Raw genomic sequence first — 144,179 nt, forward strand, 5'->3', positions numbered from 1 at the left:
TATTTACATTACAGGTGTAAGTTTTAGTGTTTCAAGTGTCACTTAGCATTCAAAAATGGGCTAGGGTTTTCTTTGTAGCCATGCTCCTTGAGAAAGCACATTAGTCAAGATGACATACCCCAAAAAAATTACACACACTGACAAGTTTGTTAGGTTAACCTAAAGTCCAGATCCTTGCATGTTCACTATTACGTATATAGTTTCATCCTATCATATGGAGAGATAGATATATATATATATATATATATATATATATATATATATATATATATAGATATATATATATATATATATATATATATATATATATATATATATATATATATATAGATATAGATATATATATCTATATCTATATATATATATATATATATATATATATATATTTTTAAAGGACAATCCACATCCATCAACAAAAATACTGTATTCTAGCAACTGTTTTTTGGTAATTAGATTTAGCAAGCCTATGTGTGTATATATATATATATATATATATATATATTTTTTCCTCTCTATTTACAGGCCTCAATTTAGATTTATTTCCACATTCTTATGCAGGACAGCTATCCTGTACGTGGGAGGGGTTTGATAAAAACACTACTAGAGGTGCTTGAGCAGTTGTAGCTTGGGTCAGCACCGACCGCTTCCCTCCAAATTTGGATCGAACCCAAGCCCATCAAATCTGAACTTGTCACTGCCAATTTTGCTAGGCAGCATGCCAGTTTGGAGAAAATGTAGATAAAACCAGGACATCTGAAGAAAAGGATTTGTATTTATATACTGAATACCAGCATTGTGGACATTAACCGTGTCATTATCAGTTACAAATTTTTTGGAGATGGTCATCTTTTAAGCAAAAAAAAAAAAAAAAAATGAGTGATAGCGTGCAGCTAACCTCATATTCACGAATGTAACACACAAAATTCCATTTTCATGTATTTAAAGACACCAAATTACAGGCAAAAAATAATAGATGACATCTGTGTTGGATCGTTTATTACTTTGATGAAGGTGGTGGGCCTTGTTCAGGGTTTGAAGTTGGTGGTGGAGTGTGCAGATTGGTTTCCTTGTAGACAAACCATGCATTGCCTGCCCACAAAATCAAATTCAGGAATCCAAAAGCCTAAAAATAAAACATCAAAAATTAAAAACCATACTGTTGGCAAACATACATCTACTGAAAAACATCCTCATTTGCAGAGCAACTTGAAAGGATCGCTGCCTTCTACTGCTCCTTTATAAGAGCAAAGCCACGGTCTCACTTTTTTCCTAGATTAAAATTGGATGACTAGGAGTCCTACCAGTTGAATTACTATGAAGCAATGGTTTCCTACCTGACTGACGTAAAAACACTAAATGGTGAAGTTTAATTAAAGTGGTTGAACACCTTCGGTCAAGTGTCAAGAATTAGGCCCAGATATTCAGGCTCTGTGCTGGTTCCAACGTCGATTTCTCCACATCGAGAACCCAGCCCAGACTTTCCAGCATACAAATTGTGAGGGACACATTTTGCCACAACAGATGCGCTGATCATTCTCTTAGCAACAGGTTGTCTAGATACCCTAGGATGAAAGCTGCTTAAACCCTTAACAAGCCCAGCAACATTTTTGTGAAAGTCCAAGGAGCTGTGGCTAGCCCAAAAGGCAGAGCCACAAACTGAAAGCGCCAGTCCACCACAAACCACAAGAATGTTTGATGTGCAGGAAAAATTAGAACATGGAGATGTAATGCAAGAAAGTATTCCTGCTGAGCGGTGCCACTACTGAATGAACCAACTCCATACGAAAATGTGAGAAACCCAAGAAACTTGTTTAGACCTTTCAGGTCCCAGAACAGACATGCATAACCGTTTTTCCTCCAATCTGCTCACGGTTCCAAAGAAGGGATCGACCGATCGGGACGGCCGAATATTGCTGGCCAATAAGCATTTTCCGAAAAATCTGTATCGGTCACAAACTAGACCAATATTGGTCTCCGCGGGCATCTTTTTGAGGCCCAGAAGCCTGCAGACCCAGTGCACAGAGGCACGCAGTACGTCATTACGCCTCCATGCATGGGGCCTAACTTTCTGAGTCCGACAGGCCTCCCTCACCACGCCACTCGGACGGACACGCCAGCCACCCACAGCAAGGTGCCAGGCCACTGAGGCCAGCCAGCGGACACCCACCCACAGCAAGGTACCACCAGCCACCCACTCACAGCAAGGTGAAAGCCAGCAGCCATTTTTAATTTTTTAAAAAAAAGTTTAAAATGTACAAAATATCGGCAGGAGAGGTGGCCGAAATATCGGTATCGTACCGGCACCGAAAAAACAATATCGGACGATCCCTATTCCAAACCAATCATCTTTCAGTCATTATAAAAGGAAAACAATTTTCATACCACACTCTAGAAACAACTAATACAAACCATAATTATAACAGGATTAAACATGACCAAAACAATGTGAAAGGTAAGTGATAAATTATAAGTCATATGTATAATGTCCATACACCGTTACCAGATGTCTCCAATCAGTGAAATATTCTTTAATAGTCCAAACAATATGATGTGAAACAAAGTGCCTTCTTTCACCATCCCCTAGGCAAACATCCTACTCACCAAACGTACATGACATCCATCACAGGTAGTCATAATAAGCATGTAAAGCAGAGATGTATCCTCCAAGGGAAGAGAAAACGGCCCATATAGATGCACACCCACTGGGCAAGGGTATGGTAAATTGCATATCAGGAAGAAAAGCTTCTCATAGGAGTAGTTTGTACATTTATTTGCATCGCAACTATAAAGTAACACTTACAATTTTGCCGATCAATGTCAGCTCATAAAACAAGCAAGAGTGCCGATCGCATTCCAAAGGATGGCGGAAGTGGTGTCACGTACTACCCAATCCAAAGCATTTTGTCAGTAAAGTCTGACATCATCAGGGGTCATGTGATCGGACCTGTCACTTCCTCCTTTTTTTACAACCGCCATAAAAGGATATCCAATCCTTGTTAATGGTTCAAAGACAAAGATAAAAACTACCATGACAATACACAATGCTTTAACCACTCGGCGCCTGCACTGTAGCAGTCTTTCGGCTGAATTGCTGGGAGGGCATCCCTGGACGTCCTCCTGTTTACTTGTTCGCCGCGCATTGGGGAAAATCTGTGTTCCTTGGCCACAGCCAATCACAGATCATGCTAAATGGCCAATCACAGCAGCCATTTAGCACTTGATCGGCATGTCCAATCAGAGATGATCTCAAATCTCAGAGACTACGTGCGAGGGAGAGCTTCTGTGCTGCAGCGTGAGTGAACACTAAATAAAACACAGTGCCCACAGTACCCATCTGTCCCCAGTGCCACCTGTCAGTGCCATCTGTCCCCAGTGCCACGTCAGTGTCACGTGTCATTGTCCTGGTGCTCCAGGGCTTTCAAAAGTGTAATAGGTAGTCAACAAGTTAGATGTGTAATTTATGCTCCTAGAACACCTGATGGTGTTCCCTGCATGTTGGGCCTCTGTATGTGGCTAGGCTGTGAAAAAGTCTCACACGTGGTATTGCCATACTTAGGAGTAGCAGAATGTATTTTGGGGCGTCGTTTGTGGCATACACATGCCATGTAAAAGAAATAACCTATTACAATGACAATTTTTGTGGAAAAAATATTTTGCAAAGAATTGTGGGGAAAAAAATGACATCAAAAACCTCACCATGCATCTTACTAAATACCTTGGAATGTCTACTTTCAAAAAGGGGTCATTTGAGGGGTATTTGTACATTCCTGGCTTGTTCGGGTCGCAAGAAATGATGCCACCAGTACATCAGGTGTGATCAATTTTTTATGATTTGCACCACAGTGTGTAGACTCTCTAACTTTCACACAGACCAAATAATATCCACTAATTTGGGCTATTTTTACCAAAGATATGTAGCAGTATAAATTGTGGCCAAAATTTATGAAGAAAAATTAATAAATTTGCTAAATTTTTATCACAGAAACTAAGAAAAACGTGTTTTTTTTTCAAAATTTGTGGTCTTTTTTTCATTTATAGCGCAAAAAATAAAAAACCCAGGAGGTAATCAAATACCACCAAAAGAAAGCTCTATTTGTTTGAAAAAAGGACAACAAATTCATTTGGGTACAGTATTACATGTCTGAGTAATTGTCATTCAAAGTGTGAGAGCACTGAAAGCTGAAAATTGGGCTGGGCAGGAGGGGGGTTTAAGTGCCCAGGAGGCAAGTGGTTAATAACTCATATTATAAAATAGATTTTTTAAAAGGATTAAAAAATTAATTTTAATAATGATTACATTTTGATAGTATAAAATAGTTTGAACTCCCTCTACGGGTAGGAACTAGATACCAACTACAAATCAATATTACTACATTACACTTCTAGTGGATCTATAATGGTACGATTAAATAGGATGATATAAACCACTATGTGGCTAATGGTTATTGAAAAATGGAACTACACCATCTTGTGGATTAAAAATGGTAATACACCAAAAAAATTGGTACCATAGATTAAGGAAAAAAACCATCACAATAATTGGAGATATAACAGTTCAAATCAATATCCACATTAATACCTGCAGTATTGAGAGTATTTAACCACTTAAGGACCAAGTCTATTTTTGACACTTGTTTACATGTTAACCGCTTCAACCCCGGAAGATTTTACCCCCTTCCTGACCAGAGCACTTTTTGCGATTCGGCACTGCGTCGCTTTAACCGACAATTGCACGGTCGTGCAACATTGCACCCAAACAAAATTGACGTCCTTTTTTCCCCACAAATAGAGCTTTCTTTTGGCGGTATTTGATCACCTCTGCAGTTTTTATTTTTTGCGCTATAAAAAAAAAAAAAACGCAATATCTTACTTTTTGCTACAATAAATATCCCCCAAAAATATTAAAAAAAAACCCCTATTTTTTTCCTCAGTTTAGGCAAATATGTATTCTTCTACATATTTTTGGTAAAAAAAATAAAAAAATAAAAAATCGCAATAAGCGTATATTGGTTTGTGCAAAAGTTATAGCGTCTACAAAATAGGGCATAGTTTTATGGTATTTTTATTTTTTATTTATTTATATTTACTAGTAATGGCAGCGATCTGCGATATTTATCGGGACTGCGACATTATGGCGGACACGTCGGACAATTTTGACACATTTTTGGGACCATTGGCATTTTTACAGCGATCAGTGTTATGAAAATGCATTGATATATTATTTTTTTTCCCCCAGACACCCTAGAGAATAAAATGGAGATTGTTGCAATACTTTGTCACACCGTATTTGCACAGCAGTACTACAAACTTAATTTTTTTGGAAAAAAAATACACTTTTTTGAATTAACCACTTAAGGACCGGAAGGATTTGCCCCCTTAATGACCAGGCCATTTTTTTGCAAAACGGCATTGCGTTGCTTTAACTGACAATTGCGTGGTCGTTCGACACTGTACCTAAACAAAATTTAGGTCTCTCTAGGACGTCCCCCCCCTCAAATAGAGCTTTCTTTTGGTGGTATTTGATCACCTCTGCGTTTTTTTATTTTTTGCGCTATGAAACAAACAACAAAAAAAAAAAAAAAAAAAAAAAATCGGAGTTACTTACCGGTAACGGTTCCAGAAGTCTTTCAGGACAGCACCATAGAGAGACCTTGGCTCCTCCCCTTCTGAGGAAACACCGCCTTCAAATTCTAGATTTAATCCTCACCGCTCCCCCCGGCCCCTCAGTTCTACAAGAGGCCCTACGGCTAGCTGGGGAGACACAAGAACACGTCATAATAACTTCTATCTTACCTGACGTTCTTCTGCGATGAACTCTTCAGAAATGTCCCTGAATTAGGGTGGGTATACGTGCTGTCCTGAAAGACTCCTGGAAAAGGACGTTACCGGTAAGTAACTCCGATTTTCCCATTTCTGTCTTTCAGGACAGCACCATAGAGAGGATGAGCGAGCACCTTACCTTAGGGTGGGACTACTGCCTGCAGAACCTTACGCCCAAAAGCCTGGTCTTTTGCTGACAGAAGGTCAAACCTGTAGTGTCTCAGGAACGTGTCGAATCTGGACCACGTTGCCGCTCTACAGATCTGTTCCGGAGACGCACCAGCCCACTCTGCCTGAGAGGTCGCCACTGCCCTGGTGGAATGTGTCCTAACACCCTTTGGGGCCTCTAAACCACTGACTACATACGCCTGGCTGATAGCTAACCTCAATCATCTGGCTATAGTGCGCCTAGAGGCTTTGCCTCCTTTTCTGGTTCCAGAGAACAAAAAGGCTTTTTTCTAAATGGTTTTGTATCCTCCAAGTACTGAAGGACACACCTTCTCACATCCAACTTATGAAAAATATGTTCCTGTTCCCTCACAGGATTTGAACAGAAGGTGGGCAAAACAATTTCCTGGCCTCTATAAAAACCCGAGGCCACTTTCGGCAAAAAAGCCAGAGCGGTTCTAAAAATTACCCGGTCCGGAAATATCGGAAAAAAGGGTGCCCTAATAGAAAGGGCTTCGAGTTCACGCACTCTCCTTGCCGTAGTGATTGCCACCAAAAACACAGTTTTGAGGGTAATCCATTTTAAAGTTCCTAACGGCTCAAAAGGTTCCCCCGTAAGCGCCTGTAGAACCAGAGAAAGATCCCACATTGGGAAGGGAGAGACCCTCAGTGGTCCCTGTCTACTCAATGCCTTAAAAAAAAAAAAAATCTAACTAACTATCCACGGATCTGTGGCTAGCTGTTTTTCTAGAAAAACGCTCAGAGCGGAAACTTGACCTTTCAGGGTGCCAAGGGCTAACCCCTTGTCTGCCCCTGATTGCAGAAACTCTAGGACCGCTATGTGTTGTAATATGTTGGCCAATTTATGTATAATATTGTATTGGAGTGCTGACCAGAAATTCAGTTGCATTGTCCAACTGAATTTTAACATAGCAAGGGAACAAGCTGAAGACTCTTTGATGTGTTAATCATATGCAAGTCTATTTGAACATTTCAAAGGGTATTCAGGTGGTATGTTAATCTAATCTAATTACATATATCTAAAGAGGACTTGTTGATGTTGATATGCGGGAATGTAGGTATTCCAAGGGCTCAAAAGGGTGTTCTGTTTATCTAATTAATATATCTAAAGGGGACTTGTTGATGTTGATAAGCGGGAGTGCAAATTGGGGTGGTTCACGGCTGTTCAAGTCCTAAATTGGAACGGCCAATCAAATTGCTCAGCCATTCAATATTTAGTGAATATAACACGGCATTCAGTCTATAGTAGGGGGAAGTGAGGCTTATCTGTGTATGCACACTCGGACCTAAGACATGGGGTTCTGAATTATATTTCCTCTGTCGGATTTCTTTGTCATCTGTGGACTTTGGACTTTGTTCTGTGTTGGAAGTCAATAAAGTGCATCTCTCTGGAAGAATTGGGTTGCTGCGGAAGAGTACTTACATCATCATCATTATAATAACCCAATATAATATTAATATACAACATCACTACACTGGTGCCGTGACTGGTTCAAAACCCAGTCGCCTTCTCTCAGCCGCTTCCTGCTGAGGAAATCGGCCACCAGATTTTGTTCCCCCTTCAGATGCACCGCCGAGAGGGATAGAACATTTCATTCGGCCCACTTGAGAATGCTTTCTGTCAGGGCCCACAAGGGTCTGCTCTTGGTACCCCCCTGCCTGTTTATGTAAGCTACAGCTGAAGAGTTGTCCGACCGGACTCTCACATGCTACCCGTGAAGTTCCTTCTGAAAGGCTCTGAGCGCCAAAGCCACCACTCTCAGCTCCTTCCAGTTCGAGGATCTTTTTGCGTCTTCCCTCAGCCAGACACCCTGGACCATCCGGGAATCCAGATGCGCCCCCCAACCTGTGCCGCTTGCATCGGTCGTGACGCACCTGGACACTGGAAGAACCCACTCCAGACCTTGTGAGAGATTGGCCCCTCTTCTCCACCACCATAGGGATCTCTTGATTTGACCTGGTATGGTTATCAGGGAGTCCAAAGACCCCTGACTGTGGTCCCAAACCCTCAGGATGAAGAGTTGTAAAGGGCGAAAATGTAACCCTGCCTACTGAACTGCTGGAAGTGCCGCCATCAGTAACCCCAGGGCTGACATAGCCTTTCTTACTGATATCTGTTGGCTGCCCTGGAGTAATAACATTGCCTTGTCTACCTTCTGGATTTTCTCCAACGGAAGGAAGACCCTCTGTTTCGTTGAATCCAACAGGTAACCCAGAAAGATTACCTTTTGTGATGGAATCAAATTGGATTTCTCCAGGTTCAAGAGCCAACCTAGAGCCTCTAGGATGTCTCTTGTAAACTGCAGGTCCCGCGACAACTGTTCCGGGGAAGAGGCAAACAGGAGCAGATCGTCTAGATATGCGATCACGGAGATGCCCTTGATTCGTAGGAAAGCTAGGACTTCTACCATGACTTTGGTGAAGATGCGGGGGGAAGAGGATAGCCTGAAGGGAAGAGCCCTGAATTGCCAGTGAAACGTCCTTTCTCTGGTATTTACCGCCAGCCTGAGGAACTTCTGACACCGCTCCGCGATTGGAATGTGTAGGTAGGCATCCCTCAAGTCTACCGACGCCATGAAGCAGTTCGGAGGAAGGATTGTTTTCACCGAGTAGATAGAGTCCATTCGGAACCTCCTGTAGGTGAGTGAGACATTCAGAGACTTCTCCCTGGAAGTGACGTCACTAGCTTTCAGTAACCACACCAACCAGCTGCTTTTAGACTCAGAAGGAAATAGAATTGAACTCATATGATGGCACTGGATACTGCAAAATAAAGCTTTTTTTCTTCCTCCAGCTCCACCTCCATACAGACCTTCAGTTACAGAGCTGGATCACAAGTGCGATAACGTCACTGTACTTATGTGCCATTGAAAACCATAGTCCCTTTGCCATGGTGGAAGGTCCAATGAATGTTGCCTTGAGGGGTTTGCTTACGGAACACCCCATCACTTCCTTAAGATCTACATGACCTCCCAGATCCGGGAGATTACGCACACCTCCCAAGTTCCTGGTATAATTTGGATGAATACAACAAACCCGTGAGACCGCATTCTTCTCGGAGTATACACAGCCACTCACCACCTAAGCCTTGTCCGACCCAATCCGGCGTATGCCCCATTGGGTCCACCTTATCCGGTAAGCCTCCTCAACTCTTGGTGGTAGTGAGCGGATTTTTAGCTGAGATATCTACACAAACTCTTCAATATTCTGTTTAACATATTGCCATACAGACTATGTATCTCTAATGTTTACATGAGGACTACATGCTCTGAGCAGACATAATTGATCCTTTTTACTGTATATTTGACCTGTTTACAGTTTTATATGACATTGTTCAGCGCCACACTTTTTTGTTGTTTTACTTTTCAGATTAAGGATGAGCCTGAATTTTCCCGAGGGTTTGCGCACCACAAAAATGTGGGAATAAAAGCCTCTGCCTGTCTCTCCTTCCGGAACTCGAACTACCACCTCCTGTTCCACCAACTCCTGGAGGGAGGAAAGAAGAGCTGCTGACCTTTCTGCGCATTTCGGTAGCGTGGTGACCAAGAGTCTGCATGGTGGAGATTCTGCAAACTAACCTGTACCCTCTTCTTATGATCTCCAAAATAAAATGGTTGGAGGTGATCATCTCCCACTGTGGAAGGAAGGCCCCCAATCTTCCTCCCACCGTGATTCTGTCACTTAGTCTTTTTGGGCTGTTCAGGAGGGCAAAAAAAAGCCCCCCCACGCCCTTTACCCTTCTGTCCCCAACCCTTTTTCTGTTGTTCAGATTTTGGGGGGTCCAACTTCTTCCAGGGCCGAGACTTTCTTTTAGTGTCTGCAAGTTTCCTTTTAAGAGGAAACGCCTTCTTCCTGTCGGCCGTCCGATCTAAAACGGCTTCCAGACCTGGTCCAAACAGCAAATCTCCTGTGAGAGGAATCCCGCAAAGTTTAACTTTAGAAGCGGTATCCCCCTGCCACGTCTTAAGCCATAAGGCTCTTCTTGCTGAATTGGATAATGCGGCTGATCTTGCGGACATACGCACCGATTCAGCCGAAGCGTCCGCCAGATAAGCTACCCCCTTAAGGAGCATAGGAAACGATGACAGGATTGTTTCCTTAGAAGTTCCTGCCTCTATGTGCGCTTTAATTTGCGTTAACCAGTACTCCATGTTTCGTGCCACCACAGTGGACGCCATGGCGGGTTTGAGGTTACCCAGGGAAGAGTCCCAGGATTTTTTCAAGAGGGAATCTATCCTCTTGTCCATGGGATCTGGGAGTGCCCCCTTGTCCTCAAAGGCCAGGTCAGTGTGCCTGGAGACCTGAGAAAAGGCTGCGTCTAGTTTAGGCGATTTGTTCCATACCAGCGCTGCCTCCTCTGCAAAGGGAAACCTACATTTAAGCGCTCTTGAAAAGAAAGGTTTCCTTTCGGGGTCTTGCCACTCTTTTTTAATGGCGTCGACCAAGACCTCATGTACTGGGAACTCATGTACTGGGAACATCTTCCTCTTATGTTCCCCTAGGCCCCTATACATCTGGTCGTGGAGTGATAGCTTCTTCCTTTCCTCCTGGATTCCTGGTGTGGTATGGATGGCTCCTAGGAGCTCCTCCACTTCTTCTAGGGAAAGCTTGTAGCGAGAGGATCTTGTGGATTCCCCTTCCACCTCCTCTCCCTCCAATTCCCCCTGGAAATCTGAAGAAACGTTATCAGGCTCCTCCTCTACCTCGAGACTGGCACCTCCTGGATTCTCTCCACTACCCGAGGAAGCATCCATTAAGGATTGAGGAACACTCTGCTGTGCTGGTGGAGAAATAACCTGAGGCTGTGGAAACTGAAGACTGGAAAAGTGTCTTAAAGGATTGCACAGTGTTAGAAAGCTCCTTGACGGACGCTGCTAGATCCGAACACTGTTCCCCTGACTGCTCCCTTACTAACCCCTCTATACACTCCTTACAGAGGGGCTTGGACCAAGACTCCCCCATTGTGGCTCTGCATGAGGGGCATTTTTTCTTGGTATTGTGGGGCGACTTGCTTTTCTCCGTAGACTTGCCCTGTGAATACATTTAAAAGAGGGGGCAATCAGCCAAACTATCCACCAGCACTACCACGGAGGGCCACCAGGGGTGCGCTTTCCAGGACCAACCACCACCAGGGACCCGGTCACAGCCCTTCCTCCCCACCACCAAGGGGAGTTTACACCTGTGAAGCTTACAGGAAAAAGTAAGGGAACACCACCCCAGGGTCCCCCTTACCTTAGAGTGGCTGGTGCAGGATTCTCCTGGAGCGGTTCGTGAAGCCTCTGCTTCCGACATCTCCTTCAGAGGAAGTGGTTCCCAGGCCCGTGTGCTGTCCCCACAGCAGATATGAGGCAGCACCAGCCGAACGCGCGGTCCGCCTCCAAACTCTGCGACCGGAAGTGACGAGTCAGACGGAAGCACTGACCCCCGCCGGAAATGATGTCACCCGCCCTCCGAACCAGCGCTCGGAGTTCCCACACCGGCTGCTAGTGCAGGGCGGTCCCCCTGTGCCTCCGCTGGACAGAAGGAAGCGGACCCCTCCAAGAGAAGCGTGATATCCAAGCTACAGTAGCCTCACAGACTGCAGTGCAAAAATGAGAATGAGGGAGAGGGAGAGGGAGAGGGAGAGGGAGAGGGAGAGGGAGAGGGAGAGGGAGAGGGAGAGGGAGAGGGAGAGGGAGAGGGAGAGGGAGAGGGAGAGGGAGAGGGAGAGGGAGAGGGAGAGGGAGAGGGAGAGGGAGAGGGAGAGGGAGAGGGAGAGGGAGAGGGAGAGGGAGAGGGAGAGAGAGAGACAGGTCCACCCCCCTCAGCTTCGCCTGTATTTAGCCCCAGCCTCCCTGGCTGTTCAGCTCTGGCTTCTTGCGATGTCTCCCCACCGGAAACACCAGAACTGAGGGGCCGGGGGGAGCGGTGAGGATTAAATCTAGAATTTGCGGTGTTTCCTCAGAAGGGGAGGAGCCAAGGTCTCTCTAAGGTGCTGTCCTGAAAGACGGAAAGGGGTAAAAGGCAATTTTGAAAAACAAAAACTTTTTTTTCTTGCTATAATACATATTTCAAAAAAAAAAATAGAAAAAACAAAAACGTATTTATCAGTTTAGGCCAATATATATTTTGATTGGTTTGCACAAAAGTTATCGCGTCTACAAACTACAGGATAGATTTAGGGACTTTTTTTTATTGTTTTTACTGGTAATGGCGGCGATCTGCGATTTTTAGCAGGACTGCGACATTGCGGCTGATAAATCTGACCCCCAAATGACACTTCTACATTGATCAGTGCTATAAAGATGCACTGATCAATGTAAAAATGACACTGGCAGAGAAGGGGCTAACACTAGGGGGCGATCAGGGGGGTTAACTGTGTTCCCTGGGTGTGTTCTAACTGTGGGGGGGGGATGGGCTGCCTAGGACATGACAGATCACTGGGAACAGTAGATCTGACATGTCACCTGTCAGAATGGGGATCCGCCTTGTTTACGTAGCATTAGGCGATCGCAAGCCGCCGGCAGACAGTTCGCCCGACCTGCTGGCACGCCCCTGCAGCGGGCGCTAGAGCGCACAGCCAGCAGCGCTTCCGCCCACAACCGTGCCTGCCGCCGTACAGTGATGGCGATTCACGCAGGGGAGCCAAACTGCCGCATTATAACTGCGGCGGCTGGTCCTTAAGTAGTTAAATTATAAGAAAACTTTATAGAAATTTTGTTTTCTTTATTGTGAAAGATAATGTTACACTGAGTAAACGGATACCCAACAGGTCGTGCTTCAAAAATCGCCCACTCGTGGAATGGCGACAAACTTTGGCACTTAAAAATCTCCATAGGCGACGTTTAAAAATATCTGCAGGTTACCAGATTTAAGTTACAGAGGTGGCCTAGTGCTATAATTATTGCTCTCACTCAATACCTCATGTGTGGTTTGAGCACCGTTTAAGTATGTGGGCATGACTTACGTATGCATTTGCTTCAGAGAGCGAGCACAGAGGGAGGGGGCACTTTAAATTTTTTTTTCTTATTTTACTTTATTTTTACACTGTCCCTTTAAAAAAAAACAAAAAAAAAAAAAAACAAAAAAAAAAAAAACAAAGAAAAAAACTTTTTTGGATCACTTTTATTCCTATTACAAGGAATTGGAAATTAAAGCAGTGTGCAGTGTTAAATTTAGTAGACTAAAACATTTTAGTCGACTAAATGAATACTATTTTAGTCGACTAAAATCTGACTAAAACAATTGGGATGACTAAAATACGACTAAAAGCCATTTTAGTCAAAAGACTATGACTAAAACTAAATTGCAACTTCTGAAATGTACTGGAGATTTTAGTCGACTAAAACGTAGGACATTTTAGTCAACTAAAATGTACTGGAGATTTAGTCGACTAAAACAAAAACAATTTCAGGTGGACACTCTCTCCTGCTGCCGATAAAAGTGATCTCGCAGCGAAGACCACTTTTATCTTAAAAGCAGACCCCCCCCCCGTCATAACGGTATTTAACGTCAAAGTACCAATGTAAATCCATGGTGGGAGGTCCGTAAGTGGTTAATAAATTAGAAGCAATAATGGACTAGACTTGTTAAGAAAGCTCAGAAAAAAGGGGAGTATTAAAGTGGAAGTCCAGTCAAAAATGAAAAATGATATGTAAAATATCTTTATTTTTGACATCATTCATTTTCTGTATAGCCGATTGCCAAGCTTAGAAAGTCTAATCAAAGCCAGACAATCAGCTTCCTTGTCACAGCCTCGTTTTGGCCAGCAGTTTCGAGAGAGAGAGAGAGAGAGAGATCGAGAGAGAGAGATCGAGAGAGAGAGATCGAGAGAGAGAGATCGAGAGAGAGAGATCGAGAGAGAGAGATCGAGAGAGAGAGATCGAGAGAGAGAGATCGAGAGAGAGAGATCGAGAGAGAGAGATCGAGAGAGAGAGATCGAGAGAGAGAGATCGAGAGGGAGAGATAGAGAGAGAGAGATCGAGAGGTAGAGAGATAGAGAGAGAGAGAGGTAGAGAGATAGAGAGAGATAGATAGAGAGAGATAGAGAGATCGAGATATCGAGAGAGAGAGAGGGCAGGCTGTGGAAGTCTGTTCTGTTAGAAACTGTAATATAGATCACAATGCAACATGCTGCAGATTTTCTAGTGTACAACCACATAGTTGTTTCTGCATGGCAACGTGTGGCACACTCCCAGCTGAGGGAGCTACATGTGAGTAATGAGTTTAAGGCTCTGTTTCCACTAGTGCAACTTGTCATGCGACCTTGGACACAAAGTCGTATGACAAGTCACAGCTCATTGATTTCAATGGGAAACTTTCTTATCTATGCGACTTTGAAAAGGTGCCTGCACTACTTTGATGCTACTTTTGATGCAACTTTGATCCAGAGTGTAAAGTTGGATCAAAGCTGCACTCAAAATCGTACAGCTTTGGAGTCGCATTAGTGGAAACATAGCCTAAGGCTAGAGTGACTTTCATCCAACTTTACACTCTCTGGATCAAAGTCACATCAAAGCATTGCAGGTAACTTTTCAAAGTCGCTGATTTTCAAAGTCAGATAGATGGGAACGGGTGCCATTGAAATCAATGGGCTATGACTTGCCATGAGACTTTAGGCACAAAGTCTCATGGCAATTCATGCTAGTGGAGCCTTAGGCTACATTTCCACTATTGCAACCACAAAAGGTACACAATTTTGAGTGCAGCTTTGATCCAATGTCGCATAAAAGCATTAAAGGTACCTTTTCAAAGTCGCAAAGATGGGAACGGGTATCATTAAAATCAATGGGCTGTGACTGGTCATGAGACTTTGGACACACAGACACGTTACCACTATTGCGACCACAGAGTTCCATGATTTAGAGTGCGACTTTGATCTGCGAATGAGTGCAGCTTTGATCCAACTTTACATCAAAGTCACATCAAAGCATTGCAGGTACCTTTTCAAAAGTTGCCGATTATCAAAGCCGCCTAGATGGGAACAGGTGCCCCCAATGCATCCAGCTCCCTTCTCCTGTGCACAGCTGTACTGTATATGTGCACTGCACCCCACCACCACCCCCCGTAGGATGGGGCTTTTTTTTTTCTATTATTTTCTCATGAATTAGGATGTACAATGACAGAACACTGGGCGAGAAACCATGATCAGCCCCTCCCATCATGTATACGCCGACTGGCTAACAGTGTTTCTCCCAGGAAGGGATGTCACTAGCTTTCAGGAACCACACTCACTGGCCGATTTTATTCTCAGAAGGAAGTAGAATCAAAGTCATGTGATGGCACTGGATACTGCAAAATAAAGGGAGAGAAACTGGAATTTTCTCATTTTGAGGCATAAGGCTGAACTTAGCTCACATTAACGATCGCAGGGGAGAAATTTAAGCGTTAGGCTGGACTTCCACTTTAAATCCGAATCTTTCTCCTTCCTGGGTATAGAGACGAGTGAGGGGAAGATGGCCCCCACCTGTCTCCATACCACTGCAGGGCGGAAGCGATGGGAAAAAAAAGGGCCATTTTTTTTTTTTTTTTAAATATCACATTATTTTTTTAATTGCATTTTAGTGTAAATATGAGATCTGAGGTCTTTTTGACCCCAGAACTCATATTTAAGAGGTCCTTGTCATGCTTTTTTTATATTACGAGGGATGTTTACATTCCTTGTAATAGGAATAAAAGTGACAATTTTTTTTAAAAGAACAGTGTAAAAAAAAAAAAAAAAAAAAAAAAAAAAAGTAAAATAAATGAAATCACGTGAGTAGCGCCTGCATATGAAAACAGTGTTCAAGCCACACACGTGATGTATCGCCTCGATCGGTAGAGCGAGAGCAAGAATTCTAGCCTTAGACCTCCTCCAACTCAAAACATGCAATCTGTAGAATTTTTTAAACGTCGCCTATGGTGATTTTTAAGGGTAAAAGATTGTCATCATTCCACGAGCGGGCGCAATTTTGAAGCGTGATACGTTTGGGTATCAATTTACTCGGTGTAACGTTATCTTTCACAATACAAAAAAAAAAATTTGGGCTAACTTTACTGTTGTTTTATTAATTAAAAAAAAGTGTATTTTTTCCAAACAAAAGTGTGCTTGCAAGACCGCTGGGCAAATACGGGGTGACAAAATATTGCAACGACCGCCATTTTATTCTCTAGGGTGTTAGAAAAAAAAAAAAAAAAAAAAGTATGTTTTCGTTATTAAGCTTTCTAACAAACCTTTCGGTATCTATACAAGCGTCAAACTGATCCAAGCGCTTATCTGGAGCATATTTTAGGCCAAGTCCCTCAACTCATTAGTGGTAAAACGTCTCATCACTCAAGTTGAAGATCCCCTGGCCTATTGATCTCTCTTTTGCCCCCCTCTAGGATGTCTTCCAAATTGTAACTCAATATGTTGCCACGCCGTGGGTTCCCGTTGGTACCATGAAGTTGGTGATCCCTCTTGATGTTGGGGTATCCACTTGCTGGTTCCAATGTTTCCCCCCGGGGCCAAAACGCCTTCTGTGGCGAGTCCAACCACCCCTCCTGAATAGTCCTGGTGGGTCCCCATGTCCCCTCCGTGGAAAACCCCTTGGGTGGTGGGTGCTATCCCCAAGCCGCAGCTTATGCTTATTCGACGTAGGGCTGGGGAAAAAAAAAAAAATCGACTTGAATCGAGCTGAGAGGTCAAATCGATTCAAATTTTCAGCAAATCGATGATTTTTTTTTTCACCAGGACTGGCGCTGACACTGCACCGGTTCTGAGGAGTTTCGGTCAGGAGTTTTTAGGCGAGGCCGCGGCTTCGGCCTAGTCCGCGAGGCCGGACCCCGCGGACTAGGTCGAAGCTTTGACTAAAAACTCCTGCCTGCAGCTCCCCAGGACCGGCACTGACACCGCTCCGGTCCTGAGGAGCTGCGGGCGGTGGTTTTTAGCTGAGGCCGCGGCCTCGCCTAAAAACTCCTGCCCGTAGCTCCTCAGGACTGGCGCGGTGTCCATCAAACAAAAACAACAAAAAAAAAAAAAAAACACACCTCGATTCGTATCAAGTTGTTGTTTTTTTTTGGAGAATATTGCCCAGCTCTAATTCGACACAATTACGCCAATATGGAAGGTTATGTCCAACAATCTGAACTTGTAGCAAACAGGTTTAGAGAAAAGCACAAGTTAAAAACCTGGATCGGCAGTGCTTATTAGAGGATAAACCTAAAAAAGAGAAATAAGCATACCAACACTATAGATTTGATGGATTTCAATAGAGATTCTAGATCTTTTGAGCACATCATTAAAACATCATTAACACTAGCCGGTCTTCTCCCTAAACAACACACATTTATCTACTAGAGGGCACCAACCTTAAGAAATAGAATCTCTCCTAATGTTTACAATCCCCCCCAAAAGGCTTTATACATTTTTAGATATCACCTGGTTTAAAGTGCAAAGCTTGTAGGAAAACCAATATTAGGAGTAAGAAAATAGAAAATTGAGGACATTCAAATCCCACAGCACTGGTGATTATAAAAAAAAAAAAAAAAAAAAAAATTAATTTCTTGCGATTCCTCTAAATTTCATTTCCTGCCCTTGTGGGCTGCAGTATGTGGGACGTGTGACGAGAAAAGGACTAGGTCTAGGGACTAGAGTCAATAAACATTTGAATATTAAAAAAAAAAAAAAAAAAAAAAAAAAAAAGGGGGGGGGGTTTCCAAATCAGTTTATCGAACCATTTTAGAACCTATCACAATAGAGATCCTAGTCTGGCCTCTTTTTGTGGAATAGATAGGGTTGAATCGCATTGGCAAGGAGGCAATAAGACAATATATATATATAAATAAATTATATATATATATATATATATATATATATATATATATATATATATATATATATATATATATATATATATATATATATATATATATATATATATATATATATACACATCCATCCAAAAATGAGACAGAATGGATTTTTTTTTTAATTAAATACTCTCAATCTCACAAGTATTAATGTCGATATTGATTTGAACTGTTATATTTCCAATTATTAATTGTGATGGTGTTCCAATCATTTTCAATTCCATAGTTCTCTTCAGTTGGGTTTTCTTTTTTGTAATATAATGGTACCAATTTTTTGGTGCATTACCATTTTTAATCCACAAGATGGTGTAGTTCCATCTTTCAATAACCATTAGCCACATAGTGGTTTATACCATACTGTAACAAGCCCCTTGCTCGCTCGATTCCACTCTCCCGACACTCCTCTGCAGCTATAGAATCAGATTGCAGATCGCAACATCTGATTGTTCGGTCATCCGATGCTCCGGGATTAGAACTACAGCTATGTGCCGTTCTAACCCAGTTGTGATAGCTCAGAACAAACACCAGGCAGGCTGTATGTAAGTTCAACCAGGAATCTCACTTTATTTCAAAAATACAGGCTCTTTTATACACTAAAAGTGGAGGTGCATACCTCCGGCTCATATTACTCTAACAATACACCTGTAACCTAATTAACACGGGCTAATAAACGAATCCCTTTAGACAGCCTAGATGACTCAGACTTGACCTTTAGGCCAGACTGGCCGTCTTGTAGCTTAGAACCCCCAATCAACATTATCACAATAGCAGCGTTAATTAACACAAACAATGGGGATCTAATGACTCTTAGATCCCATACTAGAGACTTATTTACAATACACATTCTAGCAGGCAACAGACAGACAGGCAGCTGGAATTGACATCAGCATCTCCTAACAGTATTTGTCCCAGCATTATGAATCAGCCACTATTTCTAATATGGCAAATCCAGGGTCCCCAGAGTCTGTGTGTCCTGGGGGACCAGGACCCAAATCCACAGTAATACCGCCTCAAGGGTCCCCAGGCATACAGCTCACAAAGAGCACCGTTCCCCCAATTGCCAGGGCCCACGATCGATCGGCAAGAGGCTAGCATTCAGTCCCCTCCAAAAGTTTCTCTCCCGGCTAGGTCTGTGACACATACCATTTGATAGTACCATTATAGATCCACTAGATGGTGTAGTAATATAGATTTGTAGTTGGTATCTAGTTCCTACCCCTAGAGGGGGTTAGTTCGAACAGTTTTATACTATCAAAATGTAATTATTTTTAAAATTAAATTTTTATATTTAAAAAAAAAAACATATATTTTATAATAATCTGTTGTTAATGAAGCATTGGGTATTGGCATAGTAGTTTTTATATTGGTCTATGAACCATTAACAAGGATTGAAGAGGATTGGATATCCTTTTACGGCGGTTATATAAAAAGGAAGAAGTGTCCAATCACATGACCCCCGTGACTTCAGACGTTGCTGACGAAACGCATCGGGTGTGTAGCACGTGACACGTCACTTTCGCCATCCTTTGGAACGCAGGTGGAACGCGATGGGTGCCCCTGCTCGTTTTACGAGCTCGTATTGATTGGCAACATTGTAAGCATTACTCTATAGTTGCGATGCAAATAAATTTACAAACTGCACTATTATAAGCTTCTTTTCTTCTTCCTGATATATGTGATTTACCATACCATTGCCCAGTGGGTGTGGATCTACATGGGCCATTTTCTCTTCCCTTGGAGGATACATCTCTGCTTTACATGCTTATTATGACTACTTGCAGAACTACACTTCCCATCATACCTCTGGGAGTAATTGTAACTGCCAGCCTGGCAATACCTCATGGGAAATGTAGTTCCATAACAGCTGGAGGGCTACTGGTTGCCTACCCCTGGCCTAGGGGATGGTGGAAGAAGGCACTTTGTTTCAAATCATATTGTATGGACTATTAAAGATTTCACTTTCACCGATTGAAGACATCTGGTGGCGGAGTATGGACATTATACATATACAACTTATAAAATTTAATAATTGTTTTGGTTATGTTTAATATTATAATTATGGTTTGTATTGGTTGTTTCTAGAGAGCGTGGTATGAAAATTGTTTTCCTTTTACGATTTAGGCTTTTGAGCCTCACTACGGGCTGCTCTATGTTCATCACACTCAATATATTATATTTAAATTTTTTTTTGGGTTGATCCAGAGTGCGCAGGTCGAGGGTTTTTAAGCCCTTTAAAACAAAAAAAAGGAAGTATAGGTTTGCACTTTTTTGCAGAATCATACTTACCTAAGCGTCTCCGCACTGAGAACTGCGTGCGCGAGTCGGGCTGCGCTCTCAGTGGCCATCTTCTAGGACCTGTGACATGTTCCAGAAGATGGGAGAGGAGGCGCCGCTTAGGCGGCGAGAGCTGGGTGCCTTGTAAAAACTAGGTACCCCCCACTTAAGTCTGCTAGTGAACAGTAGTATACAGGGACCCCCAGGGGACCACCCAGCTGGCAGTATCCTTCCCCAGTTGTGTACTCATATGCCCCTAGCCAGAGAGGGAGAGCCTGCCTTGTGTCCCTCCTTGTTGCACTGGTGTGCAAATAGTTTCAGCTGCCACCACCCCCAGAAGCCTCAGGGAAAAAAAAAAAAAAAAAAGGCAGAACTTTTCCTTTATAAAGATGGCCTCCAGCGCTGCCCTATGACACACTTCTGGTTCCGCGGGGTGTTCCTTGCTGTGGCCGAAAAAAAAAAAAAAAAAACCCTAGGGGAACTACACAATCTCAATAGCTACAACTGCAGCCCAGAGACCAGGCTTCCCCCTCAGCAACACAGAACCATTGCCCCTAGAGGCCAAGAGCAAAAAACGGCACCTTAGCTATAGCCGATTGCACTTACAGTGGTTGTAAACCCTCCACTACAACTTCAGCTCATTCTAATCTATATAGAACAGGCAGCTAATCGCTGCCTGTGAAAGTTTACACACTCTTTCTGTTGCCTTAGAAACCGTCCTGCAATCTTTGATGACGTCAGCCACGCCTGCGCATTGCTTAGATTCTTTAACGGCATGTTATCTGTGTCGTTCACTAGCGAAAGAAGCCTCGCGATGCTGTGATCTGATACTCTTCTTCCTGGTTCTCCCCCTTGTGACTGTATAAGACGTCACACGGGGAGTGAATCAGAGCAGCACGGAGAGGGATTTGCTGTCCTTAATAGCTTAGCTCGGTTGCTGTAGTAACGGCAATCGAGATAGAGGCTTGGTTTAGTCTTGGAAAGGAAAACAAAGTAAGGGCAGAAATGATGTCAACAAAAGAATCATCGATCAGTAGTAAAGATGGCGTGGCCAATACCCAGAAGAAAGAAAACTTTGAAAACCGTGAAATCAGGTATTTTTAAACCTCGTTTTTGGCATATTTAAAATGTGTATGGCTTACCAATACATTGCAGGATCATTATAAAAGGAAAAAAAACGGACAAGGTTTACTTCTTCTTTAAAAGTAGCCCGAACCACAGGGCACTCAGATTTTCTCCTCAAGATCCAGTCAAAGACAATTGTCAAGGATGCAATCTTCACCCATCACAGTGGGAGATGTCCATCCAGACACTAAATGACTCAATCCCCTTTTCTTTTGGGATCCACTGCCCTGAGAACCTGTACAGCACCCTACTGGAACACCTTGGTCAGTACTGCGCAAAGTTGTGTGTCCGCAGAGTCCAGCACCAACTGGACGCAATCCCTGCTTAGACATCTATTGGAGTAGCAGGGCTCGGGTACCATTATTATAATAAAGGATTTATATAGCGCCAATAGTTTGCACAGCACTTTACAACATGAGGGCAGACATTACAGTTAGAATACAATTCAATACAGGAGGAATCAGAGGGCAATGCTCGTTAGAGCTTACAATCTAGAAGGGAGGGTCAAGTGATACAAAAAAGGTAATAACTGTGGGGGAATGAGCTGAAGGAGAAAAGGAAAATACAGTTAAGTGTGGGTAGGATAGGCTTCTCTGAAGAGGAGGGTTTTCGTCTAAAAGCTAATAGTAGGAGATAAATCAGACAGATTGGGGTATGGAGTTCCATAGGATTGGAGAGGCTCTGGAAAAGTTCAAGAGACGAGCAGGAGAGGAGGTGAAGAAGGAACTAGAGAGCAGGAGGTCTTGAGATGAACAAAGAACGATTAGGTTGGTATTTTGAGACTAGGCTAGTGATGTAGCTGGGGCCAATTTGTGGATGGTTTTATAAGTAGTTGGTATTATTTTGAATTTGTTGGGTGAGCGGAAGCCAGTGGAGGGATGAGACAGACACCGAGCGATTGGTAAGGTGGATGATTCTGGCAGCAGCATTCATGATGGATTGAAGGGGGGGGGGACTAGACCGTGTAGAGGTAGGCCAATGAGAAGGGAATTGCAGTAGTCGAGGTGAGAGATGACCAGGGAGTAAATTAAGATCTTTGTTGTGGTATTGGTTAGAAAGGGGCGTAGTTTGAAGATGTTGCAGAGGTTGAGGCGGCAAGACTTGAACAGTGATTGGAAGTGGGGCTTAAAAGGAGAGTTCAGAGTCCAGGACTACACCTAGGATCTTGGCATGCGGAGAGGGGCTTATAGTTGTGCCATTAATTTTGACAGAACGGGTGAAAGGGCATGTCGGGGAGGAAAAATTATAAGTTCAGTTTGCATCCAAATGTATCAATGTAGTTTTCTGCAGTGTTCTCATTTACATTTTGCCTACTAGCACATGCAGTGTATGATACATTTAAGCCATGCCTCTGGCGATTTTTATGACTGCGACATTATGGCAGACACGTCGGACAATTTTGGCACGATTTTGGGACCACATTTATACAGCGATAAGTGCGATTAAAATTGCATTGATTACTGTGTAAATGTGGCTGGCAGTGAAGGGGTTAACACTAGGTGGGGCTGTAGGGGTTAAATGTGTCCTAGTGATGTGTTGTAACTGTAGGGGGGGGGGGGGGGGATGGGCTAGCTGTGACACATCACCGATCACAGGGAACTATGATCAGTGACACTGTCACTAGGCAGAACAGGGAGAGTCCACGGGACCCGCGACCCGACTCATGGAGCTCCCGGCCAGCGCGCACGCGATGGCACGGCGGCAAATTTAAAGGGACGTACAGGTACACCCATTTGTCCAGCTGTGCCATTCTGCCGACGTACATCGGCATGCGCCAGTCGGGAGGCGGTTAAAGTGAATCAGTAAAAATAAAATATTCCGTTAAATATCGTGCCTGGGGGGTGTCTATAGTAAGCCTGTAAATTGGCACAGTTTTCCCATGTTTAGAACAGTACCACAGCAAAATGACATTTCTAAAAAGGAAAAAAAAGTCATTTAAAACCGATCGCGGCTGTAATGAATGGTCCCTCCCATGGAGGCGGAGCTGTTGCAGCTTTTTTTTTTTGGCTCGTCGGACGGCGTGAGATGGATCTGCATCGCGGGACTTTATTTTTTAATAAAGGACTTGTCCCAAAGTGTCTCCTGTTTTTTTTTTTTACTATTTTTGTGAAATGGTAGGGGTACAATGTACCAGTTACCAATTCACATGGGGGGGGGGGGGCAAGATGCTTTGGCGGCCGACTCCAAAGCATCCTCCCCATGCTGAGGGCATGTGGCCTGGTACAGTTCAGGAAGGAGGGGGGAGGTTGGGCACTCTTGTCCCCCCCCCCCCCTCCCTTTTCCTACTGCCAGGTTTCGTGCTCAGATAAGGGTCTTGTATGGATTTTCGGGGGACCCACCGCACATTTTTTTTTTTTTAATTTTGGTTCGGGGTTCCCCTTAATATTCATATCAGACTCAAACAAAGGGCCTGGTAATGGACTGGGGAGGGGGGGACCCATGCCATTTTTTTTTCAATGAGTTTTATCCATATTGCCAAGACCCGACAATTCATTACAGCCGCGATCAGTTTTAAATGACTTTCCTTTAGCAATGTCATTTTGCTGTGGTACTATTCTAAACACGGGAAAACTGTGCCACTTTACAGGCATCCTATAGACATCCCTCAGTCACGATATATAAAGGAATATTTAATTTTTATTGTTTCGTTTCACTTTAAGCATTATTAAAATCACTGCTCCCGAAAAAAAACGGCCGCTTTTAAAACTTTGTTTTGCATCGATACATGTCCCCCCCCAACCCCCCCCCCCCGGGCAGGACCAGTGTCCCTAAACTCTTGTGAGGACAATAACTTGCATATAAGCCTTTAAAATTAGCACTTTTGGTTTTTCATGCTAGTGTCTTATAGACTAACAGGGTTCTGCGGCTTTCCAATTTGCCACCAACACCGCATAATGTTCGTTGTACGCCGAACAGCCAAAGTTTGGGCCGAACATTATGCTCGGGCCAAACTGTTCGCCCATCCCTACTCTGGATAACTGTCACAGTTACCAGTGTGCTTATGTCAGCTCTCAGCCAATGTTTTAATGCCCAAGTTCAACTTTCAGGTAGAATTTCATGTGCTTCTCTCGCACTTACATCTTCCACGGGAAAATTGGAAATTTTACCGGTTTTAAAATTTTAATAATGCTTTTAAAAATTCCATCACTTCCTGTAGATCATATCCCATTACGCATTGCCTTAGTGCATCACAGAACAGGGCGGAGATTCCCACTCTGAACATCACATCCCTCATACCACCTTGTTTTATGTCCAACCACTTTCCTACCTCTTCCCTTAAAGCAGAAGTTCCATTTTTGGGTGGAACTCCGCTTTAAGTACTGGTGACCCCCTTACATGCCACGTTTGTCATGTCTTTTTTTTGGGGGGGGGGGAGCAGGTACCCAGCTCCCACTTCCTCTCCTGCCGCCAAGCAGAAGTTCTCCTCTCCCTCCAATCTTCTGGGACACGTCACAGGTCCCAGAAGATTGCCCGGCCATTCACAATGCACAGCGCAGCTCACACCTGGCTATGAAGCCACAGCTGGGCACCCACAGTTAAAACGCTGTGCCGCAGAGAGGAGTAAGCCTTCGTGCACCCACATCGCTGGCCCGTGGGACAGGCAAGTACGTTTATTAAAAGTCAGCAGCTACACTTTTTGAAGCTGCTGACTTTTAAATGGGTGGAACTCAGCTTTAAGGCAGTGGTTCTTAACTCCTGTCCTCAGGACCCACTAACAGGCCATATTTTAAGTATTGCCTTGGGGAGATGCAGACTGCAAATACTGAGCAACAATTGATATCACCTATGATGCATTTCAGTTATCTTGAAAACCTGGCCTGTCAGTGGGTCCTGAGGACAGGAGTTGAGAACCACTGCCTTAAGGTGACCGAACACATTACAATCTGATTGTACAATCTCATTTAGAGCCATCAGCACTGTAGTGCAAGGACCTGTCCGATTTGATACAAAACTGAATGGTTTGTTCAGATGGGTCCTCCCATTCCATAGTTTTGATAAATCTAGGAGGAAATTGTACAGAGTGTATGGTCATCTTCATAAAAGCACATAAAAAAAGAAGGAGTGGACAGAAACACTCAGCTGTCAGGTGCAATTCACATCTCTGCATGCTTTTTCTTGGTGCGTTTCTGCTCATCATGCACAAGGCAGCCCCATTCACTTGAATAGGCTGCCCTACATGTAACAAAATGTCACAAAATCTCCAGGACTTGGAGTAGCATGTGGAGCTTTTTTTAACACCTTTTGGTGCGCTTGCAGCGCATTTGTTGCATGGCAGACGTGCACCTGCTACCTGTGCTTGGGATACTATTGACATTTAAACGGCAACGCAAGTACGCTGCGCATTTCCAAAACAGGCAGCAAAGTGTGCATTTTCTGTGCAGTTTGCCATGCGTTGAGAAATGCGCAGATGTGAATGGAGCCTCATTGAAAGCGGAGTTACGAAACCGGACGTCACCACACAGCTACTGACTGACTTCATGCAGCAGTGCTGGTTAAACTTTCGTTTTTTTGAATTTCTGTCAATACTTTGATGTCGGCCACCTTTGGTTTTAATAAAGCAGTTTTTTAACTTACTACACTATGGAGGATTTTCTGCTTTTTTAATCCCTTTTTACATACGGCAAGTGATACCACCGCGACCTGTCCGGCTATACAGACACAACAGCGTTTTGTGAAGGATCGGAGTCTGTAATCTGATCAGCTGTTCCATCCGATCAGCTGTTTCAGTGCACGGGACCACATCATACCGCTGTTCCAGCGCCAGTGGAGGATCTTAGGCGGATGGAAGTCTGAATAGGAAAACCCCATCAGCTCTGCCTGCGGGATTCGATACATTTGAGCCCTTAAGACCCCCGTCCAACAGATCCGGTAAGCGGCCCCCTTTTTTTCAATTTTTCACGAGATCAGAGAAAGGACCGTACACCTAAGAACATACTGAGTTACAGGACATTTTCTAATTGCCCTTTTTTAGCTACTTATCCCCTAAAGTGGACTGTACCATACTGTAACCATTTATTTATTGCTTATTTGAGTTCTTTAGATGGCACTTCAGTTGATATTTGATATTAGTATTGTTCAAAGTAAGATTTATATGCACACCCAGGCTAAGGGAGTTCCCTCGGTCTGGTTGGTTTGACAGTAGTAGCGCACCTGAGTGTACCTTTCATATTGCTAAAACTGAAAATTCCGGTTTTGTTAGGTTGCAGCACTATTAGTCATTTTTTCAAATTGTTTAGAATTTGTCCTTTATTGTCAAAATTTTGTAGTCACATTTTGTTGTTCACTTTTATATTCACATCACTGTTTAAACATGATAGTAAGTCGGGGTTAGCGCAGATTACTTGTGTTACAATGAAGCCTCATTGTTTTTGTTAAAATATTACAATTTGACTTTCAGGTTCCATTCACACCTAGCATAGTGGGACCGCACTTTTTTTTTTTTTTAGTAGTTTTTCCTGCGACATGCATAGGGCAGCCTATTGATTTCAAAGGGCTGCCCTACATGCAGCAAAGTAGCTCATGGGCATTTTCGGTTTGCACATTTTTTACTGCGTTTGTCACTTTTTTTTCACATGGCAAAAAAAAATAAATAAATAAAAAGTGTATATCTGCTTCTGTGTTTGGCGTGCTGTTAAGAATGAATGGCAGTAAAAGTGTGACTAGTTCATTTAAAGTGAATAAAAAGGTGGCCACACACTATACAATCTGATTGCAGGGTCTCTGTATAATCCCCTTTAGATTTTCAAAAACGGTATAATAAGAGAACACACCTATCGATCCAATCACTCTGTATCCAATCAGGCAGACACTTGCGCTACATAGTTGAAGGTAGATCTAAAGTAGATTCTATAATCAAATTGTATAGCGTAAGGTGGTGAGCTTTACAGACTTCCAGGGACTCACTTGGTTTCAATAATATAGCTCTGCTCCACAAAGGCTGTTCTGTGACTGCTCAGCTACTGCACACTCTGCCACATGAACGATCTATGCAAGAAGGTCCCTCTCCTGGAGGGAGAGGGCAGGCGCACTGTGTGTGTTAAAGAGGTCAGCTGGTGAACTACTTCCTTGTACTGTTTTTTCTGTCACAAATTTCAGGACAGACAATGGAGGAGTTTTCTACAGGAGACTGGATGCAAGGTAAGGCCTGTCCTAAAAGACAGCGAAAGCTTTTTCTTTTCTGCAACATTGGTACAGCATTAGAGTAGTATCAGTGCATACAGCACCTAGGCAAACTGCAGTTTTAAACAAACAGAGGCCAAGATGGCACGGTCTCAGCAGACAGAGATGATTAGTTTCCAATTCTCTATAAAGAGAGCAACAAAAAGAAATCTACTTACCGCAGAAATGTTTAACGTTCCCATATGGGGTTCTGTTCCAGGATGGCAAACATAAATGGTCTCATTGCATTGGCGCGCAATATTTTGCGAGTAGGTCACAGATTTAACATCAGTCAATCCTTTAGCCCATGCAGAGGAACTCACAAGCCACATAAAGGCAAAAATGATTGTGACGATAAAATCCTAGAAAAGAATAGTCGCAGGTATAATTATTTTTGTTTAAGTGCAACTTTTTGATAAAGCAAACTTTTGACCAGACTATGGACATTCATTTTCCTATGCTTAAGAATAAACTTAAAAATAAAAAGAATAAGAATTAAAAACAAAACTATCCCCGACTTCTCTAGCTGCTTGTACTGTTTGAGTAATTAATCCTCCAAAGACTCTAAAGTCCGGTTTACTCAGTTATTAACAGCTTGGAAACACCTGCTGTGTGTTTACATTAGAAGGCTGGCAAGATTCTGCTCTTGATAGAAAATAAGAGATTTCTGTGCCTCTGTTACAAAGAAGATGAATTTCTCTATAATTCCTATAACTACTGGGGTGAGGAAGGGCTTATATTAAATTGCTTTTACAACTGGTTTTGGAATAGACAAATACCTTAGTGTGCATTATTTGGGCAAAGGTTCTTTTAAATGTCTATAAATAGTTTTTGGGTGCAACATTGGTTAGTTGTGCGATTCAAAACAAATTGTCAAATCCCATTCATTTTTTTTATTTTTAGATGCTACGCAATTGCAACTTTGATTCACATTTCTAACGCTATAGCAAAAAAAAAAAAAAAAAAAAAATAGGACTTTTATAACAGCTTACCTGTAAAAATCCTTTTCTTGGAGGAGTACATCACGGGACACAGAGCCATAGTTATTAACTATATGGGTATATAGCAGTGATGGCGAACCTTGGCACCCCAGATGTTTTGGAACTACATTTCCCATCATGGTCTTGCACTCTAGAGTGTAGTTGAGCATCATGGGAAATGTATTTCCAAAACATCTGGGGTGCCAAGGTTCGCCATCACTGGTATATAGGCACCTTCAGGTGATGAACACTGGCACACCCAATACAGGAAGTTCACTCCCTATATAACCCTCCTCCTACCAGGAGTACCTCAGTTTTGTAGCAAAGCAATATACACAAATATCAAGAGGGGAGGGACCTCTGTGTCCCGTGATGTACTCCAAGAAAATTATTTTACAGGTAAGCTCCTATTTTCTTTATTGTACCTCACGGGACACTAGACATTATCTATATGGGACGTCCCATAACAATGCTATTTGATGGGAGGGAGACACAATCCGTAGGGCGCCCACAGACTTGAGGACCTAAACTGCTGCCTGCAGCACACTGTGGCCAAAGTCGATATCCTCATGCCTTTTTACACCCACCTGATAAAACCTGGTGAACGTATGCACTGAAGACCGAGTTGCAGTCTTACAGAACGGAGCCATGGAGGCCTTGGTGATGCACTGTCCAAGAAGCACTAATTGCTCTGGTAGAGTGCGCTTTGACTTGAAAAGGCAGAATTTTACCTTTTAAACCATAAGCCTGAATTATAACTTGCCGAATCCACTTACAAATAGTGGATCTCAACGCTGCCTGACCTTTCCTAGGACCCTCTGGCAGCACAAATAGGACATCAGTCTTCTGGATCTGAGAGGTTGTCTCTAAATAGACCTTGACCGCTCTCACCACATCAAGACAATGTAGTGACTTCTCTTACCTAGAACATGGTTTTGGGAAAAACGATGGTAGGAGACCTGAGACCACTTTAGGCAGAAAACTTGGACGAGGACGCAACACGACCCTGTCCTCGTGAATAATCAAATATGGCTCGTTACAAGAAAGAGCAGCCAATTCCGAAACCCTCCTTGCTGAGGATATAGCAACCAAGAATACTAACTTCCTTCTCAGGAGGACCAAGGGAGTATGCTGTATCGGTTCAAAGGGCAGTTTTTGTAACACTGACAAAACTAAGCAAGTCCCAAGGATTCAAAGGTGATCTAACTAGCGGATTAAGCCGCATCAACCCCTGCATAAAAATCCAGACCAAAGAATGCGAAGCAAGCGGTCTTTGAAATAAGACCGATAAGGCTGAGATTTGGCCCTTAATAGTACTCAAGGCCAACTTCATCTACTCCTAATTGTAGAAAGGCAAGAATTCTGCCTATGCTATATTTCCGAGGGTGCCAACCCTTGGATTCACAACAGGAAACATAGGCCCTCCAGACTCTAAAATATGACTCTGGAAGCTGAGTTCCTTGAATAATCAAAAGGTAGAGACAACTGGGGGGTTACCAATGCATCTGTTCCGCATGCGAGTGGATCCCTTGCTCTAGAAAAAAAGTTGACAAACTTCATGTTGAATTTGGATGCCAGAAGATCTACGTCCGGAGTCCCCCGTTTTTGGCAAACAGCCAGAAAAGCGTCGGGGTGGACGGACCATTCCCCCGGGAGCAACTGCTGGTGGCTCAAGAAGTTCACTTGCCAATTCTCCACTCCTGGAATGAAAACTGCAGATAGGCACGGAACATTCCTTTCTGCCCAAGTTAGGATATGGTTCACCTCCCTCTAAGCTGAGAGACTCTTGGTGCCCCCTTGGTGATTGATACAAGCCACAGCTGTGGCATTGTCAGATTGGATCCTGACAGGACAACCTTGTAACCTGAATTTCCAGGCGTTCAGAGCCAGACGCGCTGCCCGAATCTCTAGGATGTTGATGGGCAAGGTTCTTTCGGTTCTTGACCATTGTCCCTGGACAGTTGTCTTTCCTAGCACTGCTCCCAAACCTGAAAGGCTGGCATCTGTTACTACCTTCCAGATAACTGGTCTGAAGGACTTTCCTTTCAGCAGATTCCGGGTTACCAACCACCAACTAAGGCTCTGGGACACCCTTGGGGACAGCCGCATTGGCAAGTCTAGAGCTTGAACAGTTTCGTTTTAAGCAGACGGGATACTGTTTTGTCTCGAATGGAACTGGGCATAGGGAACCGCTTTGAATGAAGCCACCATCTTTCCTAACAACCTCAAGCAAAGGCGAATGGAGGGATCTCTTTTCGACCTGACCATCTGCACCAGCTCTCTTATGGCGTTGATCTTTGCATGAGGCAAGAACACCTTTTTCTGGGCTGCGTCTATGATCAGACCCAAGTACTCCAGCCTTTTTAGCGGTTTTAAGGAAGACTTCTCTAGGTTGAGAATCCAACCCAGATTTTCCAGGTATTTGGTTGTAATGCGCACACTTTGCTCCAAACGGGCCACCGACTGGTCTATTAGCAATAGATAGACCAGGTACACCAAGATTGTTATGTCCTGCGCCCTTAACCTGGCTAGAGGTGGAGCCAGAACTTTTGTAAAATAACCGGGGTGCTGTAACCAGCCCAAAGGGCAAGGCTACAAATTGAAAATTATGCTGTTCTACCTCGAACCGCACAAACCTTTGGTGAGCGGGAAATATAGGAACATGCAGATATGCATCCCTGATGTCGATAGACGCCAGAAGTTCTCCTCCTTGTAGGAGAGAAACCACCGACCTGATTGACTCCATGCGAAAAGAGTGGACCTTCAGGAACGGATTTAGATTCTTTAGATCTAGAATGGGTCTGACATCTCCATTCGGTTTTGGTAACGTAAAGAGGTTTGAATAAAACCCCAAACCTTGCTCTTCTGTGGGGATTTGCATGATCACCCAATGAGCCAGTAATCGGTCTAATGCCCGAAACAGAGATTGCCTTTTCCCTGGATCTTTAGGAACGTTTGACCTCAGAAAATGAGGCGATGAAAACACCCGAAATTCCAGTTTGTACACTAGAGTTACCTAGAGTGGAGATGACCCATCTGTCCTGAATTTCCTCTTGCCAGACTTCTGAGAACTGCAGAAGTCTTTCCCCCACCCTGGCGAGCGGGGGCGCCCCTTCATAATGAGGCTTTAGAATTCTGTTTTGCAGGTTTCCGCCCTCAGGACTTCTTTTGTGCCTGGGCCTGACCCTGAGGCTTTCCTCTAGACCGACGGCGGAGGCCCTTGTGACTGCCTAGAGGCGGATGCCCCTGGCGCTGGAGAAAGAGCACGCTTAAATGAAGGGCGTTTATTCCTTCTCTTGACTTGAAATCTTTTGGATGCATTTGTCCAAATCATCCCCAAATAGCCGATCCCCACGAAAAGGAAAAGCAGTCAGGAGCCTTTTGCATGGTGCTTCGGCTGACCAATTTTTCAACCACAGGATCCTACGCATGTGCACTAGCACAATCGCAAGGCTGGATGCCTGGTGAATAGAATCTTTAATGGCATCTATAGCAAAACATAATGCTCTTGGCCAAATCCCGGGCTTGTTGTACAGGAACCTCCTTAAGGGCCTGTCTAAACTGGTCCTTTACGGATTGACAGATGCCTATTACAGCGACTGCAGGCTGAAAAACTGCACGTGCCAAAGAAAAAGAGGATTTTAACAGGAATTCCAACCTTTTATCCATTGGATCCTTAACCCTTTGAGGACCAAGGGACGTGTTTGTCCCATGTTTTTACTTGCCTGTATCATCTGATTAAGAACTTAAAATACTCTTTTTTGCTTCTTTTGGCGTTCCATAAAAAGTGACCTAAATAGTCAGATGTTATTGGATCATCTGAGATTTGTTGATAGACTTGTGTTTGACAACAAATTGGCTGACATTTTTTGCTCTGGGACACATATCCCCACGGACCATACCTTAAAGAAACCCTGCCACTATGCAGAGTTGTTTATCAAATAACTTTGGACAGGTATAGAAGTCATTCAGCCTGTGCTTTATCTGAGCTCTGTGGAACTTTAGGGACCGTCGATAAAAAGCAGTTTTCCAGTTACTGTACAGTTTTACCTCTTGGAACTCAACAGCAACTGATAAAACTGATAATGTGCTACACTCCCTTCTGTAACCATTTGAGAAGAAAGGAGGGGGGAGTGAGGAAATGCAGCACAAAGAAATTCTGTATAACTGAAGTCAGTCAGCCATCAGTGAGAAATGTATGTTTGTTGGACAGTTCACTTCTTCAGCTACATGAAGTGGCAGAGTCACCAACTGTCGTAACCCATTTTATTCGCTATTGTTCATTTGTTCTTAGTAAGGCCTCAAACAGGATGGCACGGCGTGAACGCTCGTTTACAATACGTGAACAGGATATAAAAACGGGCTGTTTGCCGACCACAGTGATGAAGAGGACCTCACTCTCGAAGAAGATCAGAGTTTCTTGCTTGAAGCTGTTGACCGTGTTACCCAGGAAGTGATCATAGAGCATCCTGATCCTTCATCATCAACTGAACCCAGCTCTAGCACAAACCTAGCTTGTACAGCTCTACCTGTCAAACCTTTGATGTTCTATGGCTTACCGAAACGTAAATGTACACTCCAGACTTCAGCAGTGAAGTCCGAAGGAGAGCAACTGCCTCTGCTAAAAAAGTTGCGATCTAGTTAAACTCAGTCAGTGATCACTAGTTTTGACTTTAGGTGGAAAAGGGGAGCAACTAAAGTCATAACAAACACTACTGAATAGGACTATGGACAAAGTGAACTTGAAATTAGATGACTCTGCAGATATTGATGCTGTTGAAGTCTTTGAACAAGCATCTGATTTCAGCACTTTAGTCTCACTCGTTGTGGAGCAAAGTGAGCTTTATATGAAACAGAAGGGCATTTAATTCCAGACAAATTCAGATGAGCTTCAAGCCTTCTTTGGAATATGTCTTGTTATGGGGTATCATGTTCTGCCATCGATCAGAGACTATTGGTCTACTCAGCCAGATCTTCAGGTACCATTTATAGAAAATGCAATGGAGTCGTGCTCGATTTGAAGCAATTCGCTCTGCTTTGCACTTTGCAAATAATGAGGAAATGTTACCTAGAACTCATCCCCGTTTGATAGAGCTTTCAAAGTTCGTCCATTGATCGAGCACTTTAATCGATGCTTCCAGGCTGCGAGAAATCTAAGCAAGCAACAGTCGATTGATGAGCACATGATACAATATACAAGGTCAAAACATGATGAAGCAGTACAGAAACAAGCCTGTAAAATGGGGATTCAAGCTATGGTGCAGATGTGATGCTATCTCAGGCTACCTTTATCAGTTTGACATTTATACTGGACGAAAAACAAACAGACACAGAACATGGTCTTGGAGAGTGTCATTGTTATGCTGACAAAACTAGAACAGCTATGCTGTCAGGTTTTCATTAACAATTTTTTTTAATTCTCCACTGCTGCAATACGAGATGTTGCAGAAAAAGATCTACCTTTGTGGCACAGTTCATGTGGACAGAAAAAAATATACCCAAAAACTTGAAAGCTGACAAAGAAATGAAACAAGGAGATGTGGATACTATGAGTGTGTAGTGATCGGGTGTATTGTATTGAATATGTATTGGGTGGATAGATAATTAATATTTAGGTATTATTATAATGATGATGTAAGTACTCTTCCGCAGCAACCCAATTCTTCCAGAGAGATGCACTTTATTGACTTCCAACAGAGAACAAAGTCCAAAGTCCACAGATGACAAAGAAATCCGACAGAGGAAATATAATTCAAAGTCCCATGTCTTGGGTCTGAGTGTGCATACACAGACAAGCCTCTCCCAAAACTAAATGCCAGCTTGAATGTCCTCTATGAAATACTAGTCCACTAAGAGGGAGTTTCTGCTAGGTCAACCCATAATACTCTTTGATCTTATTGTTACCCCCTCAAGTCTAATTACCATCAATAAATACTTCTTCTATGGTCCTTTAAACAATGTACCCTTTGAAATGTTCAATTAGGTTAACAGCCCATACCTCACACCCCTAGGTAGACTTGCATGAGACTAACACATCAAAGGGTTTTCAGCTGTTATATTAAAATTGAGTTGGTTTGGACAAAATAGACCATCGTCAACTCAATTTTGGCCTGGTTAATATTGACTGTATGTGTATATACATATAATAATGTCCCACATAAATCGGTAAACATTACAACATATTACAACAGAGTGCAAATGGCGTCACGTGTAAAATGGATGGACAATAGATCAGTGACACTGTTGTCAAATTTCCTTACATGCAAAAAGGATGATATGACGCATGTGCTGAGAAGGCAGGCAGGATGTGCAGAAAAGCTGCATATTCCATGTCCAACCATTATTATTTACAACAAGTACATGGGGGGTGTGAGAGAGGAGTATGAGACAGACTGGAAGTCAAAAATAAAGTTTTATTTGAGGATTTTCTTTGACCTCCTAGATATTGCTGTAAACAGTCACTGCATTTATATACAAGCAAATGGAGAGGCACCCAGAGTACAAAGCGATTACACCACTGGAATATCGGCAGATGATAGCAAGAAGTCTGGTGGATGGATACTCCAACAGACAAAGAAAAGCTCCGTCAGCGCCAGTCAGAAGTTCATGAAGTATCCTTCCAGCACCAAAGCCGGAACATTCCATGCGATAGACGCAAACAATGTGCCAAACATGGGAATGAAAATCGCATGGACAGCCTCTGCGACACATGTAACGTGCACCTTTTTTAAACAAAGACACGCAACTGCTTTGCTGACTATCATAGCCTGAACTGTTAGGCCATCACATAGAGATTTTTGCATTTTGAGACAGTGACAGTACCTTGATGCATACGTTTTTGGTTTTGGCCTACCATGAGGCTGTTAGCATATGTACATAAATACATGTTATTGATGAAATTTTTAGAGCAAGTATCTGAATAAAATGTCAAAATAGTTTAAGAGTAGCAGAATTTGACTCAATTATGACCTTCTTTAGAGTTCATTGTAAAATAAATTTAAAGTTCCAGAAACCGACAATGCTTACAACCTTGTCTCCCTTGAGGACCATAGGGACACATTTGTGCCGTGTCATAATTCCTCCCCCAAAAATGTCAAGTGTGGAAATGGTTTTTTTGTTCAAATACATTCTTAAAGGGAAAAAAAATATAATTATTTTTATATTGATGACGGTAATCTTATGGTCCTCAAAGGGTTAAGCATTTGTGCATGGTCTACTGGACAAGTTAGACTTTTATTCACACTGGATATAGCAGCGCCAACTGCTGGTACATTCCATCTTTTGGTGAATTTCTCTTCCACGGGATAGAGTACTGCAAATCTCTTTTGGAGGGAGAAAATGCTTATCCGGGTGATTCCATTCAGCATAAATAAGCTGTTCTAGTAATGCATGGACAGGAAACACATGCAAAGACTGTGGAGGTTTTAAGGAACCCAAAGAAGAAACGGAACTTTCAGCTGACTATTAGGGGTAGCTTGAAAGCAGAACGAACCATTTCCGTAAGAGATTGTACCAGCAATTTCTCAGATTGCGAGGCTGAAAAGGGTTCATCCACCGTTGTTTCCTCCACAGAGGATTCATCGGTTTTGTCTTTCCTCCTGATCGCCTGAGGGTAACACCTCATTCCTCTACCAACTGTTCCCTTGGTAAAGGGTCTGAGGTGGGGGAGGGGTATCTACCACGCTCACTATCCCTATGGATGGAGGATGCGATTAAAGCCGCTAGTCTTTCCTGTAACCCCACCAGGGTGGAGGGAAAGGCATCTTCAGTCACGTATACAGGGGCTTAGATGTGAGAAGCAGCTGCAACACCAATTGGTTCCAATGACTCACCCTGGCTTGCCACTTCTGGTATTTCAGGAGAAGATGACAGTGTGGAGGCATGACTGGAGTTCTCAGTGCCTGGGGGTGATGTTTTTGGTACCTTTTTTGAGGTGTTTGTACCGGCCTTGTTAGGAGGAAAAGTCCTAAGCACAAAGCAGAGGTACTATTTAAATGCACTAATTGCTGATCAATAGTCGGACAATTGAATGCCGCTAATAAAAGTTCAGCCTAGCGCTGGGAAAAAAATTGTCTTTTACTCTATTGGGAATGCCCATATGCAGCCCTTACAAGCTCCACCGCTCCTGTGTCCCGGGTGATCAGCCAGCTTGCTCTCCGTGCTATCCAGCTGAGGAGAGACTGCTCTTGTACAAAGTTTCCTCCCCGCGCTTGCACCGTATGTCCTCGCGGACGCTACGTTCCGCACACGGCACCGTGCCTAGGCCTCGCCCCCTCCATACAACACCTGCCCCCTTTCCTTTGAATTTTAAATCATTCCCGCACGCATGGGCAGCATTCAGGACCTATCAAGAGGGAAGGGGAGAAGAGGCAGAGCCCAAAATGGCTAGCAGAGCAGGGGGAACTTTTTCAGAGCAAAACGGGGTGTACAAGGGGAGCAGCAACCTTTTTTGAATTCCCTAATCCTTTTAGTCCCTCCAGGGGGAGAAATGCAGAATGGCAGATCTCTTTACCTACATGAGGAATCCCCGCTGTGACAAGCTGCTGCTGAATCCACACACAGACACTGAGCTGAAGTGAAGACAACAAATTAAGGCATGTGTATTTACTCCCTCTAGTGGAGATTTAGGGCATGACATTTCCCCCCCCCCACCCCAAGGAAGAAAAGCCATAGATGGACTTCACAGTTCCAAGGCTTCTTCCCTTACCTTAACCTCGCCGCAGGATACTGCTGATGACAGACAGATCCAACCTTCACCCATCATGGCAGGCTGTGTTTCCTTTAAGGAGCAGGTCCCTTTTTATCGGGGTTCCACTCCCTTGGACCTGTATAGCACCCCGCTAGGAAAAACTTTAGGTAATGTGAGCATGACCAAAGCACTGGGTCCTGGGGTCCAGCCCTGCAAGGAGAGGCGTTACAGGCAAAAGTTTGTTCTTCTTATATGAGGCCCGAGTACCATCCACCTTGGCCTCAGTGGCACTTTGGATGAATCCGGTCTGTAGAGGCCATTTAAAACCAGCAAGGACCCCTCCCAGTAGAGCTCCTCCGAGCACATCTTCACTCGTGACCAACACCTTAGACCTTAGACACTGGCAAAAAAAAACGGAGGTACTTCTGGTAGAAGGAGGGGTTATATAGGGAGTGAACTTCCTGTATTGGGTGTGCCAGTGTCCATCACCTGAAGGTGCCTATATACCCATGTAGTTAATAACTATGGCTCCGTGTCCCATGATGTACGATAAAGAAAAACAGAATAGTCGGGATCTTTCAACACTGCCCATGGATCTTGACACTGAAGACATTGAAATGGCTAATCTCTCAATATTACAATTGTTTAGACACTGGCAGGTTTGACAGGAACTGGTTATCCAATTCATAAACTTGCTTCTTTTTATTTAAAAGTAAGGATATTAGGTCTACCAGTATAGAACATCGGTTCAAAGCCAAATATGGATTTTACCAACGTGGACAACAAAAACTTCTGCCTCATAAGGTGAATGAGTACATCAGGTTTTTAAAAATCCATGCATTTGGAAGAATTACCATTTTGCAATAGACCAGAACATCAGAAATCACATTTTTAACAGCACTTACCAGTGGGAATAGTCATACTGTATCCATGCAGCAATAAGGAGAACATTGACAGTTAAAGTAAATTAACACCACCAAAACAGAAACAATCGCCTTTTAAAACAGCTGTCAACATACATTTAAGTTGGTTATTGAAAGGTCATCCCCAAAGCAGGATAGTGTTTTTTTTTTTTTTTTTTATTCAACCAGTGAGATGACCAAAAAAAAAAAAAAAAGCCACAAAGATCCCTGCATCCACAAAAGTGATGTTGATGCAGGGATCTCCCCCCCACGCTATTGTATTCAGCAGGGATTGCCCCCACCCCTCTCCCTGTCAGAATACACTGATCAGCACTGCAGCCATTGGCTGCATGTGCGGATCTCGAATGCCGATTTTCCAGCAGGGCTGTTCGACAGAAGCTGGTTAGATTGGCTTCTGTTGAACAGGCAGGGGTACACAGGCTGAAATTTGGTGGAATTTCGGTATGTGTGCATCTGGCTTTAGGAGGATCTCCATTAAAAAAAAAAAAAAAAAAAAAAGCCACTGCCCAAAATCCTAGCAAGAAAACCAGGTTCCTTTTCACCCTATTTCTACAGAATTACAGAGCACTGCCCCTTCTTTAGCAATGCCTCCTGATTAGAAGTAGGATAGCTAACTGGTCACAGCTAAGAGGCTGCTCTAATGAGATCTTGGTTGGATGAATCCAAGGTAATTGACAGGGTAACATCACTGCTATACTGAAACAATAGAGGAGGGGGAAACATACCTAAGAGGGAGAAAACTGCAACACAACATGGAGATAGTGGTGAGAAAGAAGAAAAAGGAGGGGGGGCACAATTTTTTAATAGTGAGCAGTTTGGCTCTACTTAGAAGCAGTAGCAAAGATCTGCGATTTCAGTGACCTTGCTGTAAAATGTGAAAGTTAAATTTCTCCATAATTGCTACACAGGTCAGTGAGCGTGATAAAAAAAAAAAATAAATAAATAAAAATGGGAATTTTAACTTGCCTGCAAATTCCATATCTACATAGTATAGTACAAGACACAGGCAACATTCATACACCATGCATGGGTTATAGGCTCATACCTTCAGGTGATTGCACAGTGAGGCTGCCTACGCTATAGTTCTACCCCATGCCGAGTTTTGTACCAAGCAATACAGAGTAACAGAGTTTGGGGAGGGCAGCTCATGTCCTGTAAGATTTGGAATTTACAGGAAAGTTAAAACCTCTCTGATCTTAAACCGTAAACTACAGGACACAGGCAACTTATTCATACACCATGGGACATCCCAAAGCAATACATACAAGACTGAGTAACAACTAGGCAAATTAACTGTGCCAAAATATAATTGCGGCAACAGAAGCAGCAACAGCCACAACCAACAACTACAGTGCTAAAAATACCCAGGTTTCAGGGTGCCACTACAAGAACCTTGCAGCTGAAAGCATAGCATTGGGCATCCACCTGGTAAAGCTTTAAAAAAGTATGAACAGAAAACCAGGTGGCGACCCTACAGAGTTGGGCGACAGAGGCTTGGAGCTTAACCGGTAAGGCACCGAGCCAATTTTTCAAACTTGTTTACAAGTTATTTTTTTTTTTGCTAGAAAATGACTTGTTAAACTCCCTTCTGCAAAAAAAAGTTTTATCCCTATTGTGGGTCACCAGTATGGTATTTGTAAATTGAAATCATATCACCTCTCAAGCGTCTCTTCTCCAGAGAGAATAAGTTCAGTGCTCCCAACCTTTCCTCATAACCAACATCCTCCAGACCCTTTATTAGCTTTGTTGCCCTTCTTTGTACCCGCTTAATTTTCAGTACATCCTTCCCGAGGACTGGTGCACATAACTGGACAGCATACTCCAGGTGAGGCCGGACCAGAGTCTTGTAGAGCGGGAGAATTATAGTTTCATCTCTGGAGTTGATCCCCTTTTTAATGCATGTCAATATTCTGTTTGCTTTGTTAGCAGCAGCTTGGCATTGCATGCCATTGCTGAGCCCATCATCTATTAGGACCCCAGAGGTTCTCCCCCCCATGTATAGATTGCATTCATATTTTTTAGGGCTGCGGAATTTAACGATTAATTCCTCGATTAATCATTAATTTTTTTTGATCGATCAAAATGTTTTTGATCGGTAGGCTGCCTGCCCTGGGGCCGCTTTGGGCCAAGCTGCGGCTGAAGCGCAGCGCTCCGCTCCCTCCTCCACTATGTCATACACAGTCTGCGGGCATCTCCCGCTGTGTCTCCGAGCCGAGTGTGAAAACTTTGGCCGTGCTGCGAGAAAAGTCCCGCCCTCCTCCTAGATCAGCTCGTGTGATAGACAGAACACTGCGTCTATCACACAAGCTGATCTAGGAGGAGGGTGGGACTTTTCTCACAGCGCAGCCAAAGTTTTCACACTCAGCTTCGAGACACACAGTGGGAGATGCCTGCAGACTGTAATCCAGGCACAGGCACTGACTACAGTGAGGCTGTGATTATGGGCACAGTGAGACAGCATTATGGGCACGGTGAAGCTGCGATTGTGACGTGTGATGTCCTAGCCATGCCCCGCTATGTCCGGCTTCGGCCGTTGCCATAACAATGGTGCTAAATCAGCAAAAATGAGTTGGATCTATATGTGCGTTATAATTAATCGAAATTAGTTGATAAAAAAAAAAAAAAAAAAAAAGATTAAATCGAACACGAAATTTTAATCAGTATCAGCCCTAATATTTTTGCCACCCAAGTGCATTATTTTACATTTATCTACATTGAACCTTATTTGCCATGTAGTTGCCCACCCAATTAATTTGTTCAGATCTTTTTGCAAGGTTTCCACATCCTGCGGAGAAGTTATTGCCCTGCTTAGCTTAGTATTGTCCGCAAATACAGAGATTGAACTGGTTATCCCATCCTTCAGGTTGTTTATGAACAAATTAAATAGGATTGGTCCCAGCACCAAACCCATGGGGACCCCACTACCCACCCCAGACCATTCTGAGTACTCCCCATTTATCACCACCCTCTTAACTCGCCCTTATAGCCAGTTTTCCATACATGTACTCACCCTATGGTCTATGCCAATGGACCTTATTTTGTACAGTAAACATTTATGGGGAACTGTGTCAAATGCTTTTGCAAAATCCAGATACACCACGTCTATGAGCCTTCCTTTATCTAGATGGCAACTCCACTCCTCATAGAAGGTAATAAGATTGGTTTGGCAAGAACGATTCTTCATGAATCCATGCTGATTACTGCTAATGATACCGTTCTCATTGCTAAAATCTTGTATATAGTTCATTATCCCCTCCAAGAGTTTGCATACTGTTGATGTTATGCTAACTGGTCTAATTTCCAGGGATGTATTTTGGGCCCTCTTTAAATATTGGTGCTACATTGGCTTTTCTCCAATCAGCTGGTACCATTCCAGTCAGTAAAAATTAGGCACAATGATCTAGCAATTACTTGACCGAGTTCTCCAAGTACCCTCGGGTGCAAGCCATCTGGTCCCAGTGATTAATGTTAAGTTTACCAAGTCTAATTTTTATTCTGTCCTCTGTTAACCATGGGAGGTGCTTCCTGTGATGTGTCATGAGGATAAACACTGCAGTTTTGGTTACTGAAGCCCCTCCCCGATTCCCTTGTGAAGACTGGAGGAGAAGAATAAATTGCCTTTCACCAGCTCCCCATTCTTTGTAACCAGATGTCCTTCCTCATTTTTTAATGGGGCCATTATATGGTCTGTCCTCCCTTTTTTTACTGTTTATATACTTAAATAATTTGAGATTTTTTTTTCTCTCACCTCCGCTATGTGTCTTTCGTGTTCTATCTTAGACCTAATTGCACCCTTACATTTCTTGTTGCATTCTTTATAAAGTCTGAATGCTGACAATGATCCCTCAACCTTGTATTTTTGAAGTCCTTCTCCCTTGTTTTTATATGCATTTTTACATTGGAGTTAAGCCATCCAGGACTTTTGTTCACTCTTTTAAAATTTATTACCAAGTGGGATGCATTGGCTAATGCCCTTTTTTAATATGTTCTTAAAAGTAAACCCATCTCTCCTCTGTGTTCTTTGTTCCTAAGATTTTATCCCAATGCATGCCTTCTATCAAGGTTCGTAGTTTAGGGAAGCTGGATCTTTTGAAATTCAGCGTCTTTGTATCCCCCTTATCTTTCCCATTTGTGTATTTTATACTGAAGCCAATTGAGCTGTGATCGTCGTTTCCTAAATTGCCCCGTATTTCCACATCCGTGATCAGGTCTGCATTGTTGGTAACCAGTAGATTCAGTAACATTTTATTTCTATTGTAAGTAAAATTGTTTGGGTATATTGGCGCTACCTAAAAATGGTTATACTCTGGGATAGCCTAAAGTATAGCACTCCCTACTAATGTTCATAGATCTTAGGTGTGCAATATGTATGAACCCCCTATTACAGTATGGGTGGTCCTACGATCAGTATGAATCCACTACTCATATATTATGGAAATTTATGATAATTACCAAGTGTCGCACAGCTTACTGTGTCATACAGCCTTTGGGAAGGAAGCCAGAGGCTGCATACCATACTATGCATTTATTAATAACCATATATCTCTATGATGGTATATAGATATTGTGTTGTCCTTATTTAATTGTATGAACAACATATATTGTATTGCATAGAACAAACCAGAATATAGCAGATCCAACAGTTAAAACTACAACATATATTGCAAACGTCCCATATATTGCTGTTATATAATTTATTCAGGTTCCCACAGGTGACTTGTGTGCTCCAACAATTTGTCTGGTGACTCTCGTGCTCCCCCTTTGGTTACTTACTCACCAACTCCCAGAACCCCACCAGGGGTATGGTGCTTTTGCTATAATTCGCTGGGTCACTCCACTTGTTCCATCTGTCAGATAGTCAGCTACCAAAATCCACACTGGGGTAATCCACCTGAATTGGGGGATGGGTCGCCTTGCTGCTGTGTTTTGTGTTGGATGTCTCCTATGCTTTCCAATCCTTGGAGGTATTGCTTCCCCTCAAATATTATAAAAAAGGAGAGCTTCCATAGCGTAATAAAGTTTGATACTTTATTTAAAACTTCATATACCCGCAATACGGGGTTAAATAACCATAATGGGTATGGCTGATGCAAAATTAATTAACAAAAAATTAAAAACTTAAAAAATCAAACAGAAAAAAATGTATATGATTTTTAAAAATAACAAAATGACAAAAAGTAAAAAATAAAAAATAATAACAAAGTAAAAGAAGTCCAGGTACTATTGTATATTACTGACCAAGTTAGGTAGGACAGCATTAGTACCAAGCTAGATAGAAAAACAGTCCCTCCAATCAGGCATAAACAGTGCAGTGGAGGTGTGTAAAGCACCAGGCTGCTAAGCACCGTCCTCCTCTCTCGTATGCCCTATAGAAAATATAAGTTGACCATATGGTAACAGCTGGGGATGTAGTTATACAGTAGGATCTATGCTGAAACCTGATTATAGACTCTGGATATGATACTATGTAAAAAACTTTCTCTAAATTACGTGTATACTGAATCAATATACCCGCTGTTCCATTTTGAACCAGTAGGGGGAGTTCCGTTCATTATAAATGATGTGAATGAACTGTATTTGGAGAGCGCCTTCATAATGATTGCACAACAAATTAGTTTATATGTACACCAAACTTTTATTTCTTTATTATGTGGCAAATAGAAGACTAACCTGCATTACACATAGCCCATGCTTAACCTTTCATTAAACATACTTGTATCTAACCCTGTAATATAAGGGGGAGGTTGAATATGAAGGCACTCTCCTCCTATAAAATCTAGCAGAGGGAAGAGTGTGACACCGTTGCTGAGGACGTCATGTGACGAAGCGCGCACAACGCCATCACGCTCTGTCAGTCTGCTCTAGGGCATACGAGAGAGGAGGACGGTGCTTAGCAGCCTGGTGCTTTACACACCTCCACTGCACTGTTTATGCCTGATTGGAGGGACTGTTTTTCTATCTAGCTTGGTACTAATGCTGTCCTACCTAACTTGGTCAGTAATATACAATAGTACCTGGACTTCTTTTACTTTGTTATTATTTTTTATTTTTTACTTTTTGTCATTTTGTTATTTTTAAAAATCATATACATTTTTTTCTGTTTGATTTTTTAAGTTTTTAATTTTTTGTTAATTAATTTTGCATCAGCCATACCCATTATGGTTATTTAACCCCGTATTGCGGGTATATGAAGTTTTAAATAAAGTATCAAACTTTATTACGCTATGGAAGCTCTCCTTTTTTATAATATTTGAGGGGAAGCAATACCTCCAAGGATTGGAAAGCATAGGAGACATCCAACACAAAACACAGCAGCAAGGCGACCCATCCCCCAATTCAGGTGGATTACCCCAGTGTGGATTTTGGTAGCTGACTATCTGACAGATGGAACAAGTGGAGTGACCCAGCGAATTATATCAAAAGCACCATACCCCTGGTGGGGTTCTGGGAGTTGGTGAGTAAGTAACCAAAGGGGGAGCACGAGAGTCACCAAATTGTTGGAGCACACAAGTCACCTGTGGGAACCTGAATAAATTATATAACAGCAATATATGGGACGTTTGCAATATATGTTGTAGTTTTAACTGTTGGATCTGCTATATTCTGGTTTGTTCTATGCAATACAATATATGTTGTTCATACAATTAAATCAGGACAACACAATATCTATATACCATCATAGAGATATATGGTTATTAATAAATGCATAGTATGGTATGCAGCCTCTGGCTTCCTTCCCAAAGGCTGTATGACACAGTAAGCTGTGCGACACTTGGTAATTATCATAAATTTCCATAATATATGAGTAGTGGATTCATACTGATCGTAGGACCACCCATACTGTAATAGGGGGTTCATACATATTGCACACCTAAGATCTATGAACATTAGTAGGGAGTGCTATACTTTAGGCTATCCCAGAGTATAACCATTTTTAGGTAGCGCCAATATACCCAAACAATTTTACTTACAATATTCTGGCAAGGAACCTGTATAGGAACTTTGTATAAGGGAGGCAGCAACCTTAGTCTCTGAACCCATATACTTATCCTAAAGCGCAGTTCTTTGGTTCATATATAACATTTTATTTCTAGTTGGTGCATCTACCATCTGAACCATGAAATTGTCCTGCAAGACATTTAGGAACTGGCGAGCCTTAGACGAATGCGTGGCTCCCTCCCAGTCTGTCTGGATAATTAAAATCCCCCATTACGATAACACTTCCCACCCTTGCTGCTAATCCAAATTGCGATAGGAGATCCGTATCTCTCTCTGCCCTCAGATTAGGGGGCCTATAGCATACTCCCAGTATTTCCCCCCTTAGCTTCATCCCTTTGTAGCTCTACCCATAAGGATGTCACTAATGACACCGACTATGTCCAGGCAATATGAAAAGGAGACTTCCTTTGGGTGTTTAGGAGTAGAGCACAAACATGAGAGCACAAGGTACTCAAAGCAGAGTTTTAGGCTAAAATGAAACTAGTTCTAGAACAAAATCGAGCATCCCACACATCCCTCGTTTTTGAATCTCTTTTTCTGCTTTGTATTTTGTTGTTTTGCAGCTGGACTTCCGTCCTACCTCGCCATGGCAAGGTACATCATTTCTGCCTTTACATCAGCCCGTCCTCCTCCAGAAGGCGACTGGACCATTCAGAAAGCGCAGCGTGACTCACGCATGCGCAGTAGGAAGCCAGCTGTGAAGCCTGAAGGCTTCACTGCTGGTTTCCCTTTGTTGCAATGCCGGTGCCTGCATCTGAGCCAATGGACAAATAAACATTGTGGGATCCCTGGACAGGCAAGTGTCCTTATATTACAAGTCAACAGCTACATTTGCTGTTGCTGACTTTAAAAAAAAAAAAAAAAATAGGATTTTTATAACAGCTTACCTGTAAAATCCTTTTCTTTTGAGGTACATCACGGGACACAGAGCCTCAGTAATTACTGATGGGTTATGTAGTATCACAAGGTGATTGGACACTGGTCACACCCTTGACAGGAAGTTCAACCCCCTATATAACCCCTCCCCTTACTGGGGATACCTCAGTTTTGTAGCAAAGCAATATAAGTGTATTAGAAGAGGGGTGGGACCTCTGTGTCCCGTGATGTACCTCAAAAGAAAAAGGATTACAGGTAAGCGGTTATAAAAATCCTATTTTCTTTCTCGTACATCACGGGACACAGAGCCTCAGTAATTACTGATGGGATGTCCCAAAGCAATGCTATTTGAGGTGAGGGGACCACACAACGTAGGGTGTAATCAGACCTGAGGACCTCGTACTGCTGCCTGCAGCACACTACGTCCAAAGGCGATATACTCATGCCTTCCCACATCCACCTGATAAAATCTGGTGAATGTATGGACCGAAGACCAGGTTGCGGCCTTGCAGATTTAAGCTATAGAGGCCCGGTGATGCACCGCCCAAGAAGCACCAATAGCCCTTGTGGGGTGTGCCTTGATTTGAAAAGGTGGAATTTTCTGTTTCAAACCATAAGCTTGAATAATCATTTGTCGAATCCATTTTGAAATGGTAGACTTTGACGCTGCCTGTCCTCTATTGGGACCTACTGGCAGTATGAACAAAACATCCGTTTTGCGAATTTGAGCAGTTGCATCCAGACAGGCCTTGACTACTCTTACTACATCCAAAGAAAGTAGTGACCTTTCTTCCGTAGAACAAGGATCTGGGAAAAAGGAAGGCAGAACAATATCTTGGTTTAGACGGAAATCTGAAACCACCTTCGGTAAAAAGCTAGGATGAGGGTGCAATACCACTCTATCCTTATGCAAGATTAAATAAGGCTCTTTACAGGAAAGAGCTGCTAATTCTGATACTCTTCTAGCAGAAGAAATGGCTACCAGAAAAATTAACTTTGTCAACAAGATCAAGGGAATTTGACGTATTGGTTCAAAAGGCTGTCTTTGCAAGACTGACAAAACCAAATTCAAGTCCCAGGGGTTTAGGGGCGCCTTAACCGGGGGATTAAGATGCATCACCCCCTGCATAAAGTTTCGGACCAAAGAATGTGAAGCAAGTGGCCGTTGAAATAATACTGATAAGGCCGAGACCTGGCCCTTGATGGTACTCAAAGGCCAGCTTAATTTCTAATTCCATTTGTAGAAAGTCAAGAATTCTACCTATGACATATTTCCTGGGATGCCAACCCCTGGCTTCACAGCAGGATACACAAGTCTTCCAGACTATGATAAATTACTCTGGAAGCTGGCTTCCTTGCATTGATCAATGTAGAGATCACAGGACCTGAAAGCCCACGATTCTTCAGAATATGGGTTTCAATAGCCAGACCGTCAAATTTAGCGTTTGTAAGGCAGGATGGAATACTGGACCTTGAGATAACAGGTCTGGGACGTGACGGTAGGGTCCATGGGGAACCCGCTGTCATCTTTACTATTTCTGCATACCAAGCTCTTCTGGGCCAAGCTGGGGCCACCAGAAGTATCGGCTTCTTTTCCTGACTGATCCTGCGAAGGAATCGTGGCAGTAGCAGAATAGGAGGGAATGTATAAATCAGTGAGAACCAATGCCACGGAATCACCAATGCATCTGTCCCGCATGCAAGAGGATCCCTTGTTCTTGCCACAAACTTGTTGATCTTCTTGTTGAATCTGGATGCAAAGAGATCTACATCTGGAATCCCCCATCTTTGGCATACGGCCCAAAAGACGTCAGGGTGAAGAGACCATTCCCCTGGGAATAACCGCTGGCGACTCAAATAGTCCGCCTGCCAGTTCTCTATTCCCGGAATGAAAACTGCCAATATGCATGGCACGTTTTTCTGCCCAGACTAAAATCTGGTTCACTTCGTCCAGACCTGCACGACTCCTGGTGCCTCCTTGATGATTGATATAAGCCACTGCTGTGGCATTGTCGGACTGGATCCTGACAGGGCATCCCTGTAGAGAGTCCAGGCCTTTAGGGCTAGATACGCATGTCAGATCAGAATGTTGATGGGTAAGGTCCTCTCGTTTTTGGACCATTCCCCCTGGACCGCAGACTGTTCCAGAACTGCTCCCCAACCTGAAAGATGGGCATCCGTTGTTACCATTGTCCAGGTAACCGGTAAAAAGGATTTCTTTTTTTCAGGTATTAACCACCAACTGAGGCTCTGACGCACTGTGGAAGACAGACGCATCGGAAAATCTAATGCCTGCACTCTCTTGTTCCAGGCAGACAGGATACTGTGTTGCAGCAGTCTCGAATGAAACCGAGCATAGGGAACTGCTTCGAATGAAGCCACCATCTTTCCCAGCAGCCTCATACAAAGGCGAACAGGACGACTTTTTTTTGTCCTGACCACCTGAATCAGTTCTTTTAAGGCACTGATCTTTGCCTGGAGGTAAAAATACCTTCTCTTGGTTTATAAAATGTTTATCTGAGTGATCCCACTCAGAATAAATGAGCTTTTCCAGTAAATTATGAACAGGAAAAGTATGTGTTGTTTGAGGAGGCTTCAGTGAACCCAAAGAAGAGGAGGGTTCTTTAACTGACTCAGATACGGGCAACTTAAATGTAGAGCGGACCAATCCAGCAAGGATCTGAACTAGCACCTTCTCATCCTGAGAAGCTGAAGAGGGCCCTTCTCCACTTGATTCCTCAGAAGAGGAATCATCAGTCCCATCCCGATCCTCTGAGAGGGATTCCTCTCCTTTTTCCCCCAGAGTTCCTCAGCTTGAGGGTCCTGGGTAACGGAGGGAGACCTAGTGCGTTTTCTCCCACTGAGTGAAGACGCAATTAAGGCCATTAGTCTTTCCTCTAGCCCATTAATGGTTGAGGAAAAAACCTCCTGCGTAATGTATACAGGGGCTGAAGTGCCAGAAGCAGATGCAGGCCTGACCCTAATGGCTCACCCTGGCCAGCCATCTCCGGTCCCACAGGGGGGGAAGGTGCTGCAGACGGGGGGTCCTCAGAGCCCGAGGGAGATCCCCTAAAGCCTCTGGTTTTCGGGGTACCTGTACCTCTTCTACCCATAGTGCAAAGCAACAAAGCGGAGGCATCACCAAAACAGACTGCTGAGCGATGTAATTCAGCAACTGCCGCTGCTACCAATGCCCAGTCTGGTGTTTTAAAGTAAATGCTGCCTGGGAGAATGCCTGTGTCCCACCTCACATGCGAACGTCAGCTCTGTGTCCCCCCATAGGCTGTGCGCATCTGAAAAAGAGTGCACTTTATAGCCAGCGATGTGGGCGTATAATCACGCCGAACGTCGCGCTAACGCTCCGCCCCCCCTCGGTTTTTTCAAAAACGCGCGCTTCCCGCGCGAGCCGAGGCTCCGATCCTCGGGCCAAGCATGGAGGGGAGGCTGGGGTGGAGGAGAGAGAAGACCGGTGGATGGGGAATCCGCTGAAAACGCCGGTAGCGCGGTAATTACCGCTATCTATTCAGACCACCCGGCCCCCCTAAATCATGGGGGGGGAATGGGAATCATCCCTAAGGAGAGAGCCCCCCAACCCATCCTACCTGGAGTCTGGCTGGAGAAGCGTGCAGCGTGGACACAGACAGACAAGCATGACAAGGTATGTGCTCTTGGCAGCCCCCGGTGGCGACAATAGGCATAGCATACATTTACTTAAAGGAGAATACCTACTAGAATTAAAAAATCCTTGAGGAATCTCCCTTACCTTATCCAGCTGCAGAGTTCTGTATAACAGACCTAATCTTCACCTCTCACGGTGGGCTCCATTTGAGAAACCTTCAGAGACTGGGGCCCACTTGAATAGGAGGATCCGCAGTTCTGGCCCCGTAAAGAACCCTGCCAGGGATATGGCTGAAAAAACCAAATACTGGGTCCCAGGGTCCAGCTCTCTAAAAAGAGAAGCGTTACAGGTAAAACCTCGTTTCTTTGGACACGAGGCCCGAGGCCCAGGTACCATCCAATTTGGAGATATATATATATATATATATATAGATATATATATATATATATATATATATATATATATATATATATATATATATGTGTGTGTGTGTGTGTGTGTGTGTGTGTGTGTGTGTGTGTGTGTGTGTGTGTGTGTGTGTGTGTGTGTGTGTGTGTGTGTGTGTGTGTGTGTGTGTGTGTGTGTGTGTGTGTGTGTGTGTGTGTACATACACACACACATTTTTTTTTTTTTTTTTTTTTTGAGAGGCTGGAACTCCGCTTTAAAATCGAAAGCTAAGACCACCTTTGGAAGGTCTAGGGTTTAATACAACCTTGTTGTTGTGAAGTACAAGGAAAGGCTCTCTACAGGAACAGGCTACCCGTTCAGAGACATGTTAGCAGACCTGATGACCACTAGAATGGCTACTTTGCTGGGAAGAACTTCCAAGGCTTCAAACAGTGAATTCTGCAAGGCAGAAAAGATCCAAAAACGAGGTCCCATGGAAGCACAGGGTACTTCAAAAAGTAGGCCTGATACGAGAAACACCTTGAATTAAAAAGTTTTTGTTTTGTTATAAAGGGAATGTGAAGCCAAAGGCCTTTGGGAAAGTTAGGGTAAGGCTAAAAGCTGCCCTTTCAAAGTGCCAAGAGCTAGAATTTGGTCCAAAGCCTGTTTGTAAGAAGGCCAGAATGCATAGCACGGAGTAAACTCTGGGAGTGATTTTTCTGTTTGTCCAGGTGTGATAGTAAATCTTCCTGGGAAGCAGCTTTTCTTGAAATCAGACTCTTAGACCCCACTATCCTTTAAGACCTGGGCTTCAACAGTCAGCCATAGACCGAAGCAGGATGGAATAGAGGGGCCTTGGGAAAGCCAATCTGGCCTGTTGGGATGAGTCCAGGTATCTTTTGCAAAGAGTCCGAGTACGGTTTGCGTACCAGGTTCTTCTGGGCCGGTTTGGTGCTAGAATTTCCGCTTTCCTTTCTTGCTCTTTTGACAAGACAAGGAGTTTCCAGAAAGACCCTGCTTTTTCCATGTTGATGGACTGTTTAGTGGAGATTTCTTGAATGGAATTGGATGAAAGGGTACAGCTTTTGAGGAGGCCACCATCAGACCCAGAACTCTCATGGAAAATTTCACGGTGGTATTCCTTTAGGATCTCAGATGTCGAGCATAAAAACTGAGAAAACTTTTTTCTGTGGAAGAAAGACCTTTGCTTAAGACGTATCCAGGATGAGACAAGATAAGCATTTCAGATGTAGGGAAAGCTAAAAAAAAAAAAATCATTTTTATTTTAGGTTGATAACAGGGGTTTATGTCTGGTCATATCGAACAGGGCACAGCTCTGTACCTATATTGCCTTCTGTTGATTTGCCGTTTAGGCACAAAAACCAAAAGTTTAGGTACTGTACTTTTATATACTTGTACAACTCTGTTCCTTGAAAATAAAAAAAAAAAAAAAAAAAAAAAAAAAAAAATTAAAAAAATAATAAAAAACACCCCAAAACACATTCCCACCTGTAACCTGAGATTAGGTGCCTCACCAAAAAGGACATCTTTATGGAAAAGGAATTTGTGTGAGGTGCCTCTTACAGGAGAGCTTCTGCTAGCATTCTGCATATATGAATGGAGATTACAGCCACTTTTGATATTTATCCCATATCAGGTTCCAGGGAATCCAACAAAAACCACGCCAATTCACACACTGCCTCAGCAAATATTGAACTCCTTGAAGTAAAAAATGGCTTCAGCTTGGGAGAACCCTCTAGAACATATTTTGCCCAATAGAGGATTAATTGAAGAGGCAAACATAGCTGAAATGGCTCATGATATAAAGCATCATAAGCCATAAAGAACAAGTGTCCAGTATCTCTAATCGATTGTTTATGTTACAGTACCTCCTATTTTTTCGAGGAGATTGAAAGTGCAGCCAGACACAAAACAAATTGAACTTAAAAAACAAAACAAAAAAAAAAAAATCTACAAAATTGTCGGGGACCAATTGACTGCTAATACAAATGCTAGCATACATGAGCACACCTTAAGCAATGACCAGATCACTTAACCGGTTCTCGACCAGCGCACATCGATGTACGTCGGCAGAATGGCACGGCTGGGCAAATGGGCGTACCTGTATGTCCCTTTGAATTTGCCGCTGTGCCATCGCATGCGCGCTGGCCCGGAGCCCCAATACATCGAGTCTCACGGAGAGGAAGAACGGGGAGATGCTAATGTAAACAAGCATCTCCCTGTTCTGCCTAGTGACAGCATCACTGATCATAGCTCCCTGTGATCGGGAGCTATGATCAATGATGTGTCACAGCTAGCCCATCCCCCCTACAGTTAGAACACATCCCTAGGACACATTTAACCCCTACAGTGCCACCTAGTGTTAACCTCTTCACTGCCAGTCACATTTACACAGTAATCAATGCAATTTTAAATCGCACTGATCGCTGTATAAATGTAAATGGTCCCAAAATCGCGGTAAAATTGTCCAACGTGTCCACCATAATGTCGCAGTCACGATACAAATCGCTGATCGCCATTACTAGTATAAAAAAAAAAAAAAAAAAAAAAAAATTTAATAAAAAAAAGGCCATAAAAACTATCCCCCCCCCCCATTTTGTAGACGCTATAACTTTTGCGCAAACCAAACTGGGGGAAACATTTTTTTTTTAAATATATATTTTTGGGGGATATTTATTATAGCAAAAAAATAAATTAATAAAAACTGCAGGAGGTGATCAAATACCACCAAAAGCAAGCTCTATTTGTGGGGGGGGGGTCAATTGTGTTTGGGAGCCAGTTAAAGCGACGCAGTGCCGAATCGCAAAAAGTGCTCTGGTCTTTGGCCAGCAAAATGGTCCGGGGCTTAAGTGGTTAAAAGATTGTCAGATGTAAGTTTATTTAAAGATTCAATTCAATAAAAAAAAGTTGGCAGTCCCAACTGCATTATACACCAAACTGATCCCAAAAAAAGAAAAAAAAAAAAAAAAAAAAGGGTAAAAAACGGCCGTAAGAGAAGAACCAAAAAAGCAATACACCAGCTATATAAATAACTAGATCCTATCCCATAAAATAAAATATGTTGTTTATTCATAAAAAAAAAAAAAAAAAAAAAAAAAAAACACCCAAGAACATAAAAACACACCAAAAGGAGTGTAAAAAAATAAAAAATAAATCAAAATTAAAGAAATTCAAATTTTCAGGAATGGTAGATGTACAGTATATTTAACTACATGAAATAGTTATACTGAGCTGATGAGAGAAAAATGGACATGTGGAACAAACACAAAGATGTAATCATGTGTTTGCAGTATACTTGTACTCTTTGCAGAATACAGTCTGTAGGTCAAACCACAAGAAGTTTATGTCACTGGATGCAAGACCGACTAACAAAATACACATAAGAGCACTAATGTGGCCAAAAATTGTATTTATCGTTATGCTTCTAATCCACAATCATTGAAGGTTCACATTATAGAGAGCAAATCATCCAAAGGGGGGGTGGGGGATCCATTTTTCAGTTTTAAACAAGAGGTCTTTTGCATCCCTAAAAGGCTTAAAACAATAATAAACCCTAAAGCAAACGTATTTAGCAGCTTACCACTTCTTAGATGTGATGACTGCATTAGTTTTCTTTTCTAGGCTTTATTTCCACACCTGTTGTTCTGGCCAGCAAGTCTGTCTTTCCAACAGAACAAACTGTCCTGCTAATGTAGCAATTAGAGTGTTGAGACAAACCATCTACCACTGACAGTGTAGCTTACAATGAAGGAAAAAAAAAAAAAAAAATTGTATTTAAATATGTTAGTACATCAACACTCCACTCCCTCCAGACTGACAATGCTGCTGTCCAAAAAGTGTCCCCTCATCCAGAGTGGAGGCACTCTAATACAGGAGGTGTTTTATACAAAGGTAATGCCTCAATCTAAATAAGAAAAATAGGGATGGGCACCATCATCCTTGAACTTAGAATGGTGAAAAGTGGGTGTCAGGGGCTACTCCAAAAAATGCCCCACGACAACAAAAATTGTGGACTATCTCGGTACCCAGATATTTAGACAAAGTAAAATAAAAAGTATTATTTATGTTCTTTTTTCCAATAAATAAAAAGGACATTGGATACAACAATGTATAAAATAGTTATTGCATACAGTTACAAGTGATTTAAAGAGAGAACAGGTAAACCCCACAAGTATATGGGGAGAAAAGATGTAGGTCCAAAACGTAATCCTCTACATGTTTCACGAGAGAAGTCGAAGGGACGGCACGAGTATACCCTCCCTTTAGAGCACATACGCTGGTGACATTCCAGTGAGCAGCAGCCAGTGACATCTCCTAAACGATGCACGTTTAGGAGATATTCATTTTATCTACAGGTAACCTTTATTATAAGCTTACCTGTAGGTAAAAGCACTAGAAAAAGGAGTTTACTACCACTTGAACGTTTGGATGTCTCATTTAGAGCACATTAGTTATAACATTAATCATTTCCTCTCACAGCTTGTCAAGCATCATGTACCATTGATTTTCATTATGTTAGCATCACTTTGTCTACTTACATCATACACAAAGTATAATATAGGGCATACATGATTAGATCGCTTTACAGGTTTATTCAACATGTCCATTTTTCTTTGCTCAGGGCAGCACAACAATCGTCATGTAGTTACAGGGGTGACCCGATCCTCGTAGACTGCATATGCTATCTGTTCATAATTAGGGAAGGTTTTGGGAGTTTTAGGTCTCTTTGTGCCCAAAGGGGCATGGCGAGATGGAGGAGAGTCATCCTGCACAATGTCAAGGCTTTTGTGGACAGATACAATGAGCTTTTCAAAATTAGCAAGTATGTTGCTTGAAGTTGCCTCTTCATTATAGGGACTGTGGGGGAAAATAAATATCCTGTAGCTTCTGCCATCACTGCCTCAACATCCTCTTCAATTCAGCATCCTCTAGAAATGGCAAATCAGGATCACACTCCAGTTGAAAAAACTGGGAGTAGGAGAAGAGGGGGAGAGTTTGAGCTCTGAACAAACATTATTGAACGAACGCCGTAATCTGTCTGAAAAAATGTCACACAGTTGCACAGAACTCTGCATTTGTTAAGTAGCTTGTGTGTCTGAAGATAAGCTAGACCTGAATGCTGAAACCAGCATTAAAACTGGTTCTTGCTTCAGTGCAAGTGATGCATGATCACTTTGAGGTGGAATGTTGAGCAGATGTTAACCTGCTGGTTAGAGTTGGCTCCCATTTGCCTGGTCTCAGTCATAGCTACAGTACCCTGGGGGGTACTCCTAAAGTGTGGAAGATGGGATAAGTGTACTCTTTAACCCAGACCAACTTGCAAGGACTCCTTGGGGCGAAAAGACAGGAGGAAGCACCTGAGGACCTTAAAAGGGCACTAGGCAGAAGTGACGTAAGTTGTGCGACCAGTGGTGTGATGAAACACCTACTCATGCAGTTCAGAATGAGCTCTGAGTGGTTGAATTTTAGCACAAGTTTGAAAAGTGTATACACCGACACAGCCCTTTTTTACACAGCAACAGTCAAAACACAGAGTGACCCTGTCTTACTTGTCCAAGATGCTGGACTTTATATAAAGTCCAGGCTTAACCCGTCACAGTGGATACACCCCCTAAGGGGTCCTTGGGGATTGAGTCCCATAGTGATGGATCACGGACTTGTATAGCACCCTGCGGCTAACAATGCACTGCATCAAGTGCCAAGGTGAGTGCCCTACATAGGATTCAGTACCCGAAGCAACATTACGGGCCATCCACACAGCGTGGGATCCGGGTATGGCTCCAAAAAGTTTTACCAAGGTTGCACCAATACAGATGTACTACCTCTGTAGTAGTGAAGCAGGCCAGTGTCCAATCACCTGAAGGTACAAGCCTATAAACCATGGTGTATGAAAGAGTTGCCCGTGTCCTATACGATTAAGATAAGTAAATACTTGTACTCATGCAAATGCTCAGATACCTGAAACCGATACCTTTGCAGTACGATTTGAGCCCTTACAAAATGAATGGGCTCAAATCGCACTACAAAGAATCACATGCAATTTGAACAGGAATACAGTGCGATTCCTTTCTGAATCACATGCAGTTTCCTGCACTGCTCCTGTGTGAACCCAGGCTTGTCATAGTGACTTCAGTGCTCATACACGCCGGAAAAAAAAAAAAAAAAATGTTATATATTTATGGATATATTAATTTCATGCACTCCTTTTTTTAAATTAGTTTCTTATATATTTAATTTTGAGCAGCACTGTATGTTGCATTAAACGGCAGTAAACATAAAATAGTGTAAACAGACAAAATGGATAGTACTTACAATTAGTGGCAGTTTTTTAGAGTCTTGATAAAGATGCCTGTACCCAATATACAATACAAGGGCACCCATAGAGTAAAGGAAAGCCAATACAGCAATGGCAACATAAAACTGTGCTGGAGAAGAATAGTCCCCGATGAGGTGGAACGGTAGCCATTTTGTGTTACAGATATTGTCAATGCCTTTGAATATAACAGTATTCAGCCTAAAAACAAAATCACAAAACAAAAATGAAAAAATAAAAAAATTAGTATTCTTTATTAAAAACATTCAGAGGAATTACTCAAGCTTCCTGTGTCATTCTCTCAGAAGTAGTGTGCACCAGGTAGACCTGTTTCAAGTCCATCTGCGCCACCACCAGTTTCTATTTCAGAGTGAATAGAAACTAGTGCAAGTCTGCACCTGAGAGGGAAAACTGTAGTTTTTACAAAAAGAAAAACTGCTGCAGATAAATCTGCCTGTGCAATGCTTTGTGAAATCCCCCCATTGTTCTAATGTTTAGTAGGTAAATAGATGCAATATAGGCAATTATGAGTTATCCATAATATGCCTATGGATAATTCTCCCTACCAATTTTTATATTCTTAAGGGCTCTTTCACACAGTAATGTCCATTTGGACAGACTCCGTTTGCTCAGCAGGGATCTGTTGATCCCCGCTGAGCCAAGTCCGTCTGCACAGTGAGCAGAGTCAGAGCCCCGCTCTCCTCTATGGGGGATCGGATGAAAAAGAATCCGCCTGTCAGTTTTCATCCGATCTGATAGTCTGGATTTAGCAGTGTGGATCGAATGTCAGCGGACACATCAGCGCTGACATCCGTTGCTCCATAGGAGATGCATGGAGCATCTGTTCAGGTCCACCTGAAAAACTGACCGGTGGACCTGAACGGTCCGTGTGAAAGAGCCTTTAAAACTATTTGCACATATTGTTATCAAACTAACTAAATGTGCAGGCTTTATTAGTTAACGTCTATAAATTTTTTTTTTTAAACTTTATTTAAAAAAAAATATGAGGCATCCTAAAATATCACTTGTAGGAAAGCTTGTAGGCAATTTCCCCAGCAATAAAACACCTGACTGAATTCCCAGTCTTTAGTTTTTTTTAAGCAAAATAGTGGAATGAGACTTGACTAAGTTTTGCCTAGAAAATTCATCGAAGCATAGTTCTCTCCCAATCAACATTGTTTATTTTTAATCCTCATGCTGCTAGCATTAGTAAATAGATAGGAAAGTATATCACATTTACTTGTTTTAAACTTTTTTATTTTTAAATTTCTTCAGTTACTTCCTCACTTCTTGCCTAGGCAAGCGATGTCATATATCCCAATAATCTTCGGGAGAGGAGTGGTTTTCTCAGCTAAGCACTCTCCCGCATGCATGCTTGAGCTAAGGGAAGATGGATTATAGGAAGTAAATGCTACATGAATCATTTGCCCTTACGCAAGATGGCTACAGCTAGATTTCTAAACAAAATAAAGCATGGAGACAAGGATGGATGGTGGATTTTTCTTTGAATATTAAACATAAATTAGTGTTAGTTAGTGTTCATTTGTGGTGCTAGGATGCAGTGAAGATCCGCTTTAAACCCCAGAACAAAAATGTAATACTCTGGCTGCATTTGTTGTCTTTCAAATTCCCTCCATTTTTACCACCATACTGTATCTATAGGAGGATCAGCATTTTCACCCTAGGACAAGATTACAGAACACCCCCCTCTAAAGATTGCTGATAAGAGTTCAGCCCTGGCATAGTGAACAGGAAGATATCAGCAAGCTTTTTGCCAGGGTCTTTCCCCTGACCCCCAAAATGCAACCGCTCTCAAGATCATGTTCCCATCGGTCACTGATATCTGCTGGAGATGTAACTCTGCGAAGAGTACGTAAATCATATCTGGTGGGAATGCAGCATAATCCGTCCTTATTGGACACAAATTTTCCAATCTATACTGATATATGACAAGCCACTCATGCCTTCCCCTCTTATAGCACTTCTTTCCATTTTGCCCGGTACCATTAAATCCCAAAAACATAGTCTCCTCAAATTCTTCCTTAGTGCGGGGAGACAACTAATTCCTAGATAATGGAAAACTACCTCCCCCCAATCCCTTATTGAGTGGGTGGCTGAGATACATGATATTATGCTTATGAAGGAGATGCAGGCTAAATCTATAGAAAAAGAAGCAAAGTTTTCATTCATCTGGAGTATTTGGAGGCATTACTCTACCTCAGATAAATTGAAGGACAGACTCTCATCAGCGAGTAATCCTTGAGAGATTGAAATTTCCCTAACTCGCATTTGTTGATCCGTAACCGATCTACCCGCAAAGGAATGAGGCCCGCTGTCTCACCCCCCCTCCCACCCCCCCTTCTCTTCTATCCTCCCAAACTATTCTTTCTGCCATCTGGCTTTCCCCCCCCCCCCCTCTTCTATTCCTTCTCCTCTTTCCTACCTCTTCTATCCCTAGTTTTGGATAGCCATTCCATGTGATTAAAATTACTCTTGGTATGCATACCACAGATAGCCAAGATACTTGAACGTATTTTGAACCTAGGTTCTGACACTTACTAATAGTTGGTTTAGACTCATCTACCCCCCTCGGTCTCTGGACGGAGCAGGCTCCCATAGGGGCGTCCGGTCCGCCGGTGTGGGCGACCGCTCAAATGTCAGCACTATGGAATAGGAATCATTATGCTATTGACACCCTTTCAAGTCATCTATAAGTATGTAATGGAATGCATTATATTGAGGTTTATAAATTTCAATTTTATTGGATCAGTACACCTTCTTTTATGTTTAACAAGGGAGAGGGAGAGAGGGACTCGATTAATCGTTAATTTTTTTTGATCGGTAGGCTGCCTGCCCTGTGGCCGCTTTGGGCCAAGCTGTGGCTGCAGCGCTCCCTCCTCCTTCACTATGTCATACATAGTCTGTGGGCATCTCCCGCTGTGTGTCTCCGAGCTGAGTGTGGAAACTTTGGCCGCGCTGTGCGAGAAGTCCCGCCCTCCTCCTAGATCAGCTCGTGTGATAGACACAGTGTTCTGTGTCTATCACACGAGCTGATCTAGGAGGAGAGCGGGACTTCTCGCACAGTGCGGCCAAAGTTTTCACACTCAGCTCCAAGACACTGGGAGATGCCCGCAGACTGTGTAATCCAGGCACAGACTACAGTGAGGCTGCGATTATGGGATCGGTGAGACTGCATTATGGGCATAGTGAGGCTGCGATTATGATGTGTGACGTCCTAGCCATGCCCCACTATGTCCGGCTTTGGCCGTTGTCATAACAACGGTGCTAAATCAGCTAAAAAAGTAGTTGGATCTGTATGTGCGTTTTAATTAATCTAAATTAGTCGATAAAAAAAAAAAAAAAAAAAACAACACCACACACACACACACACACACACACACACACACACACCAATTAATCGAACACAAAAATTTTATAATAGTAACAGCCCTAATATATATATATACATATACACACACACACACACACACACACACATTATATATATATATACATACATATACACACACACACACATTATATATATATATATATATATATATATATATATATATATATATATATATATATATATATACATATATATATATATACACACACACACACACACATATACATACATACATACATACACACACACAGATATATATCTATATACACACACACACACTTTTTTTTTTTTATTATTACACATTAGGCTTACCTACAGGCAAAATTCATGCATGGGAGTTTACTCCCACGTTAAAAGATCTAAAGGCAGTAAAACACAAAATGCTTGTTGTTTCGAGTTTACATATTGTATATCAAACCCAAAATGTGGAGAAGTAGACCCCTCCTGTTGAGGTTTTTACTGCCATTTAGGGCTCAATTTCAGTGATTTACCATCAATCTGATAAAATTTTCAATAGACAGGAAGTGAAGGAAAATCTGCACCAGATACAAATAAAAAAAATTTGACAGACGATAGCCTTCCCCTGCTTTTATAAAAAGGACAAAGAAGGCCAGTATGGCGTTCAGCAAGTGGTTAAGTGTGATTATTTTTTAAAAAATAAACAAAAAAAGAAAAACAAAAAAACAAACATTTTCTGAGAGCACCCTGGAGATTAAAATGGTGGTAGTATCAATTTATTGTCACAATATTTGTACCACGGATTTTATCATACCAGTGACATAAATATTCCATAGGTGACATAGTTACAAGATCACATTTGCAAGATAAAGTATGCATGTAATTTGTATCGAAATTGTGAGTCTGGCATTTGAAAATTTTCTATTAAGATTTGTTTGAATAGCATTCCTTGTGATCGCATAAGTCTGCGATGCGCAGGAAGCCCTGGTTGGGCCACCATTTGAAAGCCAAATGGGTGAGGCCCGGGGGTGAAGTCCTTGTTTTGCAACAAGGGAGTTAATGGACTATGGGGCGATTTGAAATTATAAGGCTTAGACAATCTGTCCCATATTCTAAATGACAACGAAAGGGATGGGAACAAGATCGGAGGCCAGTCTTTCGCTGGCAACCACATAGCATGGGAAATTGGCCTATATTGATCAGAATATGACTCCGACATCCACAATGGATGAGGCTGCTACGAACGTATCTCCCCCCATGAAAAGTGGAGTTAACCTTTAAACTTTGAAGTGATGACCTGCAAGGACATTTAAAGAATGGTTTAAAAAAAAAAATATAGGGTACTGAAGTTTGTCGTCATCTTATGGGCAGGCACAATTTTAAAGCTTGATACAATGGGTATCTAGTTACTCAGGAAACCTTCATCTTTGGTTTTCCAAAAATAGGTAATAATGCATTGTGTGTGTCCTACAATTATTTTTAGTGCATTTTTTACTGAAAATTTGCACCTGATAAACCCTTTCGCAAAACTTGTATGACATAAAAATTTGTCACCATTACTTTTTTTCTAGGTGGTCTGCTTTCAGAAAATACATAACGATTGGGGGGGGTTTTAAATAATCTTCAGGCCTAAACAGATTTTTCAAACGTGTGAAAAAAACATAAAATAACACCAAACAATTAAAAAACAGCTCTGGCAGTGAAAGGATTATTATGCCCCTTTCCCACTGGTGGAGTCCGCCAGTGGATAAGCCCGCTCAGCAGGGGATCTCTCTGCTGATCCCCACGGAGCAGACAGATGACAGGTCTGTGTCCACTCCGCATCACAGCCCGCTTTCCTCTATGGGCGGCTGGATGGAAGCGGACCATCTGTCCTCTGAACCAAGCTACCAGACATCCGTTTGTTTTTAGTGGACAGGTTCACATCGGATGTCGGCACATGTCCGCTGACATCTGCCGCTCCTTAGAAAGCAATGAATTGTCCGATCAGGTCCTCATGAAACACAGACAGGCAGCACTGATCGGGGGGGGGTTACCATTATTGATATTAATGTCATGCCAGGATTTCAATGCTTTCAGTCACTGACGCAAAATGTATGCAGATCAGGGAGTCCTAACTATTTGCTGCATACTTCGTACAGGTCAACAACTGAAGGCATTGAAACCAATGACAGCCAGAAACTATCATTTTCAGAAAATAGTCAATGGCATCCACATTTCTCTCAGGAAAGTTGTCCTTTAGGCTGAGGCTCTAGAAGATAGAAGATGGCAATAACCTATGTAGCCTTTACAAAAAGGTCAGAAAACACAGACTGGGTGGTTATACTTACTGAAATGGGTACCCAAAATCAGCCGTCATAGTTTGGTTATCCGTAATATTCTTTTGTGGGCATGTAACAAATAGGCTTGTTTGTCCCTTGTAACCCCCACATGTTGCAAAAGAGAAGATTGAGAAAAACTAGAAGGGAAAAAGATAATATAATAAATTAAACAGTTCAATTGATGAATCACGATTATTCAAAAGCATATTTAATTTAGTGCACCCAAAGATTAGAGTAAGGGTCCATTCACACAGGGACAACTTTGGATCCGACTTCAAGTCGCCCCAAGTCTCCTCAGGTCGCGTTAGATGAAAAAAAAAAATCAATGTAAGTGAATGGATCTGTCTTAATGCACACTACTGCAGTCGCTCCTACTTCAGAAAAGGTTCCTGTACTACTTCAATCCGACTTCTAGGTGACTTGTACCCATTGATTTCAATGGAAGTTGCCTCCAAGTCGGATCCCCTGTCTTAACTGAAGCAACTTTCCAGGAAGTTCAAAAATAGTTTTCTAGGCAAACCCCTCCCTCCCACAGAGCTGATTATTATGTGACTGGCCACTGGCAAAGTCCCCTGTCCTGGAGGCAACTTCAAGTTGCCCCAAGTCGCGCTGTGATTCATACTCAAGTCGTGTCCAAGTTGCCTCCCAAAGTCGCGCTGGAAGTCGTGTTGCCCCTGTGTGAATAGACCCCAACACTAAAATTATTTACCACAATTCTAGTTAACAAAGCTTTCTTAAATTAAAGCACCTGCTATTACTTATCCTCCTCCAAATTCCTTTGTTTTTGCTGCTGTAATCTGACTTCCTGTTAGAGGGTGGCTACATTTGTTCTCTATGGTCCCACTGTATTTAGGAATGTAGCCACTCTCTCTTGCTTGCTCCAGAGATGAACAAGGCACTATGGATTATAGGATGTGTGGAATGCAAAAATCAGTGCACTTGACCGTATATAACATGCACGATTTGTTTAAAAAAAAAAAATAATAATAATAATAATAATAATAAGGAAGTGAGGGCAAAAAAGGAGTATTTCGGTAGCTCATATGAAATTTTTAGCACTTTTGGAGAGAGATTGCACTTTTTGGTGGCATTTAATCATCACTGGGTTTTGTGCTTTTTGCTATATAAAAACAAAAATGGGGGGTGGGGGGGGTTTAGTGTTTGCTACAAAATTTAGCAAATAATTCTTTATTCGTGAATTTAGACCAAAATGTATTATGTTATTAGTAGCAGAAGTGTATATTCTTTAGATGCCATTTAAATGCCAGGACAGTACAAATAACCCCCCCCCCCCATATGACCCCTTTTTGGAAAGTAGACAGTCTGAGGCATTTAGTAAAAGGCATGATAGTTTTTTGAAGCTGTACGTTTTTTTGCCAAAACGCTTGGTAAAACGATGAAAGTAAATAAAATGTGTGTGTTACACAAAGATATAATTTTAACACCGTAAATGTCACATAGTATAGGCATAAGTAGTTCACTGGACCTATACCATGTCATGTGATCAGCTATCTCCAAGCAACGAACCAATCACTGGACACATGGGTACAAGCTCTAGAAGCTGCTCACGAGCCGCTGATGTGGAGGTTGTATGGGTGTGTCCACCCATAGCGGCGCTCTTCCTGTCCAGCCATTTATGTACTATGGCTGGGGCAGGAAGCTGTTAAAGTGATTGTAAACCCTTTTATTTTTTTTAAACCAACATATCATACTTACCTACTCTACGCAGCCGACAAAACTATATTCAAGTCTAGGGCTGAAACAACTAATCGATTAATCGACAACTAATTGATTATGAAAATAGTAATCGGTTAATTTAATAATCGATTAATCGGCCAGTAACATAACGGGGTAAAAAAAAAAAAAAAAAAAAAAAACTAAAAATGAGCCCTTTATAGTACAAAAATAGCAAATAATCGCTACTGTAACTATGCTTTTTTTCAGCCGCTGCATATTTGGAAAAGGTCAGGGATTTTTTTTTTTTAAAAACACAAAACGGTGCTTTTTTGGTTCAATATACTTCAATGGAGAAGCTGCAGAAAAGCATGTAATGTGTTTTTGCAGAAATTTGTGTTTTTTACATCAGCCCAACAACAAATGGGCCAAAAAAAAAGCAAAATCACACAGCAAAAAAGCACTGCAGAGACAGATCAAAAGCAAACTGCATCGGTGTGCACCGAGCCTTATGCTGGCCATTTGGATCAATTTTCAGACGAGAATATTCAGACGAAAAATCTTACTACATTCGCTGAATGAAAGAATTTTTCATTTCATGAAATTTTCACTTGTTTTTAACAGTCTTTTTTTATAAAAAATGTAATTTCTGAACAAAAACCATATACATTGTCTGAAAATTCCTTTGACCAAGAAGTTTCCTAATTTTCCCATCACTGTGGTTGAAAACGACGTCGATTTAACTCCCCCCCCCCCCCCCCCCCAACGATTAGAAAATCGAACCAACGTTCTTAAAAATTTTTTTGAAGGAAGACATGTTTGTTTATTTTTAGAAATAAAAAAAATGGATCTGAGTCTGATGATATTTACCAGATTTACCCTTTAATATACTGTTAGAGGATATAAACTGTATATACTATCTCTCCTCTAATAGTATATACAGTACATCTCCTCTAATAGCAGTATATACAGTATATCTCCTCTAATAGCAGTATATACAGTATCTTCTCTAATAGTATATACAGTATATCTCTTCTGTCTGTTATTCTCAGAGTGGATTAGAGATTTTGCTCCCTAACCATATAGTTGGTTATTTATATTTACCACTGCCTAGAGATATTTAAGAATAAATTGCCTTTTTTTAAAAAAACTTTACATATCAACCACTTCCCTACCCGCGTATATACATATGACGTCCACAGATGGGATCTCCCATCCTGGGTGGACGTCATATGACAGCCTCGGGTTTCCGGCCGTCTAGGGGGCGCGCGCCCGCCGCGTTGCTCGGGACCCGGTGCGTGTGCCCCGCGATTGCCCGTTAACCGGGCCGGACCGTGGATCTGTGTGTGTAAACACACAGATCCACGTCCTGTCAGGTGAGAGGAGAGCGATCTGTGCTCCCAGTACAGCGGAACACTGATCGGTCTCCTCCCCTTGTACGTCCCCGCCCCCTACAGTTAGAAGCATTCCCTAGGAAACACATTTAACCCCTTGTGTCCCCCTAGTGGTTAACCCCTTCACTGCCTGTCACATTTGCACAGTAATCAATGCAATTTTATAGCATCGTTAGTTGCAGCCCTATTCAAGTCCCAAGAGTTCAGGGGTTACTTAATCACTTCAGCCCCGGAAGGACTTACCCCCTTCCTGACCAGAGCACTTTTTACAATTTGGCACTGCGTCGCTTTAACTGCTAATTGCGCGGTCATGCAATGCTGTACCCAAACAAAATTTGCGTCCTTTTCTTCCCACAAATAGAGCTTTCTTTTGATGGTATTTGATCACCTCTGCGGTTTTTATTTTTTGCGCTATAAAACGGAAAAAGACTGAAAATTTTGAAAAAAAAAAAAAAAAAAAAAAGTCAATAAGCGTATATTTATTGGTTTGCGCAAAAGTTATAGCGCCTACAAACTAGGGTACATTTTCTGGAATTTACACAGCTTTTAGTTTATGACTGCCTATGTCATTTCTTGAGGTGCTAAAATGGCAGGGCAGTACAAAACCCCCACAAATGACCCCATTTTGGAAAGTAGACACCCCAAGTAAATTGCTGAGAGTCATGTTGAGCCCATTGAATATTCATTTTTTTTGTCCCAAGTGATTGAATAATGACAAAAAAAAAAAAAAAAAATTTACAAAAAAGTTGTCAATGATATATTGCTCACACAGGCCATGGGCATATGTGGAATTGCACCCCAAAATACATTCAGTTGCTTCTCCTGAGTACGGGGATACCACATGTGTGGGACTTTTTGGGAGCCTAGCCGCGTACGGGGCCCCAAAAACCAATCACCGCCTTCAGGATTTCTAAGGGTGTAAATTTTTGATTTCACTCCTCACTGCCTATCACAGTTTTGAAGGCCATAAAATGGCCAGATGGCACAACCCCCCCCCCCCCCAAATTACCCCATTTTGGAAAGTAGACACCCAAGCTATTTGCTGAGAGGCATGGTGACTATTTTGCAGCTCTCATTTGTTTTTGAAAATGAAGAAAGACAAGAAAAAAAAATTTTTCTTCTTCTTTTTTCAATTTTCAAAACTTTGTGACAAAAAGTGAGGTCTGCAAAATACTCACTATACCTCTCAGCAAATAGCTTTGGGTGTCTACTTTCCAAAATGGGGTCATTTGGGGGGGGTTTTGAACTGTCCTGGCATTTTATGCACAACATTTAGAAGCTTATGTCACACATCACCCACTCTTCTAACCACTTGAAGACAAAGCCCTTTCTGACACTATTTGTTTACATGAAAAAATATATTTTTTTTTTTTGCAAGAAAATTACTTTGAAACCCCAAACATTATATATATATTTTTTTAAAGCAAATGCCCTACAGATTAAAATGGTGGGTGTTTCATTTTTTTTTTCCACACAGTATTTGCGCAGCGATTTTTCAAACGCATTTTTTGGGGGAAAAAAAAAAAACACACTTTTTAATTTTAATGCACTAAAACACACCATATTGCCGAAATGTTTGATGAAATAAAAAAGATGATCTAAGGCCGAGTACATGGATACCAAACATGACATGCTTTAAAATTGCGCACAAAACGTGCAGTGGCGACAATCTACATCCATTTTTAAAAGCCTTTACAGGTTACCACTTTAGATTTACAGAGGAGGTCTACTGCTAAAATTACTGCCCTCGATCTGACCTTCGCGGTGATACCTCACATGCATGGTGCAATTGCTGTTTACATTTGATGCCAGACCAACGCTTGCGTTCGCTTTTGCGCGAGAGCAGGGGGGGACAGGGGTGCTTTTTTTCTTCTTTATTATTTTTTTTGCTTTTTTATCTTATTTTTAAACTGTTCCTTTCATTTTTTTTTTTTTATTTTATCATTTTTATTGTCATCTCAGGGAATGTAGATATCCCCTATGATAGCAATAGGTGGTGATAGGTACTTTTTTTTTTTTTTTAAATTGGGTCCCTAGATCTCTCCTCTGCCCTCAAAGCATCTGACCACACCAAGATCGGTGTGATAGAATGCTTTCCCAATTTCCCAATGGCGCTGTTTACATCCGGCGAAATCTAAGTCATGAAATGCTCGTAGCTTCCGGTTTCTTAGGGCATAGAGATGGTTGGAGCCATTCTGGTCTCTGATCAGCTGGCCGAATCACTGGCTGCATTCTCAGGTTCCCTGTTGGGACAGGAGAGCCAGAGAAAAACATGGAAGACGGTGGGGGGGGGGGGGACGACATTCCCTCCCACTGTTTGTAAAAGCAGTCTAGAGGCTAATTAGCCGCTAGTATTGCTTTTACATGAAAGCCGACCGCTGGCTGAAAAGAATGATACCAAGATGATACCTAAACCTGCAGGCATCATTCTGGTATAACCACTCAAAGTCATGAATGGCATACCTGAAAACAAAAAAATGGTTAACAATAAAACACAGTAAACAGTAAAGTATAAAAAATTGCATACCTGAAAAGTAAACATGATAAAACATAACAATAAAACATTGCAGAATAGAATACAGTAAAAAAGAGCAGAACAATAGAGAGAGAATAGAGCGAGAGAGGACAATAAAACGACAACTATTTTTTTTTTAATTTTATATATTTTTTTTGTTTGTTTTTTTACACTTTTTTTTGTAACTTTTATAACTGTAACTGGTTCCAGCGTTTAAAACATTCACCAATGCAAAGACCAGGATTGTCAGGACAGGAGGGAAAATAATAGCGGTTGTCACGCCTATATCCGCGCTTGCTGCAGACACGACATCTTTTTTTTGGGGGGGGGGGGGGGGGGGTTCGTTGGGTAGGGGTACTCGGGAGGACATAAAGAAAATGCCTCTCATGCAGCCAACTGCATTTGGTTGGGGATGTGAATGGGGGAAGTATGGGTGCTGCAGAAGTGGTGGGTTCCCAATTAGGATTGGTGAATGCAGCAGGAAGGGCACGATGGGCCTGTGTTTGTCTTCTTCTTAGTGGCAGCGGGACACTACTTGTGCTTGCCACCTCACCAGCTTGAACTGCACTTATGGGACTCGCCACGTCACCAAGTGTTACTGCAGTGCTGGTTTGACTACGACCGGGGTGTACTAGGCCGCTGGCGTTTGCCAGTTCACCAAAACGCTACCAAAAAAAAAAAAACTTAGTGATCGCAGGGATCAGGCCTGACTCTACGAACGCTGCAGTTATGCATTTAGTGTTTTGTAAGTGTCAGTGATCGATCGATACTGCACTTGGGTGGGCTGGGCCGGGCGGAGGGGCAAAACGCAGGTGCTAGCAGGTATCTGGGCTGATCCCACTAACACTGCGTTTTTGGGAACCCTAAACTGCTGGGGACGCTAGTATAGATCTGATCGGATCAGATATTGATCCGTTCAGATACTATACCACTAAGGGAGGTGTATGGTGCGTGCGTGGGCCTTAGTGGTACTGGCGCTAACCTGACGCTGCCTGGGGCGACGCATATCACCGCCGGGCGAACAGGGGGCTAAACCTTTACTCGGTAATAAACGGCGGGTGCCCTGACACTATAAAAAATAAACTAACCAACGTCACCCGTAACAGTTATACGGTGATCACTGGTGAAAGGGTTAACTAGGGGGCAATCAAGGGGTTAAAACCTTTATTAGATAGTATAGTATATGGGGGTCCCTGTCGCTATAAAACGCTGACGGCGAACCTAAATATTTACCTCCCTAACTAGCGTCACCAGTGACACCAATACAGCGATCAGAAAAATGATCGCTTAGTGACACTGACGACGGGGGTGATCAAGGGGTTAAAACTTTATTAAGGGGTACCCTAGACCTAAAGGGGGCTACCACTAACTGCCCTACCACACGGTCACAAACTGACACCAATGCAGTAATGTGTGTGTGCGCGCGTGTTTTACTATCACTCGGATGTCTTCTCTTCTCTCCTCGGCGCCAGAACGGAAAATACCGAGCCGAGGAGAGGTGACATCACTTCCTCTGCCTGTGTACTATACAAAGGCAGATTCTCATTGGCTGGGAGCGATCGCGAGGGGGTGGGGTGGGGGCCACGAATGGATGGTCTCCCCCGCATCTCTGATCGCTCCAAGTCAGAAGCCGACCGCCTCGGGCACCGGGGGAGGGGGGCGTCCGATCGGACCCCCGCCCGCGGCAGGCAATCACGTACCAGGTACGTGATTTTTGCCTGCCCGTGCCATTCTGCCGCAGTATGTCTGCGTTAGGCGGTCAGGAACTGGTTAACCGGAGATTAAGCCGTGTTACCCCCTGTATAAAATTTATGGACCAAAGAATGCGAAGCGAGTGATCGTTGAAATAATGCCGATAAGGCCGAGACCTGTGTTTAGAAAGCACTCAAGGCCAGCTTCATTTCTCACCCCATCTGCAGAAAAAAAAAGTCAAGGACTCTACCTAGACTTATTTCCTGGGGTGCAGCTCCTGGTTTCACACCAGGAGACATATGTTTCCCAGACTCCATAATATATAACCATGGAGACCGGCTCTGCATTAACCAGGGTAGAAAGACTACCGAACCTGACAACCCACGCTTCTTCAGAGTGTGGGCCTCAATAGCCAAACCATTAAATTTAGCGTTTGTAAAGTAGGATGGAACTCCGAACCTTGCGAGAGAAGGTCTGGCCGTGAAGGTAGGGTCCATAGGTACCCTACTGCCATCCTTGCATACCAAGATTTCCTGGACCCCGCTGGGGGTCACAAGAATCAACGATTTCCCTTCCTGCTTGATTCTGTGCAGGTAGAATAGGAGAGAAACCGAATCCACGGGAATAACAAGGCATCCGTTCCGCATGCTAGCGGAGCCTTTGTTCTTGATACAAAGTTGTCAACCTTTTTTGTTGATGCTGGACGCAAACAGATCTATGTCTGGGATCCCTAATCCTTGACATATTGACAGGAAGATATCGGGGTAAAGGAACCATTCTCCCAGGAGCAACTGCTGGCGACTCAAGTAGTCCGCCTGCCAATTTTCTATTCCTAGAATGAAAACTGCCAATAGGCAAAGTATATTGTTGTTGTTGTTGTTGTTGTTGTTATCTGCCCACGATAGGATAAGATTCACCTTTCTCTGGGCCGCACAACTTCTTGTGCCCCCTTGGCAATAAATATAGCCATTGCTGTGGCATAAATGGATTGAATCCTAGCAGGACAAATACCCTAAACTGAACATTCAGGCCCTCAGGACCAAGTGTTCTGCCTGAATTTCTAAAATGTTAATGGGCAAGCTCATTTCTGATCTAGGCCACTTCTCCTGGACATCTGCCTCTTCCAGGACTGTCTCGCAATCTAAACAAAAAAAGGTTGGCATATGTTATTATTTCCCTGGTAACTGAAGGAAGGATTTTCACCTTTGTAGATTTTGGATGTTAACCATAAACTGAGGCTCCGGCGCACCCAGCCTACAGCACTTGGTAATTCCAGGTGGTCTTTCATCTAGGTACTAACCAGGCCTGACCCTGCTTAGCCCCCAAGATCAGGTGAAATGGAGCGCTATCAGGGTGATGTGGCCGTAGGCTTTGGAGTCAGACACATTGGAAATGTAGAGCTTGAACTTTTTGTATCAAGCTGATAGGAAACTGTTTAGCAGCAGTCTAGAATGAGACTGAGCATAACGAATGGTCTAGAATGAAGCCACCATCTTCCCCGACAACCTCATGCAAAGTTGAATAGGAGAATATCATCTTGCTTCGACTACTTAAATCCGTTCCTTTATAGCGCGGATCTTAGCCTGGGGTACAAATACTCTTTTCTGGGTGTACCTATGATCAGACCCAAGTATTTTCTTCATGTTTAAAAGAAGATTCCTCCTAGGTTGAGAATCCGATCTAGATATTCCAGGTAGGCGAATGTGGTGACCAGACTTTGGTCTAACAGGCTACCGACTGGTCTAATAAGAACAGATTGACTAGGTAAACCATAATCGTTAAACCATGGGCCCTTAATCGGGCTATGAAAAGGAGCCAGAACCTTGTATTCGAGGTGTAGCAGCTAGATTGGAAAGCAGAGCTAGACACTGAAAATTAAGATTTTCCACTTTGAAAGAAAATATTACTAGCGAGCAAGGAAATGGGCATATGGAGATATTTGACATTGATTGACGCCAGAAGTTCTCCTCCTTGTAGGATGGAGATAGATTGGATTGACTTCATGCCAAAAAAGAGAGATTATATTCAGGAATTGAATTTTAGACCTTTGAGATCCAGAATATCCATTTGGATTTAACCAAACCCCAACCTCTGCCCTTACATGAGGGCCACCATGAACGCTTTTTGCTAAAAAATGGTCCAATGCAAGAAAGAAAGATTTTTTTTTTCTGTAACCTTAGGAACGTTTGATCTGAGAAAACAGAAACTTGGAACTCCAGTTTGTTAGTTGGAGCTATTGAGGAAGTCCCCCAATCGTCTTGACAGACACTCCTTCTGCCAGATCCCTAAGAACTGCAGAAGAATTCTCCCCATTGAGCAAGCGGGGGCACCTTCTCATAAGGATGCTACAGTATCTTGCAGGCGTCCTCCCCAAGACCTCTTTTGTCCCTGGGGTTAACCTTTGAACCTGACGGCGGAAGCCATCGTGACAGCCCGGAGGCTGATGCCCCTGGCACAGAAGAAGGAGCTTTGAAAAATACATTTACTCCTTCACTTAAATGGCAAAAATGGATCTTTTTACTAGAAATTCTTTGGATCCAAAAATATCCCCAGATAGCTGTTTCATTGCTAAAAGGAAAACTAGCCAGGAGCTTCTTGCATGACACTTAGCGAAGGGTGCAAGGCCTAAAGGATAGAGCTGTCATAGCAACTATTGCAAACATAAAGCTGCCTTCCTGGACCTGCTGAGCAGGATAACCTTCAAACCTGTTTAAACTGGTTTCTTAATAATTATCCAATTACTGTCAGCGCAGGCTGAGACTCTCAACCTGCCAGAGGAAAAAAGTGTTTTAGTATTGTCTGCTGGACAAGTCAAACTTACTCACAAAAGGATATAGTAGCGCTAATTGCTGGTATGCCCCACATAGTGAATTCTCATTACCATAGGATAAGTGTGACAACTTTTTAGAAAGGAAAATAATAATGCTGCAGAAATTAACGATTAATTCCTCAATTAATTGTTATTTTTTTTGATCGATCAAAATTTTTTTGATCGGTAGGCTGTCTGCCATGGGGCCGCTTTGGGCCAAGCTGTGGCTGCAGCGCAGCGCTACGCTCCCTCCTCCACTATATGTCATACACAGTCTGCAGGCATCTCCCACTGTGCATCTCTGAGCTGAGTGTGAAAACTTTGGCCGCGCTGTGAGAAAAGTCTCACCCTCCTCCTAGATCAGCTTGTGTGATAGACGCAGTGTTCTGTCTATCACACGAGCTGATCTAAGAGGGCGGGACTTTTCTCACAGCACGGCCAAAGTTTTCACACTCAGCTCGGAGATACACAGTGGGAGATGCCCGCAGACTGTGTAATCCAGGCACAGGCACGGACTACAGTGAGGCTGCAATCATGGGCACGGCGAGACAGCATCATGGGCACGGCGAGGCTGCAATTATAGGCGAGGCTGCGATTATGACGTGTAACGTCCTAGCCATGCCCCGCTATGTCCAGCTTCGGCCGTTGCCATAACAACGGGGCTAAATCAGCTAAAAGTAGTTGGATCTGTATGTGCGTTATAAAATTAATCAAAATTAGTCGATAAAAAAATAATAAAATAAATATCGATTAATTGAGCACGAAAATTTTAATTAGTAACAGCCCTAGAAAATAATGCTCATCTGGGTGAACCTCCAGATACAAAAAATGGACAGGAAAAAGCATGCACAGCTTGAGGAGGCTTTAGCGAACCCAAACATTCAGTTAAGGGTACATAAATGTGGAGCAGATCGTTCAGCAAGAAATTGTACCATCAATCTTACAGATTGTGAAAGCTGACTCTCCCACATTTGACACCTCAGAAGAGGAGTCATCAGCCTCACCACGGTCCCCTGAGGGAATAGTCTTCTCCTGCCCCTAGTTCCTTAGTCTGAGGGTCCTAGGAAAATGGAAGAGAACCTCTCGCACCTGAAGGTGGCCTATAACCCACATAGTAACTATGTTTCCGTGTCCTGTGATATACGATAGAGAGATATATATAGCAAAAAATGGAGCAAGCACCTTAACCACTTAAAGACCAGCCTCGTTTTGGATTTTAGGTGTTTACAAGTTTAAAACAGGTTTTTTTGCTAGAAAATTACTTAGAACCCCCAAACATTATATATTGTTTTTTTTCTAACATCCTAGAGAATACAATAGCGGTCATTGCAATACTTTTTTTTGCACCGTATTTGCGCAGCGGTCTTCTAAGCGCACTTTTTTTGGAAAAAATTCACTTTTTTGAAAAAAAATAAATAAGACAACAGTAAAGTTAGCCCAATTTTTTTTTATATTGTGAAATATAATGTTACGCCAGTTGATACCCAACATGTCACGCTTCAAAATTGCGCCCGCTCGTGGAATAGCGTCAAACTTTTACCCTTAAAAATCTCCATAGGCGACGTTTAAAAAATTCTACAGATTGCATGTTTTGCGTTACAGAGGAGGTCTAGGGCTAGAATTATTGCTCTCACTCTACCGGTCGCGGCGATACCTCACATGTGTGGTTTGACCACCGTTTTCATATGCGGGCGCTACTCACGTATGCGTTCGCTTCTGCGTGCGAGCTCGTCGGGACAGGGCGCTTTAAAAATTTTTTTTTATTTTTTTTTTATTTATTTTATTTATTTTTTCACTGTTTTTAAAAAAAAAAAAATTTGGATCACTTTTATTCCTATTACAAGGGATGTAAACATCCCTTGTAATAGAAAAAAGCATGACAGGTCCTCTTAAATATGAGATCTGGGGTCAAAAAGTCCTCAGATCTCATATTTAGACTAAAATGCAAAAAAAAAAAAAAAAAAAAAGTCGTTTAAAAAAATGACACTAAAAAAATTTGTGCCTTTAAGAGAGTGGGCGGAGCCGTCGTAATGACGTCGCTCCGGCCGTCACATGGTATGGAGACGGGTAGGCGCCATCTTGGCCTCACTTGTCTCCATACCTCAGCAGGGAAAGGACCCGATCGCCTCCGCCGCTACCGACGGCTCCGGTAAGCGGCGGAGGGTGCGGGAGAGCGGCGGGAGGGGGGGTGGCACCTCTCCCGCCGCCGATAACGGTGATCTCGCGGCGAACCCGCCGCTGAGACCACCATTATCGTGTACAGAATCGCTCACTGAAAAGATGGATATCTCGGTTGTGGCAGCAGCTGCTGCCGTTACCGAGATATCCATCTTCAAAAAAATGACGTATATATACAGTGAGCGGGGCTGAAGTGGTTAAAAAAAATACAAAAAAAAAAAAAAAAAAAAAAAAAAAGGGGACATTTTTTGCTCTCTAAGTATATACTTTTTTGTCATATTTAAAGGAGGTAGTGCGTTTATTAGAATCTCCAATACTAATTTGATAAAATTGTGTATATTTGGTTTGTTTGAAGTTATAGCATGTACAAAATATGGTATATAAAACCACACAGTGTTTTTGAAAAGTGATCAATCCTAATGTACAGACGGCCTCATTTCTTGAGGCCCTTATACTGGCAGATCAGTACAAACACCCCCAAAATTACCCCTCTTTGAAACATAGACAGTCTGAGGCATTTAGTAGGAGGCATAGTGAATTTTTGTGTCACAATTTTTTGGAACACAAATAAAAATAAAAAAATAAAACATGCTCTCACCAATGCATCATAATATGACTGGTGTGGAGTTAATCAGGGATACTGACTGGTGACAGTATGTTAAAAAGGAAAATGTAAATTTCTAAACATTAACTTTTTTTCTGTCATTGACCAAGGTACCATGTGATAGCTATGGGCCAGTCACAGCATAACAATACTAAGCACATTTGTTATGAATGAAACGCTCAACAGTTGTGTTTACATTGGGATCATGTGATCACATGCTCTCCCAGCCACTCAAAACGGCTGGGTATCAGGAGCCAAAAACTTGCTGTCTGGTGGACAGAGCGGATGTGGAAGCGGTGCGCTTTTTTTTTTTCCCCCCAGGCGATGTACCTCACCTGGCCTACAGCTGCTCCCACACATTGCCCGATTTTGATTTTTTAATATGTTTAAATATAAATAGAATGTACTTTCTCCCTCTACCTCGGTTTCATCCCCCAAGTGCAATTTTTATTTATGCTATGCTCAGACTTCCTGTTCAAGGATAACTAGGTTTGTTCCCCATGCCTCCCTTGTGTATGCAATTGTAGCCACCTTCTGCTCACCCCTAAGATGGACTTTACATCTATGTGCAAACATATTTACTTCTATGGGAGTTGTAGTACGCATAGAGAGTGAATCATTTGACCAAAAATAACAGCATATATATAACAAATGCAAAAAGATTCAGAAAAACAACAAAAAAATACCCTGATCACTTCCCCAGAGTAGAACAGTGTTACTATAACAAAACACTGTATTGTTCTGGTCACAAGTAAAAAAATAATCAGTGTCCCTGATCACCGCCACACCAGTTATATGATGATATACTGCACTGGTGATGACAGTATGTTAGAAAAAAAAAATAAAAAAATAAAAGTTACTTACCGGTAATGTTCTTTCCCGGAGTCTTGGACAGCCACCTGAAAGACCTTGGCTCCACCCCTCTGTAGGAAACACCGTGCCAGCCATCTTTAAATTTTCTCCTCCCCTGCTGGCGCCTCAGTTTTTCTTACAGCACCTCCAGTATGCTGGGGAGATACAAGAACATGTGACAAAGTCAAAAAATACCACACCTCCGTTTCAGGAAATCTCAGGCAACTTATACATTCAGGTAGGTAACGGTGCTGTCCTGAAAGACTCAGGAAAGAACGTTATCAGTAAGTAATTTTGTTTTTCCCCTAATCGTCTTTCAGGACAGCCACCTGAGAGGATAAAATCGAGCGCTTACCCCTAGGGCGGAACTACAGCTTGTAAGACCTTGCGTCCAAAGACCTGATCCTTTGTCGATAGGAGGTCCACTCTGTAGTGTTTGACAAAAGGTATTAAAACTGAAAGTTTCCACTTTGCAGATTTGCTCTCGCCTTGCTCCAGCCCTCTCTCCCTGTGAGGTTGCCATTGACCTCATAGAGTGTGCTCTTATACCCACCGGGATCTGCATACCTCCCAAAGTATAAAGCCTGACCAATAACCTCTCAGCCACCTGGCTATAGTGAGCTTTGAGGCTCTATGGCCTTTCTTGGCCCCTGAAAATAAAACAAAAATGGAATCTGTCTTCCTAAAAGGTTTTGTTTTTTCTAAATAAATGTAGAACATATCCTAAGTCTCACATTTGAAACTTTACTTCCTGTACAAAAAAAAAAAAAAAGGAAGGACGGCAAAATAATCACAGGTGGGGGGTGGGGTTATGGCATAACACTTTGGTAACCCCCAATTCTGTGCCAGGGCACCCATCATGAGCGCACCATCCTCTATCAGGGAAAAGGATTGAACCTTTGTATTTTCTTTTGAGGCAAATAGGTTTACTTGTGGGGTTCACTTCGTATTATCCCAGGGCCTAGATGCGCTCTCCACCCTACGCTACTTGCGTCTGTGGCCTACACTGCTTGCGTCTGTGGTCACTATTTGGGCGATTGGTAGGATCCACATCCGTCCCTCGGTTAAGTTCGCCGATCTTCTCCACCATAAAGACCTCTTCACTCGTGTTGGTTATTTGCACTTGTGTGCCTAGCGAGTCTTGTCCATGATACCATGTCTTCAGGATAAACATCTGTAGAGGCCGAAAATGTAATCCCGCACATTGGATTGTAGAGGTCAGTAGTCCCAATGTGAACATTGCCCCTCTTATAGAGCATGGTTGACTGTTCTGTAAAATCTTTATTGCCGCTTGAATTTTTTGTATCTTTTCCATGCATAAAAACATTTTTTGTTGTGCTAAGTCTAGGATGTATCCCAAGTATGTAATCTGTTGGGTGGGGGTGGGGGGGGTGGGGGTGGGGGGTGGGGATGAAATCAGATTGGACTTCTCTATAATTTAGCAACTAACCTAGTTTTCGTAGGTGTATTTCAGATCCTTGGCTAACTTTTCTGGGGTGATTGCAAAGAGAAGACGTCTAGATAGGCGATGATGGAAATGCCTCTGAGCCAGAGTGTCGCCAGGGCTTCCGCCATCACTTGCGAATATCCGTAGGAGGAAAGGCCAAAAAGGAAGAACCTGGAACTGAAGGTGGAATGTTTCTTCCTTCGTTAATCGCTAATCTCAGGTACTTCTGGCAACTTTGAGCGATAGGAATGTGCAAGTATGCATCTTTTAAGTCCAGGGAAGCCAAATAACAATTTGGGGGTAGTAGTGCCTTTACAGAAAAGACTGAATCCATCCTGAACCTTTTGTAGGTGACTGACAGGTTTGAGGTTTAGTATCAGTCTGAATTTTCCCGAGGGTTTCTGAACCACGAAAAACGTGTAGAATCCCTTTCCAGCTTCCTCCTGTGGCACATAGCTTACCACCTTTTGTTCTATTAGTTCTCCTATGGCTTCAAATTGACCTCTGGCTTTTCTCTATTTCTTGGTAGTTCCGTGGGGTAAAACCTGTTTGGGGGTGAGCTTGAAAATTCCAAGCGATAACTCTGTCGCACAATTTTTAACATGAACTGGGTTGAGGAAAATCACTTCCCATTGTGGGAGTAAGGCCCCCCAAATCTTCCCCCCACCATGACCAACTTGTCACTGTGTGTTACGGCTTGTTCAGGAGGAACCCTCTCTGTCCCCAGGGTTTCTTTTGGTTTTCGGGCCCTAGGTGGTCCAAAGTGAGACCTTGCGTCCACACTTGGTCCTTTCTTGCTCTGCTGTGGCTGTCCCCAGGTTGGTTTACGTTTCAGCGGGAATGCTTTTTTCTCATCCGCTGTGCGATCCAGTACTTTCTCTAGTCCTGGGCCAAACAGCAAGTCCCCTGTAACTGGAATTCCGCAGAGCTTGGCTTTAGAGACGTCTTCCACCTACCAAGTCTTTAGCCACAAGGCTCTTCTTGCTGAGTTGGATAAGGCAGAGGACCTTGCAGCCATTTGTACTGACTCCGCGGATGCATCTGCAATATAAGCAATGCCCTTGAGGAGCGTAGGAAAAGAAGACAGGATCTGTTCTTTTGATGTTCCCTCCTCAATGTGGGCCTCTATTTGAGTTAGCAGGAACTCTACGTTTCTGGCTACTACTGCTACCGTCATAGCTGGTTTCAAGCTCCGCACCGTAGAATCCCAAGATTTCTTTAGGGAGGGAGTCCATCCTTTTATCCATTGCATCGGATAGCACCCCCATATCTTCGAAGGCCAAATCTGTATGCCTCGAGACTTGGGAGAATGGTGCGTCTAGTTTGGGGGTCTTATTCCAAACTAACGCTAGATCATGCGCAAATGGAAATCTTCTTTTTAACGCTCTTGAAAAGAGTTTCCTTTCAGGATCCTGCCATTGCTTTTTTATTGCCTCTACTAGAACCGCACGAACTGGAAAGTTCTTCCTCTCGTTCTCCCAGGCCCTGGGACATTTGGAGTGAGAGGGTTTTCTTCTCCGACTGAATCCCTAGGGTGGTATGAATGGTCCCAGGTGGTTTTCTACTTCCTCCAGTGAAAGCTTATACCGGGAGGGCTTCCTGGAATCCCCTTCTGATTCCTGGGAGCCGGAGGCTGCGCTGTCTGGCTCCTCCTCTGCCTCCTCCCTGGGAGGTTTCTGGAGGGCCTGAACCCGTAGATGGCATTACATGCATTTTTGATAACGCTACCTGCTGAACTGGCAGAGGAGCAGCCAGAGGCTACGGGGTCTAAAAAACCTCACAAAAAAAAAAAAAAAGTTTTGAATGGTTGAAAGGCGTTAGTTCTTTAACAGAGGCTGCTAAATCTGTATGCCTTGCTGAGTCATTACCCTGTTCCATGAAATGTTCCTCAACCAATTTTTCAATACATTCCTTACATAGTTTTTCCCCAGGAGTCCCCAAGTGTAGTTTTACACGAGGCGCATCTCCTCTTTGAACTATAAGGGAGTCTGGGTTTTTCCGTTTTGCTCTGAAAGACAAACAGAGCAGGTATCAAACAAATGCAGTCATATATCCTTTCCCTGCCAGTTAATGCAGGAGTGCAGCATTTGGGCTTACCTCCCCAGAGGCCCCATGTTCCTCCCCTCTGGCACCAAGGGGGTACCCCACCTTTTCACCCCCCCCCCCCGATAATCCTGTCAAGCAGCAATTTTACACATTTGAAGGGGGTGGTAGTATGGTAAGGGGAGCTCCACTCTAGGTCCCCCTTACCTTGGAGTGGCTGGAGCTGGCTTCCACTGGAGCAGTTTGGTTCCCCTCTGCTTCCGACATCTTGCACGCCGCCACTGGACCTTGTGCTGCCTCTACAGCGATGCCCTCCTCTCCAGCCCACACCTGGCCCCCTTTCAATGTCCCGTGGCCGGAACCTGAAGCCGCAGGTCAGTCGGAGGTGCCGCCCCTTTCGCCGGAAATGACATCACCTGCCTTCCATGCGGCCAACAAGCCCAGCGCGGCTCTATCTTATAAGTAAGTTCCCTGGCTGTGGTCCAAGGAGCCTCTTCCCCTTCTAGGACTTTTTCAGCCCAAGCATCCTGGCTTTCTGGCTCTGGTTCCCCTGTGGTGTCTCCCCTCTGGAGGAAACACAAATAAGTGAGGAGCCAGCAGGAGAGGAGGAAATTTAAAGATGGCTGGCGCGGTGTTTCCTACAGAGGGGAGGAGCCAAGGTCTCAGGTGGCTGTCCTGAAAGACGATTAGGCCCATTTCACACTGGGACGGTGGGTGCGTCGGCGGTAAAGTGCTGCTATTTTTAGCGGCACTTTAGCTTCAATTTCGCGGCACTATTTGGCCGCTAGCGGGGCGCTTTTACCCCCCCGCTAGCGGCCGAGAAAGGGTTAAAACTACCGCAAAGTGCTGCTGCAGCAGTGCTATGCCGGTGGTATAGCCGTGCTGCCCCATGGATTTCAATGGGCAGGAGCGGTGTATACATCGCTCCTTAGATGCTGCTTGCGGGTGTTTAACGTCCTGCAAGCGCACCGCTCCAGTGTGAAAGCACTCAGGCTTTTCACACTGGAGAGACAGGCTCTTTACAGGCACTATGCAGGTGCTATTTTTAGCACTGTAGCACCTGTAAAGCGCCTCAGTGTGAGGGGTCTTAGGGGGAAAAAAAGGGCGTTGAGAAATGAGGCCGGTACATCAGGATTGATCACTTTTCAAACACACACATTTTGTAAATGTTATAACTTCACACAAATCAATTAACCACTTGCTTACCACCCGCTAGCTATACTGTGGCAAGGTGGCTTGGCTGCACGAAACGACGTACTGGTACGTCGTTTCGTGCACTAGTCTGTGTGGGCACACGTGCCAATTGGCCAGCAGGGGAGCCAGAGACAGAACAGGGATCTGCCAATGTAAACAAGACAGATCTCCATTCTGACAGGGGATGACAAAGGATCTTGTCTTCCTGCAATGCAGGAATATGGATCTTTGTGTTGTCCCAGTCAGGCTGTCCCCCATAAATCGAGGGAGCATGCGCGAGGCCAATCATGGCAGACGTAGCCTGATCGAGCTCTGCATCCTGCTGAGCCGTGGAACCCAGGACACGGCAAAACCACACAGGACTCACCCCCAGATAGCAGGCCACCGATTCAGGGCCAGAGGGAAACTGAAGATAGCCCCGCTGCAGCCTCAGGAGACCAATCTTCACCCGATTGGTCGCGGCAATAAGGCAGCGCCACCCGCACACGCTGCACCTTCCCAGGCTGGATCTCCAGAGGGCGATCAGACCTCGGATCGCTCCACTCCCAACGATGGCGTCTTGTCAGGCGGTGAGTCCACCTTCTCCTCAAGATCATCAATAGACAGGAACATGGGAGATAGATACATTCATCAGCCAGAATTCCACTGGATTTGCAAGTGCTCAGCCTATTGCCCAGCAACAAGCATACTCTGGGGATCCAATTATTCTTGCAAGATGTTCTGCTAAGCTAGGAGCAGGGATTGGAGAAAGCTAGCAAGAAAATTACTGATGATTTAACCGCTTCAGCCCCGGAAGATTTTACCCCCTTCCTGACCAGAGCGTTTTTTTGCGATTCGGCACTGCGTCGTTTTAACTGACAATTGTGCGGTCGTGTGACGTGGCTCCCAAACAAAATTGATGTCCTTTTTTTCCCACAAATAGAGCTTTCTTTTGGTGGTATTTGATCGCCTCTGTGATTTTTATTTTTTGTGCTATAAACAAAATAAGAGCGACAATTTAAAAAAAAAAATGCATTATTTTTTACATTTTGCTATAATAAATATCCCCCATAAATATATAAAAAAACATTTTTTTTCCCTCAGTTTAGGCCGATCGTATTCTTCTGCATATTTTTTGGAGAGGAAAAAAAAAAAAAAAAAAAAATTTGCAATAAGCGTTTGATTGGTTTGCGCAAAAGTTACAGCGTTTACTAAATAGGGGATAGTTTTAATGGCATTTTTATTAATATTTTTTTTTTTTTTTTTTTACTAGTAATGGCGGCGATCAGCGATTTTTATTGTGACTGCGACGTTATGGCGGACATGTCGGACATTTTTGACACATTTTTGGGACCATTGTCATTTATACAGCGATCAGTGCGATTAAAAATGCACTGATTACTGTGTAAATGGCACTGGCAGTTAAGGGGTTAACCAGTAGGGGGCGGGGAGGGGTTAAGTGTGTCCTAGGGGAGTGATTACTAACTATAGGGGGATGGGCTAGCAGTGTCATTACTCTGATCACAGCTCCCGATGACAGGGAGCTGTGATCAGTGACACTTGTCACTAGGCAGAACGGGGAGATGCTGTTTCCATCAGCATCTCCCCCCGTTTGTCCTCTCCGTGAGGCGATCGCGGGTATCCCCGCGGCGATAGAGTCCGCGGGACCCGCGACCCGACTCACGGAGCTCCCGGCCGCCACGCACACGCAATGGCATGGCGGGGAATTCAAATGGACGTACAGGTACCCTGGATGATGTGACTATCACGAAACGCCGCGTTGGCCAGAGCGACGTGTTCTCGTCACCTCCCATTGCTGCTGTTTCCAGTAGGACGGGCTGTCTGTGAGCTTCCGGCCGGCGCTCCAGACTACACTACATGCCTACTATTGTCTACTAACATGTGAGTTTAACCTTTTACTTATCCAATAAAGTCAATGATTTTACACTATATGGAGCCTTTTTTTCCCTTCTATGACCATATCTTCAATGCTGTGGGCTGATGTCTGAGTACCTGTCAGTGTGAACATCTTTAGCCTGACCCTGCAGTCTTTGATGTCCCATCTCGGTATAAGGTCTCTGATCCATTGGTCGTGGTTCGAGGCAGTATTAACAATCAGCTTTCTCTGATCCTCTAACGGGGGATCATGAGTTTCTGGTAAGCGGCCAGTCTGATTTCACGGTGGTGGAGCAAGCACGCTCCCCCCCCCCCCCCCCCCCTCTTCCTTCCCACAGCAAGAATATATGTTTTTTGGAACTTTAAGATACTTTTATATCACTTGGGTGATTTATTTTTTATACATGGACTTTTTATTATCACTTTGAACATTTTATTTTTGGATTGATTATTCATTTGACATGTGTTTTGTATATTATGTATACACTAAAGGGGAACTTTTCACTTAGTTCTTAATATTTGGTTTGATGATGATGTGTATGATCATCAATCTGTTTTAGCGCGATTCACCCCCCCTTTTTTCTTATTTAAAGCGGGGTTCCACCCAAATTTTGAACATTATCTCTATGCATTCTCTTCCTTGCCTAGATGCTGACATGCTGTGTAAAAAAATTTAAATCGCCGTATACCTTTTTTTTTTTTCTAATCTTAGCACTTCCTGGTTTTCCTCCCATGGGAGTAGGCGTGTTTCTAGCCTCTCCCAAACCTCCCACAGTCCCCTGGGAGCTAGTCTCAGGCTTCCCAGCATGCATTGTGCAACAGCGTCATCACAACATCTCGGTGAATGCTGGGAGCACAGCATTCACCGCATCCAGGAAATACATGCTTGTGGGCTTCAAATGCCCACAATGAAGATGGAAACCGCCTTCAGTGAATTTTATAAGTTATTCTTTACAACGAAATCGGACACAGGTGGACTTATTACACAGAATATGAGAGTAGATAATCATGAGAAGAAAAGTTTGTGAATGAACTCCAAAAAAAAAAAAAAAAAGCGATAGATAGGTGGACCCCCGCTTTAATTTCACTGTGTTTGTGTTACATAGATGAATCGCGGCTATAATTGTTATTGTTTATGTATTTCACCATAGCGCAGTTATTCCCCTCATTTTTCTTGTCTCGTTAGACAAGTAGTTTGTCTTTGGTCTCATTCTTAGGGGTTCGCCCACTCATCTACCCCTTTTCTTCTGTCTTCTTTTTCTACTATACGTGGTCCATTCTGGAGTCCTGAAGAGTCAATGCCTGGAGATCCTGTTCATGGATAATGCCTTTGACGGAGAAAAAGTAGCTTTTCCCCCCTTCTCAGACTATATATCAGACCCGAAGGGCCATTATCTGTTGGTTAAGGGGGACCTGGAAGGCACTTTGGTGACTCTTTTCACCTATTATGGCCCTAATAAAGACCAGCTAACCTTTTTGCAAGTGTTATTTCAACAGTTGTCCCCCCACTTCGAGGGTACGCTCTTGATGGGTGGAGATTAAAACATCACCTTTGACCCCTCTAGACAAGACGTGCCCACCGAGTCCTCAAATCTTGAAGCCCGCTAAATTGAGTGCCAAAATTTGCAAAACTGCTACATGACCATGACTTGGTGGATGTCTGGAGAGAATGTAACGCTACAAAATGCAATTATACCTTCGCATGTTCATTTGAGTTATTTACAGACAGACCATATCTTCACGTCTGCCTCATCCCTACCCATCTGTACCACCTCCAAGATCTTAGAGACACTGTGCTCTGACCATTCTCCAGTAGTGACCAGTCTATCTTCGCTGCAAAGCCCTACGGCCTTCAATACCTGGCGACTAAATAAGTTCCATCTTAGCAATCCAGCGACATACCTCAACATTGAGCTGGCGCTGAAGGTACTTCTCCCTGAATGACCCAGATGAAACCTCCCCAATGTGTAACTGGGCCGCTCACAAGGCGACAATCAGGGAGATTCTGATTCATATAGCCGCTAGATATGAGACATTATAATGCTTTGTTAAAACAAAGAGGACGACGAATTAGCTGCCCTACTCAAAGCCCTCACAGATTTACGCAGTCAGAGTCAGCATGCCTTGAACTGAATGTCTGCCTTACTACCACGGCAGAAAAAACAACTGCGCCGGACGCAGGCTAAATTCTTTTCACAAACAGATTAACTCCTAGCACCTCCACATATCCCTAGAATTAGGAAACGGGATGATACACTAACCCAAAATCCTACCTCCGTCCTACAGGAATTCCAACACTCCTATGAAAATTTATACAGGGCCAAGGAAGCTATTAGCCAATGGGACTTTGACAGCTTTACAGAACACTTCCCCCATCCCAAATTTAACGACGGAACAGAGATCTTTTGGACAAAAATGTTAGTTGAGGAAGTGCTGACTGCCATTAAAATAGACTCCAATGAGCAAAACACTGGGCCCCAACGGGTTTAGGACGCTCTACTATAAAAGATTTGCACCAATTTTAGCTCCCCCTGACACAATGCTTTAGAGCCATACACGGTCCAGCGATGCGGGCGTAGGAAGCCTCGCTCCTCTCCTCTCCGAGGCGCCGGCATTCTAACTGTGGGCGCCTGGCTGCGACTTCACAGCCGGGCGTGCACTGTGCATGAGTGAGCCGCGCTGCATGGTTTGTATGGCTGGGCAATCTTCTGGGACCTGTGACGTGTCCCAGAAGATTGCAGGGAGGGAGGGGGGAGAGGTAAACTTCCTTCCAGTGCCGCGGAGCCAGAGCAGGAAGTGAGAGCTGGGTGCCCCTAAAAACAAGGTACCCGCTCCTCCCCCCCAAAAAAATTTCATTCCAAATGTGGCATGTCAGTAAGCGGAAGTAAAATTTTTGGGTGGAACTCCGCTTTAATACCGACTTGAAACTATTCACCAAAATCCTTGCAAACAGATTGTTAAAACATTCTTGGCGGGTTACATACATTCAGATCAGGTGGGCTTTTTGCCAAATGGACAAGCTGCAGATCAGATTCGGAGGGCGATAGATTTAATATCAATTTTGCATTAATCTTGGGATGGGGGCAGCTAGGACTTGAATGCTGTTGTCAATTGACATTCACAAAGCTTTTGACTATCTCCTAGCCCTTCCTTTTTCTGGGTCCTGGAGAGGTGGGGGTTTGGTCCTAAATTTATAGCTTCATTACACTCCCTATATAGCTCTCCCATGGACCAGATTGTATTGCGAGGTCACAAATCAGACCCACTCCCCATCTTTTCGGGCACGTCAGGGATGCCCTCCATCTCCCCTCCTGTTCATTATAGCCATCAAAACTCTAGCAACAGCCATCAGCCAGCATCCTAGTATTCAGGGAATAGAGTGGTGTTAGGAGCCACAAGTGCACATTATTCACAGATGACCTACTTTTATCACCTCCCCCATACCACTCTACCAAATTTGTTGTCTCTTTTGGACCGCTTTGGGAAAATCTCGGGTTTGCAAGTAAATCAAGATAAATCGGAGGCCATTAATGTTAACCTGCCAGAGTGGTTACTGCAAAGTATTCAGGGTCAATATCCCTTCCTTTTGCAGCAAACATCCCTGGCATATCTAGGGATACACCCAACTCCTAACGTTTCATCACTCTATAAGAAACTATCTGCCATTATTCACTAAACTTTTGGACGACGTGAAGGCAAGGTCTGATGTGAGCTTGTCTTGGATGGGGAGAATTTCCTCAGTAAAGATGACGGTCCTACCTAGGCTATTGTACTATTTCAGGTCCATTCAGGTCCGTGCTAAAATGCAATGCGTCAATTTAAATCAAAAATCTTCCTGTATATCAGGGGTGCTAAGGGTAACAGAATAGCATGGCCCACAATGTACGCGTCTAAGGAATTGGGAGTTCTGGGGATGCCAGACTTTACGAAATATTATATAGCAGCACAACTAACTCAACTACATAGCAAACATTATAGGCCAGACTGGCTGTTCTTAAAGGCCCAAGCTTGCAATGGACCTGGTACTCTGGACTCCCTTGCGATATCGTAAAGCGTTATTATGCCCCACACTTTCCCACTCTATGGGATGTGGCTTGTAGGAGCTGGCTTTTACATTTGCCACCCACCCCCCCACCCAAGCAGGTCCCCTCTTTTGCAACCCTTTGTTTCCACCAGGGTTGCAGGCTGTAGGCCTTGACTGGTGGTTAAACAAGGGTCTTTACCACATCGGACTATATTGATCATATAGGGTTACGACCTCTATCACATTTCGTTAACAGTCTGGAGATGCCCCACTTGGAAAATGGGCGAGGGACCTGGACATCTCCTGAGGCGGAGAACTGGCACAAATGGAGCACACGGATTCACAAAGGCGTTTTAAAACATGGCTTCGATTAAGGCTAGCTACAAAGTGCATGCTAGATGGTACCTGGTACCGGAACGCCTCTCGAAAATGTTTCCAGGCTCGTTGGCCTCCTGCTTCAGGAGGATGTTGCCAGATAGGCACGCCTTTACATACATGGTGGACTTGCCCTAAAGTGCGCCGTTTTTGGATGAGAGTGCACACTTTTATTCTTTCAGTTACATTGGTCAATATCATTAAAGATGCGAGAGTCTCTCTCTCAAAAAAATATTTATATAAAATCTAAATTTTTTATTTCAATTGTTTATCAAAATTTATTTTAATAAAAGATAGTTTTCTATTTAGGATACATTCATAATTTAGTTTATTCAGCATGAAATGGAGCTTTGGGCTATATATTCTGTAATATTTACATTTTTGGTAAACTCATTCAATGAATCCAAGTTTTGCAAGCTGAGATAACATACACTGCATTGATGCATTCACACAATTTCACAGTAACCACGAGATAAAAACAGGTTCAGGAATATTCCTTTATCCCATTGTTTTGCAAATCTATGTACACTACAAACTGTATGATTGAATCGGTTCTGATATCGCTGTTTTACTAAACATGACAGCTTATTATTCTAAATGGGAAACCGTCACTTTGTTTGCAAAAATAAAGATTCTAACTACCAGCAAGAATAAGTCCTACGTTTAAAGAGCACCTGTCATTTCATATCCATTGTGGCCGTGCCTGTTAGCGGGCATCCACTCACCTGCTTCTGCCATGTGCCTCACCTTGTTGTGTCACTGCCGCATCACCAGCCATCCCATTAAAGTAAATGGGACTGTCGGTGAGTCAACAGCATGTCAGAGGAGCTGCTGCAGGACAGAGATTAGTTGCTCTTTAAAAATGATTTAAATCGAGTTGGTTTAAATCAAGCCTTTTTACTAGTGATTTAAATCAAATCCACCCTGTTTTCCACAAACGATCGGTAGTGGGAGTTAAAGAATGTATTGTGTTCTGACACTGGAGATTGTAACTGCAGCCTACAACGTAAGATAATAGGTTAATTGTTTGAAGAATATTCCATAAAGGTATTGCGATATTGTTGTTTAAGCCTTTGAGGATTATGGATGTATGGAGGAAGGATCTGTAAGGCTACCCCGTGAAGGGCCCCCTCATCATTAAGGGGGTAAATCCTTCTGGTCCTTAAGTGGTTAATATAAATGCATTAGTATTTTATTTTTTTCTGTTTACTAAAAGACATGTAGCAGAATACATTTTGTCCATAATGTATGCAGAAGTTTGATTTTATTGGATATGGTTCATAACAGAAAGTAGCAATTATGTTTTTTGTCAATATTTTCAATCGTTTTTTGCAAAAAAATAACACTGGTGATCAATTAACACCAAAAGAAAACTATTTGTGACAAAAAATTGCCTCTTAGGCTCCATTCACACTAGCGCGTTTTTTGATGCATTTTGCAGAAATGCATGGGAATTTTTTAACATGGGTTCCTATGGAACATGTTCACATCAATGCCTTTTTGTACCTCTGCATTTTTGGAAAGGGTCAGGGACTTTTTTTCCATGCAAAATGCAGCGTTTTGCATGTAATACAATTCAATGGACCAGCATCAAAAACGCATGTGCAGCGTTTCTACAGCGTTTTTTTAAACTGTAAAAAACAAAAAAAAAAAAAAAAAAAAAAAAAAACGCAAAACGCGGCAAAAAGGCAGCAAAAACGCTGCTCAAAAACGTGGCAAGCATGACAAAAAAAAAAAAAAAAAAAAAAAAAAAAAAAACTCCAAAAACGCTCAAAAGCAACATGCATAGGTGTGAATTGAGCCTTACTAAATACCAGTGGTCTACTTTCCAAAAAGGGGTAATTTGGGGGTATTTCTACTGTCCTGGCATTTTCGGGTCTCAAGAAATGAGACAAGCCGTCAGTACATCAGGATTAATCAACTTTCACACGAGGAGGAGGAGGGAGGAGGGAGGGAGGAGGGAGGGAGGGAAGAAAAATTATTTGCAAGTTAGAGAAAGAAAATAAAAAAAAAAAAAAAAATAGTAATAAAATAAAAAAAAAAAAAAAAAAAAAAACACCACACGTTTTCTCCAATTTTTTTTAATACCCCGTTTAATTTAGCAATAACAATAAAAACCCAGTGGTGATTAGATATCACCAAAAGAAAGCTCTATTTGTGTGAAAAATGTCATACAGGTACAGTGTTGGATGATCGTGCAACTGTCATTCAAAGCACACCAGCACTGAAAGCTAAAAATTGGCCTGGGCATGAAGGGGGTGAAAGTGCCCAGTAGAGCTGCACGATTAATCACCAAGAATCGTCATCACGATTTTTTTCCCCCATTGCGAGCTTGAAAAAAAAAAAAAAAAGTATTTCACGATTTTTTTTCTAAGCAGAGAATTCTCTCTGCTCTGCCAAAGCCACAGCCGCAGTCGAAAGAATCACAACATTCTTTAGCAGCGGAACTAAAGTCTAAACATTGTAACAATTTGTCAAAGGAATAGACCAGTGTGTAAATGAAGAAAGTTTAACCAATTAACCCCTTGCCGACCAGCTGCTGTCATTTTATTGCAACAGCTCGGGACAATCGTAGCTATACGTCGGCGATCGGGATAGCAGTCGCGTGCACGCTGCACAGCGGCAGTGCCGATGTTCGTGGCCGACGGTCGCCAGCCACGAGCGATCGCGGGCACGAGAGGCAGAACAGGGAAGTGTGTGTGTGTGTGTGTGTGTGTATAAACACACACATCCCTGTTCTGTGAGGCGTGACAGATCGTGAGTTCCTATTAGCATGCGCAGTACGTAGGAGGCATTTTTCGACGGGAGGCACTCATTGACGCTACACCGGCAGTATAGCCGCGCTGTCCCATTGATTTCAATGGGCAGGAGCGGTGTATACTCCACTCCTTCACTGCTCCAAAGATGCTGCTAGCAGGACTTTTTTTCTCGTCCTGCCAGCGCACCGCTCCAGTGTGAAAGCCCTCAGGCTTTCACACTGGAGACACAGCAGCGACTGTTTCAGGTCGGTTTGCAGGCGCTATTATTAGCGCAAGAGTGCCTGCAAACCGCCCTCTGTGTGAAAGAGCCCTTAGAAACACACAGGGAACACAGTTAACCTCTTCCCTGCCAGTGACATTTTTTACAGTAATCAGTGCATTGTTTATATCACTGAATAAATGCCAACGGTCCCAAAAATGTGTCAAAAGCATCCGCCATAATGTCGCAGTCCCGGTCCCCCTCAGATCTACAGTGACAGCACTTCCAAGTCAAAAAGAAAAAAAACTGCGCTTGGCAAGGGAAAAGAAGCTGCGGTTATAAGTGCGGTCACACCAAATCAAACTAATAAACAGAAACCGCGCTAAAAATTAAATAAAAAGTTTTAATATAGTCCGTGCAGTCCCATATGAATGTCCACATAAAATGAAGTAGGTGGAATTGTTAAATGCAAATAACATAAGATTTCATCCAATGTGGTAAGTGAAAAACAGCAAATAAGAGCGGGTGGCTTAAACCCAGCCTGGGCCTTTAAAATGATGATCCAGCCGAGTCAAGATGATCACAACCGTCTCATATGTCCAGTCCATCAGATGACAAATTCAAACAGGCAAAGTGACACCCAACTCAACGTGTAAAAAGGTTAAGAACACACCAACGAATCCTAGGGGATATTCAGCTTACCAGACATCCTCACATGGTAGACAAATGGGATATGACACACACAGGCTCCTATCCGGGGCAGCGTGGACGCGTCCTGGCCAGTCAAGCCCAAGCTCAGCGGCACATACAAAGTAAAAATGCCCAATAGTGTAATACTGTATATCCGTTTTATTCAAAATAGAAATTGCACTTACATAAAGAAGTTTAAAAACAGCGAGAAGTTGGAGCCGGCCGGCACTCATACAATACTCCCGTCCTCACAGGGCAAACGTGGTGACGTCACTTGTCGCTTTTTTTTTTTTAGCGCAAAAAAATAAAAACTGCAGGGGCGATCAAATACCACCAAAAGAAAGCTCAATTTGTGGGAAAAAAAAAAAAAAAAAAAAAAAAAACACGTCAATTTTGTTTGGGCGCAACGTCGCACATCCGCGCAATTGTCAGTTTAAAAAAATGGCCCGGTCATTCAGCAGCCAAATCTTCCGGGGCTGAAGTGGTTAAACACTAAACCTTTTTTTGACATTTGTTGGTTTCAAGTTAAAATCTTTTTTTTTCCTAGAAAATTACATATAGATATAGATCTATCTATATATCTAAATTTAATCGGCGTATAACACACACTTTTTCCCCCCTTAAAAATCAGGGGAAAATCGTGGGTGCGTTATACGCCAATCCCCCCCGCTGTTTGTGAGAGGAGCGGGCCGGCCGCCGATATACATAGATAGCCTAGTGTACTCGGCTAGGTTCGGCTAGCTCCGCTCAGTCCCGCCCTATGATGGGCATAACACAGGGACAAGGCGTGACTGTGAGCGGAGCTAGCCGAATACACTCGGCTATGTTTATATATGGGCGGCGCTCGGCTCCGCCCAGTCACGCCCAGTCTGGGCGGGACTAGGAGAGGAGCCGAGAAGAGCTGGCTCTGTATCTCAGATATAGAGAGATAGAGATATGTATCTATCTATATACCGTATTTATCGGCGTATAACACGCACATTCATTTTAAGGGGGGAAGTTTCAGGGAAAAAAAAAAAAAAAAAAAACCTACATTTTAAATAAGAAACTTTGAAGCAAAATAAGAGTCAGTGCCCATCTGCAGCCTGACCATTGCCATCAATGCAGCCTGATCAATGCCCATCTGCAGCCTCACCATTGCCATCAGTGCAGCCGCCTCACCATTGCCATCAGTGCAGCCGCCTCACCATTGCCATCAGTGCAGCCGCCTCACCATTGCCATCAGTGCAGCCGCCTCACCATTGCCATCAGTGCAGCCTGATCGAACAGAACAGTGGTCCAATGGCGGCCCAGGAGACATAGCTTCCTATTACAGAGGCCGCCAAGTAAACAGGAGATTCTCACTGAATGTAATCTGACGGCGCTCATCCCACCCCGCTCCCTGCCCCCTCTGAGGCAGCTAAAATTGAAGTATTGGCGTATAGCACGCACATGCTATTTGCACCCGCTTTTTATGGTAAAAAAGTGAGTGTTATACGCCAATAAAATTTATATATATAGATAGAGAGAGAGAGACCCTAGAGAATAAAATGGTGGTTGTTGCAATATTTTAGGTCACACTGTATTTGCGCAGCAGTCTTTCAAATGTAATTTTTTTGGAAAAGAACCGTGCAGCTCTAGTGCCCAGTATTGAAGCGGTTAATCACATGTACATTTATCACTTAGGTCCCTTTCATACAGATGTTCTATCTATCAGTTTTTCACCGGTTATTAGATGGACCAAATTCAAGCTGTGTATCATTATAGTCAACTGGACATAAGCGGGTGTGCATCTGTTTACATTGGAGTCGTGACTAGACATAGGTTGATGCATGTCTGTTTATATCCTGCTGCTCATAGTGGGATTGAAGTAAAAAACAGAACAAAAAAAAACCCACACACATAGATGTCGCATACACCAATTAGCCAAAACATTGGTACCACTGACTAGTAAAGTGAATAACATGGGTGGGATATATTAGGCTGCAAGTGAACATGTTGTTCCTGAAGTTAGTGTTAAAAAGGAGAAAAAAAAAAAAACAAAAAAACCACACAACATGGGCAAGGATTTGAACGACTGACAAGAGCCAAATTAGGATGAAAAGGCAACTGGGTCAGAGCATCTCCAAAACTGAAGAAGGTTTTGTGGAATGTTCCCAGGCTGCAGTGGTCAAGACCAACTAAGACATCCAAGGAAGGAAAACTAGCAACAGGGTCATGAGCAGCAAAGGTTGGCCCGTGTAGTCCAATCCAATAGAAGAGCTACTGTAGCTCAAATTGCTGAAAAATGCAAGTTAGACTTACCAGTAACTTGGTTTTCCAATAGGCTTTCAGGACAGCACCCGAGAGATCATGGCTCCTCCTCCCACAGGAAACACCTCATCATTTAAGTCCTTAATTGGAGGCCACCACGTTGCTCCATCAGTTGTTTGTAGAGAACCACCAGCCCCAGCTGCAACACATAAGCGACAGTTATATCATAGTATTACAGCAACAGCATAAAAAAAAGGGCGGGTTACTGCTGTCCTGAAAGCCTATTGGAAAACAAGTCACCGGTAAGTCTAACTTGCATTTTTTCAAAACGTCTTTCAGGACAGCACCCGAGAGGATAAATCGAGACTTACTCCATTTAGGGTGGAACAGCCTGCAAGACTTTTCTTCCGAAAGCCTGGTCCCCAGCCGTCATGAGGTCTAACCTATAATGATGGGCAAAGGTTGTCAGACTTGTCCAAGTAGCTGCCTTACAAATTTGTTCGGGGGTGGCGCCAGCTTTTTCTGCCCAACTCACTGCAGAAGCTCCTATAGAATGAGCCCGGATACTCACTGGACTCTCTTGACCTGTAAGGGAATAGGCTTATGAGATAGCCATTCTCAACCATCTGGCAATGGTTCCTCTGGAAGCTTGTCTTCCTTTTTTATTACCGGAAAATAAAACGAATTAGAGCATCTGAACATCTAAAGTTTTTAGTGGTTTCCAAGTAACTCAAGACTGCTCTTTTAACATCCAGGGTATGGAATTCTTCTTCCTTCTTACCCGATGGATTTAAACAAAAAAAAAGGTAGGAAGTATTATCTCCCCAGTTCGATTCTGGACCGAAGCAACCTTCGGTAAAAAATTAGGATCCGTCTTCAGAACAATTCGGTCTGAAAAAAATGGCTCCCTGATCGATAAGGCTTGCAGCTCACTGACTCTTCGAGCTGCTGTAACAGCCACTAAAAAAAACTGTTTTTAAAGTAACTAATTTCAGGGAGGCTAAATTAATGGGTTCGAAAAGGTTCCCTGGTCAGGGCCTGCAGAACAACTGATAAGTCCCATACAGGACAACTTTTGATCACCACTGGTCTAGACCAGGTAAGAGCCTTGAAGAATCTAATCACTAAGGGTTCTGATGAAATGGATTTTTCCAAAAATACCCCCAGCGCAGCAACTTGAACCTTGAGGGTGCTGACCGCCAGGCCCTTGTCCGCTCCATCTTTCAGGAATTCCAGAACCAAAGAAATTTGTTTTGATGATCTGCTGGATGCTTTGCACCAGGAGTTGAAGGCTTTCCAGACTTTGGAATACATTGCTCTTGTAACCTTCTTTCTACTAGATAGGAGGGTAACCACCAATCTATCGGAGAAACCTTTTCTCCTCAAGAGCTGCTCCTCAGAAGCCAAGCCGTGAGTTTTAGCTTTGCTACTTCCTGGTGAAGCAGAGGACCTTGTAACAGGAGATTTTGTCCTAACGGAAGATGCCAATATGGTTTTAGTTGCATCTGTAGAAGGGATGAAAACCAAGGCCTTTTGGGCCAGAAGGGCGTGATGAGGATTACCGTTGTATCCTCTTTCCGGATTTTTATGACCCGAGGGATAAGCTGAAACGGGGGGAATGCTTAACAGAGGTGAAATTTCCAACTGTGCGCCAGAGCATCCACTCCCAGTAATGATTCGTTCCTGTTCAGGGAGAAGAAGCGAGACACTGGTGATTTTTCCTGAGTTGCAAAGAGATCCACTCTTGGCCGCCCCCATTTCTTCACGATCAAATGGAAGACCTCTGGATTCAATTGCCACTCCGCTTCTAATACCTGGTTCCTGCTGAGGAAGTACGCTACCCTGTTTAGGGTCCCCTTTAAGTGGACTGCAGACAAAGATAGACTATAGAGCTCTGCCCAGCTTAGAATGCCTCTTGCTAGGTTTTGCAGAACTCTGCTTCTGGTTCCCCAGTCTGTTTATGTAGGCCACCGCCGTAGCGTTGTCTGACAGGATCAGAGTATGCTGTCCCTGGACTTCTTTTGCAAAGGTCAGTAAGGCTATTTCTATAGCCTTTAGTTCCCTCCAATTTGAGGACCTCTTTTGTGGACCACAAGCCCTGGGCCCACCGACCGTTCATGTGAGCCCCCCAAACCCAGGAGCTGGCATCGGTTGTTAACCAGACCTGGGTTGGGAAGGACCATAAGAGGCCTTCTGAATATCTTGTCTGGTTCTTCCACCACCAAAGACTCCTTTTCACCGATGTACAGATTAGGGCTAAGGGGGAAAAAAAAAAAAAAAAAAAAAAAAACCACCACATAACCCCACACAACTCAAATCGTGAAATCGAGTTTAAAAAAAAGAGAAAGAAAGAAAGAAAAAAAAAAAAAAAAAAAAAAAAGCTTTGCCCACTGGACTGCCGGTATGGAAGAGGTCAGGGTTCCCAACGCTGACATGCTCTTCCTGATGGGCAGAATCTGATTGGATTGTAGCAATGACACCACTTGTACCAACTTCTTCTGTTTTTCTTCTGGAAGAAAAATTTTTTGCTCCAAAAAAGAGTTGATACAGAAACCTAGGAATAACACTTTCTGTGAGGGAATCAGATTTGATTTTCGAAAGTTTAAGATCCACTAGGGCTGGGAAAAAAAAAAAAAAATCGATTTAAATCTTGAATCGAGTTGAGAGGTCAAATCGATTCAAAATTTAAGCAAATCGATTTTTTTAGATTTTTTTTTTTTTTTCCACCGCGCCGGTCCGGAGGCGCTGCGGGCATGAGTTTTTAGGCGAGGCCGCGGCTTCGGCCTAGTCCGCGGCTACGGCCGGACGGCGCGGACTAGGCCGAAGCCTCGCCTAAAAACTCATGCCCGCAGCGCCTCCGGACCGGCGCGGACACCGCGCCGGGCCTAAAGAACTGCGGGCAAGGAGTTTTTAGGTGAGGCCGCGGCTTCGGCCTAGTCCGCGAGGCGCGGCCTAGGCTGAAGCCGCGGACTCGCCTAAAAGCTCATGCCCGCAGCGCCTCGGGACCGGCGTGATTTAAAAAAAAAAAAAAAAAAAAAAAAAAAATAAAAAAAAAAACACACACACCTCGATTCGAATCGTGAATCGGGTTTTTTTAAAGAGAATCGAAGATTTTTTTTTTTTTTAAGAAAATCTCCCAGCCCTAAGATCCACCCTATTCATTCTAGGTGAACACGGGCTCTGACCAAGTTTTCTTGAAGACCTTCTCTGGTTTGAGCAAAAAACAGATCGTCCAGATAAGGAATCACCGAGATCCCTTCTGGGCGCAGAGGCGCCAATGCTTCGGCCATTATTTTCGTGAACACCCTTGGGGATGATGACAGACCGAACGGGAGTGCTCTGGATTGCAGCTGTACTACCTTCTTCCCTTCTTTCAGTGCTAACCTCAGATATTTCTGTGACCTGGAGGCAATAGGAATGTGTAGGCTGGCATCTTGTAAATCTATTGATGCCATGTAGCACCCTTGATACAAGAGGTTTCTTACTGAGAAAATGGAATCCATTTTCTGTACTCTACTGATTTGTTCAGCATGAGGCGGAACTTTCATGAAGGTTTCTGAACAAGGAATACAAGCAAGTAGAAACCTTGGAAGAACTCCCCTGTCGGGACCGGAATAATGACTTTCTGGGTTTTCAGTTCCTGAATCAGGGACTTCATGGCGAAAGCCTTGACCGGATCCCTTGGGACATTTGTCATCAAGAATCTTTTGGGGGCTTCCTCCGTGAATTCTATCACGTATCCCTGGGAGAGCATATTTACAATGAACTGGTTTGAAGTAATGGCTCTCCACTGAGGAAGAAACTCTTGGAGTCTTCCCCCAGACCTTGAGGGAGTCATTGCGGTTTTCCGGAGGTCATAGGAGGATTGAAGAGCACTCCACTCCTACCTTTTTACATGGGAATAGATTCTGCTGAAGCATCCGCAATGTATGCTATTGCTGCAGACAAACTTGTAAAAGGAGTCTAGAATCTCCTGTTTTGGGGAATCAGCTGGTTAACCCAGTGATCTAAATTCCTTGCAGCACAGGTTGTTGCCATTGCTGGTTTTAGAGTGTTCATCACTGATTGCCAGGTTCTTTTAAGAAGCAGGTCCATCCTTTTATCCATGGGCTCCTTCAGAGTGCTCATATCCTCAAAGGCAAGGTCTGTAGACTTCGAGACCTGAGAAAAGGCAGAGTCCAATTTTGGAACCTTGTATATAGAGTCAGGACTATCCTCAAATGGAAATCTTCTCTTATGAGCCTGGGGAGAAAAAAAAACAAAAAAAAAAAACAAAAAGGCTTTTTCTCAGGTTCCAGCCACTCTTTCTGTGATATCTGTGATAATTGAATGAACTGGAAAAGAACTGCCTTTTGAATCTCCTAAACCAGCGTACATGCAGGGAGAGTTCCTTATTTTCCTCTTCTATCCCCAAAGTAGCATGGATTGCTTTCAGGAGTCCTCCCATCTCTTCTAGTGACATTGTGTACTTAGAAGCGGCATCTGTTTCATTTTCCTCCTCCTCAGAATCTGTTTCATCTGGAGCGAGGGAAACGGACCCTTGGGAAGTGTCCTGGGATATCGGACCCCCTATTATTTGAGAGCCACCCTGGGGTTCTGAAGATGGCTGCGGAACCATGGGATCCCTTGAGGGACCTGGTTCCTCTCCTAGGTTTGACCTAAAGGCTTGAAAGGTGACCCGGAGCTCATCCTTTATTGTTGTAACCAAATCGCCACACATGGATGGAGATTCCTCCCTGACTAGATTTGCAATGTAATCTGCACAAAGCGTTTTGGTCCAAACATCGCTTAATTTCTCTTTGCAGACAGGGCACCTTCTCTTGACTAGTTGGTCAGAACCTTTGGCCTGGACAAACAGAAAAGAGACAAGGAACCACGCTTAAAAGGCTGCTACACAGCACAGATAAGACACCCAGGTGCACTAGGGAAGACAACATCTTACTTCCGTGTTCCCAGCAAGTACAACCACCTAAAGTCCACCGTTGCTAGGCAGATATGCTAACACTAGCCACTGCAACAAACATTCCCAGGGAGATGGGGGGGGGTGAGTAACCCCCCCACAGGAGAAAATGGCCCAGTGTAGTAGAGGACACAGCCCCTTACCTTAGCATTGCTGGCACCTTGCCTTGCCCCCTTATGCGCTGCATTGCTATCCATAGCTGTTTGCAGAAGCGTGGTGAAACAAAACGCCGGTTCCAGATTCGAAAGCACTGCTGCGCTGACCTGGAACCGGAAATGAAGGCACCAGGTGACCCTGCCCTCTCCCTCTGCGGCCAGAAATGACGCCGCGCGCCAACCCGGAAGTGCTGTCTCTCCTATACAGGACGTGGCTGAGGCGCTCTTCTGCCACCAGAACAATGGCGGCTGCTCCTCCACCACTTATCTGCGATGCAGGCATCCAATGGGGAACGGAAGACAACCGCCTGTCTGAAAAGAAAAAGAAGCAGCACTCCCAGGCGTACAGGCGCTCTACAAAAAACTGATGGAGCAACGTGGAGGCCTCCAATTAAAGACTTAAATGATGAGGTGTTTCCTGTGGGAGGAGGAGCCATGATCTCTCGGGTGCTGTCCTGAAAGACGTTTTGGAAAAAGTGAATACTGGTTCTGATAGTGCATCCAGTGTTTGTTGTGTATGGGGCTGTGTAACCGCAGACTGGTAAGGGGCCCATGCTGACCCGCCGTGTCCATGGCCAAAAGCTCCTACAGTGGGCATGTGAGCATCAAAACTGGATCATGAAAGATTTGAAGAAGGTGGCCTGGTCTGATGAATTCAAGAGAGGTTTGAAGAACACAACAATGAGCTCAAGGTATTGACTTGGCCTCCAAATCAAGCATCTGTGGGATGTGCTGGATAAACAAGTCTGATCCATGGAGGCCCCATCTTGCAACTAACAGAACTTAACGTCAAATTTTATTGCATTATCAAAAACCACAAACATATAAAAAAACATATTGCTTCACAAATGAAGCTAAATATAATTGGTCCTTGTGAGCAACCATAAAACAGTACACCAAGTGTACAATTACATATGGTGTACCGATGAAACAGATAGCGCATGCAATTGTGCGATCTTGATTACTTTTAGCATATCCCAATAGGACTATATGTCAGCACTACTTGCAAACATATAGACGGTTCATCTTCTGTTGCTCAACATATTCTTGGTGGCATCACCTTAGTCAGATTCAGCTTCCATGTTTCCCCGGGTGCCACACATGCATAGCTTCCCCTATAATTTTCCTAAAATGTGATAATTTACCGTTATTGGCGATTGGCCAGCGGGGTTTCTATGCATATGTGTTTTTTTTTTTTTTTTTTTTTTAAGCGCCTGCACCGCCTGTGTTCTTTGTTTGTTATTGTGTGTCCACTGTCTGTCTGTTTCATCGGTACACCATATGTAATTGTACACTTGGTGTACAGTTTTATGGTTGCTCACAGGGACCAATTACATTTAGCTTCATTTGTGTGTTTTTTTTATATTTTTGTGGTTTTGTTAATTCAATAAAATTTGACATTGACTTTTACTCACTCTTTTCTTGATTGCCCTCTCTAGCTATTAGTAGCTATCTTTGTTCTGGGGAGATCCCCTCCTGTGATTCTCCTTGGGATAGAGAGATAGAGATATAGATATAGATATAGATATAGATATAGATATAGATATAGATATAGATATAGATATAGATATAGATATAGATATAGATATAGCTATAGATATACATGCTGAATATTGGCTATGGCTAGAGCCTCTTATTTAGAGGAGCGGCAGTGAGTGAGCAATCACCACTATATCGGAGGCGAAAGATGTAAAAGTGGTCATCTGAGTTGTGTTGTGTGGCGTAACAGAACTTAACCACTTCAAAACTGGCCACTGTATATAAACGTCCTTGTGTTTGTGGGGTGATATCTGAATGATGCCTGTAGCTACAGACATCATTCAGATATCATTCTTTTCAGCCGGATTCTGTGCACGATGAGAACAATCATAGCAGCAGTTCCACTGCTTGATCGTTCTTATAGGCGACGGGAGGGGACGTCCCCCCCCCGCCGCCACCCGGTGCTTCTCCGGGCTCTCCCGTGCCATCGGGAGCCTAGAGGATGAATCGGCTGGCATCGGATGAGGACGATAGAGATGACTGGTGACCAGATGGTCACCAGTCATCTCTATGACCGGAGGTCCGGGCGCGACGTTATGACGTCACACCCGGGTAAAATAAACAAAGCTGCGAAAAAAAAAAAATTCCCGATCTCATGCTTTCCAGCCTAGAGGAGAGATGTGGGGTCTTATTGACCCCGCATCTCTCCATAAAGAGGACCTGTCACATACATTCCTATTACAAGGGATGTTTACATTCCTTGTAATAGGAATAAAAGTGATAAAAAAAAAAAAAAAAAAAAAAGGAAGTGTAAAAATAAAAAAAATAAATAAATAAAACGCCCCTGTCCCCAGTAGCTCGCGCTCCGATGCGAACGCACACACAAGTCCCACGCACATATGTAAACGCCGCTCAAACCACACATGTGAGGTATCGCTGCGTGCGTTAGAGCGTGTGCAACAATTCTAGCACTAGATCTCCTCTAACGCTAAACTGGTAACCTGTAAAAAATTTTAAAGCGTCGCCTATGGAGATTTTTAAGTTATGAAGTTTGGCACCATTCTATGATCGTGCGCAATTTTAAAGCGTGACATGTTAGGTATCCATTTACTCGGCGTAACATCATCTTTCACATTATACAAAAAAATTGGGCTAACTTTACTGTTTTGTTATTTTTTAAATCATGAAACGTTTTTTTTCCCAAAAAAAAAAAAAAAAAAAAAAAAGACATTTGAAAAATTATTGTGCAAATACCGTGCGAGATAAAAAGTTGCAATGAGCGCCATTTTTTCTAATTTTCTAGCAAAAAAAAATGATGATTTTTACATGTAGGAGATAAGCGAGTCGCTTTAACTGACAATTGCGTGGTCGTGCGACGTTGCACCCGAACAAAATTGACGTCCTTTTTTATCCCCACAAATAGAGCTTTCTTTTGGTTGTATTTGATCACCTCTGCGATTTTTATTTTTTGCGCTATAAACAAAATAAGAGCGACAATTTTTTTTAAAAAAAGCATTATTTTTTACATTTTGCTCTAATAAATACCCCCCAAAAATACATTTTCCTCAGTTTAGGCCGATACATATTCTTCTACATATTTTTGGGAAAAAAAAAAAAAAAATCAGTGCTATAAAAATGCATTTATTCCTGTATAAATGACACTGGCAGTAAGGGGGTTAACCACGAGGGGGCGGTGAAGGGTTAAAGTGGAGTTCCACCCACTTTTACAACTCTTCAGCATCTCTCACTAAACTGTGCACTGTAAACAAATTGGATATGTTTTTCTCAGCACCTACTGTATATCTGCTGAATTCAAATGATGGAGCGATCACATGTAAACAAACCGGCGTCATGTCATGACGCCGGTTCCTCCCTTCTGTGTACCGATCGGTACAGTGCGAGGGGAGAGGGGGAGGGATCGGATGGCAGCAGCACTGTACCAAATTTTCAGTCTTTTTTTCTTTTATAGCGCAAAAAATAAAAAACCCAATGGTGATTAAATACCACCAAAAGAAAGCTCTATTTGTGTGAAAAAAAGGACAAAAATTTCATATGGGTACAGTGTTGTATGACTGAGTAATTGTCATTCAAAATGTGAGAGCACCGAAAGCTGAAAATTGGTCTGGTTAGGAAGGGGGTTTAAGTGCCCAGTGGTCAAGTATATCCTAGGGGAAGGTTTCTAACTGTAGGGGGGGTGGGCTAGCTGTGTCACTACTCTGATCACTGCTCCCGATGACAGGGAGCAGAGATCAGTGACACTTGTCACTAGGCAGAACGGGGAGATGCTGTTTACATCAGCATCTCCCCATTCATCCTCTCCATGAGGCGATCTCGGGTATCTCCGCGGCGATCGAGTCCGCGGGACCCGCGACCCGACTCACAGAGCACGCACGCAATGGCACAGCGGGAAATTCAAAAGGACGTACCTGTAAGTCAATTTGCCCAGACGTACATCGGCATGCGCCATTCGGGAAGGGGTTAACGGATCTGCTACTGACAGCTTGGTGCCAGATACCACAGCATAACTTCAGAGGTCTAGTAGAGATCATGCCTCAAAAAGTTCTGGTTGGTGGTCATAATGTTATGGCTGATTAGTGTAGACAGTATCACTTTCCGCTCTGATTGAGGTGTGAACAGGACCTTAAAACTGCAAACTTTCTGCATTTAGGGCTCTTTTACATCACAATCTCATTCACTGACTGTTTCTGCACGTGGTTGCAAGCACTTTCAGTGGTTTCATATTAGCTTTGTCCCGATACCACTTTAAGACAGAGTACAAGTACCGATACTTTTTTTCAAGTACTCGCCGATACCGATTTCCGATCTTTTTTTTTTTTTTTTTTTTTTTTTATGTAATGTGACAGTTTGACTGATGGGCACTGACTGATGGCTGGCACTGATAAGCAGCACTTATGGGCAATGACAGGTGGCACTTATGTGCTCTGACAGGTGGCTGGCACTGAAATGCAGCAATAAATGAGATGAGGAAAGAATTTATTTTAAAAATGCTATGCTGTGACGCCAATCTTGATACACTCTGCACTCGGCCACAGTAAGCCGCAGACATCTTCCATATAGTTTGGGCTGGGTGTAACAAGATGTCCACTGCTGGCTTACTGCAGCCGAGTGCAGGGTGTACCAAGATGGGTGTTGGGATGTTAAGCCGCTGACGTCGACCGAATGCGACGGCTCCGGCCACCGATCCTGATACGGCTGCACCCTGCACCCCTGCCAGCTTACCTATCTCGTTCCACTGCAAGTGAGGATTCGCTCGCTGCTCCGCTGACTGCGCCCGCCCTCTCCACCCAGGTATCGGATAAGGCATCGGGAGCATTTGTGCGAGTACAAGTACTCGCACAAATGCTCGGCATCGGTCCCAATACTAGTATCGGGACAACCCTATTGTACATCCGTTTGCGGTCTAGTTTTTGGAATAATTTTAATAATGTATGTCCTTTACATGTATTTGAACGTTTTCATGTGTGTTTGTAGTATCATGCAGCAAACCACAAACACACAAAGCTTGTCGTCCAAAAAGGAGAACACCTTGCTGCGATAATTGCGGTAAAACCGAACTGAGTTTAGTTGCCATTGAAAATTAACCGTATCTGGATATGCGTTTTGCAATTGCAGTGTGATTTGATGTCGCGGGAAGAAGAATCGCTTTTTTAACCGGGATCCCAAAACACTAAAATGTGAATGGAACCCTACAGTCCCCAAATGCTGGGAATGAAACTGTCCCGTTTGCTTGTTCTCTCAACCAAACTGTCAAACCATCAAATGGCTGGTGTCATAACTCAGTGGTTCTCATCTCCTGTCCTCAGGACCCACTAACAGGCCAGATTCTAAGTATTACCTAGTAGAGATGCAGACTAGAATACTGCAATCACTAAGCAGCCAATGATATCACCTGTGATGTATTTCAGTTATCTTGCAAACCTGCCCTGTTAGTGGGTGCTGAGGACAGGAGTTGAGAACCACTGTCATAACTGATCACACCTGCAGCACAGCAGAAGCAAGGTAAACAGAGGCTAAGATGACAGCTCCCTTGGCTGAAAATAAAAGGGTTTACTTCCACTTTAGGCCTCCATGCACACTGGACATAAGGCCTCCTGAAGATGTCATGTGAAAACGTACGTTGGGGCGGGGATACAGGAAGCTACAGTTCCTTAAAAAAGTATTCATACAACTTGAAATTTCCCACATTTTGTCATGTTACAACCAAAAACATAAATGTATTTTATTGGGATTTTATGTGATGGACCAACACAAAGTGGCACATAATTGTGAAGTGGAAGGAAAGTGATGGATTTCAATTTTTTTTTTTTTTACAAATAAAGTGAAAAGTTATTCATGCACAGGAGCACTTTATGTGAATGATGAATTTATATGGGTTGATTAATAGTAGATTACTGCACCAGGATAACAATTGAGCGTTGTGTACGAGGTTTAATAATTATAAGAACATTGATTGTGTTTTACACAGCAGCTGTAAGTTGAGATCAGCAGTTTTTTCTTTGAGTCTGTAGAGCCAACTCTATGTTAGCCTAGGGGTGTCCATGCACATTTGGGAATTTACAGGCATAGTTGTGGAGAAGCGTTTACAGGCTGGAAAAAAAAACAAAACACTTGTACACAACTAAAGCTCCCAGGTCCCAGCATTAGTCACTTTCATCATCAGCCATCTGTGAGGAGCAACAGGTCAGCCTGACAAGCCCTCCTCGTGACAGCGGCTCCACCCAGACTTGGCAAATAAGGAGCAGCCAGCGCCCAGCCCAGACATGACAAGTATCCGAGGGATCGCCCCTCTGTGTACACAGGAGAATAATGGCAGGCTGAACTCACACCGGCTCTTGTCCCCAGAGTGAAGACACACGGCCTATCACACGTGTACAGCAGGAGCGCCCCTCCCCCCCTCATCCCGCTTTACCTCAGGTGGTAGGTGACGCCTCCCTCCCCCACACAGGCCCGACTCCCCTCACAACTCACCCATTCCAGAACTTTGATGAAGCCCAAGGGCTCCTTCAGCGCCATGAAGTCTATCTGAAATCCCGACATCTTGGAGGAGGAGGACGGTGTAACGACACTGAGCGCAGGAAGCCGGAACAGACACACAACTCTAACCGCTTCCTTCTCTACCTGAGTCAGCCGCTTCTTCTGCTACGTCACAAGGGGCCCGCCCCCACTCCGGTCTGGGCTCCGCCCCGGGGAGGGCTGACAGGAAATGTTCAGCTCTCTCTGGGACGCTATACGCCGTTAGAAGCGGCGGTTGTATCAGTGACCGGTGTGGTGTCCGGCTACAGCCTGCTGCTATAACGGTCCCCGGTGTCTGGAGCTGACTAAACACGCGGGGAGAGGTGACACCTCACCGGGCGTGGCTCTGCCTCAATGGCGGGCGGAGCTTGTTTTCTCTGGCCACGCCTCCTCTCACGTGTCTGCCTGTTGCTGTGTCGCATGACAGGCGGTCAGGAGACGGTCCTTGCGTGTCACTGACAGTGAATGAGAAAACAGTTGTCACTTGTCACCCAACATTCCCTCTGAGGGTTACCCAACCCCCAACATTCCCTCTGAGGGTCACCCAACCCCCAACATTCCCTCTGAGGGTCACACAACCCCCAACATTCCCTCTGAGGGTCACCCAACCCCCAATCATTCCCTCTGAGGGTCACACAACCCCCAACATTCCCTCAGAGGGTCACCCAACCCCCAACATTCCCTCTGAGGGTCACACAACCCCCAACATTCCCTCTGAGGGTCACCCAACCCCCAATCATTCCCTCTGAGGGTCACACAACCCCCAACATTCCCTCAGAGGGTCACCCAACCCCCAACATTCCCTCTGAGGGTCACCCAACCCCCAACATTCCCTCAGAGGGTCACCCAACCCCCAACATTCCCTCTGAGGGTCACACAACCCCCAACATTCCCTCTGAGGGTTACACAACCCCCAACATGTGTGCCCAGTCAGATCATTACCATGGTAACACTGCCACATGGCTCCCCTCACACCTGTGCGATCTGTGGCGCTTTTGCTGCAGCGCAAGAACACGCAACACTCCATTTGACATTATTTTCTACGGGGTCTGTTCACACCTATGCATTTTTCCTGAACGCAGTGCAATTTTTAGCAGGGATGCAGGCAGGTGCGATTTTGGCCCCATAGGCCTCAATAGGAGAAATATAAACGTACATGTGTTTTGGTGCTTTTATTTGGTAGGATTTTGTGTTTTAATAACCAGTTTTCCCCCTCCTATGAGTATGAAGCATGAAAAACGCATCAAAAACATGCAGACGGCTGTATTCTTACATGGGTGTTTTGAATCGCGGCTCTAAAACGCCCAGGTGTGAATGACCCAACCGCACAACATACATTACAGATGCCATTCATTTGAATGGCACCTAAAAACGCGGCGCAAATCTACTGCGATAAGTCGCACTGCAAACCACATCACGTGAAGCATGTCGCACCCAAAAGAAGCTTCTGAACTTTTTTTGAGCAGTAAGCTTCAGTTCCAGTTCACACTTATGCGATGTGGGAAACGCACAAGATTCTCTGCGTTTCCCCACATCACATCGCACTCTAAGCAACCACACGACGTCCATGCGATCTACTGCGGGTGTCAATGTTATCTTAACCGCTTCCCGGCCGTCAAATAACGGCTGGGCGGCGCAGCTCCTTTTCTGAGTGGACGGCCCTCCAGAACGACCGCTCTCGGTGGCTCTTTACCACGTGATCAGCCGTGTCCAATCACGGCTGATCACGATGTAAACAGGAAGAGCCATTGATCAGCATTTCCTCACTCGTGGCGAGTAGAGGAGAGCCGATCAGCTGCTCTCGTGACGGGGGGGGGGGTCTGTGCTGATTGTTTATCAGCGCAGCCCCCCCTCTGATGACCACCAGGATGCCGCCAGGACCACCAGGGGTGCCACCACACTGAACCACCAGGTATGCCACCCTAGACCACCAGGGAAATGCCAATCAGTGCCCAGGCAGCTGCCAATCAGTGCCCATCCTCAATGCCTGCCAGTGCCATCAGTGATGCCTATCAATGCCATCTATCAGTGCCGCATATCAGTGCCCAGCAGTGCCACCCATAAGTACCCATCAGTGCAGCCTTTCAGTGCCCATCAGTGTCGCCTATCAATTCCCATCAGTGCTGCATATCAGTGCCACCTCATCGGTGCCGCCTTATCAGTGTCCATCAGTGAAGGAGAAAACTTATTTACAAAACTTTATAACAGAAACAAAAGAAACACTTTTTTTTTTCAAAATTTTAGGTCTTTTTTTTGTTTAGAAAAAAAACGCAGAGGTGATCAAATAGCACCAAAAGAAAGCTCTATTTGTGGGAACAAAATTATAAAAAATTCTGTTTGGGTACAGTGTAGCATGACCGCGCAATTGTCATTTAAACAGCAACAGCGCTGAAAGCTGAAAAATGGCTTGGGCAGGAAGGTGTATAAGTGCCCCGGAAACAATAAATTTTGAAGATTTTATAGAGCAAGAAAGGAGTTGCAGACCATCTTTTCCTATGATTGCTACTGCCTCTCCGCACCCAGGTAGCTCTAAACAATCTTCTGATCATACTGGGTAAAAGCACCCTACTTTTGCTTTAACACCCTAAAACAGATTGCAAAACGCAGTGCGATTGCCTGAATCGCATCACTTAGGTGTGAACACCCATGCAATGTTATTCAGGTGCAGGGGGAAAAAAAGGGCTCTGCACCATTTTTGATGCAGGTGCGATGCAATTTCAGCTATACAAACTGTATGGCTGAAGTCGCACCACACAGACATCGCATGTGATGTGCACAGTAACGTGGTGCAAATCACATACGATGTCTGCATTCGCATCAGTGTAAGCCTAGCCTCACGCAATACAGTTTGCCACGAGTCCAGCGGGATTTATCGTGCGACAATCACTGCAGAACTGCTCCGCGTTTTTAGATGACACTCAAATGAATTGCATCTGAAATATGTTGTGCAATTTGTCATTCACACATGGGCGTTTTGAAATCACGGCTATTCTTCTTGCGATTCAAAACGCCCATGTGTGAATGCAGCCTAAAAAACGCACTAAAAAAAACGTGATTATGCAGCAGCACTAGTGTGAACTAGTAATAATTGTAGCACTTCCATCAACATAAATTATATGATATGATAACATAGAGACCCTCTTTTTATGTGATGATCCAAAAGTACAAATAATAAGTCCACATCCATCACCACAGTATAGAAATCATCACCAAGTTATATTCCTTCCACCAAACCCATGAAATGCGCACTCACCACAGGTATATGCTGCCAGACAGTAAGCAGCAAAAAGGCATCAGCATCAAACTTATGTGGGCATCAATCACTCGCTACAGGTTTGGTCACCTCCACACTTCTCCTCCCCTGGGGGCAGTACTCTGCGTTTGTGCTCTCAAATCAACGCCAAACACCATGAATAGAATAATAGTCAAACACCGCCACAGCAGGAACCGATGTTGTTGAGTGATGTCACAGCCTTAGCTTTATGTGCTTTGGACTTTAGCAAGATGGTGCCTAAACTGGAAGTGATGGGGGACAGAGGTGTAACTAGAACCTTCAGAGCCCTGGTGCAACCATAATTGCTTCCCTGACCCCCAGCCGGGGCTCTTCCCAACTGATCCCCAGACCCTTCACTCCAGTTGCGGGGTTCTTTATTACAGTCCTGCAGCGGGACCCTTTCACATGTTCTGTAGTGGGCCCCCTTCCTGCTGTCTTGGGGTCTCCCACTGTGGCAGAATGCCAGGGCCCAGTTTGCAAGTGCGACCTTTGCCACCCTGGTAGTTCTGCCACTGACACAGGCTGAAGATCCAGTTGTAGGCTACATAAAAATGGCCGCTTATTTAGGCACTAGAGGCCCCTGAGGACACGTATTTGCGTGAAACACGTTTGGTGGAGCTACAGTTGTGACGTCACACCACCATGTTGGTTCCTACTTATTTGACTATACTTCTATGGATCACAGGAGTGCAGTTCCTTCTGCATTCCTGTGAGCCATTTTCAGCTGACCGCTAAAGTATGCTGTTGGCTGACATTACAGAGCTGGTCCACGCTTGGGGAAAGATTGCGACCATATGGTCGGGATCCACCAAGATGCCTGGACAAGCACCTGGCTCAGCCTCTCAGCAAGCTGCGGAGAGCCTGAACCAGACCCTCCACAGCCCAGCACTCCAGTGAGCGCGGGGGGCCGGGTAGAGCAGACAGTCATTAGCTTTCTGCTCATGAAGCACTGAGAACTGAGCGATCGGCGGTGTTTGATCACCCAGTTCTCAGTGTTAGAGCCGGTAGGGGACAGATGCAGCATTGGAACGATGCTGCATCCATCTAGTTAAGTGTGATTTCTAAAAAAAAAAAAAAAAAAAAAAAAAAAACTACTTCTCGTTTAACTGCATTGCACTTTATGGTACTCTGATACTTGTGGAAACCATAACGATAAATACTGCACTACGATGATTATTCTATTCATGGTGTTTGGAGTTGGTTTGTGAGCACAAGCGCAGAGTACTGCCCCCAGTGGAAGAGAAGTGTAGAGGTGACCAGTCCTGTAGAGACGGTGATTGATGCCCATATAAGTTTGATGCTGATGCCTGTTTGTTATCATCTGGCAGCATATCCCTGTGGTGAGTGTGCATTTCAACGGTTTGGTGGAAGGAATATAACTTGGCGATGATTTCTATACTGTGGTGATGGATGTGGACCTTTTGGATCATCACATGAAAAGTCGGTCTGTATGTTATCATAATATACGGTTTATGTTGATGGAAGCGCTGCAATTATTACTGTACTATTGCACTGAAGTTATTTGTATATCGACTTCTATTGCTAGCAGCTTCTCTAGCACATATTTGTGTTAGCGCTGACTTCTTTTTGTTTTTGTACTAGTGTGAACAAGGCCAGGTTCACACATATGTGGGTCCTGTGCGCTCCGCTTACACAGGCACAGCAGTCCAATAGGTCTGCTGTACCTGCGCAAAGCGCATGGAAAATTCTCCTGATCCTTTTTATTTTTCAAAACTCAGCCTCACAGAACTGCATAATGTTTCACACACCCCAAAATGTGCTTTGTTTTTCAATGCGTGTGGGTGTTATTAAGAATTAATGACACCCTACGTGTCTAGTAAAGAACAGAGAGTTTTGCCTGCAGGCCTTGGAACATGCGTGATAAGCACGCGACCCCCGACCCCATATGTGTGGACCTAGGCTTCTGCATTTGTAAGTGTGACTTGTAGTACAGGAGCAGAAATGGACATTTTTCGCCCAATAGACTTTTAAATGGGAAAGCCTGAAAAAATGCACCAATTGCAGTATTGTCCATGGCGATAAAAACACGCATTTGTGTCCCAGAGAAGCTGATGTACTTTTTCAAGCTTTACACCACAGGCAACAAGCAACACAATGCCCAGGTGTGAACAGGTCCATTGAGAATAATGGGATCCTTCATTTTGAGCAGTGTTGTTCTTTGGAAATTGTGCAACAAAACGCTGAGGTGTAAATGGGGCCTAATGAGTTATGGTGCAGAGCTCTGCCAGAGAAGGTGCTAATCCCTTTACTGTCTCTTCTGCAAGAAAGATCCCGTCTGCTCGCATTTTTTTCATTTAGGAGTTCCAATTTAATGCAATGGACTGCCATGGTGTGAATGAGCCTTGAATTGCTTGAAACTATTGGTGATAGGTTGCCTTGATTTCTTTGATCCATGGTTAAATGGTTTGTGTGGCCAGAATTAGGGCTTTTTGATCAGAGATTTTTGATCTAGGGATTATCTGACTGCCTTAAGCCTCATTCACACGTTCTAATTGGCCATGGTGTGGCACAAATATCGTCAATGGCTGCTCAGCCCACACAACTGAATGACAGTCTGGAAAAATCCAGGGCTGTCCGCGTCTATCGGCAGGTATCTGCACATCCAGGGACAGATATCCACCCAATAAAGGGATCCTTTGAGGCTCTGAAACGTTGTTTCTGTTTTAATAATATGATTGCTGAATAAAATCTTTGGACTCGCTCTAGAGATCTGTGGTGTGCTGGTGACATTCTCCTGCTCAGAATACCTTTGGTTCCAGCCAATCTTCGCTGCAGCACCCCTTAACATCTACAGCCACCTTGCAGGAACGTGTGCGTTGGGAATAGTATATTTGATTGCCTGACTGACTTCCTTGACAGCACCCCCGAGGGCTGCCCATCAAAAGGGTACTTCATTTTTGGATGAGCCCGTAAGAAACAGGGGCATCACATTCACCGGTGTTGCTTGACTGGTTTCCCGAACAGCTCCCCTGACGGCTGCCCATCAAATGGGTACTTCATTTTTGGATGCACTCATAAGAAACCGGGCATCACATATACCGATGGTCACCCGCCTGATGAAGGGGTCCTGCGAGGCTCTGAAACGTTGCTTCTGTTAATAATGTAATTGCTGAATAAAAGCTTTGGACCCGCTCTGGAGATCCGTGGTGTGCTGGTGACATTCTCTTGCTCAGATGTCAGCCCCTGGACACAATCTGTGTCCAGAAATGCGTCTTAGTATAATCACAAAACCAAAGAAATTCCCAGCTCAACTTGTCAGCCAGCCTGCAACCAGCCAAATTAAAGGGGTTCTAAAGTTATTTTTTTTTTTTTTAAATAACAAACATGTTATACTTACCTTCACTGTGCAGCTCGTTCTGCACAGAGTGGCCCCGAACCTGGTCCTCTGGGGTCCCTCGGCGGCTGTTTCAGCTCCTCCCCGCAAGCATTTACCACCTTCATGCGAGCTCCCTCGCACGGTGGTGAGTGCTTGCAGGCGCGCTCCCGTGATACAGCCGGCGGCTATAGCCGCTCGCTGTATCACTCGGCCCCGCCCCCCGGCGCGCCGCGTCATCGGATGTGATTGACAGCAGCGCGAGCCAATGGCTGCGCTGCTTTCAATCCATCCACTGCAGCCAATCAGCGACCACGCTGAGCTGCAATGAAGGTGACGAGCACGAGCAGCGAAGATTCGAGGCGTCAGGTAAGTAAAACGGGGGGGGGCTGGGGGCGGCGGTACTGTCAAAAGTTTTTTCACCTTAATGCATAGAATGCATTAAGGTGAAAAAATTTTTACCTTTACAACCCCTTTAACCTGTCAGTTTGGACAATAGCAGCAAAGGTGTCCAGTGTGTCCCCACACCAGTATTCCAACAGTACAAAAAAATGGTCACTGCTCCCACCTATATTTGGCCTTAGCAGCAAGGAGCACATAGAAGGGCAATGCATATAAAACAAAACCAAAGAAATTTCCAGCTCAACTTGTCAGCCAAACTGCAACCAATCAAATCAACCTGTCTAACAGTTTGCGTTAAAAACAAGGCACCCCATTATAATCCACAGTCCTAACTCTATACATTTTTGAGAGCCTCCATAGTAGAAGCACGTGCATTATAATAGATAGGCAGAGGGCAGGTGAGCCTGGAAGGAGCCCACCTCCTTAAAGGCACAAAGGCACTCTGGACACCCAGCACACAGCGCCTGTTAGTATAATCACAGGTGCATTTGACCTCCTTCTGCATCAAACTGGTTTTACATTCCCTGAACTGAATGAGGCAAAAAGAATAATACCCTTCCACTGCCTTCTGTACTACAACGATATCTTGGGGGATGATGTACAGTGCAAGGGTGCTTTCCTGCAAGATCCTCAGGATCAATGGTAATGTCACCCTCACCTAGCGCCATTGGCAGAAGCTGGGCATAAAGTATGTTTACTAAAGTTTGCCAATCATCTTCCAGGGCAGCTATCAGAGAGAGAATTGGTTCCTCCTTCAACAGGAAACACAGGATAAAAATTGTTTCTCATCCCCCTTGTCTTCAGTTTCATTTTGTTTCTGACCTTCCAGGAACTTAGTCATGATTGTTTTGTTTTTTGGGGTCAGTTGATTGTTGTCCCCTCCGCTTAGTTACATAGTTGGTGTCTGATTACCTGGATGCCTCCCCCAGACCTGAGGGCATCCAGTTCTATTTTTGTCCAGATCTTGCCACTTAGAGATTTGTCGGCTCCTGGCTGCGCATGTTCGCCTATTCTCCCAGCTTGTTGGTGAGAGCGGGGAAAGTGCCTGGCACTCTCGTGAGGAGGAATCATCTTCAATGCTGGTGGGCGTTTGTATAGGTTAGGTGCAGGGCATCTGGCCCTGTCTTGTATGTAAATCGCCTTCCTGACTTGTGGGCAGCAACCATTGAAATACAAATAGGCAGGCTATGGTGGCATTGGATGCCATTTCTGATGCTGTGAGTGACGCCCCTTTCCAGTGCCAGCATTACTAAGAACCATGGTCTGTTCATCAACACTATACAGAAGAGCAGGGAGCTGGCTTGTGTATGCTACCCATGGCCTGGAGTGGGGCTTATTTTGGATTAGTTCGGCCATGCTAAATCATCAGATGTTAACACAAGTCTCCTCTGTACCCCCTTACTATAAACAATGTAAAAGGGAACATGTATATACCCGGAAAACTTTTGCAATGGCAAGGGCAGCCTCTTCCTCTGTGTCCAAATCCTGGTGGAGGTAAACCACATTTTCTGTATGCATTGCGAAAGGAAGCTGGTGTGCAGATTTCTTTTTAATCTCTGTGTACTACTACTGATGCTGCTCCTGCTGCTGTCGTCTAACGTGTTTTTCTATCTCTTTGTCCAGACACACACTTTGGAAGAGTATTCTGTCATACCAAAAAAGAAATGCAGCGACTGTAATATAAACGTTTAACAAACCTTTCTGCTACTAGCAGGCCCCAAGGAGGAAGCGAAGGATGTTAGTGAATCTAGATCTTTATTTCCGGTAGAAAAAACGAATGACCTGTTAAAAGCAATCTATACTGCGAAACAGACTGAGGATTCCCTGTCAATTTTGTCAGTACAGGATAAGATGTATAGGGGCCTGCTGGAGCAGAAGTAGAGTATCCCCTGTCCATCTGTCTCTCAGAGACATGATTTTCCAAGTGCGAAAGGGATCCTTAAGCCTGGTACACACTATGAGATTATCGGACGAATGACCATCCATTTTTAATTTTTTTTGCATGCTAGTCTCCATATCGAAAATGAAGAGGTTGCCAAAGTTACAAGACAGAATAAAAAATTCGCAAGTGATGTAATGTACTTGTATTGTATTTTCAGCTGAAAACTGTACAGATTAAATGAAAAACGTACAATCTGGTATAGTACAAAATTTTCACGCTTGTCCCAACAGATAATTTCACACAGCCTGTCCTGATCGGCTCTCAGAAGCTGTGTACTAATGATCAGATTATCGTACATCTGCTTCAAAAGCGGTATTTTTCATATGGTTATCTGATCATGTGTACGGGCCTTAAGGCTGGCCATACAGTAATAGATTTTCTAACGAACATTCTTATGAAACTTAAGCGTTTTCAGTTTGTTTGACAGCTTGATGGATGTCCTTCGAAAATGCTTCAATATTTCGCGCACTTTTAAAAACTGATTTTGGAATCAGTGGCGGCCCCGTCCATACGGGGGGCAGAGGTGGCCCCCTCCTAATCCATCCGCCTGGCCCCTAATCTCCATGCAGGGAGCCGGACACATGGATTGCAATGGTGTTTTTTTTAAAGCACATGATTAGAGCCTGAGGCTCTAATTGGCTTTAAAAAAGGGTGGGCTTGGGGCCCAGAGCCACCCCCCTTTCCAAAAAATGGAGCACCAGCTGCGACTGTTTGCAATGAATGCACTTTATAAAATGAAAAACCAAATGCACTGTTAGGTTAAGTTCAGATCTGTGCGGGTGGTGCCGCTGCGGGACCGGAACAAATACCGTCAGCAACAACCACGCACACAGAGAAATGCAGGACCTACAGGCAGGTGCCATTTATCCTAATGGCACACTGCTCACACTGGAAATCATACCCATACTGAAAACTCCAGTTCCCCTGCGGGCTGCGATTTCAAAAATAGTGCAGGGACACTTCCTTGCCTGGTTGCGTGGTCTGAAATCCCAGAACCACATCAAATGGTTTCAGGGTGGTGAGCTGGAGGAGACCAAGGAACATTCTCTGCAGATCTGCAGTTGCTTTGGAGGGCAGGAGATAGATCCCCAATGTCTCCAAAAAAGAGTACCTGTCACCTGCCCAATGCTATCACATAGGGGTTTGTTAACCTCTTGTAATGGCAACAAAGTTGAATAAAAATACATATAAACACTAAAAAAATAAAATTTATTAAACCCCTACCAAATTTTTTTTTACTGTAACACCTGTCGCCCTGCATACACCCACAGGGTGCACACGTGTATGTAAGCCATGATTGCAACACAAATGTGAGATATCGCCGGAGTGAGAGCAATAATTTTAGCACCATAGCTTGTGGTTAAAGCAGATTTCCACCCTCCCTTCCCCATTTTTTTTAAACTTCTGCTTACTGTAACTGGTGGTGAGTCAGATACTCACCCACCCAGTGGATCCAATGTTGTCCAGCTGAAATCCTCCTCTCTTCTGGCAGCGCTTGGTCCCACAAATCCATGTTTTGCTGTGACGTCATTGAGAGGTTGCCGGGTGTTCCGGGTTCAGCCAGCACTCCTCCGGATGACACCCCATTGAGCCTGCCCCTCCATCTTTACTGAATGGATGGCTTTGCCTTCTGGGATATGTGACATGCATATCCCAAGAGGCAAAGGGAGGATAGTGCAGGTGAATGACGTGCAAGAGGGGCAGGGCTACACAGTTTATTTTTAAAAAAAGGGTAAATATAGAAAAAAAAGTGCGCTATCCATGCAGATAACCGAAGAAGGGGCGGAAAGATGGGACCATGTTAGGGTGAAGATCTGCTTTAACTCTAATCTGATGAGTAGTAAAGACTTTTAAATCAACACCTATGGGGGTTTTTGGTTACCATCGTTTTGTGAGATATCATGGGCGCATGATAGGCAACTTGACATGTTTGATATCTATATACTTAATGCAGCCTCATCTTTATATTTTACAATGCAATTGGGTATTATATTGTGTGCACTAACATTTTTATTATATTTTTTCAGACAATTTTTGTTTGATTTAGTTGTGCATATATTACGCAACATAAAAAATTACATCTACTATCATTTTATTTTACAGGGCCTTTGCTTTCAGAAAATATATATATGCTGCATGACAGTCAGGTAGCCTCTGGGACAGAGATCAGACATGCAACCAGGATGCCTTGCCTTGGCCACTGACAGGCTGAAGTAGAAGCAAGGTTGCTTTGAAATGCATCCAGGTTCCAGTTCCAGCATTTTCTTACTACTTAAGGTGGCTTCATGCCCTGGGCCCTGTGTTCCATCCATGGCTTTGGCTTTCCAGTGACAGTGGTTCCCTGCTTTCATTCCATCTCCTCTCCATTGCCAGTGGCCAAGTCAAGGCATCCTGGTTGCATGTCTGATCTTTGTCCCAAAGGCTACCTGACTGTCATGCTGAGCTCTATTTTATCTTTGTGAGTGCTTTTTTATATTTTCTATTAAAATTACACTTTACATGCTACACTATGGTTGTTGCACTTCTCGCCCCCTCCTGACTTTTCTGTTGATGAAGGGGGGCTGTTGGTCCCTGAAGCTACTATGAGATGTATGTGGTATGCAGTCTATAGCCCCCCACACAATATGAAAGCTTGCTTCGCTCCCAAATCAAAACAGCATTTTCCTCTCAATCCTGCACATCCCAAAGTATAGCACAGGTGTGAGATATTATGTAGTTGGCCTTCACTTTCCAACAAGAAAATCATAAAGTAATCTTACCACAGACTGTCTGTTTGCATACAGCTTACTGCCGTGCTAGACAGCAGCAATATGCACGCTTAGGCTTGCCATACATTATACAATTTTCCTTTAGATTTACCAAAACCATATAATATGAGGTCAAACCTAAACACTTTCAATTTGTGTGCAATCAGGCAAGCCCTTGCACTACGCAGTTGAAGGTAAATCTAAAGGAAATTGAACAAGAAAATTATATAATGTATGGACAGCATTTACTTTGTATGTTATTTTTTATTAGTAGTTACTTTTCATGCTGATTATGTGCCATGCATTAAGTACACAAATACACAAAGTTACACAATTATTTCACACATTACTTTAAAGCTATCATCTGCGTGGCTTGAAATTGACAAATAAGCTGTCCTTGCCAAAGAAGAGAGTAATTGTCACCTCCACTTCAAAGGACACTTACACAGCCGCAGAGCAACGTTCAGCAGTGTGGGCAGCAGGAAAAGTAACTATTTTTGCTCTTATAGCAGAGACAGCTTATTGATCACTTTCATGCATTGGACAAAGGTTCTGTCTAATCAGTGTTTTCCGTGGCTTGAATATTATTTTATTATTAAACTTGCACTAAAGCACTTATCGCAAAGAGATCATGAGCCTTTCATAAGGGGACATGGCTTTGTGGAATAAAATGTTCTGGTGCTCAAGATACAAAAAACTAAAGCCAGAAGATCATCAAAACTATAACAAAACAGGATGGGTGTGACAAGAAAATAATAAGTATCTTGTCCAATTACATTCGGTTATTTGTAATTATCTGGTTACTTTATTAGGTTGGTCTTATACATTAAAGAACATACTAGAGATAAAGTATAATAGAACATACAGAGAAACTAAAGCAAACATGTACAAAAAACACACACAAGAGAGTGCAACATTACACACAGTTGGTTGCTACTACTCCAAAATTTGAAGTAAGCAACACATTTCTTTTCTGATAGACAAACAAGCATGTAAGAACAGGTTAGTATTGATATAGTACAGGTACTTATATAGCGCCAACAATTTATGCAGCGCTTTACATGTATAAATTGTACATTCACATTAGTCCCTGCCCTCAAGAAGCTTATAATCTAAGGTTCCTAACACACATTCATACATACACATACTAGGGCCAATTTGGACAGGAGCCAATTAAAATACCAGCGTGTCTTTGCAATGTGGGAGGAAACCAGAGTACCCAGAGAAAACCCACACAGGCACAGGGAGAACATGCAGACTCCAGGCAGGTTGTGCTGTGGCTAGAATTTAAACCAATGACCCTAGTGCTACCAGGTGGAAGTGTTAAGCACTGTGCTGCCAAGTTGGGGTTCTGCCCAGCTTCCAGCCATTCAGAGTTTTCTTCCTTTCCCCTGTAGGGTACATATGCATGGTTGGAGCTGCTAATGGTGCTGTGTATGGAAAGAACAGAACCATGTAGACCCTCCAGTAAGTGATGATAAGCGCATATCTCCCAACTTTTGAACTTCAGAATGAGGGACACTGGAGGAGTAAAAAATACCTGTGGCCCGCTACAATGCGGTAAATTGTGGGCATGGTCAAGTGCCTAGCAGTGGGAGGGGCTTAAGTGATGTGGTTAAACAAAACCTTCCTTGTACCTATAACATTTCCTTTAATTGCTTTGTCTGAGCCTAACTTAAAGAACTTCATTAAAATAGTCAGAGACTGCATAGCAGAGGTATGGACATAATACAGAAGATGGTCAGAGACTGCAGATGTGATATAAGAGATGGTCAGAGACTGCAAACATGATACAGGAGATGGTCAGAGACTGCAGCCATGCTCCAAGAGATGGTGAGAGACTGCAGACATGCTTCAACAGACTGTCAGAGACTGCAGACATGATACAAGAGGTGGTCAGAGACTGCGGACATGATACAAGAGACATGATACAGGAGATGGTCAGAGACTGCAGACATGCGCCAAGAGACTGTCGGAGACTGCAGACATGCTCCAAGAGATGGTCAGAGACTGCAGACATGCTCCAACAGAGACTGCAGACATGAGACTGCAGACATGATACAAGAGGTGGTCAGAGACTGCGGACATGATACAAGAGACATGATACAGGAGATGGTCAGATACTGCAGACATGCTCCAAGAGACTGTCAGAGACTGCAGACATGCTTCAAGAGACGGTCAGAGACTGCAGACATGATACAGAAAATGGTCAGAGACTATGAACATGCTACAGGGGTTGTTGGAGACTGGGGGCATGCTTCAGCATTCAGTCATAGATTGGAGACATAGTACATGACATATTACAGATAAGTATCTGCAGGGGACCAATGGGCCACACAAAAAGTGGCAATGGGCTACATGTGGCCCTAGGCACTAAGCACTGCATTGTACATTTGGAGGGAAGTACACATGCTTTTTCCAAAACCCCAAGAGCTAGCTCTCTTCTCTAGCTTTGGCAACACTGCCAGGATGCTTGCTATGAGAAATGAAATACAATCTATTGCTGAGATCGGGGACATGCATGGGCCAGTTTTCACTAGGGTGACCACATTTCCAAACTGCCATTCAGGGACCCCCCCCTTGCCCCCCTTCCCAAAAAAGATGGGGGGTTTGGGGGAATGTAGTCCCAGGGTAAACGGTGAATTCGGCAGCGGGGGGTTGATTTGTCGGGCGAATGGCTGGTGTTGTACTACATTGTAATATATAATGAAAAAGTTCAACTCACCATAATGCAGAATTGGTGGGAACCCTGAGCTTGTCACTTGCCACCAGATGCAGCGTGCCACTTGCCACTGTTGCCTACCACTAGTTGCACCTTGTTACTTGCCACCGTCACCTGCCCCTAGATGCAGCTTGTCACTTGCCATCGTTGTGTGCCGCTAGATGCAGCGTGTCATTTGCAACCATTGCCTACCACCAGATGCAATGTGCCACTTGCCACCCATTGCCTGCCACTAGATGGAGTGTGTCACTTGCCACCATTGCCTGACGCCAGATACAGAGTGCCATTTTCCACCCATAGCCTGCCTCCAGACGCAGTGTGCCACATGCCACCCATAGCCTGCCACCAGATGCAGTGTGCCACTTTCCACCCGAAGTCTGCAACCAGATGCAGTGTGCCACTTTCCACCCGTAGCCTGCCACCAGATGCAGTGTGCCACCTATAGCCTGGCACCAGTCGGACACACCGGAGCCCCGGGAAAGTGAATGCCCCTTCTGCCGCTGGCTGCTGATGTGACTCCTCCCATGTGGGTGTCACATCTTTAGTTCAGTTAGGGTATGTGAACCCGCCCAAAAGTGAAGGACTACAGGTCCCAGCATGAACCCCTGATATCTAAGGATGTGATCCCCCCCCACCAAATTTAAGGACTACAGGTCCCAACATGAGCCCTTGGGAATTAAGGGTGTGACCCCATAGATTTCATGGGCTCAGGCTGGGAAGTGTAGTTCTTCACTATTTGAAGGGGGGGCATCACATCTTCAGTTCTGAGGGGTTCAAGCTGGGACCTGTAGTTCTTCACTAATTGGGGGGGGGGCATCTCATCTTCAGTTATGATGGGTTCATGCTGGGACCTGTAGTCCTTCACTTTGGGGGGGGTCAGATCCCCTAAAAGTAAAGGACTACAAGTCCCAACATGAACCCTGTCCTGATATCTAAGGATGTGCCCTCCTTCCATCCCCTAAAGCAGCCATGTATTTCCCTTCAGCAGGCCCCCAGCTTTGGGCCAATCATGGGAGATAATATTGCTCTGATAGTATTCTATTGCAAGGATTCATTTTCAAACCACTGGTGGCTAAATACTTAATTGCAGGAAAATGCGATGTCTTATAGAGGACGGCTATGCTGAAATATGGACCCCGTGTTGTCTGTTGTCTTTTAGTACGCATTCAGAAAAGCAAATTCTTTGACTGGACATTCCAATAACAGGCAAGTTAGGAGGAGTTGAATAAATACAGGAGAGTATCCTACTCAGATAACCATGTGCACTGAACAGCTATTGCCAATGGCTGCTGTATTGCGATTATATAAATGTTTCAGCTACTCTGGAAAAGGCCCTGTGAGGAGGGGGTGAAGCCACACTATGCAGTACTTATTACATGACGTAAGACACTGCATATGAAACTGCCACAAATGTCAAAAGAGGATTGGAAAGATTTTCTCAACCAGGCAGGTTGAGGGGCTCCAGTTTATTTTCTTATTTGGGAGGAAACTGGCTTTTCAGTAGCGATCCGGGTGGGATGAAGTCCCTAGTCCTGGGTCCGGGTTTTGCTATCCACCAGCATACTGACTGGTCAGGTGTGTGCTGGGCTATTTGTAGGCACCTGACCATGGTTCTGGGCTCCACCCAGAGAGACAGGAGGTCTCCAGGAGTCCAGGCTTGCAAGGGAGAACCCAGAGAGTGCAGGAGTGCACTAAAGTATCCAGAGAGTGCAGGCTGCAAGGTGAAAGCCAGAGACCTGAGTCTGAGGTCGCTGACAGTAGTCAGGAGAGCTCCATGCGGGAGCCTGAGCAGTGGTGTGTCTGCTGCTGAAGAGAGCCAGGTGGCTTGGTATTTTTGTGTGCAATGCTGCACGTGTGAGCCAGGAGGCTGAATATCCTTTTATTTGTTGCTGGCGGTAAAAACCCCCTGCGAGGGAAACCACTTTTGCTGGAACCTTGTTTGATTTTCTTTAATAACAGTGGGCCAAAAAGCCCTGAAAAGGAATAATTTGTGTGGACTGTTCTCGCTAGCAGGTGCTACACTGAGCTAGGCAACCCCAAACCTCGCAGACTGAAACTTAGACGCTCTCCCACTTTGTTTTCGTGCTTGTGGCCAGGAAGCTGACTTATTTCATGCACTCTGGCTCTGCCCACATGTGCATTCATTGTGGTCACAGGTCGGTGGGTTTAATGAGTCAGCGTTAGGCCCACCTAATTTTCAGTGTCCTGAGGTGTGCTTATGAGGATTAGTGGGGGGACGTCCAAATTACCTCACATTCTAACAAACTAATGAGACTGCTATGTTTTTATGCAAAAAAAAAAAAAAAAAACATATTGTTGACCTGGAAATGTTCTTCTCCACCTCCTTTTTCCTGAATGGAAAAATGTAACTAGTACTGCCTTTCCTGTATGCCAGCTTACTATGGTGAATTTGGGTGAGTAAGTCATGTGTTGGCTGCTCCGTCCCTTAATAATATTCAGGAAAATGCATCTCCAATGGGACTTTATGGCAGCCAAAAAACTATTAACAAGCACTTTAATTGCTTGCCGACCAGCGCACGACGATGTACGTCGGCACAATGGCATGGCTGGGCAAATGGGCGTACCTGTGCGTCCCCTTTAAGACACGGCTTAGTGGCGCCCGCAGCATACTCCATGAGCGTGCCTGCGGGTCCCATGCACTCGATTTCCACCGGGGGCCCGCGATCGTGTCATGGAGTGGCAGAACGGGGAGATGTAAACAAGGCATTTCCCTGTTCTGCCTAGCAGCATGACAGACATCTACTGCTCCCTGTCATTGGGAGCAGTGATCTCTATCATGTTCTAGTGAGCTCCCCCCCCCCCACAGTTAGAATCACTCCCTAGGACACACTTAACCCCTTGATCGCCCCCTAGTGTTTAACCCCTTCCCTACCAGTGTCATTTACACAGTAATCAGTGCATTTTATAGCACTGATCGCTGCATAAATGTCACTGGTCCCAAAATAGTGTCAAAAGTGTCCGCTGCAAAATCGCAGATTGCCGCCATTACTAATAAAAAAAAAAAAAAAAAAAAAAAAAAAAAAAAAAAAAAAAATAATAAAAATGCCATAAATCTAACCCCTATTTTGTAGACGCTATAACTTTTGCGCAAACCAATCAATATACGCTTATTGCGATTTTTTTTTTTTTTTTTTTTTTTTTTTTTTTTTTTTTCCAAAATAATGTAGAAGACTACATATTGGCCTAAACTGAGGAAAAAAATTTTTTTTTTACATATTTTTGGGGGATGTTTATTATAGCAAAAAGTAAATAATATTGCTTTTTTTTTCAAAATTGTCGCTTTTTTTTTTTGTTTATAGAGCAAAAAATAAAAACCGCAGAAGTGATCAAATACCACCAAAAGAAAGCTCTATTTGTGGGAAAAAAAGGACACCAATGTTATTTGGTTGCAGCATCGCACGAATGCGCAATTGTCAGTTAAAGTGACGCAGTGCCGAATCGCAAAAAGTGCTCTGGTCAGGAAGGGGGTAAAATCTTCCGGGGCTAAAGCAGTTAATATAGGTGTTTATGGATATATATATATATATATATATATATATATATATATATATATATATATATATAGGTTTTTGGATTTGACTTTTTTCTGTGAAAGCTGTACTTTGTGGCCCCCCTTGATCGCCCCCTAGTGTTAACCCCTTCCCTGCCCGTGACATTTATATAGTAATCAGTGGCTATTTATAGCACTGATTGCTGTATAAATGTCAATGGTCCCAAAAAAGTGTCAAAAGTGTCCGATGTGTCCACCATGATGTCTCAGTCCCGATAAAAATCGCAGATCGCCACCATTACTAGTAAACAAAATAATAATAAAAATGCCATAAATCTATCCCATAGTTTGTAGACGCTACAACTTTTGCACAAACCAATCAATATACGCTTATGGCGATTTTTTTTTTTTTTTTTTTTTTTTTTTTTTTTTTTTTTAACCAAAAATATGTAGACGAATATATATAATGGCCTAAACTGATGAAGAAATTTGTTTTTTTTTTCATTTTTTGGGGGATATTTATTATAGCAAAAAGTATAAAATATTGGGGTTGATTTACTAAAGGCAAATCCACTTTGCACTGCAAGTGTATTTGGAAGTGCAGTCGCTGTAGAACTGAGGGGAAGATCTGAAATGAGGGGAAGCTCTGCTGATTTTATCATCCAATCATGTACAAACAAAAACGCTGTTTTTTATTTTCCTTGCATGTCCTCCTCAGATCTACAGTGACAGCACTTCCAAAGTGGATTTGCCTTTAGTAAATCCACCCCATTGGGTTTTTTTCAAAATTGTCGCTTTTTTTTTTTTTTTTTGTTTATAGCGCAAAAAATAAAAACCTCAGAGGCGTTTAAATACCACCAAAAGAAAGCTCTATTTGTGGGGGAAAAAAAGGACATACATTTTGTTTGGGTACAACGTCGCACGACCGCGCAATTGTCAGTTAAAGCAACACAGTCGCAAAAAATAGCCTGGTCATTAAGGGGAAAAAATCTTCCGGGGCTGAAGTGGTTAAATAAACCTATGGTCTATAAACTGGAAAAATTAAGTTGGCTTTACTTAAAACTATAGTTCCAGAGTTTGTAGCTGCTGCTACTGAAAAATTATAGTGGCCGGAATCCCGCTTTAAGAGGTACACAACTATAAAGGCATCAGGAATAATAAAAATGAACGTGTCTGGAGTTGGTCTTTAATACCCTGCCTGTATGTAACCTGCACGTAGCCGTGCTGTTATAATGGACTTGCCCCTCCTGTAGGGTTTTGGTTCAGCCCGGCCCTGGTGGTCACAGACTAGACTGTGCCGTTGGCTGGTCTGTGACAAAGCAACGGTACAGCTGGGCATGTGTGGTAGGAAGTTTACAGCCTAGTCTACAACAAAATGGCATTGCTAACAAGCATGCAGATGCAGTCTGTACCAGAGGCTGGACCATGAGGGAAACATAAGCTCAACTTTTTTACTTTATTTCTCTTTCATAATAATTATAGGAAAAAAATTACGCATATGTCCTCTTTGTTGGGCTGCTTTATTATTATACACTGCCCTGAATTCCAGTCGAGCAAACACCTGTTATATTTCTTATTTTCCAGGGGGCTTTATGGAGGTATAGTGGGTTTGATTTACTAATAGACATGTGCGGTTCGTTTTGTTCCGAATTAAAATTCAGATGAATTTTCGTTCTTCGGAAATTTGGATGTATCCGAATTTCCAAGTTAGAATAGTACCGAATTTAAACGAATCCCAAATAACGAAAAAAAAATTTCGGAAGAAATCTGAATCCGAATTGTTTTCGAATCGTATTCGAAAACTTTTCGAATTGTTTTAGTTTTCCAATTTCCAAAAAGAATAGAATAGAAAATAAAGGAATAGAATAGTATTCTTTTTGGAAATTGGAAAACTATTCAAATTCGAAATCTATTCGAAAACTTTTCGAATTCAAAAACGATCAAAAACTTTTCAAATTTGAAAACTATTCGAAATTGATTGAAAACTTTTCGAATTGATTTGAAAACGAATAAACGAAACGAAATCCGAAAACGAATTAAACTAATTTATGTAAATAACTAAACGAAACAAAACATAATTTTCCGTTCTGCACGTGTCTATTTACTATTGGAATAGAACATTTTCAATTTCTGACGTGTATGTTCATTTTGATAATTAAACGGGGCAAGTCTGTGTTCACTTTAGGCCCCATTCGCACTTGGCTGCTCTAAAAATGCAGGCAGACTCATGCAATTTTGCCCACGTTTTCAGAAACGCAACAAAATGCGCAAGAGAATGTCCGTGAAGTGTAAATGGGGCCTTATTGTTCATTCATGTGCGATCAAGAGTCTTGGTATTTAATTCACTAGCATATTACTGGGTATTCAAAGGGAACGTATATTCACCTTATTTACTAAGCTAACTGAACAAGCCTTTCTTCTTTACTAAATCAACCCCATTGTCTGTTTAAAAGACAAATAAATAATAGGTTCTCAAGTATTGAAACTATAATTTTAACAAGCACTGGGCCCTGTTTTTTTTCTCTCCACAAACACATTCCTTGCACCTTTTTTCAGATGCCAGTTAGGAAACTACAAGATGTCACAATTGTCATATGTGTTGACTTCCCTAATTTTTTGTTGTGCAAATGAAAATCTATTAGGAAATGTTTTGCAATATCAAATATGCTTGTTTCTCCATGAACCACTGAGCGGAAGAGGAAAGCTTATGGGATGAGATGTATACAGTTTTGGGCCACTCAGGCCCTCTGGGAGTCGAACTGACCTTCTTAATACTGTTTTTCTTCAAAAGGGTTATATACTGTATTCGCCACAGGTGTCAAATTTATTTATTGTTTGCTTTTTTTGTTAAATTCATATCTAAAACCATTTTAAAAAGAGTTGCTGTCATAATACTACATTTCCACAAGATGGCACCAAATCCCACTTTGAAAAACATTTCATAAAGGTAGATTACTGATTAAGTAAGAGGGAATGGTACTGTGCTGTCAAAATATCAGAAAAAACTACACAGTATGCTTTGTGATTTCATGTAAACCAGTACTGGATCTTGCTGCGTGCTTATTAAAACTGGGAATCATAAATCAATGCTAAACATTTTACTGACCTAGGCTACATTTTACAATCCAAAAACAAAAAGGTGAGGGTCAAGCAGTGGTGGCTGGTGAAGTTTTAGGATGGGGGTGCCAGACTCCACCCTTCCTTTGTGACCCCTCCCACTTGGCATAAATGGGTGTGGTTTCAGCAAAATAGTGGGCGTGACTTAAAATGGGTGTGGCTCTAAGGGTGTGTGGTTAGCGTCTGAGATGATGGAGGGAGAGGGGGAGAGCGATATGGAGGGACAGCAGGCCCAGATCCTACACAACAATAGAAATATGTGTATTCCAGAAAGTTTAACAATCAACAAATAAAGATAATCCAAACACCTGGTGTTAGCACTTCAATCATCCTGGCACCATGGTTGTTATGGTTTCAGGATGACTGAAGCGCATTATTTCTTTTATTACATTTTAATATAAAATTAAATCATTCAACTCACCATAATGCAGAATCAGTGGGAGCCCTGAGCGTGTCACCTGCCACATCGTCTGCCATCAGGTGCCCCCAGCAGAGTCCCTCCTTACATCAGGTGCCCCCAGCGGAGTCCCTCCTTACATCAGGTGCCCCCAGCGGAGTCCCTCCTTACATCAGGTGCCCCCAGCGGAGTCCCTCCTTACATCAGGTGCCCCCAGCGGAGTCCCTCCTTACATCAGGTGCCCCCAGCGGAGTCCCTCCTTACATCAGGTGCCCCCAGCGGAGTCCCTCCTTACATCAGGTGCCCCCAACGGAGTCCCTCCTTACATCAGGTGCCCCCAACGGAGTCCCTCCTTACATCAGGTGCCCCCAACGGAGTCCCTCCTTACATCAGGTGCCCCCAACGGAGTCCCTCCTTACATCAGGTGCCCCTATCAGCGGAGTCCCTCCTTACATCAGGTGCCCCTATCAGCGGAGTCCCTCTTTACATCTGTGTCCCCATCAGCGGAGTCCCTCTTTACATCTGTGTCCCCATCAGCGGAGTCCCTCTTTACATCTGTGTCCCCATCAGCGGAGTGTTCCTTACATCTGTGTCCCCATCAGCGAAGTCCCTCCTTACATCTGTGTCCCCATCAGCAGAGCCCCTCCTTACATCAGTGTCCCCTTCAGCAGCAGAGTCCTCCACACATGTGTCCCCATCAGCAGCAGAGTCCTCCACACATGTGTCCCCATCAGCAGCAGAGTCCTCCACACATGTGTCCCCATCAGCAGAGCAGAGTCCTCCTCACATGTGTCCGCATCAGCAGAGCAGAGTCCTCCTCACATGTGTCCGCATCAGCAGAGCAGAGTCCTCCTCACATGTGTCCGCATCAGCAGAGCAGAGTCCTCCTCACATGTGTCCGCATCAGCAGAGCAGAGTCCTCCTCACATGTGTCCGCATCAGCAGAGCAGAGTCCTCCTCACATGTGTCCGCATCAGCAGAGCAGAGTCCTCCTCACATGTGTCCCCATCAGCAGAGCAGAGTCCTCCTCACATGTGTTCCCATCAGCAGAGTCTTCCTCACATGTGTCCCCATCAGCAGAGCAGAGTTCTCCTTACATGTGTGCCGGCAGGAGAGCAGAGTCCTCCTCACATGTGTCCCCGTTAGCAGAGCAGAGTCCTCCTCACGTGTCCCCGGCAGCACAGCTCTCCTTCAAACAGCATCTGTCTCTGTCCCCTTCAGCGGCAGCTAGTCCCCGGCTCTCTCTGTGTGTTCAGTGGAGAGGAGAGGGGCTTCCCTTCTCCACTGAACACGAGGATTAGTTTTCACAGCGGCGGCCATCTTTTTGTAGCCCGCTGGAAGTTACATCTGGTCTCACACTGAGAACAAAGCACCCGGCCGTAGTGATATACTACGGGCGCCGGGCAGAAGCTGTTCGGTGCGATGGACTGCGCCAGTGCGCCACAAAGCAGCTCCAAACCCTGCAAATGAAGGTATACAGACATATTTTTTTTACTGATCTAAATGCAGCCCATTATTTTCAATGTGCCTGCACAAACATGTGCTGTGTATACAAAGGTAAAAAAATACAGAAATCTCAGATGCCGGTCTGTATTTTATGCGTATATGTGCATACGCACACAGGTATGCGCAAATACGCACATATGTGGGTAAAATGTTAATTTGAAAACTTTAAAATTCCTTTCTGAACTAGAATTTATTTTACTCATGTATGCACAAATAAACGCAAGAAATGTTGGCTAGGAATTCTGATGGTTAAATAACATAATGGTTAAATAACAGTACTGTGTGCAAGTACCCTTAAGCCCTGTACACACGGACCAAATGTCAGGTGGCATCGGCCAGTTCAATAGAAACATTCGGCCCGTGTGTACAGCAGGTGGTCCGACAGATACATTCGGAAGGGCCGTGATCAAAAAAGGCCTGCCGACCGGTTCCCGGTCAGCGATCTTAGACAATGAAGTGTCCTGGCGGGGGACCACCCCCCTGTCAGAACACAATAGCACAGCAGGGGAGATTGCTATACTAACATCAGTTTGTTAGTACAGCGGCTCCAACCTGAGCGGTCCGCTTTTTTCTTTTTCGGGTTAAATAAAAAAAAAACTAGTAGTGTGTACGAGGCTTTACTTGTATTGATAGAGAATTCTTAGACTGCAGTGTCTTTGTGGCTTAATCGGAGTAACATGTTCCTGCATAGCACAATCTTTGTAAGACTCTGAGGATAGAGTGTCAAGCTGAGAATCGTTCCTTAAATAAAACAGTGCAGACCACAGTATTCTCTCCCAGTGTAGTCCAAGGTAGATCTGGTAACACAGGTGGCCAGCTGGCGGGATCCAAGGACAAAGGAGCCCCACTTAAACTACTAGTACTAGAAATTAGGGAGCTGTTCCCTACAGTAGCTGGGTCTTCTAGAGAAGCTGTGCTATTGGGATTCAGCCTGGTTGTCCGTGCGTCGGTTATGAAAGCACAGGGCCCTTCACATGGCTATAGATCACTTATCCAGCCCCCTTATCAGGTGTGCTGCTGAGGAAGGAAGGCAGAGAAACGTATCTTGCTGTAAGAAATAAAGTAAAAGGGGCTTATATTAAAAAAACTTGAGATAAGCAGAGATACACCAAGCGATAATTGATAAATATTTGTTATAATTGCCAGATACTGTACATAATAGTAAGAAACAATGCTGTAATGTGTCTATTGTCTTTATTCATATTTGCAGCTCAAAGGCTGACCATTTTCTCAGTCTCTTGTTTTAATAGATAACATGTTAATAAATAACATGTGTTAATGTGATATAGCAATCTTTTGATAGACTTTGATTTTGCTAATTGCATACCAGTGGTGTTTATGATTAAAAGTAACAGCAGATGGAAATTTTCCAAAGGATAGGCAAGTCAGAGGGTTTAGGTTATCCTCCATTTGAAGGCTGGTATCCTGAAGATACTGAGATTGGAGGTCCCAGAGAGGAGGACAATAGAGAAGTGGAAAGCAATGCACTTTATAAATGTGCAGTGCACTCCACTTGCTTTGAAACGCTAAAAAAAAAAAAAAGAAAAAAGAAATAAAAAGCTGAAAGAAGGGAAATCACACGGTCTATCAAAGACATGTAACCAGCTTCTCCTCCAGTCACGGAGTTCTCTTTGCTATATTAACCATATAGAACCCTGTGTGAAACCACATGCTTTACACCCTGGTATACATTTTATGAATGGGACATAAAATAGAGGCCCTAGTGTGGAGTAATATTTGGGTGTCCAGCAAAAAACTTTTAAATAGGACCCTTGGATCTATAGGTGCTTAAAGGTTAAGCCCACCTAAAAAAAACAATAATTATCTTGCTAGATCTCGGGGAGAACGTTTTTTAAAAAATGTTAACAGCAAAATTCTGTAATGCTGTGCATAAATTCATGCACTACATCTTGTGCGTGCACAGTATGGGAATAATGTAAGATCTCACAGCATAGGTAGGGTTCTCCCTGAAAGCACTAGTGACCTTGCCTTCCCAGGGTGCATCTTTGTGGCCGGGGCTACTGTATGTCATTGGTGCCTTCAGGGAAACCAGGAAGTGGCTGCAAAAAAAGGTAAGTAAAGTAAAAAAAAGAATTTTAGCAAAAAGGTGAAAGGTCCTCTTTAACTGGATTTTGAGGGGCACTCTGTTTTTTTGTAAGGTCATACATGCAGTAAAGAAATTTTTATAGTTTTTAAACTGTTGAATTAACTTGCCGACCACCGCACACACATATATACCTTGGCAGAATGGCACAGGCAGGCAATGGGCGTATCTGTACATCCCTTTGAATTTGCCGCCTATCGAGCGCGCCTGCGGATCCTGCAAACTCAATGTTTGCTGGCATCCCGCGATTGCGGCGAGAAGAGGCACAATGGGGAGATCCCTATGTAAACAAGGCATTTCCCTGTTCTGCCTAGCAACATGACAGGGATCTACTGCTCCCTGTCATCGGGAGCAGTGATCTCTGTCATGTTGTAGTGAGCCCATCCTCCCCACAGGTAGAATTACTCCCTGGGACACACTTAACCCCTTGATCGCCCCCCTAGTATTTAACCCCTTCCCTGCCTTCACTGTATAAATGACAATGGTCCCAAAATAGTGTCATAAGTGTCCGATGTGTCCGCCATAATGTCGCAGTCCCGATAAAAATCGCAGATCGCTGCCATTACTAGTAAAATATACACTTATTGCGATTTTTTTTTTTTTTTTTTTATCAAAAAAACGGTAGAAGAATACATATCAGCCTAAACTGTGGGAGAAATTAGTTTTACTATATTTTTTTGGGGATATTTATTATAGCAAAAAGTAAAAAAATAGTTTTTTTTTTTCAAAATTGTCGCTCTTTTTTTGTTTATAGCGCAAAAAGTAAAAACCGCAGAGGTGATCAAATACCACCAAAAGAAAGCTCTATTTGTGGGAAAAAAAAGGAACGTCAATTTTGTTTGGGTACAACGTCGCAACCGCGCAATTGTCAGCTAAAGCGACGCAGTACAGAATCGCAAAAAATGCTCTGGTCAGGGAGGGGGTAAATCCTTCTGGGGCTGAAGTGGTTAAGTGCGCTCACATTTATAATGTAGAGGCAGATGCTTCTAAAGATTAGTTTTAATAGAACGTGGCCCTGTCGGTGATGGTTCATTATGATGAGAGATATTTTAGAGTGACCCTCAGTATGAAAACAAACAAGATGAACAATAGAGATGGCATCCTAGGTGGCCAAGACTGCAGGGAGTAGGGCCTTGAATTGCCACTTCCACACTGTGTTTTCGGTGTGCATTCCATAGGCTATCCACTGTTATGTACAGATTGCTCCTGATGTAGGTTTACTGTTAAAAGTATATTGCCATCCTCTTGACTGGTTTCTATATTAAGCTGGACACGGCTAAGCATTCTGACTATTACCAGGTACTTTCACTGTCACTATGTCACTACTAGAAATGGGCCGAACACCCCCCTGTTCGGTTCACAGCAGAACTCCCGAACAGGGGAAAAGTTCTAACCCGAACGGCAAACCCCATTGAAGTCCAGGGGAGCCGAACAGGAAAAATCAAAAGTGCCCATTTTGAAAGCTTATATGCAGGTAATTAGCCATAAAAGGGGTATGGGGGTCTGGGTACTGCCCTGGGGGACATGTATCAATGCAAACTTTAAAAAAAAAAAAAACAATTGTTTTTTCAGGAGCAGCGATTGTAATCATGCTTAACCGCTGCAGCCCCATAAGATTTTAGAGTTGTGCTGGAGAGGATTGGGGGAATAGGAGAATTTGTGACAGGATGGGGTGATTGTGCTGGGAGGTGGTATCTGGGGGGTGTAAGAGGATCTGTGCTGGAGAGGATTGGGGCGGAGAGGATTTGTTTTTTGGATGTCGGGGAGGGTGGGGGGGTGGGAGGTGTGCTGGAAGGAGGATTTGGGGGAGGGAATTATGCTGGGAGTTGGGATTAGGGGGAAGGAGGATTTGGGCTGGCGGGTTTTGAAGAGAGAGAAGGGTTTTACCATGATGGAAAAAGGGGGGGTAGTGGATTAGTGCTAGAAGTGGGGTGAGAATTTGTGCTTGGAGGGGAGATTTGGGGGAAGGAGGATTTGTGCCCTGATGAGAAGTTGTGCTAAGAGGGGTGATTTGGAGGGTGGAAGAAGATTTGTGCTTGGGGGGGGGGGGGGGGGGGGGATTTGTGGCAGAGGATCTGTGCTAGAAAAGGGGTGAAAGGTTGTAAACTGGAAGGGGGAGGATTTGTGCTAAAAGGGTGATGGGGGGGGGGGGGGGGGGTGCTTGAAGGGGTGAAAGAATTTTTGTTGTCAGGTACAATTTGGGGAGAGGGGATTTTTGATGCTTGGGGGGGGGGGGATTGGGGGAAGGAGGAGTTCTGCTATGGGGTTTGGAGAGGGGCATTGGGTGGGGGAGGATTTACACTGCAGTGGGGTTGTGCTGGGTGGGAGGATTTGAGGGTGTGAAGGAGGGTGTGGTGATCAAATACTACCAAAAGAAAGTTCTATTTGTGTGAAGAAAATTACATCAATTTTGTTTCGATACAGTGTTGCATGATCACGCAATTACCAGTCAAGGTAGCACAGTGCTAAATAACAAAAAATGGCCTGGTCATGAAGGGGGAAAAATCTTCTGTAGCTGAAGTGTTTAAAGGGGTGGTAAAGCCTAACAATTTTTTACCTTAATGCATTCCTTGCATTAAGGTAAAAAATGTTTCAGTGTCAGCACCCCCCCCCCCTTTACTTACCTGAGCCCTCATTTGATCCAGCGCTGTGCACAACTGCAGCTTTTTTCTCCCCTCACTTCTGGGTCATTGGAGCCATTGGCAATCAATCAAAGCCAGTGACAGGGGAGCGGGGGGAGCGGGGCCGAGTCCTACTGTACGTGTCAATTGATGCAGCAGCAGGGCTCTGGAATAAGCACACACGAGTGCCCCCATGGGAAGCAGCTTCCCATGGGGGCAATGGACAGACAGGAGGGGCCAGGAGTGCCGACGGGGGGGGGGACCCGAAAAAAAGAGGTTTGCGGCTGCAGGTAAGTATAGACATGGTTATTATTTATTTTTTTTAAATGTACCTTTACAATCACTTTAAAAAAAGGTGCAGGGACCTTTTTTCTCTGGAAACGCAGGCACAGCAGCCCATTCAAATTAATGTGGCATGTAGAATTGCTCAGATGTGAACTTAACTGGGCTGGGTACATTTCCTTTTGAAGGTGAAAGGATGTTTTAGACTACATAACCAGCTGCGGTTATCCCAGATGCACTATACTAAATGAGCAGTAGGTGGCGTGGTATAACTTACTTATCACCTATTAGCATGTAGTTCCTCTTTTTGCTGCATTGGTGTAATCTTCAAGCTCCTGTTTCATCTCAGAACTAGAATTACAGTAGATAGAAGTTTGTTCTGCATGTTTTAGTTAAGTTTATCCTATGACCGCTCATTGAATGACAGCACATAAATGTCTGCCTAATTCTGGAACAAGAAAAAGTTACACATGGCAGACCTCAGTGATTATGTGAAATACTTTCTGGGTTACGACTGCAATGGATTACAAATAATTTGTTAATTTTCCTTAAATTCTGTTACCTGTAGTCACTATGTCCTGTGAGAAGACACTGCTGTGTCACACATTTCCCAGATCCTGCCTTCTGAACTACAGAGGTGCTGGGAGGAGGAGTTTCAGGAGGCAGAGTCAGTGCAGGCAGCAAGATACCATGGGATATGTAGTCCTAAGAAATCGAAAGGGAGAAGCTGCTAAGCAGGCAGGGAGTCAAGGAGGTTGTGTAAAGAGACGGTCAGCAGAACTCACAACATGAAAGAAGATTTTTTTTTTTTAGGTAAGCTTATGTTTGATTGTCAAAAATAAACATTTTGTATTTCTATTACAATGCCGATGTTATTTATGATTATTATTATTATTATTATACAGGATTTATATAGCACCAACAGTTTACGCAGCGCTTTACAACTTGAGGGTAGACAGCACAAATACAATACACTTTAATACAGAAGGAATCAGAGGGCCCTGCTCTTTAGAGCTTACAATCTAAGAGGGAAAGTCAAGAGATACGAGAGGTAATAACTGTGGGCGATGTGCTGATTGAGAAGATAAATGTACAGTTGTTAGGTGGGGGCCAGATAGGCTTCTCTGAAGAGATGAGTTTTCAGGGATCGTCTGAAAATGGATAAAGTAGGAGAAAATCGGACAGATTGGTGTAGAGCACTCCAGAGGATGGGAGAGGCTCTGGAGAAGTCCTGAAGGCGAGCATGGGATGAGGTGACAAGGGAGTTTGAGAACAGGAGGTCTTGGGAGGAGCGAAGAGAACGATTAGGTTGGTATTTTGAGACTAGATTGTTATAAAATGAAATTGTATGCTGTAGTCATTGATCCCCTTTAATGTGAATTGAGGAAATGTATGGATTTAGCACAGTTGCTGTGTTTCCTTTTTTTTTTTTTTTTTTTTTTTTAATTATTTTTATTTCAGATTTATGAAACAAACAATACAATAACACTTGGTTGCATACAGATCATCGGTACTACGGCAGAAACATATGAGCATCAATCGGCATGAATTGCCCAGTAAAATAACAACGTCAGAATTATTAACACAGTCCTCCTCTAGAAATATTGTTCACATAAAATCAGCAATCAAAAGGGTCCTAAAATAACAATTGGCTAAGTCAAGAGAATAAATATTCATTCGAACACTGTAACTTGGTGTCTATTATAAATCTATATTCATTGTGCAATGTTCATTATTTCCATCCATTTGCGCCAGACTTTGTCAAATTTCAAAGGGCATCCTCTGTTAGCATAGGTATCTCTATATAGCGGGAGGCTATCGTTAACCAGGCGTTTCCACTGTACAATTGAAGGGGGTTAGGTTTTTTCCACTGCATTGCAATGTTTTTCCTAGCATAGAATAGTAACAACCCAATCATCGTGCGTTTGGCTATTGTTGGAACAACATTTTCTATTAGTCCCAGTATGCATATTTCCATCAATAATGGTAAGTTGGTTGATGCAACTTTGTTTGCTAAATTAAGCACCTCTCTCCAATACTGCTGTACCTTTGGGCAATACCAGAAAATGTGTGAGAAATCCCCTGGAGCGATACCGCATCTCCAGCATTCCGAGGAATGGTCAGGGTTCATCACATGGAGTCTGTGTGGGGTGAAATAAGCCCTATGCACAATTTTGAATTGCACTAATCTGTCCCGTATGGAAACCAGTGACCGGAAAGAAAAGTCCCAGACATCATCCCAGTCGTCGTTATCCAACGCAGGAATATCGCGTTGCCAACGGGACCAGAGCCCATCCAGCAAAGACACATAGCCTAGATGCGCGTATAAGCGCGATGTAGGTTTCTCAGCGCAGCCAGATCTAAGCGTCTTCTCCAGCTCGGATTGAGTCAGGATGCAGGAAGAGTGAGGAAATTGTGCCGTGAATGCATGTGCTAGTTGGAAATAACGGAACTGATTATGTTTCGGTAAGTTGTATAGAGAGGAGAGCTGGGAAAAAGAAAGCAAGGAAGTCTGCGACACAACCTGCGATACTAATTTAATACCATACTTGGTCCATGCCTGGGGGTCTGTGAGTTTGTTTATATGTGATAGATTGGGGTTTAACCATAAAGGGGCGTTGGGGGAAATTTCTGACTGTTTGTGTTTTCCGATATTTAGACCCGTTCGCCAAGCTCGCAAGGTAGTGAGCATGGAGGGGGTTAGTGGGTGTAGGGTGCATGGGCCCCTATAAATTAAGAATTGAAGGGTCTCCCAGGAACCCACCACCGTAGCCTCCAAGGCTGAAGCCGTGTTGGTTTTGTCAGGGTTTAACCACCAAACCACAGTCACCAGCTGAGCGGGCAGTCTGGGAATGCCATGCCACCTTGTGACGTTGACCTCATCAGGGTCGAAAGCCTATATCTAGGTGGGGTGGGGCCCCATAAAAACTCTGAAAATTTTTGATTGAGTTTGGTGAAGAATGATTTGGGAATCCACTGCGGAGAATGACGAAAAAGGTAAGTAAATTTTGGAATAACTTTCATTTTGAGGAGATTGATTCTACCCCAAACAGATAAGGGCAGATTGCTCCATGCTTTAAGTTTAATTTTCATATCTCCCACCACCGGATCTAGATTTTGTTTGAGGAAATCTTGGGCTTGAGTAGAGACTTGAAACCCCAGGTATTTGAAGGTGTCGACCCATTTCAATGGGCTATCGGGGGGGAAGTGGTTTTGGCCGCCTGATCTATTGGGAATAAGGTAGATTTTGACCAGTTGACCCGAAGGCCCGTTACACCAGAGAATGTGTTTAGGACTGACAATGCACCCTGTAGTGATGGGCCAGCATCACCGAGAAAGAGGACCATATCGTCTGCATACAGGGCTACCCTCTCCTCCAGCAAGCCAATAGGGAGCCCCTTAATGTGGGGCGATGAACGCAGGGCTTCAGCAACTGGTTCAATGGCGATAGCAAACAAGGCCGGAGAGAGAGGGCAGCCCTGCCTAGTTCCCCTGAATAGTCGGAAGGGAGATGACCAGAACCCAGGCGTATCGAAGAGGTGGGACACTTGTATATCACCTGCAACCACGAGATGAACTGTAATGGGAAGCCCATTCTATGCAGTGTTTCCACAAAAAGGGCCATTCAACTGTATCAAAAGCCTTTTCTATGTCTAATAAGGCTATGGCCCTTGTCCCAGAGTTGTAATGCTGAGCATGGATGTTAGTGAAGAGTCTCCTAAGATTGACATCTGTGGACCTCTTGGGCATGAATCCTGTTTGGTCGGGATCAATCACAGAGGGCAGCAATGGATATAGGCGGGAGGCTAACAGTTTGGTTAAAATTTTTAGATCGTTATTTAATAACGCAATCGGTCTATAGGATGCACACAGCTCTGGGTCTTTGGGGGCTTTATGGATTAAGGTCAAGTAGGCCTGGTGCATTGATGAAGATAAATCACCTTTGGATAAACAAACAGTGTACAGCTGGGCCAATATGGGTGCCAAAAGTTCACTATGCGTTCGATAAAAATCTATTGGTAGTCCATCTGGCCCTGGCGCCTTACCGGTGGGAAAGGACCGGATGACATTTAAAACCTCCAATGCCGTAAACGGTTGGACCAGTGACTCTCTCTCCTCATCCGAGAGCCAACCAAGTGCCAGTGGATCTAAAAGATCTTGCAGTGACTCAGGCTGGAAATTGGAGGGAAGAGTGGAGGTATAGAGCTTTTCATAGAAGGCATTGAACATTTCTAAAATTTCAGACTGGGGTGTCACTACCTCCATCTGTAGAACACAAACTAGAGACTACTGTAAGTGGATGGTCATGTTGTGCCAGCATGGCCAAGAAGCGACCGTTTTTGTCTCCTTGCTCAAAAAACCGTTGTCTTCCTTTATGCATATCTAGCCTTGTGACCTCTGACATATGTAGATTTAGTGTGCTCTGAGCTGCATTTAGCAAATCAAACTGAGTCGGCATGGGGTCTGCACTATACGCCGCAGCATGATCATCTACTGACTGCTGTAATACCTGGGTTTGCTGACCTTGCTGCTTCTTGACACTAGCTATGGTGGAGATGTATTGCCCTCTAGTATAGGCCTTAAACGCGTCCCACACCACTTGCGGGGATGAAGAGCCCTTATTATGGTCCCAAAACTCTGCTAACCTGGGTGGAATGATGTCAGCCACCTCAGGGTGGGAGATCCACTGTGCCCCCAGCCTTTACAAAGCCGCATCACGGTATGCAGGAGAGCGGAACTCTATAACCAGTGGGCTATGATCGGACAACCCACTAGGTAAGTAGGTGGCTTCCACTACGTCCGCCAGCAGCGCTGGGTTGGAGAAAGCTAAATCGATTCTTGAGGCAGTCTTGTGGGAGGCCGAGAAGCACGAATAGGCCCTAAAGGCAGGGTGTCTCCATCTCCATATCTCCTCCAGCCCCATAGCCTGGGCCCAGGTAAATAAGTCAGTACTATGATTCTTAGGTGGGACAGGTCTATCCAAATCTGGGGAGATGATAGCATTAAAATCCCCAATTACTAATAGTTTCCCGGGACAATGCTGTGTTTCCTGTGTAGTATTACTGGCTCACTAATTGGCTTCTTATGTTGCCTGGAATTGCTCTTGAATAATTTAGCTATTTGTTTTCTTATTGATCACTGTGATACTGTATGTGTGCACTCCTTGTAGCTTGAATTTCTTGTAAAGTGTAGCTAAACCCCAAAACAAAAATTTAATATATTGCAGCCTACCAATCCTTTGATGTGTTGGCTCCATTCGTTTTCTTTTTTAAGTGTTTTATTTTAACCCGTGATCCTGCCAATAAGTCTGTTATTTGTCCTTTAACAGACCAGGCTGTACAAGCAAAAGTGGTATTTAGAGGGTTGAGACAAACTATTTAATTAGGACATTATTTCACTTTTGTAGTCCATCTACTGTACATCTACAAGTCTATTAGTCCACAGGATGACTATGCTGCTGTCCAAGGGTAGCTACATTGGTCCTCCATAGATACAGTGGAGAAGTGAGCATAGCGACCTTAGGGTAGGGAGTCTGTTACTGGCTGGATCACCAGGTGAAGTAACGGGGGGAAAAAAAGCTGCATCACCATCACATTTAAACTATTCTCATTCTGTGTCATACTTTTATTTCCTACTCAATTGCAAGCGTTTATTATTCTGCGCCCTTCTTACCTACTTATAATTTATGCACAGGTGCACCTAAAAGCTACCCTGCCAGCTATACAAGTTCTACAACATTTTATTTTTTTGTGTAAATGTTTTTTGATGATGTATGCACTTTCACACTCATAATTGCATAGCTATATCTATGATCTCATGTGCTACACAACTGTATGTTTAACCCATACCACAAAATGATGGGGTGAGTTTAAAGGGGGGTTATCAAAGAATAAGTTTCTATAAACTAAGAATTTGTATTTAAAAAGCTTTAGAAAATAATGGGGTTGGTTCACGAATGAGGTTGGTTTACTAAAAGAGTAGTTAAGGGAATAAGGTGAAGTGAAAATAAATAAATTTTGCAAAGAGAACACCATATCAATTGATGAAAAGAAAATTAAGAAAACAGAATTTTTGCTCACACATGACTGGATGATGGAAGTCAGCACAACTTGGGTCACTAAGCTAAGAGAAAATTCACTTTGCAAAGTGAACTGCCTATACTCTTTTAGTACACCAACCCTACAGAGTACGCACTACAGTTAGTTGCACTTTACTGCAAAAATGAAATTTAGACTTAGTTTCAGCAGCCTCTGAAAAAAAATACCAATATGATGTTCTACCTTTTCTGAAAAAGAGGTGACTTACCATATTGGCATTTTTTCATGGGCTGCAGGGACAAGTATATTTTGTTTACTGAAAATGCAGTTATGGCTTAAAGTGATTGTAAGCCCTCACCTTGTAAAGCAACCTATTCGGCTTATAATAGAAATGAAAGGCTAAATATATAATATATATATATAAAAAACAACAACATTATAAATACCTTCTTTTTTTATAACACCTGTTTTCAAAGCTCCCAGCTTTGAGAGATTTGACAAAGAAGCCGGAAGCTTTGAAACGCATTATCTGATTGGAGAGAGAGCCTCCCCGGGGGCTTATTGTCTCCATCATGCGAGCAGCCATCTTCCTGGTGGGCTCCAGCAAGCCTTCATGTCCTTTGCGGGCTGGTATGTAATTCTTGAGCCTGTTTCCATCAAAAGTGCTGGGCAATGGCGTCCCTAGGGGGGGGCCAGAGGGGACCCTGACACCCCCCCCCCCCCCAACATTATGCTGTACCCCACCATGTTTTTTTTTTTTTTTACAAAAAGGCAATGTCTAAGAGGGAGAGCGTCCCCAGTCAGCTCCTGCGGGTGATTCTTCCCCCCTCTCTCTGCTCCCTGACACTGCATAATGCGAGCACTCACACAACCATGGCCGCCCGATCTGCTCCTTCCCCTGCATCCTCATTGGCAGGGAGAAGAGCAAGTTGCAGGAAGGACTCCACCAGGACTCTCAGTTACTGAAAAAAACAGACTGATTTCTCCCGTCCTTAGGGCAGGAGAACCAGCCTGTAAATTCCAAGAGATGCCAGACCAGTGCAGGACAGCAAGAGGAGGCTGGGGAACCCCACAGTGGCAGAACACACCAGGGCCCGGTGGCAAGACATCCTTTGCAACCCTGATAGTTCTCCCACTGCTTTGGACCCTTATATTTTCTTGGTATGCTGGTGACATATATCTCTTGTTTTCTGCCACCCTGGGGGGGGGGGGGGCCCAATACAGTAGGAAGGGAGCTCACTGCAGAACACGTGAAAGGGCCATTGTGGGATCGCAGTAAAGGGCCCCCTATACTATAATTTGCATTTTATAGTTGCCCCCCTACTTTTGTCCTTGTCCCCCTATGTGCCCCCCCTAAATATGAAAGCTGGAGACGCCACTGGTGCTGGGCCCTCCATTTAGTGTTTGAGGGTGGAGGAGACTTGGGTTTTTACCTTTTTTGTAAAATTCTTTTTATTAAAGTATTTTTGAGACAAACAATTAAACATTGAAAAAGGAGTGACCCTGAAACAACGCCAGTTCGCTCCATGACCAACATGGTCAACTAAGACACAACAATTCAATCTACCTAACATAGGCAACCGACTATGTATACTCATAGAAAAACCTATGACATACCCTAATTGATATCGGGATAGACACCTTCAGTATGTCTTCTATGCAGGAGGCCACTCCTTCCCAGAAGGTCTTAGTTACATAGTTACATAGTAGGTGAGGTTAAAAAAAGACCATCAAGTCCAACCTATGTGTGTGATTATGTGTCAGTATTACGAATCTTAATCTGAGGACATTCCCAGAAGATGTGTTTAGCATCAGCCGGTGAAAAGCCGCATCTCCAGCACTCCGAGGAGACCCACGGGTATATTACAGCAAGCCTGGCAGGAGTAAAATATATTCTGTGCAAAAATTTGAAGTGTATTAGTCTATCCCTTGCAGAAACCAAGTGTTTGAAGGGGTGATCCCACATATCATCCCATTCCTCCCCCTCTATGTCAGGGACTTCCCCCTCCCAGCGCTCCCTACACTTTGTCAGTGCCGTCAGGTCAGACTCCTCTTAAATATTTAGTATTTATATAGTTCTTTATATGTGACAGACAGAGTTTTAGGAAGGTCTTCCCCCATAAGCATATTTTCCAGAGCCGACGGGATGGATTCTACCGCCCGCTCCCCAAATTAAGCCTGGAAGGCATGGCGAAGTTGTAGGAACCTGAAAAAATATGAGTGAGGGAGATCATGCCTGTCCTTAATTTGATCAAAAGTCAGGAGTATCCCATCCCTTGTGATGTCCTTTAGGAGCTTTATGCCCCTGACCATCCACACCATGGGATCCGAGATTGAGTAAAAATGAGGCAACTTAGGATTCCCCCACAGCGGGGTCTGTGGTGAGAAGCCCAAATAGCTTGGGCAAGCTAACTGCACCACCTCCTCCCATGCCTTAATAGTAGCCTTCATAGCCAATGTGAGAGGTAAGTCTGATTTTACACCTCTGTGGACGGCCAAGCGAAGGGTCTCGTACGACCCTAAGTGAGCCGCTCCCACAACTGTAGCGAAATCCCTATCATCAGATATCAACCATTTATGGGCAAACACCATTTGACCGGCAAGATAATACTTCCTCAAGTCAGGTAGGGCCAACCCTCCCTATCCCCAGGGTTCCTGAAGCACCTTGAGCCCTATGCATGGCGGTTTGGGGGCCCATAGGAATGAACTAGTAATGCCATCCAGTTGTTTGAAAAAGGACTTAGGGACCCATACAGGGGCGTGTCTCAAGAAGTACAAAATGACTGGAAGAAATTTCATTTTCAAGTTTATCCTCCCTATAAGCGACAGTGGAAGCCTCTGCCATGCTTGAGCCTTCTGCTTAAAAAATGTCAATAGGGGCACCAAGTTAAGTGTCAAATAGTCAGTACTGTCTGTTGTAATCTTAACTCCTAAATATGTGATGGAGGATACCCACTTTAGTGGCAGACTATGGTCAGCCTTTTCCTTAGCCCCAGCATCCAAAGGCAGAATGAAGGATTTACTCCAATTCACATTCCAGCCCGAAAAGGTGGTAAAGTCATTCAATATTTTCAGGGCCGCCTGCAGCGAGGACCCAGGGTCCTCCAGAAACAATAACATGTAGTCCGCATATAATGCCAGGCATTCCTTGATGGTACCCACTCTAATGGCTTTGACTTCACTAGATGATCTGAGTGCCACCGCTAAGGGTTCCATCATAAGTGCAAATAAAAATGGGGATAAAGTTCACCCCTGCCTAGTACCTCTTCCTATTGAAAAGAAGGGAGATGTAGACTGGCCCAGCCTAATTACCACCCTGGGGTTGCTATATAACAAGGTAATCCACTGCCTGAATACCCTGCCAAACCCCATTTCCTCCAGCACCCGGAGCATGTACTTCCAATCAATTGAGTCGAACGCCTTTTCTATGCAATCGACACAACGATTTTGGTGCCAGCCTCAAGCCCGGAAAGCTGGAGATGGGTAAACAACCTTCTCAAATTAGCATCAGTAGACTTTCCGGGCGTGAAACCCATCTGATCAATATTGACCAGGAGGAGATCACCCTGACCAGCCTATTGGCCAAAACCTTCGTCAAAATCTTCAGATCCGTGTTTAGCAGAGCTATAGACCTGTAAGACGAGTTTTACCCGGTTTCAGCAGTAGGACCATATACGCATCCAGCATAGATGCTGGAAGCCTATTTAGTTCCAAACATTGGGCCAGAAGTGCATTCAGTCTTGGGGCTAACTCTTCAGCATAATTTTTAATAAAGGCTGTGGGAAAGCCATCCAGCCCCGGAGCCTTATATGGGGCAAAATCAAAAATAGCTGCAACTATCTCCTTATTGGTGATCTTATCATTCAGCTCCAAATGCTCCGCGCCAGATAACCTTGGGAGGGCTAGACCCTCCAAGAGGACATCCAAAGCAGCAGGGTCATAGTTCGGAATGGAGGCATAAAGGTCCACAAAGAAATCTCTAAATTCTCCCAATATTTCTAAAGGGTCACTGACAAGCTCTCCATCCTTACCTCTAATTACCGGGATATTTGTTATCTGATTGTCTACTGCCACCAATCTCGTCAGTAACTTTCCATTTTTGTCCCCTTCCGAGAAAACAGAGTTCGCCCTGTGTTTTGCCTCCATATGAGCCAGATCTGAGAAATGCAGGGAGAGAAGACGCCTGGCCTCCATCAGAGACAGATAAGTGGTATCAGAGGAATTGCTGGCGTGTCTCTCCGCACATTCCTTTTCATTGTCTTGTAACTTGAGGATTTCAGCATTGTGGGCCACCCTCTTAGATTTAATAGCAGAGATACACTCCCCCCTCACCACTGCCTTGAATGCATCCCACACCACTGGAGGGTCTGCTGAATCCTCATTAGTTGACCAGTAAGAGGCGATCGACTCCTGTAAGCGGGAAGACACCTGCTCATTTTGCAGCCATCCTGGAGAGAGCCGTCAATCCCCCATCCCCCTCCCAGCAGAAAAGCTAAGATTGAGGGATAAGGGGCAATGATCAGATATACCCCCGGCCAGGTAATCAATGTTCTTCACAAAAGGCAATAATGCTTGGTTACCAAATGCCAAATCAATCCTGGCTGATGAGCGGTGGATCAACGAGACGTGAGAGTAGGCCCTGCAAGAAGGATTTCTAGATCGCCACAGCTCAGTCAGTCCAGTCACCAAAGCCCAGGAGAGAAGATCAGCAGAACACATCCTCCCTGGATTGGACAAGTCCAACGCATCCAAAATAGCGTTGAATTCGCCCATCAATACAAGAGGGAGGTGAGCAAATGGAGCCAATCTAGTAAACATATCATATAATACTTGCACATTAATAGGAAGAGGTAAGTAAACATTTGCCAGTAACATTTTGTGTTGATAAATGTCTAACAGAACAGCCACATACCTTCCCCCCTGGTCCGAGAACACCTGGTGTACTGTACACGGTAGAGACTTACTGATAAGGATTGAGACCCCTCTAGCAAACTTGGAAAAAGTAGCGTGAAAGGCTTTTTGAACCCAGGGCCTACGCATAGCCAGGACCCTGCTACCATCCAGGTGTGTCTCCTGCAGGAAGGTGATATGCGGCTTGGACTGTTTAAGGAACTGAAATATTGAGGCTCATTATTGTTATTCAGTCCTCTCACATTCCAGGACACAATTTTAGCACATTTAGCCATTAACCTGTTGAAGAAATTTTGAGTACCTGGAACCTGAGTGCAGCCCTCTGTATAATCTACAGGTGCTGGTTGAGACACTAGACCAGTGCCACATACAAACTGAACTATTTCCCCCTTGTGAGTAGTGAATTGAGTTAAAACAACCCCCCCCCGCCATTATACCAGAACTGAACAAAAAACAAAAACACACAACCACTGGTATGTGGCTTAGTCTCAAAACTCCCAAAAAGGGGGAGAACAAAAATAGTATAGGAAGTCTTCAACCTAGTGACGAACTGTTCAGCAAATTAAGATGTTTTCCTGCTTGTCCTCATGGAGCCCCATGGGATAAGGATCAAGGAGCATTATACATCCTAGACCCGGCCTTATAGCAGGGCTTTTAAATGGTCTCTTGAAGCCCTCTAGTGGCCCCCGGCCCCAACAGGTATAACAGTGTAAAAGTAAAAACTTGTGGGCAACAGGAGTGCTGTATTACATATAGTCAAGAGCAGCCTCTTATGTTTATAGGAGAGGAATATAAACCTGAACGAAAAAGGAAATTGAGAAGTGAAAAAATAACACCAAGGGAGCACGGCAAGTGTAGCATACCACACTGGTTTAATCCTCCAGGGCCCCAGGAGATCTTAGAAGGAACATGCTTCAGTACCTTGCAGCCTTAGGGATTTCTATCAAGCCATTTACTGGCCTCCAACGTGTTATCAAAGAATTTAATTGCTCCTTTATATTGCACCCGCAGCCTGCTAGGGTACAGCATGCCGTACTGATCTCCTTTTCTCTCATCCTCTTACAGATATCATTAAAGGATCTCCTCTTCCGCTGAGTTTCCACTGAGAATTCGGGGAACAGCATTACTTTTGTGTTCTCAAAGCGCAGTTCCTGATGTTTCCTAGATTCCATCAGGATCATATCCTGGTCCTGGTAGTTGAGGAATCTAACCAA

General features: G+C 43.7%; 1 protein-coding gene across 1 annotated transcript; it reads right to left on the bottom strand.

The window, feature by feature from the left end:
- Positions 1-495: 495 nt before the first annotated feature.
- SYPL1 (synaptophysin like 1) lies at positions 496-104,374 on the bottom strand. Its single transcript, XM_073619655.1, has 5 exons — positions 104,013-104,374; positions 61,883-62,010; positions 56,182-56,383; positions 27,555-27,737; positions 496-1,123 (listed from the first exon to the last, which is right to left on the bottom strand). The coding sequence occupies exons 1-5, from the start codon at positions 104,079-104,081 to the stop codon at positions 998-1,000; spliced, it is 708 nt and encodes a 235-aa protein (XP_073475756.1). The 5' UTR covers positions 104,082-104,374; the 3' UTR covers positions 496-997.
- Positions 104,375-144,179: the final 39,805 nt, after the last annotated feature.

This window comes from Aquarana catesbeiana, linkage group LG03, assembly GCF_042186555.1.
Source record: "Aquarana catesbeiana isolate 2022-GZ linkage group LG03, ASM4218655v1, whole genome shotgun sequence".
Taxonomy (NCBI): domain Eukaryota; kingdom Metazoa; phylum Chordata; class Amphibia; order Anura; family Ranidae; genus Aquarana; species Aquarana catesbeiana.

Excerpts from the sequence above, each read along its gene's own strand:
- SYPL1 (XM_073619655.1), bottom strand. The coding sequence starts at position 104,081 with ATGTCGGGATTTCAGATAGACTTCATGGCGCTGAAGGAGCCCTTGGGC. Across the intron at positions 62,011-104,012 it reads TCATCAAAGTTCTGGAATGG|TTTTTCTCAATCTTCTCTTT; the intron begins GTGAGTTGTGAG and ends TTTCCCTTCTAG. Across the intron at positions 56,384-61,882 it reads GATTTTGGGTACCCATTTCA|GCTGAATACTGTTATATTCA; the intron begins GTAAGTATAACC and ends TTTTGTTTTTAG.